The 144,179-nt window shown below is 42.1% G+C and overlaps 1 pseudogene; it reads right to left on the reverse strand.

The window, feature by feature from the left end:
• Positions 1–50,015: 50,015 nt before the first annotated feature.
• On the reverse strand, positions 50,016–50,132 carry LOC124790972 (annotated as a pseudogene).
• Between the last annotated feature and the right edge of the window lie 94,047 nt (positions 50,133–144,179).

The following is a 144,179-nucleotide window of genomic DNA, read 5'->3' on the forward strand; positions in this document are numbered from 1 at the left end:
TGGAGGGTTATGAAACACGTATGTAACGCAGCAGCGATGGCGAGGCATTGTAGCATCTGTGACCAGAGGGTATGCGCTTGACCGCGCGAGTGTTGCGAGCGGTTCTCAGTCTGTCAGTCAGTCGTTGCGGGTCAGTCAGTAGTCGTTGCGAGTCGGTCTGTCTAGTTGAGAGCAGTACTCTGTCAGTAGTCGTCGCGTGCAGTACGCCAATAGTCGTCATGGAGAGCGGTCGGCAACACTGGTCAAGATGGTGAATAAGGTATACTGTTAATTAATATAATCATTAGATAATGAAAAATTTTATTTATTGTAATTATTGTCCAACAAGTCCCCCAATAATAATTTTTATTTCAAAAGCATTTTTTCAAAAAAATTAATTTTTATTGAACTAAAGATTTCGTTGCACTTCCCATTTCACTCCACTTCTTTTGAAGAAAAATTTCACTAAAATCACAAAAAAAAGAGAATATTATTATTTGCAATGCAGTTCCTCCAAGCGGTGCGCAACGACAAGAGCAGAAATGTGACATCCATTTATTCTGAGGTAAGACTTTAACTCTGATTGTTTTACACAGGGCCAAAGACCGATATTTCGGTTTAATTGAATTTTCTTGTCACTGAACGGACTTTAAATTTTGTGAAGAATTTATATTTGAGTCAGATTGCGTATTTCACATTTTTGTTGCCATTGTCAGTACATTTCATTGTGGGCAGGTTACGCTTAGAGCAGTGTGCATTAGCATTCCTAAATAATATTGTCTTTACTTTAAAATTTCGGTGGCAAGGTTATACTCGGCTCCCATTTGTATTAAGTATTGTCATTTAATTTCTTTTAAATTACGGTGGGGAGGTTACACGTTACAGCGTGTATTTAAAGCAAATACGATTTACATCTTCATAGTGGCGCCGCTAGCGCCTCTCCTAAGCGACTGTCGCGAAATCTGAATAGACATCGTCTTTCAGATGTAGAAACACGCCTGCCAACTTTCGTTTACATCGCACAAATCTTTGTTGGTGTTGCGATGTTTTTGCGTTATTGTATCTAATGTTCCTAATCGTTGAAGTTGTTGTGGTCTTTGGTGCGAAAACCGATTTGATTCATATCTCCACGCTATTACATCCTGCGCAAACCTCACAACTACTGCAACCTGTGTCCATTTTAAGCTGACAATTGTAGTAAAGGTTTGGTCTCCCTTTAAGAATTTTACCCTCCACACCTCCCTTCACTACTAAATTAACTAATCATTGTTTGCTCAGGATATGTCGTAACAAACAAGTCCTCCTTTAGTTAGATTGTGCTACAGATTTCTTTTCCCCCCAACGCAACTGATTGCATTTTCACTAGTTACCAATCTACAGACCCAATTTTCAGCGTACTTCTGTAGCACCGCATTTCAAAAGTATCTACTCTCTTTTTTCTGTACTGTATATGGTCCACAATTCACTTGCAAAGTATCTGTCACGATGTGGTCTTGTTGTTGTTGTTGTTGTTGTGGTCTTCAGTCCTGAGACTGGTTTGATGCAGCTCTCCATGCTACTCTATCCTGTGCAAGCTTCTTCATCTCCCAGTAGCTACTGCAACCTACATCCTTCTGAATCTGCTTAGTGTATTCATCTCTTGGTCTCCCCCTATGATTTTTACCCTCCACGCTGCCCTCCAATACTAAATTGGTGATCCATTGATGCCTCAGAACATGTCCTACCAACCGATCCCTTCTTCTGGTCAAGTTGTGCCACAAACTTCTCTTCTCCCCAATCCTATTCAATACTTCCTCATTAGTTATGTGATCTACCCATCCAATCTTCAGCATTCTTCTGTAGCACCACATTTCAAAAGCTTCTATTCTCTTCTTGTCCAAACTATTTACCGTCCATGTTTCACTTCCATACATGGCTACACTCCATACAAATACTTTCAGAAATAACTTCCTGACACTTAAATCTATACTCGATGTTAACAAATTTCTCTTCTTCAGAAACGCTTTCCTTGCCATTGCCAGTCTACATTTTATATCCTCTCTACTTCGTCCATCATCAGTTATTTTGCTCCCCAAATAGAAAACTCCTTTACTACTTTAAGTGTCTCATTTCCTAATCTAATACCCTCAGCATCACCCGACTTAATTCGACTACATTCCATTATCCTCGTTTTGCTTTTGTTGATGTTCATCTTATGTCCTCCCTTCAAGACACCATCCATTCCGTTCAACTGCTCTTCCGAGTCCTTTGCTGTCTCTGACAGAATTACAATGTCATCGACGAACCTCAAAGTTTTTATTTCTTCTCCATGGATTTTAATACCTACTCCAAATTTTTCTTTTGTTTCCTTTACTGCTTGCTCAATATAGAGACTGAATAACATCGGGGAGAGGCTACAACCCTGTCTTACTCCCTTCCCAACCACTGCTTCCCTTTCATGTCCCTCAACTCTTATAACTGCCATCTGGTTTCTGTACAAGTTGTAAATAGCCTTTCGCTCCCTGTATTTTACCCCTGCCACCTTTAGAATTTGAAAGAGAGTATTCCAGTCAACATTGTCAAAAGCTTTCTCTAAGTCTACAAATGCTAGAAACGTAGGTTTGCCTTTCCTTAATCTTTCTTCTAAGATAAGTCGTAAGGTCAGTATTGCCTCACGTGTTCCAGTATTTCTACGGAATCCAAACTGATCTTCCCCGAGGTCGGCTTCTACTAGTTTTTTCATTCGTCTGTAAAGAATTCGTGTTAGTACTTTGCAGCTGTGGCTTATTAAACTGATTGTTCGGTAATTTTCACATCTGTCAACACCTGCTTTCTTTGGGATTGGAATTATTATATTCTTCTTGAAGTCTGAGGGTATTTCGCCTTTTTCATACATCTTGCTCACCAGATGGTAGATTTTGTCAGAACTGGCTCTCCCAAGGCCGTCAGTAGTTCCAATGGAATGTTGTCTACTCCGGGGGCCTTGTTTCGACTCAAGTCCTTCAGTGCTCTATCAAACTCTTCAGGCAGTATCGTATCTCCCGTTTCATCTTCATCTACATCCTCTTCCATTTCCATAATATTGTCCTCAAGTGCATCGCCCTTGTATAGACTCTCTATATACTCCTTCCACCTTTCTGCTTTCCCTTCTTTGCTTAGAACTGGGTTTCCATCTGAGCTCTTGATGTTCATACATGTGGTTCTCTTATCTCCAAAGGTCTCTTTAATTTTCCTGTAGGCAGTATCTATCTTACCCCTAGTGAGATAAGCCTCTACATCCTTACATTTGTCCTCTAGCCATCCCTGCTTAGCCATTTTGCACTTCCTGTCGATCTCATTTTTGAGACGTTTGTATTCCTTTTTGCCTGCTTCATTTACTGCATTTTTATATTTTCTCCTTTCATCAATTAAATTCAATATTTCTTCTGTTACCCAAGGATTTCTACTAACCCTCTTCTTTTTACCTACTTGATCGTCTGCTGCCTTCACTACTTCATCCCACAGAGCTACCCATTCTTCTTCTACTGTATTTCTTTCCACCATTCCTTTCAATTGTTCCCTTATGCTCTCCCTGAAACTCTGTACAACCTCTGGTTCTTTCAGTTTATCCAGGTCCCATCTCCTTAAATTCCCACCTTTTTGCAGTTTCTTCAGTTTTAATCTACAGGTCATAACCAATAGATTGTGGTCAGAGTCCACATCTGCCCCTGGAAATGTCTTACAATTTAAAACCTGGTTCCTAAATCTCTGTCTTACCATTATATAATCTATCTGATACCTTTTAGTATCTCCAGGGTTCTTCCATGTATACAACCTTCTATCATGATTCTTAAACCAAGTGTTAGCTATGATTAAGTTGTGCTCTGTGCAAAATTCTATCAGGCGGCTTCCTCTTTCATTTCTTAGCCCCAATCCATATTCACCTACTACGTTTCCTTCTCTCCCTTTTCCTACACTCGAATTCCAGTCACCCATGACTATTAAATTTTCGTCTCCCTTCACTATCTGAATAATTTCTTTTATTTCATCATACATTTCTTCAATTTCTTCGTCATCTGCAGAGCTAGTTGGCATATAAACTTGTACTACTGTAGTAAGTGTGGGCTTCGTATCTATCTTGGCCACAATAATGCGTTCACTAAGCTATTTGTAGTAGCTTACCCGCGTTCCTATTTTCCTATTCATTATTAAACCTACTCCTGCATTACCCCTATTTGACTTCGTGTTTATAACCCTGTAGTCACCTGACCAAAAGTCTTGTTCCTCCTGCCACCGAACTTCACTAATTCCCACAATATCTAACTTTAACCTATCCATTTCCCTTTTTAAATTTTCTAACCTACCTGTCCGATTAAGGGATCTGACATTCCACGCTCCGATCCGTAGAACGCCAGTTTTCTTTCTCCTGATAACGACATCCTCTTGAGTAGTCCCCGTCCGGAGATCTGAATGGGGGACTATTTTACCTCCGGAATATTTTACCCAAGAGGACGTCATCATCATTTAATCATACAGTAAAGCTGCATGCCCTCGGGAAAAATTACGGCCGTACTTTCCCCTTGCTTTCAGCCGTTCGCAGTACCAGCACAGCAAGGCCGTTTTGGTTATTGTTACAAGGCCAGATCAGTCAATCATCCAGACTGTTGCCCTTGCAACTACTGAAAAGGCTGCTGCCCCTCTTCAGGAACCACACGTTTGTCTGGCCTCTCAACAGATACCCCTCCGTTGTGGTTGTACCTACGGTACGGCTATCTGTATCGCTGAGGCACGCAAGCCTCCCCACCAACGGCAAGGTCCATGGTTCATGGGGGCGGGGTGTGGTCTTACCAAAGTTTATTTGAAGCAGATACTTTGCCCGTGAATGCGCTGTAGGATACTCCTGATATAAGAACGTCACTGAGATTAGTCTGTCTCTGAATTAACCTTCTCCTACCCGCTGCGTATTGCAATTCTTCTGATTATGTTGCATGGGGGCTTAATTAAATATGATTGAAAATATTTTTTTTTTGTTTTCGTAGCTGTAATGTCCGTTTACGCTGTTTCTCGTAAACGGTTGGCCCTGACTATTATTATTACGCAATCTGACTGCAGAGAACAACAACACAGAATAAAATGAAAATTTTCGTTAATGCAGTTAATTAATTAAGTCCCCAGCAACTATAAAACCTACTAAACCAAGCACAAGTATCACTGTTCTGTATGTGGAAGTATGACTCAACGCACATCTGGCACGGCTCCTCTTCAACAAGACAAGAATTTTTAAATACCATTTATACTGAAGTAACTAAAGGGAGTAAAAATACCATAATTACTCAAGAAAACCAGAATTACACTCTAATACAAGAACACAAGCCAGATGCTTTGTTGACTGAACCTGTAATGATGCATTATTTAAAACGGAATTAATGAAAAAACACGCAATATTTTACCTTCATATATATTGACGAAAAGCACTCTGATCGTTACAGTATTTCCATTAGAATAACATCTGCTATCTCTCCCATCAAATAACTGCATAAAACATGGAACAACACTCTCCACTATCACATCTCACTCCGACTTCACGACAAGCAGTGCCCACTAGCACATCTCGGCACGAACTGACTACAACGAGCTCTCAACAAGCACTCTACCACGAGTTCTCTCCACGCACTGTGGAGGCGGCTTAATAGTACTCTTTGGCGCAATCTCTGGCGCAGTGGCTCAGTGTAGCCACCTTTCATATGCCCCTCCTCCACAGGTTAGAATTTGATGGTATTTTTGCCAGCATTGGTGGTGAAAAAACCACCAAATTCGTCCAGAAAAATACAGACAAAAATAAAAGATAATATTAATACCTAAATATCACATAATTAGTTAAAATTTTGGCTTTGCACTGACATTTCAATAACCTAATATATAAAATACAGTAGGCAATACAAATTCCTTTCATACATGTGGCTTTACATAATAGTTTACACAATACACAAAAAAAATCAGTTTATACAAATGTTCACATAAAATGCTTTCAGTGATTAGTTTACACAAAAAAAATACACCAACAGGTGACATCTTTTCAGTAGAAGCAATTCATCAGTGGCACCCAGCAACAAGTCACATTAGTTCAGTAGAAGCAATCCATCAGAGGCACCCAGCAATGTTGAGTAGGTGCAGACAGCAACAAGTGACATCATTTCAGTAGAAGCAGTCCATCAGTTGCACCCAGCAATGTTGAGCAGGTGCAGACACCAACAAGTGACATCATTTCAGTAGAAGCAATCCATCAATTGCACCCAGCAATGTTGAGCAGGTGCAGACACCGACAAGTGACATCATTTCAGTAGAAGCAGTCCATCAGTTGCACCCAGCAATGTTGAGCAGGTGCAGACACCAACAAGTGACATCATTTCAGTAGAAGCAGTTCCATCTGTGGCACCCAGTAAAGTTGAGCAGGTGCAGACAGCAACAAGTGACATTATCTCAGTAGAAACAGTTCCATCTGTTGCACCTAGTAGTGTTGAGCAGGTACACACAGCAACAAGTCACATTAGTTCAGTAGAAGCAATCCATCAGAGGCACCCAGCAATGTTGAGTAGGTGCAGACAGCAACAAGTGACTTCATTTCAGTAGAAACAGTTCATTAGTTGCACCCAGCAATGTTGAGCAGGTGCAGACACCAACAAGTGACATCATTTCAGTAGAAGCAGTCCATCAGTTGCACCCAGCAATGTTAAGCAGGTGCAGACACCAACAAGTGACATCATTTCAGTAGAAGCAGTCCATCAGTTGCACCCAGCAATGTTAAGCAGGTGCAGACACCAACAAGTGACATCATTTCAGTAGAAGCAGTCCATCAGTTGCACCCAGTAAAGTTTAGCAGGTGCAGACACCAACAAGTGACATCATTTCAGTAGAAGCAGTCCATCAATTGCACCCAGCAATGTTGAGCAGGTGCAGACAGCAGTCCATGATATTCATTATCACCGATCACTCAGTTCAAGCATGAACAATAGTTTGAATGCACATACTAATCACACTGTTCATCAGTAAAAATTAAACATGTCCTAGTGACACCAAAGAAAAAGTACAAGTAACAGTCCATAATATTCACGATCACTGATCAGACAGTTCAGGCATGAACAATAGTTTGAAAACACATACAAATGCTTTTACAATGCTCTTACACTAAACATACAAATTCTAATAAACACACAAATGATATCAGATAATTGTCATATTAACTATTACAAATACTCAAATATCAGTAAACCTATAATATTTATGGGTGTCAGTGCAAGCCACTACAAACAAATAAAATAATATTTACGAGATAGGTGGGTAGGATTAGAAAAGGAAAACACACAAAACACACTCACTCATGTTTCATCCACATTAAGTACTACTGTGTAACTGAATAGTGTTAACTGTGTAAATGTAATTCTGTCAAAATCTGATGTTCATCATGTGTATCAAGTAACAGTGGCAGCAATATATAACAGTCAATAATAGTTAGGTCAACGTCATAGTCATCATTTCAAGATCAATGTTTGCCAAGCCAGATCAAATGTACTGTTGTTGAACAACTGTCGGTGAGCCAAGATATGCAAATACTTCCTTTCTTCAAAAAAAAGTATATACTGCTTAGTGATTTAACAAAGTGTGTGTATAGACTATCTTCCTTCTACTTTAGTGTTCTAGTCTGCTATCTTCATCCCCCTTGTTCCATAAGACCAACAAAAAAAATATGCTCCTCACTTACTTTACCTCTTATACACCAAAACTCCAATAATCATCAGCATAAACTCCAATAATCATCAGCATCACATAATCTCAATACTTCACTAATGCTTCTTACGTCGATACATATAACTCTTATCATCAATATCATTTACCTTACCTCTTGTCCACAAAAACCCCAATAATCATCAACTTCATATAATCTCTATACCTCAATAATACTTCTTTAATACGTCGATAAATATGAACCTTATTACCAATATCATTTCACTTCCATAACAACTCTTTCCTCTAGTCAGTCTCCTCGAACAAGTACAGATAAAATCATAGTGCAAACTTCAGTTCATCATCCCATACAATCTGAAGACACATTGTCAATACACAACCTCTGTGTAATCCGTCTAACCCAAATCTTCTACTCATTATGAATTATAAACAAAGAAATGCATACATGACCTCTAACAGACTTAGTTCGAATAATTCTCAGTAATTAAGTACGATAACGGAGTGTGAATGATCATAATATTTCACAGTGTGTACATCACTTCAAGAATTATGGCAGAAGCAAACATGTGAAGTATTTCTTGTGTCAAGTGTCACTTACTATTTCAATTGCTCACGAAAAATGCAGTGTAATAACTGTCAATGGTCTAAACCTAGTAATGGTTTGTCATGTCGTTAGCTTCCTTCCTATTAGCATAAATTTATACAGCTTCCATAAAACCTCAGCTCATGTGACTTCAACGAAGTTCTTTGTACCAATGTCGTTCGTCGAATTATAGCAGTTCATTTTCTTATCTTAAAATATAAGGCACTGAGCGTAAGCAAAACAAGCAATAGCGAGTAAATATACCAGTAGAGAATAGAATGTCAAAAAGTGGATGCAGCACAATTCCTAGAACGAGGCTCTGCCAAGCGAACAATCTATAATTAATCCAATAGCGTGACCTAAACTCTATGTTCATACACAGTATATCAGCATACCTATATACCAAATTAAAGAGTAGTTATGACAACAACAGATATGTATAAATATGCAATCCATACGCAAAGCAGTAAACATGTCATTAGCATCATATCAGCATAAGCAAATAAATGTTCATATGTCATCCTAATAAGTAAACATGAAGGCGCAAGCAGATAAATCACAAAGTATAACTTACATACCTAACCACATTAGCACAATTAATCAGGTGACAGTTATAATTTAAATAACTAAGCACAGCAGGCACATAATTAAAAAAAATATGACATCAGTGAAAAAGCAGTGCAGCCAAGCGATGCATAATATACACAAGTTACAACCCAGTTCATTAATAATCATTGTCAAAATCAGTTAACGTACGCAAGCACGTCGCTTCACACGTAAATTCATAGAACATGAAATTAGCACAAAGTATGAATTACGTAATTGCGAGCAGCAAATTACGTCTAAAGTACGTACCCAAGTGGAAATATGTTACCTGAAAAATAAACTCAATTAATAGTTACCTTTTTTAGTTTATTAGTTTCTTCTTCGAAAGTACATTCTTCCTGAAAATTTCTCGATAGCAAGTCGTCTTAACGTCGGACACGCACAGAATTTACCTGAAGTTCTTAAATATTTTATAGAACCGTATCCTGAAAAATACTGAATGTTAATAACAAAATTCATCAAGTCACTATAGCTTTATACTGAATTTAATCGGAGAAATTAAACTGTGTATTTGTTTACGGCTGTCAGTGCATTCGCACTGAGCGCTCGATCAGCTGTAGGCGTGTGACGTAGGAAGCAATTGTTCGCGGTCAACGACTGCTTTGTGCGGCGCGCAGACTTGACTGTTGCTTTGAGTATGTGCCGCCGCCAAAACACAGCGCGGTATCCTTGTACTCTCCGCATGTTTACATCTAGCTGTTGGTTTCTCAAAAGTATGTCATTCCACAAAAATCTTTACGTTTGATATATGATGTATTCCTTTAGAGCGTCGAGATTTAAGAGTTTCTACTTCGACAGTGTTATCATGAATAATTTTGCGAATTCTATATGGACCGTTATAAAGCAGAAAAAATTTGCGACACAAGCCTTTCCCTTTGTGAGACAAACGGTGGGACTTAATTAACACCTTCTGACCAACTGACAAAATTTTTGAACGACCAGGACGCTTAGCTGATCTCTCTCTTCTAGCAGCCGCAGATGCAATATTTCGTAGAGCCAGGTTGACAAATTCAGAATGCCGCAGTTTCCGTGAAGGCGGAAAAGGATCGATTTCAGAAAAGCGATTTGTCGGTGCTTTATTTTTTAATGTCAATAAAGGCGGTAAAGAAGTTGAATCATTAGGAAGTTCATTCAGAATGTTTTGAAAAATATGAAGATACTGATCCCACGTTCTGTGATTCTGATGACAATAAAGTCGACACAATTTATTGATTTCCTTCATCCATCTCTCTGAAGCGTTAGATTGAGGGTGAAAAAGTGAAATGAAAATTGGTTTAATTTTACGACGCTGGAGAGTACGAAGCCAAATTTTAGAACGAAACTGTGATCCATTATCTGATATGACCTTATCAACATGACCAACTTCTTTAAGAAAATGTTTGAGGAAAGCCTTAGATACTGAACGAGCTGTTGCTTTGCGTAAAGGTGTAAAACACACATATTTTGACGTCAATTCCACTGCTACGAAAATGTACGCAAAACCATTAGTAGAACGAACCACTGGACCGAACAAATCGACTGCAGCCATCTCCTTTAATTTCGCTGGAATGATAGGAAACAACGGTGCTCTGTGAGAAACTGTTGGCGGCTTAGCCTTTTGACATAATTTACATTTGGCCAGAACAGATCGAATACGTTTTTCCATATTACTGAAATAACAATTTTCTCGTAATTTATGAAAGCATTTTCTGGGCCCAAAGTGTGCATAACTGAAATGCGTATACCAAATCAATTTATTGACCCACTCATCAGGAATACAAACTAACGAAACGGAGTTGTCGACCGATTTTCGTGTAAAAAGAATGTCATTGCGAACTGAATAGCATCTAGTTTCTCTGGATCAGGAAGAATACCTTCTCTAGCAATAATGTGACCGAGAAATTTCACCTGAGAACGACCAAATTCAGATTTTTCTAAGTTCACTGTAATACCAACTCTTGCAAAGATACGTAACAATGAATCCAAAATTTTGTTGTGCTCACTACAAGAATGTTTAGCAATAAGAATGTCGTCAACATATGAAATAAATTTGTCACGAATATAAACAGGTAAAATTTCGTTTAAGCTAAGAATGAATGCTGCTGAAGGTACAGTAACTCCACATGGTAATTTCCGAAATCACTTTTGGGTAAATTAGTCAAATCCGGTTATTGTTTACTTACTCACTAGATAGATTGATAGTCGAAGAGTTGGTTTGACAGATGCAAAGAATAGTAAAAGAGTAGGCAGCGGTACAGAAAACTAAAAGAGAAATAGCACCACTACAGCTCGGGGCCCTATGCTCGCTACGGCACATATTCACTTAGAGTAGTGAATCCCCTGAGGACTTTAATAGCTGCACATAGTTTCCAGTTTGTGACTTAGTGCCAAATTTGGCGGAAGTGCATACGTAAATTGATCTAACCATGAACATGGATGTATCTCATTCTTAGAATTGCGGAAGATCTTAAATTTCCGAACAGTCAAAAAGTGTTTATAGTCAAAGTTTTCGCCTCGTGGCGACAAAGACCTACCGCGTCTGTCCCAGTCCCAATGACGATTATTGTCAAGTTCGCGCGCCTGGCGCTCTCTTGTCGCATCCCGTAAATGAAACAAATTATTTTCTTCAAACCCTTCTGCTAAACTAACACTTGTCAATTTATCTGAGATCTCCTCAACTCTTTCCGATGAGTCACTTAATTGTTCTTTCTGTTTATTTACGTCTTCTGTAAGTGTCGCGACTCGGGTTTCGGTATTGTCACATTTAGTAGTGAACTGTTCATACTGTTGCGTTAAGTTATTTATTCTGTCATTTGGTACGGATTCCTCGATTCTTTCAAGTATTTCTTCCTTATAGTGTGCACGTTGTAAATTTAACTCTGAATATTTCACTATCACGCGATCTTTTTCTTCCCGATCTCTGTCCTGTTCCTCTTGTCTGATTTCTGTTGAAATTAAGCTATTATTGTGAGCCTTCAAAATCGGTTGTACTTCTTCTCTAATTTCCTTATTTGATTCGTCTTTCATGTATTTGAAACATGTCCCTGTTCGTGAGCCTAACTGAGTTTCCATTGTTCCCCTATCAGTTTCTAATTCAGATCGTACCTGTGATCCCACTGCTTTCATCTCGGTTTTAGTTGTTCCTATTTCTGTTTCAACTGTTCCTATTTTTGAGCATAACCGTGTTGTCATTGCTTTCATCTCAGTTCTAATTGTTTTAATTTCAGATCCCACTGTTTTTAATTCAGATCGTAACTCTGATCCCAAATCTAATATTGCACTCATTAACTGCTCCATTTCTTCTATCGTTAACCACGCAATCTGAGAATTTTTCGATTTTGAAACATTTTGAACTGTTTCCGGACTATTTTCCCTGCTTATTAAATTGTTTTCCACTACATTATTCATGACACTGTTTTCCTCTGTTGGCGAGTTCGCCATGTTAACAATTTCGTTATTCTGACTATTCATCATTTTTGCCTGTTTCATTGACCGCGTAATCATTTACAAAACATAAAAAATTCGTCACTGTTCGAAAATTACACACAATGCCTCCTTATCTCCAACAATACCATTTACATGAAAAGTTTCCCTCAAACACGATTAATCGAACAATTGAAATAATTGCACTAAATTGTCAAACCCGTAGACAAGACAACAATTTAAATTTTGAAAAATACCATTAGAAGAATGACAATTACCAAATCTACACATGCAATACAGACTACAGTTACTAAACGCAAATTACTACAACAATACTACAGTCTACAATTTTCACAATCAGAAGAATCCAAGGGACGATCCGAAGCAGCGGTCGCCACGTGCATGGGGGCTTAATTAAATATGATTGAAAATATTTTTATTTGTTTTCGTAGCTGTAATGTCCGTTTACGCTGTTTCTCGTAAACGGTTGGCCCTGACTATTATTATTACGCAATCTGACTGCAGAGAACAACAACACAGAATAAAATGAAAATTTTCGTTAACGCAGTTAATTAATTAAGTCCCCAGCAACTATAAAACCTACTAAACCAAGCACAAGTATCACTGTTCTGTATGTGGAAGTATGACTCAACGCACATCTGGCACGGCTCCTCTTCAACAAGACAAGAATTTTTAAATACCATTTATACTGAAGTAACTAAAGGGAGTAAAAATACCATAATTACTCAAGAAAACCAGAATTACACTCTAATACAAGAACACAAGCCAGATGCTTTGTTGACTGAACCTGTAATGATGCATTATTTAAAACATGGAATTAATGAAAAAACACGCAATATTTTACCTTCATATATATTGACGAAAAGCACTCTGATCGTTACAGTATTTCCATTAGAATAAGATCTGCTATCTCTCCCATCAAGTAACTGCATAAAACATGGAACAACACTCTCCACTATCACATCTCACAAGCAGTGCCCACTAGCACATCTCGGCACGAACTGACTACAACGAGCTCTCAACAAGCACTCTACCACGAGTTCTCTCCACGCACTGTGGAGGCGGCTTAATAGTACTCTTTGGCGCAATCTCTGGCGCAGTGGCTCAGTGTAGCCACCTTTCAATGTCCCTCGCAGTTTGTTGTTCTCTAAGCTGATGAATTGCGGCTTCTGACAGGAATGTTGGTAGCTACAATCGATAAATGAAAAATAAGGATGCTCTCACGGTTAGTTTCTGGCTTAATAGCCATAAACTTGTCAGCAAATATGCGTCTTAACTGACGTTCCTAATCCTTACTCACAGATTCAGCTCAACCCAAAGACTGATCTGTAATCTGACAGACCTTACATACACTCCTGGAAATTGAAATAAGAACACCGTGAATTCATTGTCCCAGGAAGGGGAAACTTTACTGACACATTCCTGGGGTCAGATACATCACATGATCACACTGACAGAACCACAGGCACATAGACACAGGCAACAGAGCATGCACAATGTCGGCACTAGTACAGTGTATATCCACCTTTCGCAGCAATGCAGGCTGCTATTCTCCCATGGAGACGATCGTAGAGATGCTGGATGTAGTCCTGTGGAACGGCTTGCCATGCCATTTCCACCTGGCGCCTCAGTTGGACCAGCGTTCGTGCTGGACGTGCAGACCGCGTGAGACGACGCTTCATCCAGTCCCAAACATGCTCAATGGGGGACAGATCCGGAGATCTTGCTGGCCAGGGTAGTTGACTTACACCTTCTAGAGCACGTTGGGTGGCACGGGATACATGCGGACGTGCATTGTCCTGTTGGAACAGCAAGTTCCCTTGCCGGTCTAGGAATGGTAGAACGATGGGTTCGATGACGGTTTGGATGTACCGTGCACTATTCAGTGTCCCCTCGACGATCACCAGTGGTGTACGGCCAGTGTAGGAGATCGCTCCCCACACCATGATGCCGGGTGTTGGCCCTGTGTGCCTCGGTCGTATGCAGTCCTGATTGTGGCGCTCACCTGGACGGCGCCAAACACGCATACGACCATCATTGGCACCAAGGCAGAAGCGACTCTCATCGCTGAAGACGACACGTCTCCATTCGTCCCTCCATTCACGCCTGTCGCGACACCACTGGAGGCGGGCTGCACGATGTTGGGGCGTGAGCGGAAGACGGCCTAACGGTGTGCGGGACCGTAGCCCAGCTTCATGGAGACGGTTGCGAATGGTCCTCGCCGATACCCCAGGAGCAACAGTGTCCCTAATTTGCTGGGAAGTGGCGGTGCGGTCCCCTACGGCACTGCGTAGGATCCTACGGTCTTGGCGTGCATCCGTGCGTCGCTGCGGTCCGGTCCCAGGTCGACGGGCACGTGCACCTTCCGCCGACCACTGGCGACAACATCGATGTACTGTGGAGACCTCACGCCCCACGTGTTGAGCAATTCGGCGGTACGTCCACCCGGCCTCCCGCATGCCCACTATACGCCCTCGCTCAAAGTCCGTCAACTGCACATACGGTTCACGTCCACGCTGTCGGGGCATGCTACCAGTGTTAAAGACTGCGATGGAGCTCCGTATGCCACGGCAAACTGGCTGAGACTGATGGCGGCGGTGCACAAATGCTGCGCAGCTAGCGCCATTCGACGGCCAACACCGCGGTTCCTGGTGTGTCCGCTGTGCCGTGCGTGTGATCATTGCTTGTACAGCCCTCTCGCAGTGTCCGCAGCAAGTATGGTGGGTCTGACACACCGGTGTCAATGTGCTCTTTTTTCCATTTCCAGGAGTGTATATAGTGAGTATAAAAAAGGACTACAGAACTTCGAAAATTCATATTGCTTTATTCATTCAAGCGTGGTTTTAGAGTCATTTTATAGCAAAATACATCAGGTTTTTTAACATATACCTAAATATGCTAAAAGTGACTTACATTAGATATGTGGCATGTTGTGGACTGGCAAGACAGCCCATCCACTAGGAGGAAGCCGAAAGGCACGCGTTTAAGCTCACGCAGGCTGGCGTGAGGTCTGGAACAGGACACGGAAATGAGAATAGCCAAAAACGTACGTAGCTGCTGGAATACTTTAATCCATAATTGGTGAACATCGCTCTTGACGGTACATGTTTTACAGCATCAATAGTGACTGGTAATGGCGCCTTGCTAGGTCGTAGCCAGTGGCGTAGCTGAAGGCTATGCTAACTACCGTCTCGGCAAATGAGAGCGTAATTTGTCAGTGAACCATCGCTAGCAAAGTCGGCTGTACAACTGGGGCGAGTGCTAGGAAGTGTCTCTAGACCTGCCGTGTGGCGGCGCTCGGTCTGCAATCACTGATAGTGGCGACACGCGGGTCCGACGTATACTAACGGACCGCGGCCGATTTAAAGGCTACCACCTAGCAAGTGTGGTGTCTGGCGGTGACACCACATGGCGTGCATCCCATCTGAAGTCGATTTCTTGCCAAACTCGCTGCAGCATGTCAGGCGTGACTTGTTCTGTTGCGAGGTGGATTCTGGAATCTTTTTTTGGAAATTTGTGGTAAGGTACTATGGGACCAAAACGCTGAGGTCATCGGTCACTAGACCTACACACTATTTAATCTAACTTAAACTAACTTACGCTAAGGACAATACACACACCCATGTCCGAGGGAAGACTCGAATCTCCGACAGAGGGAGACGCGCGAACTGTGACACGGTGCCCGAGACCGCGCGGTACCCCACGCGACTCGATTCTGGCTCTCAGCTGCGATAGAGATGGTGGCAAGGGTCTGACAAACAAAGTACCCTTCTTGATTCCCCCCCAAAAAAGTCAAGAAGTGGCAGGTCGATTCATGCAATTGGTGCACCTATTCCAATTAACTTATTTAAAAGTTGGACATACAGGAACTCACAGACGCCAAACAGTCAAAACTTGATCTGTTTTCCTTGAAGATGACACCAAAGCTAAGTCTGTAAGACGTAGAAATAAGTTTCTGAATTTCCAAACTTGTAAAGTTCTCTTTGATACACTCTATATTTCGAGTAGAGTACCATGTCCAGGAGACCCAGCTGACCTAATTCGCACCATCTGGAAAAGACTAGTCGTCAGCCTTATGACTCGTTTGATGCGTCGCCCTCCGCCCACCCCCCCCCCCCCCCCCCGCCACTCTCCTGTGAAAACCTCTTTATCTCAGGGTAACACCTGTTGTAACCTACATCCTTAATTATTTGCTGGATGTATTCTAATCTCTGACTTCCTCTACAAGTTTTACTGCCTGCAGCTCCCTCTAGTACTATTGGAACTTATTCGGTGTTGCCTTATCAGATGTCGTGCCATTCTGTCCTTGTTTTTGTCAGTGTTTTTCGTATATTCCTGTCCTCGTGATTCTTTAGAGAACCTCCACGTTCCTTACCTGATCAGGCCTTTCATATATTTCTTTCCTTGTGATTCTCTGGAGAATCTCTTCATTCCTTACCTTATCAGGCCATCTCATTTTCAGCATTCTTCTGTAGCACCACTGCTCAGACGCTTTGATTATCTTCTTTTCTGATTTTCACACAATCGGTGTTTCACAACCGCACAATGCAGTGCTCCAAATGTACATTCTCAGAAATGTCTTCCTCAAATTAAGATCTATATTTGATACTGATAAATTGTTCGTGGGCAGGAATGCCCTTTCTGACAATGCTGGTAAGCTTTTTATATCGTCCTTGCTGCGTCAGTTATGGGTTATTTTGCTTCCTACAACAGCGGACTTCCTTAACTTCATCTACTTCGTGATCACCAGTCCCGAAGTTAAGTTTCTCGCTGTACTCATATCTGCTACTTCTCATTACTTTCGTTTTTCTTCGATTTACATTCAATCCATATTCTGCACTCATTACACTGCTCATTCTATTCAACAGATACTGTAATTCTTCTTCACTTTCACTGAGGATAGCAATATCGTCAGCGAATCTTATGATTGATGATACTCTTTCACCTTGCACTTTAAATCCAGTCTTGAAGCTTTCTTTTATACCCGCCATTGCTTCTTCGACGTTTAGGTTGAATAATAGGGGCGAAAGGCTACATCCCTGTCTTACACGCTTTTTAATCCGAGCATTTCTTTCTTGGACTGCCCCTATTATTATTCCCTCTTGGCTCTTGTGTATGGGTATATTGCCCACCTCACTCTATACTTTACCATTGTTTTTCTCAGAATTTCGAACATTTTGCATCAATTGACATTGTCGAACGCTTTTTCACACCGACAAATCCTATAAACGTGTCGATTTTTATTTATCCATGCTTCCATTATCAACCGAAGCGTCAGAACTGCCTCTCTGGTGCCTTTTATCTTTCATAATGCCAAAGTGATCGCCATCCAACACCCTTCAAGTTTCTTTACCATTCGTCTATAGATTATTCTTGTCAGCAACTTCACGCATGAGCTGTTAAGCTGATTGTGCGATAATTCTCTTACATGTTGGTTCTTACAGTCTTGGGAATTGTGTGGATGGTGTTTCTCCGAAAAGCTGGTGGTACGTGATCAGACTCACAGTAATGTGAATAGCCATTTTGTTGCCACTTCCCCCAATGACTTTGGAAAATCTGGTGAAATGTTATCTATCACTTCTACCTTATTGATCTTAAGTCTTCCAAAGCTCTTTTATATTCTGATTCTAATGCCAGAGTCCCTACCTCTTTTATATCGACTCCTGCTTCTTCTTCTATTATGTGATCAGACAGATCTTCCCCTTATGGAGTCCTTCACTGAACTCTTCCCACCCATTCGCTCTTTCCTATGCATTTATCGGTGGAATTTCCATTGAACTCTTTCTTGATGTTAGTACCTCGCTCATTACCCACTGTGTGTTCAGTCAGTATGACGATAACATAGCAATAAAGTGTGTTTTGCCTTCTCATTTCCAACAGATGTAATGCAGTTACAACTGCGCGGCGTGATTCTCGTCGAGAGTGCACCACTGCACTTCCTATACCTCAAAGGATTCGACGATAACGCCAGTTTTTTCAATAAGTTCATATAAGAAGAAAAGCACACGTCGCCCCAGCGAGCTCGTTCAAGACGCAGACCGCATTTAACACAGTTTTGCACATAGTCCACGGAAGTCTACTCGTGGTATCCGGAAGGAATGATTCTTCAAAAGCACTCCATCTGCGAACGTCCTCCTCCAACAAGTTGGGTAACTGCGACTCCGTACAGTAAAGCAGTGCCTACAGTAACTCATGGTATGCTCGCAAACGTATGGGACGAGTCTGACAACTGCTAGAGATGTTCATTGCGCATCTGGTAGAGGCAACACTGAGCCTTTGTGAATGGTAAATGAAACTAGAGATAACTGTCCAAAATACCTCGAGACTGAATGATCATGCATGTAAAAAAAAAATACGCTTGTAAAATAGGACGGTTCTTTTGAAATGAGAACTTCGTTAGTCCTATACATAAGTTAAACTTCACCCCCGTGCTTCTGTATCTATTCATGTAGTAGATAAAATCTTATGATATAGGATCTAACCCTATGGAGCAGCTTGTATTAAGCTTACTGTCTGATGCCGCATTCATAGCTCTGATACCGATTATTGACTGTCTACATCTATAGCTATACTCCGCAGATAGCTTACAGCTCCCACACCACTCTCGAACGATAGCTCGAAGAACCATTGTCTCAGTAATAACTACTATCACTTCCCTTTGTTTCTAAAAATAAAAAAATGGAAGAACACAGTTTTATGTCCCATCGGATTAGGAAAGCATGGGGAAGGATATCGGCCGTGCCCTCTTAAAAAGAAGCATCTCTACCTTTACCTTAAGCGCTTTAGGTAAATCATCGATAACCTAAATCTGCATGTTCGGGTGCGGATTTGAACCATCGTTCCCCCCGAAAGCGACTGCAGTGTGCTAACCACTGCGCCACCTCACTTGATTCTTTGTTTCTAGTCATAATAATTCCACGAGATACATGTGGTAGGAAGAAATGTACCTGAATCGTAAATTTGCCGTTAATATGTGACTCAGAAATAGTACTACATAAAACAATTTTTGTTTTGCAAAGACAACTGCGGCATTCAAAATGTATTCTGCACATGCTCACTGCTGATATTCACGTGTAATTCTTTGCTCATTTATTTTATTTACTTATTTTTCAGGTTCTGGAGACCATATGAGACAAATTCAGTTGATTACAGAACGACTTGATACTTAGTTTACAGAATGCCGATTAGAAAATTTGTGACAGGAAGAACTGCATCTGTCAGTTATCTGTGTATGACCAAGATCTTTCAAACCTCTGGGTAGATTTCAGCCAAATTTGGTACAAAAACAGCAGGCCTCATGATAATCAGCACAGTGGGATCTATAACCTCCTAGCTCCAATAAGAGTGGAGATAAAGGGAAAAATGTGTTTTTCCAGCCCCTTGTTTATAGGCTGCCTTGCATAGCAAGACTGTTGTGTGGGAGCAGTATCGACTTGCAATTCATTCTGCAGGTGGATGTTGTAGAGAGGCAGTAGGCAGGTGGAAAAAGAAGAGAGGAGGTGAAGATGAAAAGAGAGGGGATGAGGATATGGTCAGAGGGAGGGGGAAGTAACATATGGTGAGACAGAGGAGATGGAGGAAATAACAAAGAGAGGGGGAGGAGAAGGTGAAGAGAGAGAGAGAGAGAGAGAAAGAGAGAGAGAGAGAGAGGAGGAGTAGGGAAGAGTAGGCAGATAGAGAGAAGTGGAAGGATGAAGTGGGCAGACAGAGGGAGGTAGAGGTGGACACACAGAGGGGGGGGGGGCATGAGGCGTGTTCAGTATATGTAATGAATGCATATGTGGGTGAAACTGTGGGAAAAAGGCTAGTAAATAATAAAATACAAATAAAACTTGTGACAAAGTTCAAATAAATAACACATTACAGAACAAATTTCTCAACTACTGTGAGGAGCTCCTATACAGTACAGAAGGTTGTTCCAAGGACACGTTTCAACTTGAAGACGAGGGGTATATCAATCAGTTCCTTCAATTCTGCTAAAATCCTATGAAAACGAAATCTTCTGAATAGCGAACACCCTTCTGTGCAAGTCTTTTGCTTCTGAGTGTTCACTGAATGTATGCTATGGTTTCTTCTAAACGAGTCAATATTCTCAACAACAGATCCCATAATGGGATATATGCATAGAGGGGGGGGGGGGAGGGGGAGGTTCAAAATGGCTCTGAGCACTATGGGACTCAACTGCTAAGGTCATTAGTCCCCTAGAACATAGAACTAGTTAAACCTAACTAACCTAATGACATCACAAACAACCATGCCCGAGGCAGGATTCGAACCTGCGACTGTAGCGGTCTTGCGGTTCCAGACTGCAGCTGCAGCGCCTTTAACCGCACGGCCACTTCGGCCGGCGGGGGGGGGGGGGGGGGGGGGGGGAGGGTCAGAAGTCAGAATTTCGGGACACCTGAACGACAACGTACACAACGTTTGCGGAATTATACAGTTCATCTGCCCGACAGCTCATTCCTGAACTAAGAATGTTCTTCGTGGCTTGCACAGAGTTACCTCCAAAATATCATACGAGTGAAAGATGTGAAAATGAATAAAGTGAACAAGCCTTCACATTTCAGTGGCAGAGACAGGAGATTATTCTTGTAGCGAGAAGACCTTCCAAAAAAGGTTTTCGCCTAAGAATTTAGGCTGACTGCCTCAGAACAATAAAATATTACTTTCGCAAGAGTTATTGTATGCACTCTGTTTTGCTACAGTGAAGTCTTTGTCTTCTGTAAGGCACCTGCTACTGCTATCAACTGTCATATTAACTAGATAATTTACAGTCCATTCGGAGTCTTTCACAGGAAAGATAAAATTTTTTGAATCATCGTTCATGTCTACTGACAGATTATTGCCACATATCACGAAAACGAACGGATCCGGAACAGACTTCTGAGGCAACTCCCTCCGCCCCCCATATTCCGTTCAAATCTCTTCCCTGTTTGCTAATAATGGAGAGCTTTTGACACTGTACCACACAAGCGGCTTGTAGTGAAATTGCGTGCTTATGGAATATCGTCTCAGTTGGTGACTGGATTCGTGATTTCCTGTCAGAGAGGTCACGGTTCGCAGTAATTGACGGAAAGTTATCGAGTAAAACAGAAGTGATTTCTGGCGTTCCCCAAGCTAGTGTTGTAGGCCCTTAGCTGTTTCTTACCTATATAAACGATTTGGGAGACAATCTGAGCAGCCGTCTTAGGTTGTTTGCAGATGATGCTGTCGCTTATCGACTAATAAAGTCATCAGAAGATCAAAACAAATTGCAAAACGATTTAGAAAAGATATCTGAATGGTGCAAAAATTCGCAGTTCACCCTAAATAACTAAAAGTGTGAGGTCATCCATATGTGTGCTAAAAGGAATTCGTTAAACTTCGGTTACACGATAAATCAGTCTAATCTAAAAGCCGTAAATTCAACTAAATACTTAGGTATTACAATTACGAACAACTTAAATTGGACGGAACACATAGAAAATGTTGTGCGGAAGGCTAACCAAAGACTGCGTTTTATTGGGAGGACACTTAGAAAATGTAACAGATCCACTAAGGAGGCTGCCTACACTACGATTGTCCGTCCTCTTTTAGAATACTGCTGCGCGGTGTGGGATCCTCACCAGATAGGACTGACGGAGAACATCGAAAAAGTTCAAAGAAGGGCAGCACGTTTAGTATTGTCGCGAAATATGGGAGAGAATATCACAGAAATCATACAGGATTTGGGCTGGACATCATTAAAAGAAAGGCGTTTCTCGTTGCAACGGAATCTTCTCACGAAATTCTAATCACCAACTTTCTCCTCCGAATGCGAAAATATTTTTCTGGCACCGACTTACATAGGGAGAAACGATCACCACGATAAAATAAGGAAAATCAGAGCTCGAAGATATAGGTGTTCGTTCTTTCCGCGCGCTATACGAGATTGGAATAATAGAGAATTGTGAAGGCGGTTCGCCGAACCCTCTGTCAGGCACTTAAATGTGATTTGCAGAGTATCCATGTAGATGTAGATGCTTCCTACTTAGTTGAGCATTTTCCCTAATCCCAGGAAGTTTTAAGTTATCCATCCTTATGGTCCACATGTTGAAATCTTTTTGGTAAATCAAAGAAAATTCCTACCGTCCACAAACTATAGTTTAACCTTGCTAGTGCCTCACATAGAAACAATAAATTTCGATTTCCTAGGTTATTGCTTTGCTGAAGCCAAATTTCGTGTCCGATAACATATTACACTGTCCAGTCACATCACTGTGACCACCTCTCAAAAGCCTGAGCAATCAACATCTGCAGCACGAGACGCGCAGGAACAGAGTCAGTGAAGTTGTGGAAGATACCAACAGGGATGTGGAACGATGCCGTCTCCAGTGACGTGGACAGCTGCGCTAGGTTTCTCGCTCGTGGGACCATGGCACAAACAGGCCGATCTACGTGGTCTCAAAGTTCATCGATTGGGTCTAAATCCGGGGAGTCTAGTGACCAAGGGATGTAGTAAAATCATCCTGGTGCTCTTCAAATCAGGCACGTATAATGCGAGCTGCGTGACACGTTGTACTGCTAGTAGATGCCTTCGTCCCGAGGGAAAACAAACTGCATTATATGACTGTGTAGACTTTCCCGGCGTATTAGTATATCAGATTCTTGTCGGGTTTCCAGCCGAATCAAACTGTCATCTGAGCACAATATTTCAGCAGTCCACCTGGCTGCCATCATCTCGGGTTTCTCTTGAAGAGTCACTGATTTTAATTAATAAAAAACTTGATATGGAAATGACGAAGCTCTGCCATCATCTTCGGACGTCCACCTATTTTTTTCTGATGACAAATATTTTGAACAAACCGACGGTGTGACTATGTGGAGACCTTTATCCCCCATAGTTGCTAATCTTTTCATGGAGGACTTTGAGGATATGTCCCTGAAAACATCTTTTTTGAAGCATTCGTGTCTTCTGAGATACGTTGACGATATGTTTCTTGTTTGGCATATGGAATAGACTTTTTGCACCGGTTATTGGACCATTTTAATTGTCTTCATCCGATCATCAAATTCACAATGGAAATTGAAAAGGAGGGAAAGTTACCTTTTTTGGATGTACTAGTTTATAGAAAAAAGACTGAACTCTTGGACACAGTGTTTACAGGAAACCGACTCATACTGTCAGGTATTTACATGCTACCAGTTGCCATCCACCTTTCCAACGTGCAGGAGACCTTCGGACCTTGGTTAAATGAGCATATCCTGTCTCGGGTGCAGAAAATTTACCACAGGAGCTGCACCATCTTAAGGACGTGTTCAATAATAACGGCTATACGGACCGACAAATTCGACGTGCTTTTGAGTTTGGACCTCTACCTGGACCTTCTGAAGACACCTTTAGGTCTGTGGCTTTTCTTCCGTATGCTGGGAATGTGTCCGCCAAGACAGGTAGACTTTTGAAGAAATATGAGATCAGATGTGTTTTTCGTCCGCCAGCTAAGATTCAAGCACCGCTTGGCTTTGTCAAAGATGATTTAGGTTTGAGGAAGTCTAGCGTTAACAAAATACCGTGTGAGTGCGGGATAACTTACATTGGCCAAACTATTCGTACCGTCAACGGCAGGAGTATTGAACATCATCGAAATACGCTATTATTACAACCAGATAAATCTGCGGTGGCTGAGCATTGCCTTACAGAGGGACACAGGATTCTATACAATGAGACGCAAGTAGTTGCAAATGCTTCTCGGTACTGGGATTGCGTTTAAAAGAATCTTTTGAAATCAGGCTAGCAGATAATATCATTAATCGTGATAATGGATGCCGGCCGCTGTACCCGAGCGATTCTAGGCGCTTCAGTCTGGTACCACGTGACCGCTACGGTCGCAAGTTCGAATCCTGCCTCGGGCATGGATACGTGTGATGTCCTTAGGTTAGTTACGTTTAAATAGTTCTAAGTTTTAGGGGACCGATGACCTTAGATGCTAAGTCCCATAATGCTCAGAGCCATTTGATAATGGATACCCGCTAAGTAAAACGTGGAATCGTGTTTTATCAGACATGAAGAAACTACGGCATCTGAATCGGCCGGCTATGAGTAATCATTTGTAATGATACATCGTTTTCAATAGTATTCGCCACCGGAGGCGCTGCAACTCTTTTTGCGCCAGGGGGCAGCAGGAATGATTGAGGCTGTTGTACTTCCGATGCATATAAAGGTGCAGTCATTTGCGAGTGGAATCAGTTACCGGCGAGAGCAGCGTAGCTTTTCTCATCTGATGATGGCGACCAGGTGGACCGCTGAAATATTGTGCTCAGATGACAGTTTGATGCGGCTGGAAACCCGACAAGAATTTGATAAACTGCGTTATAGGTGGATATGATCCCGAAGAATACTCGTGTTGATCCATTCTACCTTCCAGAATGAAGAGATCACCTAGGAAATGCTACGAAAACATTCCCCAGAGAATAACGCTTTCTCCTGGTTGCAGAGTGTTTGCTTTCAGATGTTTTGTGCCCGTATAGGGTGACGGCCATGTGTCCGATGGGGCATAAAAAGCGATTCGTCTGAGGAGGCCACCTGTCGCCACTCAGTGGACGTCCAATTGCGATGCTGGCGTGCAAGTTCCACCCTTCGACGCCAATGCAGAGCAGTCAGCATGGGTGCATGAGCCAGGCGCCTGCTGCAGAGGCCCGTAAGCAGCAACGTTCGCTGAACGGTCGTTGAGGAGACACTGTTGGTAGCCTGTTGGTTCATTTGGGCGGTCAGTTCCTCACCAGCTGCACGTCTATTCGCCCGCACAAATCTCCGCAGTCGTCGTTCACCTCTGTCATCTATGGTTCGTGTTCCTCCACAGTCGCCTCGGTGGCAGTTTTGGGTAACGCTATTTTGACATGCAGGTATTCTTTAACTTCGGCGGCACGCGAACAGCTTGCAGACTTAGCCGTTTCGGAAATGCTTCCACCTTTGGCCCGAAAGCCAATGATAATGCCCTTTTGGAGGTAAGATAAATCGCTCCGTTTCCGCATAACGACTGCACTGTTATCCTCGTCGCCCCGACACGTTATATACCTCCACTGCTAGTGCTGCCACCGACCTTCTGTCCGTGGTTATTGCACGGCGACGTCGAACACGGGCGGTGGTCATATTACACTACTGGCCATTAAAATTGCTACACCAAAAAAAAATGCAGATGATAAACGGGTATTCATTGGACAACATGTGATTACATTATCACGAAATTTGGGTGCATAGATCCTCAGAAATCAGTACCCAGAACGACAACCTCTGGCCGTAATAACGGCCATGATAGCCTGGGCACTGAGTCAAACAGAGCTTGGCTGGCATGTACAGGTACAGCTGCCCATGCAGTTTCAACACGATACCCTAGCTCATCAAGAGTAGTGACTGGCGTATCGTGACGAGCCAGTTGCTCGGCCACCATTGACCAGACGTTTTCAATTGGTGAGAGATCTGGAGAATGTGCTGGCCAAGGCAGCAGTCGAACATTTTCTGTATCCAGAAAGGCCCATACAGGACCTGCAACACGCGGTCGTGCATTATCCTGCTGAATTGTAGGGTTTCGCAGGGACCGAATGAAGGGTAGAGCCACGGGTCGTAACACATCTGATATGTAAGGTCCACTGTTCAAAGTGCCGTCAATCCGAACAAGAGGTTACCGAGACGTGTAACCAATGGCACCCCATACCATCAAGCCGGGTGATACGCCAGTGTGGCGATGACGAATACACGCTTCCAATGTGCGTCCACCGCGATGTCGCCAAACACGGATGCGACCATCATGATGCTGTAAATAGAACCTGGATTCATCCGAAAAAATGACTTTCCATTCGTGCACCCAGGTTCGTCGTTGAGTATAGCATCGCAGGCGCTCCTGTCTGTGATGCAGCGTCAAGGGTGACCGCAACCATGGCCTCAGATCTGATAGTCCATGCAGCTGCAAACGTCGTCGAACTTTTCGTGCAGATGGTTGTTGTCTTGCAAACGTCACCATCTATTGACTCAGGGATCGAGACGTGGCTACACGATCCGTTACAGCCATGCGGATAAGATGCCTGTCATCTCGGCTGCTAGTGATACGAGGCCGTTGGGATCCAGCACGGCTTTCCGTATTACCCTCCTGAACCCAACTATTTCATTTTCTGCTAACAGTCATTGGATCTCGACCAACGCGAGCAGCAATGTCGCGATACGGTAAACCGCCGTCGCGATAGGCTACAATCCGACCTTTATCAAAGTCGGAAACGTGATGGTGCGCATTTCTCCTCCTTACACGAGGCATCAAAACAACGTTTCACCAGGCAACGATGGTCAACTGCTGTTTATGCATGAGGAATCGGTTGGAAACTTTCCTCACGTCAGCACGTTGTAGGTGTCGCCACCGGTGCCAACCTTGTGTGAATGCTCTGAAAAGCTAATCATTTTCATATCACAGCATTTCTTCCTGTCGGTTAAATTTCGCGTCTGTAGCACGTGATCTTCGTGGCGTAGCAATTTTAATGGCCAGTAGTGTAATTGTGATTGAACGGTATATGCCACGTGTATTAAACTAAGGGAACGCATGTCAGCCGATATAGTGTTAAAAATATCAGTTTGCTGTTATTCTGCAAGTAATTTAATACACTACCAAGTAGCTGATTCACTGTAACTATGGATGAAACAAGGACCAAGAATAATGCCTGTGAATTTATGAAAGTACAAATGCCTCTTATCGGTTCTGACACAGCTACAACAACAGCTCGTGGGTCACGCATCGACGAGGTAGTCACGTGGAGTCCCCATTATGTGCGAGCTGCGGTGGCGGGTGGTGGGGTGAGAGGAGGGGGCGACACGCGAGTTTGCCGCTTTCCGTGAAATCCGGCGGGTACCCGTATACGCGGCTGGAATCATTGTGTGGCAGCCGTGCGCGCCGCCGCATTCAGGCGGGTTCCCACGGAAACAGCGCCGGCCGTCACAGTGACGTCACAAAGCCTTCCCGCCCGCTAGCGCCGGCGCCTCCCATTCACAGAACGGCGCAGCCTACGCACGCACGCACGCGAGGACTCACGACCCGAGCACACACACACACACACACACACACACACACATAACAGTCAGCCCTACCTGCAGGAGAGAGTGCGCGAAACCTTACACGCCTCGATTGAGGAGGTAGATGCCACCCACATACGCCCGTCGACGCCACGTCCTGCCGTGAGAACTGGGATGCGTTTAGGGCGAACAAAGGAAATAAAGAAGTAGAAAAGTGGAGTTCGGGTTACGTTCTGTAGATGACATAGCAGCGTTCGGGAGGATTGTGAGGGGTGAAAAGAGGAAGGGGCGGGATGGCTGCTAGAACTGGTGTCGAGAGCTTGAATGTCCTTCGGGATGGATTCCTACACCGAATCTCGAGTAAAAAAAGAAAAGAAAAAAGTTCAGGAGAGCAAGAAAGAAGATTGGGGCTAATTGTATTAATGAGTGTGTAAATGATTGCAACACCCACGAGAAGCAATCCTTTACCATTAGTCATGTGATACCATTAATCTGAAGAAACCTATGTGCCAAATAACCTCGCCGGCCAGAGTGGCCGAGCGGTTAAAGGCGCTACAGTCTGGAACCGCACGACCGCTACGGCGCAGGTTCGAATCCTGCCTCGGGCATGGATGTGTGTGATGTCCTTAGGTTAGTTAGGTTTAAGTAGTTCTAAGTTCTAGGGGACTTATGACCACAGCAGTTGAGTCGCATAGTGCTCAGAGCCATTTGAACCTTTTGAACCACCAAATAACCTCGTGCGACTCATTACATTACACATATTGTGTATTAACCAAGGCATATGTAACCATTCGGTTCTTAGTATACCAAGGCAAGTATAAAGTTTTAAGCTATTGTTGTTGTATTAACTCTATAAACTCAGCTGACTTTAGAATTAGTTCCGAAATATATAAGAAAACTGGTACTTGACTTTCGGTGAACACATGGCTAATGCGGTGCAATAAGGCATTAGCGAAGATAAAATAGTGCGCGCTACACAAACAGACGCAACAAATGGACTAAAATCTACAAAATAAAATTAGTAGCATCCAACCACTAAATATACAGTCGGGCAACTTGATGGCTAAATGAATGTTATTTTGCGCAGGGCAGCTGAAAACTTTCAAGATAGAATTCACAAAAAGGCATTGTTACTGAAGATTACATGCACCAAGATAGGTAAAATCCCCGCTCGCATCCTGACATAAATAAAGCTATTTAAAAATTGGTTGACTGCTGTATTTCTACAAGTCATTTAGTGCACAGCCACAGAGATGAAACACCTTTTTCAGTTGCTTCACGGCGACCGGTTATATGTTTAAATAATCGAACGACGTCGCAGTACATACATGCTACCAACCTGCGTTCTGCTCGTGAACAAATAGGATGACTTTCATTTGTCACGATTGGTGCCCTAAAAATCGATGTTCATTTTTTAATGTTATTGGTTGAGTCTGAAAAATGTCACTTGCGAGGACGGCACGTGTTGTATATGCATTTTGTACGTCTAAAATATTCTGCTGCAAAAGAGATGTTGAAAGGAACTTCCCGATTGAAGCACAGCGCTCGATCACTGAGCCGTAATCAAGGTTAGTAAGTCATATTTCCTTCTCGGTAATGGCTCTGAGCACTATGGGACTCAACATCTGAGGTCATCCGTCCCGTAGAACTTAGAACTACTTAAACCTAACTAAGCTAAGAACATCACACACATCCACGACCGGGGCATGATTAGAACCTGCGACCGTAGCAGTCGTGTGGTTCCAGACTGAAGCGCCTAGAACCGCTCTGCCACAGAGGCCGGCCCTTCTCGGTAATACTGCCGCACAATATGCCGTGCTTCGCGGGGGGGAAGAGCGACAGTTCGAAAGCAAGAATGTATGAGCTCTGCCCAAAATTTCCAACAGTGTTCGGAAATGCTATTCTGAGATAAGAACTAAGACTGGGAGAATTGAAAATTACAATGGTCAAAACCTTTCGTTTACCAATTCGGATTACACATTCAAACATTATTTCAGCGCTCCATACTTCAATGTCTCTTCTGAAGAAACACCTTAAAAAAATAAAGAGAGGATTCACATTGTTTTAACAATGAAAAATCCATAGAAGAATGAGACCTTTTTCTCAGCTTTCTTCATTAACATAAGGAAGAGGAGAAGAAAACAGTGTGAAAGGCCTGGAGTTCAGTCCACAGTTACTTCTCGGATTTATTTTTTGAACATTAAATAGTTTTGGTTAAACAGTTTTAAACGTCTAAGATTAAAAGAGGAGGATTCACTATTTCGGAGTAGCGAAATATGAGCAGTCTTTTTCTTTGACAAATTACATAGATTCACAGTCAGAAGTCTTGAACAGGGAATGAGCAAATACTCCACTGAAAACTGGATCGATGGCAGAAAAAATCGACGGGTATGTATTCCATTTTGGCGAGTGAAGGAGAATAGAGGCCAAAGTGAAAGGAAAGAAGTGTAAGTGATGTGCGCTGTCATCACGATGAAAAGGCCAGTTAAATGGAATCATTGTACGACCCAAGTGCCCCACCTTAGGGTAAGGTACAACTTCGCTCAGTATGAGGTTGGTTACCCAATTTTCGGGATTGCACAAATCACTTTTACGTAACACTGATCCCATTCTTCCTCTTTCTTTAGTTGCAGCGCATATACCCTTCTTGCCTAAAACAGACGTTCTATGTACATTTTCGTTCTTTTAGAGCTTTCTGTTGCCAGTGCATTTTTGGAAGAAGTTACTGCTAAAATAGTTGTGTGACTATGATTACCGACTAGGATGGACGGCTTTCGTCGCCCGGCTTTTGGAAAAGTTCGAACGTATTCCCATCTCATATTTCACCTCGATATTGGTTTGCTAGGAGTAGGTGTCTCACTGGGAGATGAGATGGAGCAACCGTAACGAGGAGGGAGGTTAGCATAGCGTCTGAGTAGAATACATCACTCTTTCAGACTTCCTTCTGTAGTTCCACATGGCAAACCTTTGACAAACACTATCGTAAATTAATCAGGAATACGTAAACGGGTATCTTTGTACAAAAAGATTGGTGTGGAACGTAAGCAAGTGCACGTCGCATATCTTGTTCCACTACGCCCAAGGTGCCAAGCTGCACCTACAGGACATTTTAGACAAGATGGCTGTTTCAGTGTTCCTCAGAAGTCCTATGAATTATTTAAGAACTTGAACGTAACTGTTGTTGACACCTCTATCCAACACGATTATTCAGAACGTCTAGGCGTATTCAAGACCTTTACAGAATAACAAAAACGTGTAAGAAAGGACGCACGTGACTGGAACTCAGTAAACTTGCAGTCCTTCTTCCCTAGCAGTTCTAATCACACTAACGCTACAGTGGATGATGTGACGTCTTTAGATCGGATCGACTGTGGCGGCACTAGCGCTCAGTGCTTGTAGCAGTGACAGAAGGAATCTGTATGGCAACTTAATCCTTATGCCAACGAGCCCGGTCTCCCCTCTCGAAAATGCGATCAAATTTTGTTGAACTTGCTCTAAGCGTACCAAAGTGTTCAGTTTTACACTTCTTCCCTGCCTACCGTCATGCGCATACCGAGTATTATTGGTATTAGTTCTCAGTCGGAACTATTTTAATCAGTACTGTTATTCCAGCAACATCCAGCAGAGCCACGACTAGTAAAGCACTGTGGTACTCAAAGCCATCTTCTCGTTCATAAAAGCTTTACTTATATTGTATGTCAATAGCTGTCTTTTGAAGTTGGTGATGTTATAAGCACTGTGATATAATGTAACTGCGTAGGCTTATGCGGCCAGACAGCTGACATGAATGTTTTCTGTATATGGTACCGTGTCACAAGGTAAAAAACTATATTGGAGAAACCAACGTTTCGGCCACACTTACTGGGTCTCCTTCTGGGCCTGCTGGGTCTAGCATTGGGTATACCAGTAATCGCAGAAGAAGCGCCCCGCAGCCGCGGTCGGGACGTTGGTTTATTCAGTACAATTTTTTACCTTGTAACACTGTACCATACTCAGAAAACTTTTATATCAACCGTCATATAGTGAGAGTAGTCGTTCCAGAATCTGTTCCCTGCTCCCGAAAAGGGCTTACAGAAGGTGACTCTGTGACAGAGTGTTCCCACTGTATTGTAAAGACAAGAGCTTTAGAGTCGAAGAGCGATATGAGACTGTATACGTTGATATACAAGGTGCCCACAAATTATCTTTACAACTTTAGACTTAAGTAACCTTAAAATTATGCTATACTAGAGAATAACAACCAGTTTCAATATGTGACAAGCTAACATGTTTTTTATTTATTTATTTTTATTTTTCAGATGTCATAGATTTGACGAAAATGTGGAGGCCACAAGAAGAAGCTCACTTTGTAGGCTGGTCCACAAAGAACAAGTGCAGGAATACTCTCGGACAAAGTGTGAGAGGACGCCGCCACCCCGACCAACCGGGTTTAAACGTATAAGTTTTCCATAAACATGTGTTTAAGATAAGAACGTGGACAAGTCACGGCAAGCAATTGAAAGGGAGTCCGACAAAATCAATGTGCAAAAGGGCAAAGTGTTGGAAAAGCCACGATCACAGTGAACAAAGTCTTGCAAAAGAGATGTTATCTTCATGTTTACAAGGCACAGCTGCTTCAGGCACTATAACCGATACAGAAACCTCAACGCCAACAATTTGCAATGGATCTAACAGCCAAAATAGAGGCAAACAATGAATTTCTCGAAATGATATATTTCTCTCATTAATCAACCTTTCATGCATCTGACAAACTGATTCGTCGTAACGTTCGTATAGAGGGATCAGATTATTCTCATGTAAGACGCCAAATGAAAAGAGATAATCCCAAGGTGAATGTCTGGTGCAGACATAGGCATAACTGTATCACTCGTCCACTGTTCTTCAGTGAGACTTCTATCAACAGTAATGTTTACCTGAACATTTTTCAAGAATTTGCTGCGCCACGCATGGAACACCTGCAGTCTGACGTCATATTTCTGGCACTACCATACAAGTTTTGGATGAAGAATTTCTAGATAATTGATTCGAACGAGATGGTGCGTTTCATTAGGTGTACCGAACCAAGATTACTTATCTACAGAACCAGAAGACGTGCGTTGCCAATGAATCTGGCCATGTCGCCATGGAGTTTACGGAGCGTACGTGGAGGGATATTAAATGCTGACTCGCCATTCACCATGCCACCGGAGGCGCACACATTGACAGATGAATAAGGAAACTAAATTTTACGAATTATCTTCCCACATGCTGAAAACCAGCAGGTACCATCTAGCACGGTTTTATTAAAATTTAAGTTTGGAAAGATAATTTACGGACACCCTGCATATGGAGATGTAGATGTGGAAGGTTTTCAGTGACGTGTCCAGAAAGTATGATGTAAAATTACTAAAATAGTAATTTTACATCATAATTAAGCTTCAGTCTCTTCTTTTATCAAATGTTTATTGACAGGACGCTTTTCGGCGATATACTACCATCATGAGGAGCTTACATGATATTTATACATGAGTTATTAATTCCCAGTTCATACGAGGAGACAAAGTTTTTTGTTGGGTGTGTCGGTGACGTACGTTATGAATGTTGTTTTTCCTGTCCAGAGAAAATAATTTATTTTAACGTGCAACATTATGTACACTGAAGCCTTAACAATTTTGTATTATGTACACTAATGACGCAAAACATTATGGCCACTGACCACCGCGAGGTTCTATGCTACCTGGTGGCGTTGAGTTCATGTGACGCCGTAAGAGAAGTATATGGCCAGAAAGGAGACGAATGGGGAATCGTTTCAGCGAAGATAAGTGGCGAAAATGTGCAAATCCGCCGATTTAAACGACTTTGACGAATACCAGTTTGACGTGACCCAATGCCTGAAAGAGAGCATTTCGGAAACGGCGAAGCTGGTCGGCTGTTCGCGTGCTACTGTCCTGAGCATCTATGGAAAGTGGTTGAAAAGTGCTGAAGAAATGCGTAGGCGACAAGAAGCTGAACGTCCATATCTCGTCACAGAACTTAGGGATAGGAGTCTTGCCCTCTCTCGAAAGCAGGGTAGGCAGCGATGAGTCGCCTGTCTGACGACAGCGCTGGCGAAGGCGTAAGTGTTTTGGAGAACATCGTTTTGCGCACAATGCTGAACATGGTGCTTGCAGCAGGGGACCACTAGGTGTTCCCATGTTGAGCCAATATCATCATCAATTATGATTACAGGGGGCACGGGGCCACCAAGATTGGACAGCATATCAATGGAATCGTGTCGCCTGGTCTGAAGAGTCTCGTTTGTTGTTAAACCAGGTCGATGGTCGTATCCAGATAATTCATGCAGGCGAAAGGCTGCTCGAAACATGCAGCGCGCCACGGACGCAGGCAGCTCGGAAGAGTATTATGTTACAGAAATATTCACCTTAGCTTTCATAGGACCTGTGGTAGTTATCGAAGGCACCTTGGCAGCTGTCGGTTTCGTGAACATTATCGGGGACCACCTCTAACCCCTTATGCTTGATGTCCACCTCAACAGCTATGGCATCTTCCAGGAGGACAACTGTCGGTGCCACAACGCCATAGTCGTGCTGCAATGGTTTGAGGAGCATGATAGTGAAGTCACGTTGATTTCTTGGCCTTGAAATTCAGCTTATCTTAATCCGATGAAATCCAGCTGGGACGGTATCGGGCGCCAGCTCTGCCCCCACAAACCGACTGCCCGTAATTTGCGTGAAGTGTGTTACCTGTGCGTAGGCATCTGTGTCACAAACGTCTGGAGGCTATCAAATACTTTTCGAATCCTTGACATGCAGAATCACTGTTAAATTGCATTCCAGAAGTGGACCAACATGCTTTTAGGTAGGTGGTCATAATGTTTTGGCTCATCGGTGTATCTTGTACACATTGCCGGCAAAAATTTTAGAGGTTTCCAGTCCAATCAAGATTTATTGTTGCAGCAATGGATAAGCAGTACTTGAAATGATTACATTTACAGATCAATAGTGAAAGAGATCCCGGGGTACCAGTCATCGGCCCATGCTGAAACACCCATATTAATACTTGGCGTAGCCTCCACAGGCCGAAATGCAGGTGCTTACTCTGGCGTCCACTCGACCGTACAGATGGCGGATATTTTCCTACATCTACATCAACATCTACATTTATACTCCGCAAGCCACTCAACGGTGTGTGGCGGAGGGCACTTTACGTGCCACTGCGTTACCTCCCTTTCCTGTTCCAGTCGCGTATGGTTCGCGGGAAGAACGACTGCCGGAAATCCTCCGCGCGCGCTCGAATCTCTCTAATTTTACATTCGTGATCTCCTCGGGAGGTATAAGTAGGGGGAAGCAATATATTCGATACCTCATCCAGAAACGCACCTTCTCGAAACCTGGACAGAAAGCTACACCGCGATGCAGAGCGCCTCTCTTGCAGTGTCTGCCACTTGAGTTTGCTAAACATCTCCGTAACGCTATGACACTTACCAAATAACCCTGTGGCGAAACACGCCGCTCTTCTTTGGATCTTCTCTATCTCCTCTGTCAACCCGACCTGGTACGGATCCCACACTGACGAGCAATACTCAAGTATAGGTCGAACGAGTGTTCTGTAAGCCACCTCCTTTGTTGATGGACTACATTTTCTAAGGAATCTCCTATTTATGAATCTTAACCTGGCACCTGCCTAACCAACAATTAATTTTATATGATCATTCCACTTCAAATTGTTCCGTATGCATCCTCCCAGATGTTTTACAGAAGTAACTGGTACCAGTGTTTGTTCTGCTATCATATAATCATACGACAAAGGATCCTGGGATATGTTATTCCACGCCTGCTCGACCTGTTCACGTAGCTCTGTAGGAATTGTTTGTTGACGAGACGTGCAAGTCAATTCTCATACCATCACATCCCACAAGTGTTCCATTTGAGAAAATTCCGGAGATCGTACTGGTTAGGGAAGTTGCTGCACGTCTTGCAGAACACGTTGAGATTCAAGGTCAGCGTATGGGCGAGCATTATTCTGTTGGAACAACACATCGCCTTCCTGTTGCACTAACGGCAAAATAACGAATTTAACAATTTGCTGCACGTACCGAGCGCCGGTTAGCGTCCCCTCCAGAAACACCAAAGGTGAACGATAGTTGTAGCTTATCGCACCCCAAACCATATGACCTGGAGTGGGCCAGTGTCTACGAGACAGTCCTCACCAGGTCTACGTCATAAGCACAGACGACCATTACTTCCGTGCAGGCATAATCTGCATTCATCGCTGAAGACCGTGAAGCGCCATTCCATTTTCCAAGTGACCATCTGACGGTACCAATCGAGACGTGCACTTCGATGCTGTGGTGTGAGTGCAGGACGGGCTAGAGATTTGCGTGCCCGTAGTCCCAATGCTAAAAATCGATTCGCGACAGTTCGTGTTGACACGTCTGGGGTCACTAGCCCTCTTATCTGTGCTGTGGTAGCAGTAGTATCTACCACTGCTTCCACTACAATGCGACGATCCTGGCTGGTGTTTGTGCTGCGTCCAGAACCTCGTCTACGCCTGTGAGAAGTTCACATGACCACTGATACCAGCATCGTTGCACAACTGATACAGCAACTCCAACTTATAAGGCAATCCTCCGAAACAACCATCGCACCACTCGGAAGGCCCCAGTTTGATCCCTTTCAAACACGCTCAGTTGGCTGTAGGAAGGAGGAGCGTCTTTCCGTGGCATGGTTAGTCTGCTTTTGCTTCATACGTTAGGGCCTCAGTGAGCCTTCTAGCTGTGAGCATACCCTATTAAAGGGTCGTCACCGATGGAGCTCTGGTAGCTATGCCCCTATGCTCTCTGTTGGTAGACGACCTTGAAACCATTATCAGTACATCTATTGTCCCACAGGTGACATGTTGTCATCGGATGAAAATCGACATCGTCTTTCCCGGCGTACTAATTTGTTTTCCGGCAGAGTACTTAGATAACTGAATGATAACATGAGCTACATTTTGTGAGAAAATCTATACAACACCACCATGTTAATTTTTGTAGCCTTTCTTCCGACCCTGCTATTTCAGTTATGGTTATTATCTAAAAAAGAAAAATTTCGTCTTTCACAATAGAATGTTGCACATCGCCGTCACTTCTCAGAGTTGTTTATTTGTGCGAGATTCTTCATTTCCAAGATGTTACATTTTTTTAACTTTTAAGACAAGACAGATTCTGTAATTACAGGCGGCTCTTTGCACAAAAAGTTGGAATTATGTCACATATTATACAATATAAGCAATTGGTGCAGTTTGATTGTTGCAATAAAGTGAAGAGCTACTGTTAATAACGCTATGTATTTGGAAGAAATAGTTCCGTTACCGGTTTCAAACCGTTAGATTTACACTCACTCACACTCAAGAAATACACATATGACTCACCTCTCACAGCTTCCAAGGAAAGCGGCGTTGTGCATTGCGAAAGTTTTCCGGCTAGCTGAGTGAAGCTACCCCTTCGAGTCTTCCTGCCAGCACTGCTGTACGACTTGACTTGGCTTTACTATGTCAATTTTCGACAAATTAACTCATTCAGACGGCACATTTTTATTTTATTATGGGACTGGATGTCAGCACTCACCTGTGGTATTATTGGATAAACATTCCTTATGTTCTGTATTGTTAATGGAATGAGCAATCAGATTGGAGGCATTTTTGTTCCTTTCTAATTTGTCATTGAACACATTCCTCTCATATAAACTTGAAATTTCTTGTTATACATTCTCTTGGTGTCCCTCATCCAATTTATGCAATATATGATGGTCGTGTCTGATGGCATGGAATGGTTGCTTCGTCATTAACGTCAGTGGCTATTGCTGATTTACAATAATTGTTTGTGTATTAGGTATGTTTTTTGAAAATCTCTCCTAAAAATGGTTCAAATGGCTCTGAGCACTATGCGACTTAACTTCTGAGGTCATCAGTCGCCTAGAACTTAGAACTAATTAAACCTAACTAACCTAAGGACATCACACACTTCCATGCCCGAGGCAGGGTTCGAACCTGCGACCGTAGCGGTCGCTCGGCTCCAGACTGTAGCGCCTAGAACCGCACGGCCACTCCGGCCGGCAAAATCTCTCCTAGTGTGGCCTGCTCAAATGACGTTTCGCCTACTGCAAATTACTTTGTTTCTGCCTGACTGTGTGTGCTTATCTGTCGGTGCGTGGACGTTGTGTCAGAGGATGTCTTTCTGGACAGTCGCTGTAATATTCGGAACATAACCTGACTGGCACACGCAGAAAAAAGAATCTTCGTCACTTGTAACACCTCTGGCTCCAGAGGCCATAATATTCGCTCTCAAACCTCTCTTAGCAAATTAAGAAAGAAATTGTTAGCTGGTGTATGACGTACGGAGAGGTATGACGTTTGTTTACTTATGTTTTTATAATATATAATTCTGATATTATTGACGAACATAGTTCGATCCTCTCAAAAGTAAACTGATGCACACTATGTTCAGGATTTTTTCCTTGCCATTTTTCTTTAACAAGAATTATTAGCAAAAAAGTGTTAAGAAATGAAGACGCCATGGACTTGTGTCAACAATGCGCACCGAGTATAGCGTACTGGGCTGACCAGTCGAGTTCGGTGAGTCAAGTGATCATACAGTAGACGAGAGGCTGCCCAGAACAGTTGTAGGCGGAAAGCGGCACGTTTAACATCTTAGTTATGTGCCTCATATGTAATTGTCTTCATGTCTCGCATCTCTGATAGTGGTGCAGAGTGGAATGTGTAAATAGGTTTTATTTCCATATGTGATTGTAGTTTATGTAAAATATTTCATGAACAAGAGTTCTTCTTGTTACGAACTTGGACGATGTTAGGTGTGGCATTGAATGCGTCACTTTCTTATATCGCTCGTAAGAAGTTTTGTAGCTTCTACCACTGTATGTATAAGAATCAAAACTTTTGATATCCCTATCAAAAATTTAAAACTTGACTGCTTGTTCAGTAGTGTTGAGTGCCTTAGCTTACTCGCTAGTAAGTTTCTGATAGCCTCAGATCAAAAAACACATAGCTAAGACTTGAGAGCCGCCTCTGCGCTGGGACATGTATAGAATTATACAGAGTTTTTGTAAATTCCCGTTCCAAACTTGTAGGACTCGTAGAGGGGGTGAGTACATAACATTATTAGTAGGAACCCATGTCCGCTAACGTGTCATTTCCATGCTACAACCGTTTGAAACATGTTTGTTTGGTAGGTTTGCAACAGGATAGTCATGATGGGGGTTACTTACGTCGAATTGGCTGATGACCTCCATCTTATCCCTCTGACTTGGTGCGAGTCTCATTAACGTGTCTGCGACTGTTAAAGCAACATGTCTGAGAACATGTTTACAGAATACACCGACATGATCCTTCTGCATGACGAAGCTTACTGTGTTGGAAGAGATGCTCGTCTCCTTTATCAAGATTGTTATGCACAACGTCCGACTCCATCGAATGCCCTTTTCGTCATAATTGCGCAACGGCTTTGAGAAAGGCTACCTTCACCGTCAGCAGGCGTGACTGTGGTGCTCCAAGGTGACGCCGCGCACTCGAATTGGAAGAGGATGGGTGCATCACGTTGAAGTGAACCGTCAACGAGTAAACGAGCAATTACACGAGCAATGGATGTTGTTCCAGCACCGTCTGGTATGCTGTAGATGACCAACAACGACATCCATAACACCTCCAACACTCCATACCACCTCTAACACTCACATACACGTGAGTGAGGTCCAAAACAGGTGAGATAAGTAGGATAGACTTCAAATGACATCAGCCAATCCGACTTAAGCAAGTCCCCCAACGACTACCCTGTTACAGACCTACCTAGCAAACACATTTTCAAATGGATGTATCACGGAAACGGTACGTTACCGGAGAAGGGTTCATAATATTACGTACTCACTCCCCTCCAAATGTCCCAGAAGTTTGTAATGGGAATATCCGAGCACCCTACAGATATGACAGACAGAACAGACACCACATCTATAATTCTTTGGGGGCGATGTCTATTTGAGGAAAAAGTTTCAATGGGGATGCACAACCAACTTCCGAGCTCCTACGAGAATCAGAAATCTGAGAGTAGAAGGTTAATGGGTGGGAGTCGTTGCGATGCGGCGAGCTGAAAGTTGGGAATTTGGGTCTGACGGAAAGCGTGTCCTGCGGATGCCAGAGGCGGGGGTTAGCTGCGCTCTGTAATAATAATAATAATAATAATAATAATAATAATAATAATAATACTGGGTGAACGGATCAACGACGAACTTGAACGGATGTCATACAACGTCGGCCCTGAATAAGTACAGCAAACAATAACAACGAACAAAATGAGATTTTAAAAGAAGGCGGTAAGGCAACCTTTCTTGAGAAGCTCAGCATCCTGGTTCGAGTCCTGGTTCAGCACAAATTTTCAACTCTAGCCGTTGCATTACCACAGTGCCCTGTGTGGCTGGAAGACATTATTTCCTTCCTATCTCTTTCCCATCCTGTTTCCTTTCTATTCCTTTCACACCACCTACTTATGTACATAGAGGCACCAGCTACGTTGATAGAAACTGTGTGTTCCACTTTGCCACGGCAAGGGCAACAAGGCCCCTCACACGTACTGCATTCACAGTACAAATGTGGGCTGGCACATGTAGTCTGTAATAGCCCCGGAAAGAATACACGGGACGCTAGTTGCCTTGATCTTTGACTCTTGTTTCCGTTGCGTTGTAAAAATTAATTAATTTTCAAACAGCTAGTCCCGTCGCTTTAGTCTACCGCCTTATATGCTGTATACACTGGCACTGTTACTCATACAACATTTAGGCACCTGATGATGGAGGCATTTTGCGGAAATGTGACCTACCAACATGGTTAAAATGGGCAGAATGGGCAAACTTATATTCGGCATTGTAACTGTCCCTGCCTGATATGAGGACAACAGTAAATATTAATAGATACATATAGTTAGCAATTATACAGCTAAGGATTTAGGCACAAACCTACTATGTTTAAACTGAGAAAATTTAAAATATAAAATTAGGACTATTAATTACAACTGAGTTCAACATTTATTGAGTGAAGTCAATTTATAGCAGAGGGAGCAGCATTAATGAAGTCACATAATGGTCCTTAATACTTTCTGAGAGTGCAGTCTCTGACAATATGCTAAACAGTTTGTTCTTGGGCCCCACAATCGCAGGCTGGAGAGTTTCGGAGTCCCCGATCGACAAATCAGGCGAGCGAGGGGGGCAGTAAACATCACCATTAAAAAAATGGTTCAAATGGCTCTGATCACTATGGGACTTCACTTCTAAGGTCATCAGTCCCCTAGAGCTTAGAACTAATTAAACCTAACAAACCTAAGAACATCACACACATCCATGCCCAAGGCAGGATTCGAACCTGCGACCGTAGTGGTAGCGCGGTTCCAAACTGAAGCGCCTAGAACCGCTCGGCCACTCCGACCGGCAAACATCACCATATCTCGAAATAACATGTTCTGGGAACATTTGTCGAACCACTTCCATGGATGCTCTCGCCATGTGAGCTGTGGCAATGCCCTGCTGAAACCATATTTCTCTCATGTTCACTTGATGCCTTTCAAGTTCTGGAGGAAGAATGTTGTTTAACATTTTAACGTAGCGCGATGATGTCACAGTAACTGCAGTTCCTTCCTCTTCAAATATAAGAAATAAAAAAAATAAAAAAAAGGTCCGCCAAACCCCATCTTTGAAATTCGCCACCACACTGTTACTTTTAAACTGTGGAGAGGTCTTTCGTGTGATTCATGTGGTTTCTCCGGCGCTCAATACCGACAATTTTGAAAATTGACGTAACCGGCTACATGAAAATGTGCTTCATCACTCATGAACACTGTAGCATTTGCATATCCGTAAAAATTTCGTCCGTTACACGACAAAAGTCTCTGCACTGCACAAAACCCCCTTCACTAAGTTGCTGGACGATCATTATCTTGTATGGGTGAAACTTAAGATCATCATGTAAGATGGCCGGCCGGTATGGCCGAGTGGTTCTATGCGCTTCAATTTGGAACAGCGCGACCGCTACGGTCGTAGGTTCGAATCCTGCCTCGGGCATGGATGTGTGTGATGTCCTTAGGTTAGTTAGGTTTAAGTAGTTCTAGGTTCTAGGGGAGTGATGAGCTCAGATGTTAAATCCCATAGTGCTCAGAGCCATTTGAACCAATCATGTAAGATGCGGTGAAGCGAAAGACGTGACACACCCAGCGCTACAACCTGTCGTCTAGCCGATCGTTTCGGACTAGCAAGAACTGCCGTTCTCACTCGGACTACATTTTCCGGAGTACGAACTGAACGGGGAAGACTAGGTGGTTTCTTTTTCATCACAGATCCAGTACTTCTAAACGCTGCTATCCATCGGAGTGCAGTATTTCGATCATGCACTGCATCTCGCCGTCCAACTCTAAAATTCTGAAGTACTGCTCAACAACGAACACACGATGCTCTACGCTCCAACGCTCCATAGCTACTGAAACTGCGTTGTATGGGCAGTCTGCCAACGTTCATTCAAAGTAAATACCCCCTCTCATCGCCGCGTACTGTTGTTGTTGTGGTCTTCAGTCCTGACACTGGTTTGATGCAGCTCTCCATGCTAATCTATCCTGTGCAAGCTCCTTCATTTCCCAGTACCTACTGCAACCTAAATCCTTCTGAATCTGCTTAGTGTATTCATCTCTTGGTCTCCCTCTACGATTTTTACCCTCGACGCTGCCCTCCAATGCTAAATTTGTGATCCCTTGATGCCTCAGGACATGTCCTACCAACCGATCCCTTCTTCTAGTCAAGTTGTGCCACAAACTTCTCTTCTCCCCAATCCTATTCAATACCTCCTCATTAGTTACGTGATCTACCCACCTAATCTTCAACAATCTTCTGTAGCACCACATTTCGAAAGCTTATATTCTCTTCTTGTCCAAACTATTTATTGTCCATGTTTCACTTCCAAACATGGCTACACTCCACACAAATACTTTCAGAAACGACTTCCTGACACTTAAATCTATACTCGATGTTAACAAATTTCTCTTCTTCAGAAACGCTTTCCTTGCCATTGTCATTCTACATTTTATATCCTCTCTGCTTCGACCATCATCAGTTATTTTGCTCCCCAAATAGCAAAACTCCTTTACTACTTTAAGTGTCTCATTTCCTAATCTAGTTCCCTCAGCATCACCCGACTTAATTCGACTACATTCCATTATCATCGTTTTGCTTTTGTTGATGTTCGTCTTATACCCTCCTTTCAAGACACTGTCCATTCCGTTCAACTGGTCTTCCAAGTCCTTTGCTGTCTCTGACAGAATTACAATGTCATCGGCGAACTTCATAGTTTTTATTTCTTCTCCCTGGATTTTAATACCTACTCCAATTCATGCCCCTCGACTCTTGGTTCAAAAAACATGTGTTTCCTCTGCTTCACCCTGTATTCTCTATTATTTCGCGAATTCTCCTTCCAGTAGTTTGAAACACACGCTCAGCAATGTGCTTGAGCGGTAACTTGAGAGGTCATCGACTGGTTTTCCGGATTTGACGACTGCTAGTCTTTGTGCCGTCTTGGGAACTGCTGAGGTACTTGAGAGCCCCTTCAACCAAGTTCTTTCACGTTCCCCAGTATGTACATAGTAGAACAAAGATTTCTTAGGGCTATTCAAGATAACAGCGCAGTAACGTGGCCAGTAATGGCAGGCGCGTGCGGCAGACAGAGCGGAGACGCTCTAGGTGAAGGCTGGGCCCTTCCCGCTGGCCGCCTAATAAGGCCACTTCCTCCTTGAGCGCGGCAATTAGTGTTGGTAGCGGCGCGCCGCCGCGGTCGCAGCCGTACCGCCGGCTTTCCAGACGCTTGCACAGGCGCCTCGCGACGCCTGCGAATATGGTCGCCGCTTTCAGACGCGACGTGACGCCAGCCGTGTTCGCTGCCCGCCTCCGGCGCTGAGTTACGATGTCTGAGAACACACACCTGCGTCAGCTTTCCGCCTGTCGTGTTCGAACCTACTGGCTCTCGGACTCGCCGGCCGTTTTCGACGACCGGTCCGCAGTCTGCTACAGGAAAAATAGCCATTTCCTGCAATTGCTTCTCTTTTTTCGCTCTTTTCCTCCAGTGCCCGACTGAACAAGATGGGCTGACTCAGATCTCGGCTCATTATAAAGTCTGCTACTTGAGTGGTGCCGGCCAGTGTGGCCGAGCGGTTCTAGGCGCTTCAGTCAGGAACCGCGTGACCGCTACGGTCGCAGGTTCGAATCCTGCCTTGGGCATGGATGCGTGTGTTGTACTTAGGTTAGTTATGTTTACGTAGTTCTAAGTTCTAGGGGACTGATGACCTCAGATGGTAAGTCCCATAGTGCTCAGAGCCATTTGAACCATTTCAACTTGAGTAGTATTCAGCAGTTACTGTTTTGCCCATGGCAAGGCAATCAGGTAGGTGAGTTTCTTGTTTTTCGGGGTTCGTAGGCCAGAACCTCTGTCGCAGATGATATCGTGTCATCTTTCTTTTAATGCGGAAACACTGGCTTGATTGCTGTTTGACTATGGTCAGCATTCAAACCACCGGCACCTACCTTCTCCTACGTAATCAAACTAAAACACACCTTTCCTTTAATATTATTTCAGTTGCCTATGTGGGAGCGCGCTGTCAGCGGATAAATCCGCTCATGAGCCAGAGTGTTACACAGTTGTACAACACGAATTAAGTAAGGCAGCCGGCCGCGGTGGTCTAGTGGTTCTAGGCGCGCAGTCCGGAACCGCGGGACTGCTACGGTCCCAGGTTCGAATCCTGCCTCGGACATGGATGTGTGTGAAGTCCTTAGGTTAGTTAGGTTTAAGTAGTTGTAAGTTCTAGGAGACTGATGACCTAAGCAGTTAAGTCCCATAGTGCTCAGAGCCATTTGAAATAAGGTAACTTAGATTTTAGAAACTACTGCGATCACGGCAATGCTTCGCAACTGCTAAAGATGTATGAAAATTGAATATAGTCCTAACTTCCTTCTCCCCCTTCAATCTGACCAACTTCACCTTCCCCTCTCTATGTACGCCACTTTGTAACGCCGCTTCCTTTGGACGCAAAGATGAAAATATAAAAATAGTACCCAAAACCCAATCGAAGCTCCAAACCCAAGATCCAAATTTCATAAAAAAAAAAAAAAAGAAAACAAAGTCCCATTGTGATAGCATCACTTGAATAGTAGCATGTATACTGAAGAGAAACAATGCAAAAAGAAATAAAAATGAAATCCAGTATAAAGTAAATTAGTATTTTTGCAAAATAAAGTAAAATAGAATCCCTTTTGTATCAAATTAAAGTAGATCGCAAAGTAGTGTACTTATAGATCACGAAGTAGAACAAGTGACCCCAAAGAATACTCCTTGTGAGTGCTCTTTGAAGACACCGCGGAATGCAGAAGATAAAGTTATACATTGTTAATGTGCTTCTAGCGCTTGCTTGATCGTATCGAAACGTAACGTGTGCTCTTGTACGTAGGCGATACGAGATTGGTTTTACATTTCGGAAATTTGCGATCTGCTAGAAATCATTAAGCTTGAACTAGGTAGATCAGCAACTTTAAGTATACGTAAAGTCAAGATAGGAAAAGAACCGAAATTTGTCTTAAATTGATTATTATCAATGGATGACTGAACTTTGTCTCAAAGTGATAGACTGTTAGTAATTTAACGAAAAAGAAAGTGAATATTAATATCAAATTGTGGGAAAATACGTAGGTTTTGTCAAAGCAACTGGTGAAATCTGGATCTTATTGCAAACTCTTTGACTGAAATTTACGTAACTAATTCCACCCAGCTTAGGGTAAGGTTACTTCTTTAAGACAATGATAGGATGCGTTTAGACTATAAAAAACCGGCAAAACGTGAATTTACCGTGTTTGACATTTATTTCATACCAGATAATATTACGTGCTTACGAAACATTTTATCAGTGCAACGATACAGATTAATAACAGTCGCTTTAAAAGAAGTTATCGTACTGATTCAGACTATTTAGCTTACGTAAACTGAAAAGTTTAGTAGAGAAACTATTCTTGTGTATAGACTGTAACCATGATTAGTGCAGTAATAGCAGTTTGTATGCAGGTACATGTAGCTGTGCTTGTACGCGTCGGGGAGCACATGACTGTGAGCTGGCCGATACAATTAATACCCACACGGCGTGCATATAGTGCAACAGGACAGACTTCTTTTGTAACGTTCCTTAACAGACACTATACAGACATTCTACCGCTAACTGGTCGGGGCACGAACTTCATCAAAGAACACTTTCAATAGAAGGAACAGTTACAACTTCCACCACCCTCCCCCTCTCTCTGTTCATCTCTTCCTCTCCCCTTTTTTCTCCACCTTGTCCTCCATCCACTGCCCATCTCCACTCCTCCCTCTCTATGTCCATTGTCTCCCCTCTCTCTGTATCCATCTACTCTCCCCCTCCTGTGTGTGCCGGCCAGTGTGGCCGAGCGGTTCTAGGCGCTATAGTCTGGAACCGCGCGACCGGTACGGTCGCAGGTTCGAATCCTGCCTCGGGCATGAATGTATGTGATGTCCTTAGGTTAGTTAGGTTTAAGTAGTTCTAAGTTCTAGGGGACTGATGACCTTAGAAATTAAGTCCCATAGTGCTCAGAGTCATTTGAACTCTCCTGTGTGTGACCATGAGCCTCGTTTATTGATTAGGAACTGAAGTCGCTTAAAATGAATGGGTAACACGCTTGGGACCATTGATAGGTAGGTGGGGTATAAGAGATCTTTCCTGCTGAGGGATAAGTGAGGAGAGTAGCTTCAGTGGTAGTATTTCGCACGGTTTTAATCTGCAAACGAGTACGATTAGATAGTTCCGGACTATTCAGGTTCTGTAACAGTATTATAATCACAAAAGTAATAGCCATAAATACATCTAACCTGTTTTCTATTAACATCGACTGCGAGGAAGAAATCAAAGCAGGACGTAATTGTGTACACAACTTTTGTTTTACGTTATATCTTAAGAGACTGCCTACACTGTGATTGTCCGTCCTCTTTTGGAGTACTGCTATGCGGTCTGGGATCCTTACCAGATAGGATTAAAGGAGTAATTTGAGAAAGTCCAAGGTACAGCAGCACATTTTGTATTATCGCGAAATGGGGGAGAGACTGTGACGAACATGATGAAGGACTTGGGATGGACGCCATTAAAACAAAGGCGTTTTTCGTTGCGGCGAAATCTTCTCCTCCGAATGGGAAAATATTTTGTTGACGCCGTCCTACATAGGGAGAAACGATCGTCATAACAAAATAAAAGAAATCAGAGCTCGCACGGAAAGATATTTTCCGCACGCTGTTCGAGAGTGGAGTAATAGAGAATTATTGTGATGGTGGTTCGATGAACCCCCTGCAGACACTTACGTATGATTTGCAGAGTATCCATGTACATGTAGACTATAAACAGAAAGAATATTGTACCCTCCCAAGAGAAAAATAATTATAATATTCACATTTAGTGTAATAACATCCCAACAGAAAAATAAGTATACTATTCACATTTAGTGTAACCTCCTAACAGAAAAAATATCGTTTACGTTCCCAATAGAAAAATTTCTTTCCAATAATAAAATTTTAAGTTTTAATGTGACCTTCCATTAAAGACTGCCTGCATATCGAGATTAATAAGTTTTGACGTCTGCAGCGCTGCGTCGTGGTCCTGTGAAATCATCCTGAATAAACTGAAAAATTCTTACCTCACAATGATGTCGTCGGATAACGCCATCTATATATCTGCCCTTATAAGAAATTTTTGGCACATCCCAGTGCAGTGCTGGCCACCTGATTTTCATTTGTAGGAAAAACAACTGATTTTCTTTTGCTTCATCAACATGAAAAATTCGTAAAATCTTTAAGCTCAGATAAATGTCTGGAAAAATTTTCTTCAGAACAAAAGTTATTATTGCAACGTTTCTGCAAGGAATTACATGGGACTTCAACATTACAATTGTGGTTAAATCAGTTGTGGCAGTTAACATATGTGCGGCAAGTAAGAATAATAATTTTTTTTTAAATTACCTTATATTACATCGCTCAGGCACTACCATCGTTCTGCACAACTGGCCCAACACAAGTCAACCGCTGGACCGCCCCGTCCGAACTCCAGAACCCAAGCACTCTACGCGAGCCACAGAATACGACTGCTCTCTGCGAGCTACTGACCTCGACTTACTGCCAACACTGCTCTGACCTGCGATTCTATTGTAGCATAGATATTCCATATCGCAGGCAGCGTGTGAGCAATCCATCGAAATTACATCTGCTCAAGTGCATTAGCGAATTTTAATGAATCCCTAATACGTATGGGAGGAACAATTTATGTAATGTCTTCAACGCCTTGATGTGAGAAAAAAACGAAACCATACATTTTACCAACGCAACATAATAGAGCATTATCTTACTGCAGTCGGTTTTAACAGAAAACATGTAGATTGTTGTTTAAAGAATTTATAGCCTATGTCTGTCCGAATATTTATTACAGCGCCATGTAAAAATTTCAAGTAAATTGGCCAAGAACTCTTCAAGAATTTTGCTAACAACATTTCCCCTTTATGTACTACCAATATATGTTTATATACCACACATATTAAAAAATTTAGAGCCTACTCCAGACCAATTTTTAACAGAGCGCAACAGTCTGAAGAAAATCGGTCAAGAACTTTTCGAAGTTTTGCCAACAATGATTCCTCTGTATGTACATGCCTATTTAAAAATATATAGCGTATGTTCAGTCGGGCCTTTATTCGAGTATCATGTAAAACTTGAAATAAATTAGTCACGAACTTTTCGAAATTTTTTGCTAATAATGTTTCCCGCTTATATACCATATAACGTTTATTAGAGTATTGTGTAAAAATTTGAAGAAAATCGGTCAAGAACTCTGCGAGAACTTGGCTAATAACTTCTCCCTTTTATATAGTATGTACATATTTATAGGCCATACATGTAAAAAAATGTGTAACCCAGATCCGCCCGATCGTTTATTGGAGTATGGTGTAAGAATTTGAAGTAAATTGGTCAAGAACTCTGCGAGATTTTCAAAAATCTTTACACACTGTTAAATAGTGCCTTAAATAGTACTATAGATATAGATAAACAGATAACAACTTGACGGATTCTTCAGTATAGACAGACGCTTTACCTGATAGTCAAAATACCTGTAACTGGTGATACCAGTGCTGCAACGATAAAAGAAGTTACGAAAAACGGTTTTGCTCGCGATGGAGAAAATATTTACGGGAAAGGGACCATAAATAACTGCAGTGAGTTTTAATGTTTAAATGTCGAGCAGGCGGAACAGATAGAACGATGGGGAAATTATAGCAAAAGTTAGAATACGAGTATGTGTACACTAGAGCATTATGCTCTTTGTCGTGACAGACCGTATTGTTGGAAAGTGGCAGTTGCACGAAGTCCAACATTACTGTACATACAGGTGACACGGCTCATGAGAGGTAGATTGTGAACGTAATGGCACAACACAATAAGTTGAGATAAAAAGGTACGATGGAGTTGGTGGGCTTAGGTTTTGTGGTTTACGAACTAAGTTCGAAAGTAATCTAGGGAGAGAAGTAGATGTGGGAAGTAGAAGAGTTCACATAGACTGCAAGTTGGGGAGGGCACCGGAATGCGGAAGGCGAGGCGGAGTCCAGGTCCCACGACGATTTCAAGGGATTCGTTAAATTATGCAGGGTGACAGAACCAGCCAATACTGTCATAGGTTAGGATGTGACGATTAGGGATTAACTTGTGACGATTACTTTATTTATTGCTTATTTAACCTCACCAGATTAAGGCTTCAAGTCTTCTCTTACATCTGACCAGAAACACACATATCAAAGATATTACAAAAGCATTCAAAGCCGCGCGGGATTAGCCAAGCGGTCTAAGGCGCTGCAGTCATGGACTGCGCGGCTGGTCCCGGCTGAGGTTCGAGTCCTCCCTCGGGCACGGCTCTGGCTCTGAGCACTATGGAACTTAACTTCTGAGGTCATCAGTCCCCTAGAACTTAGAACTACTTAAACCTAACTAACCTAAGGACATCACACACATCCATGCCCGAGGCAGGATTCGAACCTGCGACCGTAGTAGCAGCGCGGTTCCGGACCGAAGCGCCTAGAACCGCTCGGCTACAGCGGCCGGCCTCCCTGGGGCATGAGTGTGTGTGTTTGTCCTTAGGATAATTTAGGTTAAGTAGTGTGTAAGCTTAGGGACTGATGACCTTTGCAGTTAAGTTCCATAAGATTTCACATACATTTTAACATTTTTTGAGCATTCGCAGGAACAACGATAATAATTATAGTAATAATAATAACAGTAATAATAAAATAGTAATAATTACACTAATAGTGATAATAATATTGACGATCATAATAATTAAAATAATAACAACTAAGATTAATATTAATAATGATAGTAAAGGGCATGTAGTTTATTTTAGCGCATTTGAATAGATATTTGGTATTATGGAACCACACTACACTCCGTCCGAACAGGCCTTGGATGGCCCAACGGCACCGACAGGCCGCCTTGTCATCCTCATCGGATACGGAGGGACATGTGGTCAGCAGACCGCTCTCACGGCCGTGTGTCACTTTACGAGACCGGAGCCGCTGCCTCCCAATCAAGTATCTCATCAATTTGACTCACAAGGGCTGAGTGTACCTCGCTTTCCAACAGCACTTGGCAAACCGGATGGTTACCCTCCAAGTGCTAACCCAGCCCGACAGTGCTTAACTTCGGCGATCTGACGGGGACCGGTGTTACCACTGCGGCAAGGCCGTTGGCATTATAGAACAGGAAAAGCAAAATAAGAAGGACAAGACTGAAATGACAGTGGCAGTGGCTCTTAGGAAAGAACAAAATTTAAATAAAGAACTCTAGCAACATGGGAGAGGGAAATTTGGAGGAGGGGGGATTGATGAGAGTGAGCTGCAGACTAGGGTATGTGACAGATGGTTGTAGAATGTTAGCCGATTTAGTCGGTTTCGGGCTTTTTGTTAGGCAGTGAAGAAATGTGCACTCCAGATTAGTTTCCTATTAGTGTTAGTACTTTACTGCGTTAGTGAGAGAAAAAGGTTGGTTGAAGGTAGAGCGATGTAAACCGAAACGATGAAATAGACGAGTGACGCCCATACAGAAGGTGGCTTGCCTTTGAGAATATGATTATCATTCTTTTGATATGCCTAAGGCATCCGCTATTTCATACAACTGTGTTTACCGATCATCCAGTGCCAAGTTCCTATTTGTTCATTCGAACGAAACACACATAATGCGACTACCTTAGAAAGCTGCAAGTACAAAACTAATTGAGAATTTAAAAATTTCACAGACGTCAGTACATCTCTCCTGCAGACACAATTTTTTCCTTGCATCCGTAAGATGTCCTTAGTATTAAGAAGGATATAAAAGTTCTTAGTCCCAACTTTGTTTCACTCAGGAAAAGAAGTCCCAGATTTTGTGCTGTAGATTCGTAAGCAGCTACCTTCATGTTGGTCTTAGATGAAGAGATTTCAAATTTGTGTACGTTCACAATAAATAGGACCGGATTAGTCGATAGTGTTTTAAAATATGGAGTCTTCTACAAATTTGGAACATCGAAAGTCGCCAAAAATATGATCCCCAACCCTAAGTGGTTTGAAGTGATTATTTTCAGCAAACTCTTAGTTTCTGATGATCATGGATAAATGCAAATAGAGTGTAACGGACGACTGGTAAGCAAAGATCAGTCATTCTATGAATTAAGGGAGATGCTGGATTAAATTAACGGACTCATCGAGAAATCCACACGACGGTGTTGAGACGGAAGCTGCTGGACTGCAGCGCAACAGGTACATCAACTGGAAACGTGTCGTTTAAGACACAATTACGAAAGGAAGGGAAAATCTTGGAAGACTTGCTTGAAATCGTAAGAAAATACAGATTTTCCGTATACGATTTACGTACGACGTGGAGCCATGGTGGAGCACACGAACTCGCCTGCGACAGCAGCTGAGTCTAATAAAAGGGAGAACCTTTTGCTGCTCGGTGTCTTCTGCCGCACCACGGCGCAGCATTCCTCTCTCTCGCCCGGCACAACAAGTGGTTGGACACAAAGGGACACCGCGGGAGCAAGTACCGCGTCAGCCTTTGTCGGCTCAACTACTCGACAGGGTTTCCGACAAAAGCACTCCATTCCCACCTCGTCCTCTTGTGGCGCTCGCTTACGTTCGGAGGCGACATTCTGAGACTAACAAGCCGCTTCTTGCACAAATTCACTACAGTGTAGCATGCGCCTTTGCATTTTGCACTGTTATCTATTGCGTCCTCACTCTCATATTTTGCTCTTTGGTTTCACAATCACATAGTTAAATCCACACTGTGCAACTCAATCTACTGTATAAGATATGTCTCTAACTCGGAACGGAACATTTATCTAAGGTAGCTGATATTCTGCTATTCTCTTCCAGTGGTTACTATTATGTTAACAGCTGTCTGTCTTCTGGCAAATAAATGAAAAACCAAAATGGCAGTATCTGTGGGTCTCATAGACATACATACTAAGATGGTATCTGTTCTTTCGGACATCTTAGTATATATATAGTTAAGGCTCACCGGCCACTTGACCATCTTCTTCTTCTGTGCGAATGCACAAACAGTGCCCGAACTCTTACGGGAATCGGCAGTGCTCCGCGAGTAATGAGTAAAATGGGCGGGAGCACTACGAATGTAGTGCGGGACAATACGTTGAGAATGTGGGCTTCGCGGGAGGCGTTCCAGAAATAAATCCCTGCAGTCGTGCTATCCTCTGTGTCCTCGGTGGCTCAGATGGATAGAGCGTCTTCCATGTAAGCAGGAGATCCCGGGTTCGAGTCCCGGTCGGGGCACACAATTTCATCTGTCCCCGTTGACGTATGTCAACGCCTGTAAGCGGCTAAGGGCGTTCATTTCATTGTAATCTCATAGATACTCTGTACTAAAATTAAGACGCTAGCTAATTCCAAAGGCGGCGTGATCAAGTTGAAATTCGCGTCAGTTGTAAACGAGACTTTGGACTTGACGGTCCTATGCAGGGTGAAGATTAATAAAATCGACAAACTGCAGAGACGGTTTCCTGACTGGAAATGGAGGGAAAAAAGGTCCTATGAACATGTGTCCGGAAATGCATAGTTGCCCCGGTAGATGGCGCTGATGAATGGGAAGTTCCTCTGACTGTATGCCGTGTGTTCCTTGTGTGTTGCAGACTGTATGATGGACGCAACGTACTGCAAGCAGCAGATTTGTTCGGTATTCACGTCAGGTACAAGCCGAGATGGCGTTTGTGTACCTCCAAGCAGATGGAAATGATCGATAGGCGAACACCTGTCCTCCAAATCTTGTGTACGCACAGTCCGCCGCCACCTTGCACGTCCGTCTGTCTGAAAGAACCCATATGAAACAAACGCCCAAAAAGGGCGTTAAAATGTTGTGTGATGTGGTATGTATCTGTGACGTTACTTGGTTTGGTATAGCTGTGCTTCCTCTCGACCGTTCCCATATGCTTCGCAGTACACAAACACCATGTCAACTTGTTCCCGACATGAATGCCGGACCATTCTGCTGCTTACAGTACGCTACGTCAACCACACGGTCCATCCACCACGATAGGTGAATGGTCAGCGTGACGAACTGCCGTCCTAATGGGCCTGGTTGGATTCCCGGCTGAATCGGGGATTTTCTCCGCTCAGGGACTGAGTGTTGTGTTGTCTTCATCATCATTTGATCTCCATCCGGCGCGCAGGTCGCCCAATGTGGCGTCGAATGTAATAAGACCTGTACCAAGGCGACCGGACCTGCCCCGTAAGGGGCCTCCCGGCCAATGACGCCAATACGCTCATTTCCATTCACCACACGGTCTACAACACATAAAGAGGAACTTTCATTCAACAACGCCATTTAGAGTGGTGGACAGACGTTCATAGAACCTTCTTTCCCCCATTTCGAGTCTGGAATCCGTCCCTGGAGTTCGTCGGTTTTTTAATGTTCACCCTGTATGTATCTGTTGATTCACGTGACAGTGTCGTGAGTAATTCAGTTTTAAAATGGAGGCTGAAACCGAGTCAGTCCGGATTACACGTAGTGACCAGCGTTCCTACGTCAAAATCTAATCCCTACGTGTAAAGAACAAAACGGGTATTTGCCATACTTTGAGAATGGTGTGTGGGAATTGTGTAGTGGATCGTAGCACAGTATCATGGTGGCCTGCTCGTTTCCGTGAAGGTCGGGTAAGCACTGCGGACAGCCCAAGAACTGGAAGCCTATTAACTGCAACATACTACATCTCTCAGGTTATTCCTAGTGATATTTCGAGAAAGGAGAGATCACAAACATGCGAAGAAATTAAATATTTGGCCAGAATGTCTCTCACTTCACTTTACAGAACTGAAAAGTTAAAGATGAGTTAATTTGATGCCATATATGTTCCACATGATCTGAGTGTAGAGCAGAAAGCAAGTCGCAAAAGAATCGCAAAAGAATCGCAGAAGAATTGCTCCAGTGTAGTTGAGCAAAAGGAGAGAAGTTTCTGAAAAGGATTGTTGCTCTTGATGAAACCTGGATACATGATTTGAACCAGAACTGATGATTCAGTGGTCACAATGGAAAAATTGCAACTCTCCACGCTCAACAATGAAGGTACCCTATCCGGAATACAGAAGCTGTCACAAGCAGAAATGGAGATTATACTGAAGGCCAGTAAAGGTATTTTCTTCTCTTTCTTATTCTTCTTCTTCTTTTCTTCAGGTATTTGGCGAAGTTGCCTACTACGGTATCCGTCGTTGCGGGGTCTTCCTCTATCTCTTCTTCCGTGGAACGTATATGTTCTATCCTTTAAGGGGAGTCTTGCCACTCTCCCTTCTTTCTAGGTGTTCGTTCCATTTTCTCCTATCTCTACAATTCTATCATTTACACTAAATTTTCATCTTTCTTCTTTAATATCTTGATTCCTTAGTCTGTCTTCTATTGTGCAATCCTTAACTCGCTTCAGGAATTTCATTTCTAGAGCGAGAATACTACTTTATTTGCTTTTTGCTATCAGGCAGGGCTCGCTTCCGTAGAGCAGTATGGAGACTGCAGCTCTTTTGTAGAGTTTAATTGTGTATCTTTCCTGGATTTGTTTTTAGGATTTCTGCTAATTGTTCCACATACCCGGCTGAATTTACTAACCTTAATTTATGTGTCTTTGCTGCAGCTATATGTCACTTCACATTTGTCAAAATCAGTACGCAAATACCCTCCATCGACGGAAGAGGAGAAAATACAACTAAAAAGTTCGATCGTCTTCCATTAAGACTGCACATGGCATAAAATGATTTTTCGGAGGACGTTGGAACCTGCAACTTCGAGGGAAAAGGAAAACTTCGAAAAGGTAATATTTATTGGACACCAATTACAAAATCGCCTACGCAACGTTTGAATGTACTGCAAGGAGTGTTTAATCTTACTATAAAGACACTTGTAAAATTACATGTTTTATTTCCTTATAATATTAATCTTCACGCTGGGGAATGCAGTTCCTCTCTCTGTACGTATAATATTAAAAAATACTGCAGAGGAACCGTATCGAAGAGTTATATCGCATACAGGGAAAACAGAAAAATACCATGCGCCGAGTCACAATGTGAGTTGAGTCATCGCGACAGACGGTCATTGAAGAGGACTGTGACGAGAAATAAGAGGACGACAGATGCAAAAATCACTGCAGAACTGTATGTCGCACTCGCGAACCCTGTCAGCACCAAAACAACACGAAGGGAGCTCCAGAAGCAGAGATTTTTAGGGAGAGCTGGAATTCCGAAATCACTCATGAGTGATGAAAACGCCAGCAACAGGAAAACATGGTGCCGAAGCCATAAAATTTTCACTACGGAGCAATGGAAGAAAGTAATTTGGTCGGATGAGTGCAGTTACAGTGTTTCCAACTTCAGCCGAGTTTACTCCGAAGAGTGAAACATGCCGTGAGTTCAGTGATGATTTGGGCAGCCATATCGTGGTATTCGATGGGCTCTATGGTCACTCTGCAAAGTCACATTACTGCCAAGGAATACGTGACGATTTTGGCTATAAGATCCATCGCGTTATACTATTTTTGTTCCACAATGGTGATGCTTTGTTCCAAAACGACGGGGCCCCTGTTCAGACAGCTCACATCGCCTAGGGCTGATTTTGTGAGCACGAGGATGAACTGTCGCATCTTGCCTGGCCGCCACAGTCACCAGATCTCAACATTACTGAACCTCTGTGACCTACTTTTGAAAGAAGGGTGCGTCCATCGTTATCTGAACTGGCCACTATTTTGCAGGTAGAATGGTGTAAGATTCGCTTGACAACCATACAGGACTTGTATTTCTTCATTCCGAGGCGACTGGAAGCTGTTTTGAATGCCACATGGTGATGCTTTTTTCCAAAACGACGGGGTCTGTTTCTGGTGTTTCCATATTTTTTTCCCAACCCCTGCACATGCATTATGAATAGTAACGATCCTACAACACTTCCTTGGCATCGTCCTGAAATTAATTTAGCCTCCGATATTTTCGCACCGTCAGGAATGGTATCTTGAATTCATTCGGCAAAGGAAACCTGAATCAAATCACAGGCTGGTCCAGTATTCCATTAGGTTTTATTTTTCCACCTTATGATAATGAGATGCTGGAAGGTAGGAGACGAGGTACTGGCAGAATTGAAGCTGTGAGGACAGGTCGTGTGTCGTGCTCGGGTAGCTCAGATGTTAGAGCATTTTCCCCCGAAAGGCAAAGGTCCTGACTTCGAGTCTCGGTCCGACACACAGTTTTCATCTGCCAGGAAGTTTCAATGAGGTAGTGTGTCGAATGTTTTCTGGAAGTCAAAGAACATGGCATCCATTGGCATCTGGACATACTGGAAGAAAAGAGCGCGCTGATAAAAGTTTTGTGTATGTTGTAGTTCTTGTTATTTCCATGGTTGCTATGTTGCCTCAGGGATCGAGAAGTGGCTGCACGATCCGTTACAGCCATGCGGATAAGATGCCTGTCATGTCGATTGCTAGTGATACGAGGCCGTTGGGATCCAGCACGGCGTTCAGTATTGCCCTCCTGAACCCACCGATTCCATACTCTGCTAACAGTCATTGGATCTCGACCAACGCGAGCAGCAATGTCGCGATACGATAAACCGCAATCGCGATAGGCTACAATCCGACCTTTATCAACGTCGGAAATGTGATGGTGCTCATTTCTCCTCCTTACACGAGGCATCACAACAACGTTTCACCAGGCAACGCCGGTCAACTGCTGTTGGTGTATGAGAAATCGGTTGGAAACTTTCCTCATGTCAGCACGTTGTAGGTGTCGCCATCGGCGCCAACCTTGTGTGAATGCTCTGAAAAGCAAATTATTTTCATATCACAGCATCTTCTTCCTGTCGGTTAAATTTCGCGTCTGTACCACGTCATCTTCGTGGTGTAGCAATTTTAATGGTCAGTAGTGTATTTACATTTGTAAAAAGATCTGTCATTAAGAGTCCAATATTTTACATTATTTTGCGTAAAATACAGACCTGAGACATACATCAGTGAGATGAGGCATTCCATGTTGTTCTTTTACGATATGTCTAAAGATTTTGGTTTAATAGTAAATCTGAAAATAATATGGATGTTTATATTTGTTTGCATAACTCACATGTAGCTAATAGTTGTGTATGACGGTAGCTTTAAATCTACGACTGAATTTACAGCTTGTCATCTGCAAACACTAAACCCTTTATTTTATTTTTTTGTTTAATGTTCATTTCCGACTGGGAACCGCAATGTATCGGGTTATGTGAGGTGTTATTTACAGTTTTTGATGTTGTGACGCTTTTTCCTTGTTTATGTCGAGTTAACAAGCGTATTTGTTTTTCTGTCCTCGCTCCACGCTTATTTTCTTTGCGACGTATTAATCAAAGCAAAAGAAATATGCTTATTAACGCGACACAACCAAGGGAAAAACTCCATGTCAAAAACCGCAACCAACCCGATATACAGGATGGCTAAATTAAACTTTCGCTACATGAGCAGGTGTAGACGGAGAACTACTTACCGTACACGTACTGAATTTTTTAGGAAAAATGTTAAGAATGTGCGCCGCAGGATTTGCGTTGTTAAGAAGGGTTAGTGTCATGACTTGCCGTTAGGCGCATGGCGACGTACGGTAAACACAAGCATCAGCGTGCATTAAAGTTGCGGACAGTCGATGTGAGTCTGGGCAAGGTGAGCTGGCCGTAATTCGTAAAACTGTTTTATCGAAACACCAGAACAGTCGTTGTTTCGAGTAGCAGTAGAGCAGCCTCCAGCGCGGTTCCCGACTGTAGTGCGTGTTGATGGTTGTCACACGAGCAACTTTTGTAACCTGGAACGTAAACATTGAACGCAATTAATTACTGTTACCCTCGCATGTGAATATCAAAATGTTTTTATTTAAATGGTTTATGTGTAATTTCTCTTCTGCATGATCTTACAAATGTGTCCACAATGTTTCATTGTCCTACGATCACTTGTCCGTGATGGGGTAATATGAAGTAGCGAAACCACGATTTATAGCGATTCCCACTCGGAAATGATCAATAAATAGAAAAATAAAAACGTTTTGTAGTTTTCAGATGACAAGCTGTAGATTCTGAAGTAGATTTAAATCTGCCAGCAAACACAACTATTAGCTTCGTGTGAGATATGCGAACAAATGAATTTATCCATTTTATTCCAAAATTTACTATAAAACCAAACCTTTAGACATACTGTAAATGGGAACATACAATTCTCAACTCAGTGATGTTTGTCTCAACTCTGTTCTGTATGCAAACTAATTTAAAATATTTGTTAATTAATAATAGCTTTTCTTACATAGGTAAATAGAGCTTAAGATGTCAAAAAAATTTCAGAAAGAAAGTAAACAAACAAACTCACCGAAGATAGCACAAAGAGTACTGCAACATGCCTGAGTGAAAATAAAACTATAAAAGTGCCCTGCACGAGGCGGAATTTCTCTCCAGAGTGTGCCGAGTTTCGCAAGATCACAGTCTGCGAACGCTGTCGGTCTCTTTCTAGGAGGATTTAGTTTTCCGAAAAGGTCGTAACGCCCAAGCATGTTGTTGTGTGCCGGCCGCGGTGGTCTCGCGGTTCTAGGCGCTCAGTCCGGAACCGCGCGACTGCTACGGTCGCAGGCTCGAATCCTGCCTCGGGCATGAATCTGTGTGATGTCCTTAGGTTAGTTAGGTTTAAGTAGTTCTGAGTTCTAGGGTACTGATGACCACAGATGTTAAGTCCCATAGTGCTCAGAGCCATTTGAACCATGTTATTGTGGTCTCCAGTCTGATGACTTGGTTGGTACAGTTCTCCAATCCTGCTCAAGCCTATTCATCTTTCCATAACTACAACCACTTGGACCTGTATACTTTATTCATATCTTGGTCTCCGTCTACAATTCTAATCCCCCAAACATTCTTCCACTACAAAATTCACTAATCCTTGATGTTTCAGGCTGTGCCCTATCAATCGATCCCTTCTTTCGCTCTAGTTGTGAAATAAACTTCTTTTTTTTCCCCAGTTCTATTCAGTACCTCCGTCAGATACGTGATCTACCAATGCAATCTTCAGCATTTTCTGCAACACCAGATTTCTAAAGCTTACATTCTCCCCTTGTCTAAGCTTCATATCTTCCACATTTTACTTCTGTACAAGACTAAGTTCCTGACAAAAACATTCGGAAAACTATTCCTAACATTTAAATTTATATGTTAAATCTCCATAAATTTCTCTTTTGCACAATCGATTTTATTGCTACAGCCAGTCTACATTTTATATCCTCTCTGCTTCTCCTATCGTCAGTTCTTGTGCTGTTCAAATAGCAAAACTCATCTGGTACTTCTAGGTTCTAATTTCTTAATCCAGTTCCTTCAGCTTCGCGAGATTTAACTCAGCTTCATTAAATATATATATTTTTTTACCTTCATCTCAGAGTTTGTACTATAGACTGGAAGGAGAGTTTATTAATGGAGGGCTCGTAGCACTTGCCCTCTAGAATTCACTGAGAACGGGGAGACAGAGACATTCCTCATCCGCCCAGTGGCTGCAGAGTCACCAGCCCGGACTGAGCAGGACATTCTCTGGGAATGTGTCACCGGTCCAGTTTTAGCTCGCCGCCCTGACTTCCAGTGTCGCGGCTGGAGGCCTCTTAATTCTCCCATCCTCACTGGGCGGCGCAGATGTTCATTGCCACAACAGCTGACTCCTCGGTTCCCAGTACTCACGCAGGAAATGCCTAACAGTTACCCAGTGGCATTTCCTTGCCCAAGAGGTCGCCCGGCGCTTGTTCACGACGCGGTTTAATACTCTCTTCAACAAACGAGCGGCACTCACCTTCAATTAGACTTGGACACAAAAGGCGCTTGCTTTGAGTCCGTCTGACCTTTTGGGTAACCTTGGTTCAAGGCTTTGTCGTCTAGGCCAGGAACTACGCTGACAAAGCCCCTACCACGGGACACTTCACCAGCAATGAGAACGTCCCACGTCACCGTAACAAAAAAAGTAGTTGAAGATACCATCTCCGCTCACACTGTGAAGCAAGTTCTCATACAAACACACGCACGCGTGCAGAACACACACACACGCACGCACACACACACACACACACACACACACACACACACACACACACACACATGCTTCATACAGGCCTGATCGCAGTTCCATCCTAGCTAAATACCATATACTGAAACTGTACATCTCTACTGCTATGTTACACGAGACGCTAAATTACCGATTCGTACCAGTTAGTGTTGCGTAGATATATACCAGTTACATACAGGGAAAGCTCATAATATTGTCGATTACGACCAAACGTAGCATAATTTGTCAGTCACACACTACCGCTACTAACAGAGTGTACAGTCCAGGGTCATGTGAAGTTTCCTCTTGCAGGGGATCTTGTCCTCAGGAATAAATGCTAAGAAAAAATTCGATACATTACGCCGTTTCCGCGTTATTTGTGGAGTTAGTAATGAGCTCATTGGGTGCGCAAATTCAAGCATTTGCACAAACTAAAATGCGATAATTGACAGACATTTGTGGGTCCGTGATTTACCAGTTTTTCAAATGCACATTACAGGTTAAAATGTGCCTTTTTCGAAAGTGATAAATTTAAGTTATGGGCAAAAGCTACGTTTGTTCGCTTTTAGGAAACCAAACTAAGAACACATCTGGCGACACTGTCTCTGGCAGTCTTCCTGAATAAGAGCATGATCTGATTCGCTAACTTAAATGCTAAATAACTCGGAAACGGCGCAATAATGTCACCATTTTTCACCGAAATATTCCGGGATTGATGAATAAAGTAGATGAACTACTGCTTTGTTTAGATGACATTGAATCTGATAATGTAATAGATATACTATTCCTGTCTGAGCATCACATAGTGTCTGATATGGAAAAGGTAAACATCAGTGGTTGTAAACGAACTGCACATATGAGTAGAGGGAATAAGGTGGGAGGAGGAGTTGCCATATATGTCAAATGTTATCACCGTGTAGAAAGCTTAGATACAAAAAAGTTTTGTCTAGAGCAACATATAAAAGCATGTGCCTGTCAACTTAAACTGACGGAGGGCTCTTTTATAATAGTAACAATATATAGGTCCCCTTCAGGAAGCTTCCATTTATTCCTGGAAAACTTGGATGCCTTGTTGTGCTATCTGTCAGACAGGGGAAAGCAAATTATTATTTGTGGGGACTTCAATGTTGATTCACTGAAAGAGTGTAATAGGAAGAATGACCTGGAAGTCTTGCTCAGTTCTTTCGTCATCCGTCATTAATTTTCCTACTCGGGTAGTAAAGGACAGCAGCACATTCATAGATAACACTTTTATAGACCAAGATAGGTTAAAAAACATAAATTCTTGTCCTGTTGAGAATGGGCTTTCTGATCATGATGCTCAGCTAGTTACAGTATATGACATAGCTCCATTCAGTAATTCAAAACTACCCTCCAAAGTTGTGCGTTCAATTAATGACTCCATAATCAGAAATTTCAGAGAAAATCTTCAGCAGTTAGACTGGGATGAGGTGTACAAGGAACCCGATGCTAATTTAAAATATAACTTACTTCATGATACAATTGTAAGAGAATTTGAATACCGTTTCCCCAAGAAAGTAGTTAAAACTAATTATAAGAAACCATACAAAAAACCTTGTCTTACTAAAGGAACAAAAATATCTTGCAACCACAAGAGGTAACTGTATCTAACAACAAGAAAGAGTAATGACTCAGAAACAGCCAAATATTATAAAAACTACTGTCCTACATTAAGAAAGGTTACTAAAAAGTTCAGAAGCATGTGCATCATGTCTGAGATTAATACCTCTGATAAGAAACTCAAAACAATTTGTAATATTATTACAAGGGAGACAGGGCAAACAAGAGTACAGGATGATGGCAACACCATCAAAGCGAATGGAAACTTGATAAACAACCAGGCGGAAGTCGAAAACATTTTGAATAATCATTTTGTAGATGTTGTAGAGAAAATAGGATCTAAATGTTCATTAGAAGAAGCAACGCAGTTAATGGAAGAGGTCTTACCCACACCATTTCATACAATTGAAATTCCACCTACCTCTCCTTCTGAAATTAGGAAGATAATAATCTCTCTCAGGTATAAAAGCTCACATGGAACTGATGGCATTTCTAGCAGGATAATAAAAGCTTGTTCCCAAGAAGTAAGTGGGATTCTTATCCACATATGTAATAGCTCTCTGAAGCAGGGTATTTTCCCAGATAATCTGAAGTGTGCCATTGTTAAACAACTGCATACAAAAGGGGATACGTCTGATGTCAACAACTACCGCCCAATCTCTCTACTGACTGCCTTATCCAAAATTCTTGAAAAAGTAAATGTATTGTAGAGTAGCTTCACACCTTTGTAAAAACAAAGTTTTAACAAAATGTCAGTTTGGTTTCCAGAAGGGTTTTCAACGGAAAATGCTATATATACTTTCACTAATGAAATATTAAATGCTCTGAGTGACCGGAAGTCACTCATTGGAATTTTTTGTGATCTATCAAAGGCTTTTGATTGTGTAAATCATGGAATACTTCTAGATAAGCTCAAGTACTGTGGTATGACTGGGACAGTGCTAAAATGGTTTAAATCATACCTAACTGGAAGAGTGCAGAAAGTTGAAATAAGCAGTTCACATAATATGCAAAACACTGGTGATTTCTCAAACTGGGGAACGATCAAGAATGGGGTGCCACAGGGTTCGGTTTTGGGTCCTCTGCTGTTCTTAATATATATTAATGACTTAACATTCTATATTCACGAAGATGCAAAGCTGGTACTTTTTGCCGATGATACAAGTATAGCTATCACACCCAACAGACAAGAATTAACTGGTGAAATTGTAAACGATGTTTTTCAGAAGATTATTATGTGGTTCTCTGCAAATGGGCTCTCATCAAACTTTGACAAAACACAGTATATACAGTTTCACACAGTAAATGGAATGACACCATCAATAAATATAGACTTTGATCAGAAATTGGTAGCTAAGGTAGAATATTCATAATTTCTAGTTGTATGCATTGATGAGGGGTTCAAATGGAAAACACACACTGAGGATCTGCTGAAACGTTTGAGTTCAGCTACTTATGCTATTAGGGTCATTGCAAATTTTGGAGATATACATCTGAGTAAATTAGCTTACCACGCCTATTTTCATTCTCTGCTTTCATATGGCATCATATTCTTGGGTAACTCGTTATTGAGTGAAAGAGTATTCGTTGCACAAAAGCGTGTAATCAGAAGAATTGCTCATCTAAGATCATCCTGCAGATACTTATTTAAAGAGCTAGAGATCTTCACTGTAGCCTCACAACATATATATTCACTTATGAAATTTGTTATTAACAACCCAAACAAATTCAAAAGTAATAGTAGTTTACATGGCTACAACACTAGGAGAAAGGATGATCTTCACTACTCAAGGCTAAATCTAACTTTGGCTCAGAAGGGGGTAAATTATGTTGCCACAAAAGTCTTTGGTCATTTACCTAATAGCATCAAAAGTCTGACAGATAGCCATATAGCATTTAAAAGGAAATTAAAAGAATTTCTTAATGGTAACTCCTTCTACCCTTTAGATGAATTTTTGGATATAGTAATTGGGTAATTTCCCTAACACCCAAAAAAAATTAAAAATATTCAGTGTCATGTAATATTTTGCGTAATGTAATATCTTGTATAGACACCTTTTATTCACCTGACACGTTCCACATCATTACGAAGTGTCGTATTCATTATCTATGGAAAAGTACTAATCTAATCTAATCTAACGTATCGCACTTTTTTCGTAACAATTATTTCTCAGCATAACCTCTCACGCAGCACACCTACCAACTTTTCAGACTGTCTCTGACCATCCTGTACAAACTGAAAGACTGCCCGATGACTCAACTAAGAATGCTGTTTACAAAAGAATACAAGGCGTGAACCCTGCACAGTGTTCTATCTTCCTCCTGGCCTTTGCAGAGTTTGCAGTTCTACCTCATTGTGTCAAACCACTCATAAAATAATTTTTCTCATACAATTCAATTTGTATAAACTCACACATTTTCTAGAGAGCACTCCTATTTATGTTGCCTTCTTTCATTAATCTCATATATTTCGTATATTATTATTTCTTTTTTCAATTTATTTTGTAATAAGCTTCAAGTACCCTCAAAGACAAAAAAAGACGCACTACGAATAAATTCTCTAGTGGGACAGAAATCGGTATGTATGATGTACATCTATAGACAAACAAATTATTACAATTTCAGAAAAGCTGGACTATTTATTCAAGAGAAAGACTTTGACGATCTGAGCAAGCCAATGACGCTTTGCTCTAACTGCGTTCTTTTTTCATGGTTTGTCGTTATTTTTTTTGCAGTTTATTTCATTTTTTAGCTTCTATCCTGTACATAAACTGCTAAGATATAGTTTCATACTTTTAATACTTTAACAGTTGTATAACAGATGACATAGTAGCCTAGGTCATGTAAAGCGCGAAAAATTTTGATTCATATGTCTTCTCCGTTAGAAAGGTTGATATTATATCATTCTTCCGAAACAAGAAATTTTACTAAAATGAGAGTGACCCATTATTACCCCTCACGTAAGGGAATGAAAAGTTCAAGTTATTGTTTCTGCAGTAGCTTCCTTTGTTTACCTCTAGAATAGGCTAGAGGTATTAGTAAGACTAATAAGTGTTCTAGAAAGTACCATTCTAAAAACTCGGAGTGATGCAAATAGCCTCAACGCTCCACCTCATAGATAATCTCGAACTGCACAATTCGCAATCTGGCTCTCACGACGACACACAGTGTGATACGGATCTCGTTCCGTTCAGTGCAACCTGCTGTTTCTTAGCAACATGGAGCGAGCCAGTTTTACAGAATAACACGATTGTTTTAGATCAGCTTGAAACCTAAACATTATACTACTATGGAACCTCCTGGTAATATTTACCATGAAAATAGGTTTCATTATCGCCACTTGTTGGGGTGCTCTCTCCCAAGATCGTTTTGATGCAGCTCTCCACGCTAGTATAACCTGTACAAGCCTCTTCATATCTACATTAAGTATTGCACCTGACATATGTTTGAACCAGCTTAATGACGTCAAGCATTGGTCTCCCTCTTCAAATTTTGACCCATACTTCTCTCCCATATCAAACCGACGAGTTGTTGATGACGCAAGTCGGTTTTATTAACTAACGCCATCTTTTGGTGAAGTAATGACGTAGATTTGTTTCCTCTCGGATTCGGTCCAGTAACTCTTGATTAGTTATCCGACCTACACGTATTCAGCATTCTTCTGTAGACAAATATTTTAGAAGCTTCTTTCCTATACTGTTTATAATCCAAGTTCCACTTTCACAAAAGACTGTATTCCAGGCAAATACTCACAGAAAAGACATCTTAACGCTTAAATTTGTATTCGATGTTAACAAATTTCTCTCTTTCAGAAAAAACTTAACTTGCTGTAGCCCGTCTGCCGGCCGCGGTGGTCTTGCGGTTCTAGGCGCTGCAGTCCGGAACGGCGGGACTGCTACGGTCGCAGGTTCGAATTCTGCCTCGGGCATGGATGTGTGTGATGTCTTTAGGTTAGTTAGGTTTAAGTAGTTCTAAGTTCTAGGGGACTGATGACCTAAGATGTTAAGTCCCATAGTGCTCAGAGCCATTTGAACTATTTTTGTAGCCCGTCTGCGATTACTTCTTCGACTTCATCTATCGTCAATTATTTTATTGCTCGAGAAACAAAACTCGTCTCCTACTTTAGTTTCCTTATTTCCGAAGCTAAATCCGTCAACTTCGCCTGATTTTATTCGATTAATGTCCATTACCCCTATTTTACAATCTTAATAAACATCTCATGAAATACTTTGAGGGCACTGTCCATTGCATTCAGCTCCTTTTCCTACTCCTTTGACGTCTCATCGAGAAGTTTAAAAATTAAATAATTCATTTTAGAAATTTCCCTTAGTTTTCTTTACTGCTTGCTCAATAAACATATTGAATAGAATCGGCAACAGACAAAAAACCTATGTCACTTCCTTCTCAACTACTACGAGGGCGTGCAGAAAAGTAACGCCTCCGAATTTCTTACTCCGTTCGCAATATTGTTTGAGGTATTTCGCTCGACTTTCCTGCTTCGCTGACTGAAGTTGCAATCCCCTGCCGCTAGAGGGCTCCGAATTGTAGCGTGTAACATGGCGGTGTGTAACGTAACTATGCTGGTGCATGAGGAACGGCGTGTTGTATTCGAGTTTCTAACCGCAGGAAACGCCCACACCTTCTGTTTCAGCATGACAATGCCAGACCACACACGAGCACTGCGACGTCTCACTGGTCTCGACCATCTTCCATACAGTCAGTCCCGATCTGGCCACATCTGATTTCCATCTGTTTCCAAAACTTGAAGAACACCTTCGAGGACTTCACTTTGATGGTGATGATGCTGTGCAAACAGAGGAGAGGTTGTGGCTCCGTCGACTAAGTCAAGCATCCAACAGTGATCGTATCATCAAACTGGCCTCTCGTTGGGAGAAATGTGACAAGGTGACTATGTTGAGGAAAGAATATGTAGACATGAAGAACATAGATGTTGAATATTAATAACGTTTGCTTTATTTAAAATACCTCAAGAGGTTTCACATAAAAATTTCGCATGCACGCCCTCGTACTTCCCTTTCATGAACTTCGATTCTTACAACTGCAATTTGCAAGTTGTAAATAACCTTTCGCTTCATATATTTTATTACTGCTGATGAAAGAATTTCGAAAAGTATATTGCAGTCAGCATTCTTAAAAGCTTTCTCTAAATCTACAGTTAGTGTAGTTTCGCCTTTCATCTTTCTTCTGAAGTAAGTCGTAGTGTCAGTGTCGCTTCCTGATTTCCTATTTTTTTGCGGAACCGTTCTCCGCATGGTTGGTTTCTCCAGTTTTTTTCCCATTCTTCTGTATAAATTAGTGTCAGTATTTTGCTACGGTGTCTCAGGAAATGCCTCACAGCTTTACAGCCGCCAGTACCTCTCTCCTACCTTCCAAACATCCCAGAAAGCACAGTTCTAATCTGCCGGGAAATTTCAAAATAGTGGATGCTCTCTTGCAGAAAGAGAGATTCATTCTCGAATCACTTCACTAGAAGTTGCAAAGCCATTTCAAACAAATTATAAAGAGAACTACCACAAATTAACCAGACAGCCCCTGCCACTTTATGACAGCTGCTGGAAAGATGGCCTTTCGTCGTTTCCATAAATTGTGGAGCCGCTACCTTTTGCACTCGTTCCATTATAGGAGTGGGGTAGCACACATCACCCGAAGGCTGTCGGTATCACGGCCGTCGATATTTCGAAGATCCCATAAAAAAATGCGAGCATCAGCAATTAACGTTTTGTAACACACATGTCGCTGACTTCTTCTAAAGCGCTTGTATCAATAACTCTCCGGCTTTCCTAGAGGAAACCTTAAGGCACGAATGTGCACTTGCTTCGATCGAAGATAGACGGAGCGAACAAAAACGTTCATCCGCAGTCGAGGAGAATTAGCGGTCTAAACTTCCTGATCACCATTTTTCTGGCTGTTATCCCGTATATTCACGGTGGTCAACATGTTATTTTTCGGTTTGGCAATGGTGGTAGGGGGGTGGCCAAATGCCTTTTCTGTCCCCAGCAGCAGCAGTTAACATCTGTTATTATAGGCTATCTGTCTTGAGCTGACTGCAATCGAATTAAAAAGAATTACACCAGACGCGTTTCGCTTTTATTTAGAAACATCTTCTGTGGTATTCTGTAAACGGGATACAAACGTTTGTACATTTTTTAATTTTTTGTGCTAAAAACAGCGTTTTCTTCATAAAGTTGTTCTGCAAGCTGCTCAGGGTCTGTCTTGACATAATCTGCTCCTTCCCTTCTTGCTAGCGGTGGTTAGTGTCGACAGGCTTCATTTCACATGTGCACTTGGCAGTTTTTGACATTTTGCGGTTCTGCGTTATTTGCTGCGCTGCACTATTTACAATTGAGTTTCTTAACTGGCTTTCATTCATCACTGCCACAGCGTTTATGCCCGTTGGTTTGTTTTTAATTCACGTTGTGAGTCTTACCAACCTATGAAACGTTTTGTGTGTGTGTGTGTGTGTGTGTGTGTGTGTGTGTGTGAAAGAGAGAGAGAGAGAGAGAGAGAGAGAGGGAGGGAGAGGGAGGAGTGTTTTTTTTTAAGCGCGGGGGGGGGAGGGGTGAGGAGGGAGGGAGAAAAGACAGGGATGGCCTGGACAATGATTATAGGATAGATCTGGGAGGAAATGGTAGTGGTAAACTGGAGCCTGTGGTTGTATGTTTACTTTCAATGTTATATTAAGTGGTCAATCAGTCTAAAGAGTGTGTTGTTTGCCAAGTTGAACTGATCATTTACGCATTGTTTCTTTTCTGTTATGGTTTTTAGGATGTGGTAGTTTTCTTGTAAGGTGAGCAGGTGTTTTCTATTGTTGTCTATTCTTATGATTTCCATGTTTGTGTCTCTGGTTGTAATTTTATGGTGATGTTGGTGTAAGTGTTCTGCAAAAGTTGAATGATTTGTCCTATAGTTCCATGTTCTCTGTATCTGGTGCCAAATGTCCTCCTGGTTCGACGTAGTATCTCCCATCACACGTACTGTATTTCAGTTGGTATAGTCCTGATTTCAGATACAGATTAGTTTTTCCTATTATTTTTGGGAAATATTTCTGAATGGAGTTGTTGGTTTGGTGTGTTATTTTTATGCCTTGCTTTTTTAAAATTTTGGATATTCTGTACGTGTATACGTGGTTGTATGTCATTGTGTACCATCTTTTACTTTATATTTCTATCACACCTTGTGTTGTTTCTGTTCTTGTATTTTGTGTATTTGTTTGTATGTGATTTTGTCCTTGTGTTGGTGACTCTTCGCTGTTTGTTCTTTTCTGTTTCTTGATTTTCTTGTTCAGCTTTGTTACTAAGTTCTCTTTGTATCCACTGTTTGTGGCTATTTGTATTATAGTATTCATTTCTTTTTTTTTTTGTAGTTATCTGTATCTAATGGTACTATGTTTAGTCTGTGGAGCATGTATCTAAACGCTGCCTGCTTTTGAGAATTGCAGTGTTGTGATGTCTCGTGTATAATTGTGTCTGTTGTTGGCAGTTTTCGGTAAATGGCGAATTTGTGTTGGTTGTTATGAATCTTTATGATGATGACCTAAGACACCGAAAGCCGGTTCAATATTAAAAGAAAATACTTTAATACTGAAATGGCAGAGTTTAAGGCTGAAAACTAAACGAATTGCGTTGATACAAGATGATGCACAGCCAAAACTGGTTTGTAATAAACAATACTAAATGACAAATATATTCAGTACTGAATATGTCGGCGTTGTTTTAATCACACTTTGTCTTGTAAATTAAGCGGCCGTTAATGATTGTTAGTAAACAACTTAACTAACCATAAATGCTCTACTTCAATACGATAACTGGTTTCCAGCTATCATCTTCAGCTTCAGATGTATTCATAATCCTAAAATTTCCGCTGTTAGTTACTGAGGAAGAAAATTCTGAAAACAAAATTCTTTTGGCCCTTACATAATAAGTTTTTCTCAAAACAATTTCTCAGCTATTATTACGTTTAATCTCCCAAACATTTTCTTTGTCTAGTTCAGATCTTTGCTGAATAGTATACAAATGGTTAGTCGATTCTTGTTGCTTCATAAACAAAAATATCAAATGCACACCAGGTCTGTGAAGCTCGGACGCATGTGCAGGGTATAATTTGTGTAGTGTTTGTTTGCCACAGTGATTTATTTAGGGCGTGTGCTGTTTGCGCTGCAACATAACGTAACAAAGCGCCTCACACTGAATTATTTTACCTTAAGCCCGTTTCTAAACAAATGCAGGCTGATTAGCATAATTATACAATCGAAACAACATATTTAGTGGCTCTAAATATTCAAATATTATTGTGCAGAGCAGGAGCGGACGACATGCTACTGAGGAAAACATTAATGTAATAGGAAATGTTAGCCGTATGAAGGTGAGGTATGAGTGCCTGAAACCGGTTATCGCTCTGAAATAAAGTATCTTAAAGGTAATTATGGCTGGCAGCGTTAATAATTAAATATGTTACCATGAAGTAATAGAAGATCCCATTAAGAGGATTAAAGCACCTGAGTTAGATGGAATTAAGTTATAACTGGTAATATTGAAGTTATCTAGCTCTTTAAAAAAAGGAGAAAGAAGTAACACAAAAAATGACAGGAAATCAGCCTTCTGAATGCTTCTTACAAGAACAACAACAAAATAAGTAATGAAAGGCTTTGGAACATTTCTGATTCGATATTACTAGAACAGCAAGCAGGCTTCAGTAAAGGAAGATCCTGTGTTGACAACATTTTCACACTGAAATAAGTTACACATTTATTTATTTATTTTTGCGTTCGATATGCCAGATGCCGTACAGTACTATACACATTCAGCATGGAAGACTTAATTAACATGCCAATGTAACAAAACAGTATTCATTATAAATTTAGTTATACATATTACAGTACTTATAAACCTATATGCATACATGTTGTATTCTGTCCAAAAAAATTAACGTTTAAACAGAAACACTTAAATAACAAAGCCAAGAAATGGCACAGTCTGTGAGTCTATGCAGACCCTCTAGTGAACCGTCCCGAAAACCATGAATTTCTCACTCTATTATGTGCTGCATCGTCTATATTTCGCCGCAGTCAGTGAGGATCGTCCACGTAGCCCCACTTGGCGATCAGCTCGTTGCACCATCCGACACCAGTTCTCATTCTGTTTAGTGCCACCCAGGTTCGCTGAGGGATGTTAAGGACAGGAATATGATCAACCGGGTTCCTAATGAGGTGTCGATTGCTAACATTTGCTTGTTGCCATAGGTGTTTCCATTCTACTATGGCGTCCCGATGGGTGGAGGAGTGGTTCCAGAAGGGGTTTCTTGACTTTAATCGTGTCGAGCCATGCAGATCAGCGTCTATTGGGAGTGTGATATCAGCAGCAATTTTTTGCATTTTATTTTGGATTGCATGTTGTCTACGGAGTGAGGGAGGTACAATGTTCGCCACCACAGAGAACCATGGTGTTGGGGGTAGGTCTCACTGTTCCAGTTACTGTTAGCAAGATGTCATTTAGGCGAACATCTACTTTGTTGACGTGCGAACTGTTGACCGATACAGGTGCACAGTATTCTGCAACGCTGTAGACAAGACCCAACGAGGAAGTGCGAAGTGTCGTAGCATTACTTCCCCAGGTAGAGCCTGCGAGTTTCTGGATGATATTGACTCTGCCTCTGAGTTTTGGGTTGACGTCCTGCAGGTGTTCTTTGAATGTTAGGCTGCGGTCCAGGTTAACTCCCAGGAATTTTGGTGCTCTTTCATGTCTTATATTCAGGCCTCCTATATTCAAGCGCAGCTTCCTGTCTGCTTGTTTGTTATTCAGGTGCATCACTGTGCTTACTATTTTTGATGAATTAAGATTCAGATGCTAGATCCTGTAGTTGTTATGAAGCTGCACCAAGTCAGAATATAGGCCTGATTCCAATTGTTCGAATGACTCACCATGTAAAGCAATAGCCAGATTATCGGCGTATGCGAACCTCCGTGATTTGAGTTCCGGAATATCAGAGATGTACAAATTAAACAATAAAGAAGCCGGCACAGAACCTTGTGGCAGTCCATTATTGAGGATTCGGGCTTTGCTTGCTTTTCCGTGAAGATGTACTCTGTACTTCCTTGAGGATAGCATATCATAAAAGAGCTTTAATGACTTCTTACATTTGACTACTGTAGTAAGCTTGTACAGTAATCCTTTAAGCCATACTGCGTCGTATGCAGCTGTGAGATCTATAAATACTATACCGGTCTTTTTCTTGTTCTGAAAACCACGTTCAATACGCGTGGTTAGTGCCAGGACTTTATCGCAGCAGCTCCTCTTCGATCCGAAACCAGCTTGCTCCACGGATATTGCTGCATCTATTAGGTGGGTCACTCTCTTTAGGAGAATTTTCTCGAGAAGTTTGTACATCACACACAGCAGAGAGATAGGTCTGTAGCTCTTGGGATCTCTCTCGTCCTTTCCAGGCTTCAAGATAACAATTATCTTCGACTCCTTCCATTTGTTTGGGATGCATCTAGTCTCAAGTATGACTCTGAGCACTATGGGACTTAGTCTCAAGTATGGCGGAGAATAATTTGCAGAGCCACGTGCATGCTCTTGGACCTAGGTTCTTTAGAAACCCCGGTAGGATTCCATCAGGTCTGGCCGCTTTCCTTGATTTGATGTCATTTATTTCAGTTATCAGCTCTTCTTTAGAGATAGTGGTTATAATATCAGATTGTTCTGCGCAGTTCTTCAGTGCTTCAGCCACAAGTTCTTTAAGGTCCTCCTTCTGTTGTGTGGGGACGTGGATCTTGGAGTTTCCAAGTATAACTGATCTTATTTTATTAGGGTTAACAGCGCTCTATTTGGAGCTAGGATGTACAGCACTCCCTAATTTTCTGAGAAGGCCCCAACTACTACCGCTGGAAAGGGTGATGTCAAGCTGCTCAACTAGCTAATGCCAACGTTTCCTTCTTTCTTCGTCAAGAAGCTTGGTCAGTGAGTCTGCAGTCTAGGGATTTCCACTGTTGTTGCATTCCTGAAGAAAAGATTAACATTGTTTGGTGAAGCCTGGTATGTATTCTCTTCTAGCTCCACATGGGATAGTTTCGTGGGCTGCTCGCAGCAGCAGTTTAGTAAACCGATTCACAGTTTATCGGAATTGGAGGAATCCTAGTCACAGTTTGTTCCACGCGAGATTGGAATTTGCCTCAATGTGCCTTACGGAGGTAAGCGGGGGATTGGTGGGCTGTCTATGACTGGTATCTGCAGGCCAATATCCACAGTGACTGGTGAGTGTTGGCTTTTCGGCAAGCCTGTCAAAACAGTTCGCTTTGCTTGCATTGGGTGCCCGTCAGTACTGGTCGTCACAAAACAGAGATCTGGCGAAGTTGAAGTTTTCCATGCATTCGATGTAAAAGTGGCCCTGCCCTTAGCATCGTATATGAGATGGATATTGTTGACATCAGCCCAATCTGCTAGCTGGAGACCTTGGTCATCACAGGAGTGGTATCCCCATCTGAAATGGTGAGAACTGAAGTCCCCAATGTACGCTGCTGGGTGCCTTACATCAGGAAGAACAAAAGATGTCCGGTTTTTTAATGGAGGTTTGTACACTATCGTTAAATCTTTTACTTTTATCCCTATGGCAAGTCAATGGGCATGGGAAGCCCTGTAGTATTATTCAATAGCTCATTTTTAATAAGTGTTGCGATTCCATGCTTTTCATGACCTTTGGAGGCAGCTGTGGTAAATCCTTGCACTTAAAGTTGGTAAGCTGAACTCTCATAAGTATGTGTGCCAGTACGTCTACCTGAAATGTTCAAATGTGTATCAAATCTTATGGGACTTAACTGCTAAGGTCATCAATCCCTAAGCTTACACACTACTTGACGTAAATTATCCTGAGGACAAACACACACACCCATGCCCGAGGGAGGATTCGAACCTCCGCCGGGACCAGCCGCAGAGTCCATGACGGCAGCGCCTTAGACTGCTCGGCTAATCAGGCGCGGCGTCTACGTCATAATTTTGTAGAGCATGTCACCTACGCGGCCCATCAAAAAATCAAAAATTAGACATGTTCTAAGAATATACCAAGCCAACATTGAAGGCTATAGCAGAGCCAAAGGTGATAAATTACACAAAAAAACGAGAATTCAGTTTGTAAACACGTCTAACACTTATCGATTATGAAAAAGCATTTGAACGCATCCACAGAAAATAACTCTAGTCAGTAATAGGGAAAAGGGGATTCCCTAGGAACCTGATAAATGTATGTCAAGGCTTATATTAAATATCAAAATAAGAACAGATACTGGAAAATAGCTGACACCAGAAAGAGATAAACCAGGGAGTAAGGTGAGGCTATAGAATGTCACCTACACTTTTCAACACTTACATCGACGACCTGCTCAGGCAGTGAATGATGGATAGGTGTAAGAACTGGAACAAACAAATTTCCAAATACAATGCTTTTTGCCGACGACCAGGTAGCCACACAGGAAAGTTAAGACAAATTACAAATAGCGGTATAGACGAAGGCTGCTGAAAAGAAATGCCTCCGAATTTTTAAGGTGAATACTGCTGAAGCTTTTAAAATAAAAGAAACGTTATTAATATTCTACATCTTTGTTCTGCATGCCTACATATGTACTGCTCTCTGCCGCTCGAGGGCTCCGAATTGTAGCGTGTAACAGGCCGTGTGTAACGCAACTATGTCGGCGAGTGAGAAACAGCGAGCTGTAATCGAGTTTCGAATTCGAAGAGTTCGTCCACACATGGAGCACTTTCTCCTTCAGTATGACATTGCTAGACCCACAGGAGCGTTGCGACATTTGCAACAATCATAAGCCCTGGGTTCATTGTCATCGATCGTTCTCCATAGTCCCCACGTGGCCCCATCCGATTTTCATGTTTCCGAAACTTAAAGAACGCCTTCGAGGATATCACTTTGACAGTGGATGAAGCGGTGCAATCACAGATGAGGCTGTGGCTCCGTTGACGAAGTCAAATATTCTATAGTGACAGTTTCAGTAAAATAAAAATGTAGGCATGAAGAATAAAGATGTCGAATGTTAATAACGTTTGTTATCCCCAAAAAGCTTTAAGAGCTTTCACATAAAAAATTCTGAGGCACTACTTTTCAGCACGCCCACGCAGATTAAACAGTATAAGCCTAAATTATAACTAGAAGATATCAACAACGAAAACTACAGCAATGGCCTTTTTAGGAAAATATCCATAAGGAGCAGGACAATCATCAATAACATAATAACAGAACAGGCGTCTCCTGTCCAGCATCTATGATTAGATAGAACTTTCGAGGAGGGGAAAGCGTAAGTAAGAAAATTAATATCTATGAACATATACGTAGCACGATAAGAAAAACATTTAAGGGTACAACGAAAAGGGAAACCCAAACGATAGTTTATTAAAGCATGGCACTACCCACAGAACCCTATGCAGCGGAAAGCTGGACATTAAAGTCAGAGATCGAATGTAACTTGAAACACCAAAAATGAAGTTCCCTTAGATCAGTAGTGAAAGGCTGCACAAGAGAAGATAAAGTGAGAAATAAAGAAATAATGGAAAAATGAAGGTACAGCCATTGTGCTGAAAAACTAATCCAGAATGCAGGATTGGAAAGTTTATACGTTGCTTATTTTATCTGAGTGGATCCCTCGACAAGCGATGGAATAAAGGCTATTGGGAGGAGTGCAGCCATTGACTGAAAAACTAATTGGAATGCAGGATTGGAAAGAGTATACGTTGCTTCGTTTATCTGAGAGAACCCCTCGACAAGCTATGGAATAAAGGCTATTGGAATGTGTGTGTGAAGGCTGAGGCAGTGATGGAGAGACCAGAAGAGGCCATAAGGCCTAATTTGGGATTGGCAGAAGATGAAGATGAAGAAGAAAAAAGAGTGTGGTGAGTATAAAAATAAATACATCAGTTCGATGAAGTGCACTCGACCTATGCAGCTGCTTTTCACTCACTGTCAGCGGTATATCTCCTGGCAAAGTAAATAGATAAAAAATCTCATCACGCTTGATTCACTACGTCCGGATGGCGCAGACAGGTCTGGCTGGCAGGTGGAAACACAGAACTACCGTGGACGCAACAGCGTGCATCCTATCACGACCCGTCGGCTGCCGGCGGAACCATGGTGCATGCTGGGCACACTGGCCGTCGTTACGGTACGCGATCCAATGCCGGTGCAGCAGGCAGCAGGCAGCAGGCGGAACGTCAAGTGCAGCCCCGTCACTAGGCGGACCCGCTGACAGACTGCCACAGGGTCCCAAACCCGTTGCGCCGGTCGAGCGTTCAGGGTCCACTACTGTGTTAGAAGACCAGGTCATACACGTAGGCTACAGCTCCGCTTCGTGGACAGGCGCGGATCCAGGGAACGGGGGATGGGGGTGGCAAAGAATGTTTTACGAAACGTCATCGTCGGTGTTTGCTCTGCAACATTGCGCGGCACACTAATTTGGCTCTGTGTCTCCATTTGACGTGACCTCGTACTTAGTCTAGGTGTAGACGCACTTCTTCAGGTTTACACTATCGGATTAAAAGTATCCAGACACTCCTGTCTAATGCACAACTGACAAGTAGGTGCCACGCCAGTATAAAAGGAGGTAGTATTGTGTCGTTAGTAGACAGCAGAATGGGTCGTTCTGGAGAGCTCAATGACTCCTAGTATGGCCGACTAATTAGCTGTCAACTGAGTAACAAATCCATCAGGGTCAAAAATGGTTCAAATGGCTCTAAACGCTATGGGACTTAATATATGAGATCATCAGTCCCCTAAACTTGGAATGACATAAACGTTACTGACCTAAGGACATCACACACATCCAAGCCCGAGGCAAGATTCGAACCTGCGACCGTAGCAGCCGACTGGTTCCGGACTGAAGCGCCTAGAATCGCTCTGCCACCGCGGCCGGCCCATCAGGGACATCTCAAGTCTTCTAAAGCTGCCAAAGTCGATTGACGATGATGTGACAGTGAAGTGAAAAGACGAAGGAACAACTACAGGAGGACCTCATGTACTGACAAACAGAGTCTGTCGAGCGTAGCAGAGAGGGGTTGTACATAATTGTATGAAACCAGAGGAAGGAATCACTCGTCAAATGGTTCAAATGGCTCTGAGCACTATGGGACTCAACTGCTGAGGTCATTAGTCCCCTAGAACTTAGAACTAGTTAAACCTAACTGACCTAAGGACATCACAAACATCCACGCCCGAGGCAGGATTCGAACCTGCGACCGTAGCGGTCTTGCGGTTCCAGACTGCAGCGCCTTTAACCGCACGGCCACTTCGGCCGGCAATCACTCGTCAGATGCAAAGTCCTACCAGCAGTCCAGCTAGTACAGTGACTGTGCGTAAGAATTTAAAATGAACAGGGTAAAAAGTCGACCTGCTCCTGAGAAGCCACACATTTCCTTAGTCAGTGCTAAGCGAGGCTTGAGATGGAGTAAAGAGCGACACCGCTGGACAGTGGATGAGTGGAAAAGAGTGACTTGGAGTGATGAATCACGTTGTGCTCTGTGGCAATCCGATAGAAACATTTGGGTTTGGCGACTGCCGGGACAATGTTACTAGACATCATGTGTAGTCCCAACAGTTAAGTAGAATGGAGGTCGTCTTACGGTATGAGGGTGTTTTTCGTAGTTAGGGTGTGATACCTTTATTGCACTTAAAAAACGCTAAACCCGGAAGGATATCAATATATTTTACAGCAACGAGTAAAGCGTGCAGTAAGGGAACAGTTCAGAGGCGACGATTATTATTATCAGCACGACAAGCACCCTGTCATAAAGCGTCACCTATGCCTATGATTTAGCCAAGCGATACCTCATGCTAATAGCTGGTCACGCCTGTTGTTGACCATTCGAAACAACAACTGCGTCGCTGCCTCAGCCCTATCCGATCCAACTCCGGGTGGCACTGTTGAGCTTCCTCACTTTTGCTGGCAGATCCCAACTTCCTTCTTCCCCACACTGGCTGGCTCGCCTGAGGGTGACAGCGGGGCCACGTCATCCAACTAAACGGAGCCAGCAGCTTCCTTGACCAGGCCGAGGTGCCGCACCTGATCCCGGCGCTGCACCGAACCCTTGCCTGCCTCAGACCACGGCTCCCACAGGTGCTGACTCCCAGGTTCAGCTGACATGGCAGTTTCTCTCCCGATCTTCAGACTCTTCATTGCTGTACCGCAATACCACACCTGTCTTCCGCCAAGGCTGCCTGGCCACCAAACGCTGCATCGTCTGGATGTACGAAGGCAAACACCGTCTGCTGCTCCAGTCAAATAATGCTTCGCGCTAACCATGGGACACTCCCGCTGGTGCTGCGTGCGCCGAACTCGCCTATAAGCGCACTCTCAGCGGCAGCACAGTCAGAGGAGTCGTGCTAGAGCCCCATAAGACGGGCAGAGAATAATAACAGTGCCGTGAATGGCTTATTTATTTACATAGACCTGTTGCGTGATGTTTAAAACAGGTCGAACACATTACACTTTTCCTCTGTCATCTTTTTGGTAACTTTTTTATTTTGTTTTTATCTGTTACATTTCACAAAGAATAATACTTTTTTCAAAATAACAGTAATTTGAGGTTGAAATATAAAAAAAACTTTGTGGTTTTAAGAACAATATAAAAGGACGATGGGATAGAGGAGACATTTGTTAGTACGAGTACCATCACCGATTGTGAGTGGCGGCGAATACCTCGGAATGGTTTCTTCGAGCTGTTGACCCCGTCACAACAAAATAGTTTATTGTTAGTAGTATAGAAATGGTACTGCTAATACTATGCATCAACATCAGGTATTCACCCGTATGGGTGTTTTCTTGGCTGGATTGTCAGCATCTTACACTACATGTACTCTAGTATTCACTATCCTTAGTATTATTCGACTGATATGTACAGTTTATCAGTGCATTCTGGCATGTTACTTCCGATTCATAATTCTGGGTCTCTTGCTGTTACACCTCATCTCCCCCTTCTCTTGTTCCTCTTCAGAGTCACTACTTTCGCTGTTAATGTGGGTATCGCTGTCCTTCGGAGATCGTTGTTACGTTTCATATAGGCATGTCTGTTATGTCGTGTCAGCAGGCACTCTTCGTGTGATGTCTTTGAAATACTGTTCGTTAATGCATTTAGTTGTACCCATCGTTATGCGTCTCTTATCGCTGTATGTATACACTGATGTACCAGAGAACCTGGTATAGGCATCCGCATTAAAATACGGAGATATGTAAACAGCCAGAATACGCGGTATGGTCGGAAACGCCTATACAGGGTGTTGCAAAAAGGTACGGCCAAACTTTCAGGAAACATTCCTCACACATAAACAAAGAACATATGTTATGTGGACATGTGTCCGGAAATGCTTACTTTCCATGTTAGAGCTCATTTTATTACTTCTCTTCAAATCACATTAATCGTGGAATGGAAACACACAGCAACAGAACGTACCAGCGTGACTTCAAACACTTTGTTACAGGAAATGTTCAAAATGTCCGCCGGCCGCGGTGGTCTAGCGGTTCTAGGCACTCAGTCTGGAGCCTCGCGACTGCTACGGTCGCAGGTTCGAATCCTGCCTCGGGCATGGATGTGTGTGATGTCCTTAGGTTAGTTAGGTTTAAGTAGTTCTAGGTTCTAGGGGACTGATGACCATAGATGTTAAGTTCCATAGTGCTCAGAGCCATTTTTTTCAAAATGTCCTCCGTTAGCGAGGATACATGCATCCACCCTCCGACGCATGGAATCCCTGACGCGCTGATGCAGCCCTGGAGAATGGCGTATTGTATCACAGCCGTTGCATGGGGGCTTAATTATTATAAAATGAAAATCATTTTTTATTTTTTGGTGGCTGTCTGTCCGATCACGCAAGTCTCGTAAACGGTTGGCCCTGACTAATATTATTACGCAATCTGACTGCATAGAACAACAACAAAGAATGAAATGAAAATTTCCTGTTAACACAATTAATTAATTAAGTCCCCAGCAACTATAAAACCTACGAAACCAAAGCACAAGTGTAATTGTTCTGTGTGTGGGAGTGTGACTCAACGTACACATCTGGCACGGTTCTTCTTCAACAAGACAAGAAATGTTAAACACCATTTATACTGAAGTAATTAAAAAAAATTAGAAATACTATAATTGCGCAAGAAAACCAGAATTACACTCTAATACAAGAACACAAGCCAGATGCTTTGTTGACTGAACCTGTAATGCTGCATTATTTAAGACATTGAGATAATAAAAAGAAAAGGAAAAATTTTTTTCTTTTACCTTCATATATTGTCGAAAATCACTCTAATCATTACAATATATCTCCACACCGACTCGCTACTACCACATCTCAACAAGAACTTTTCAGTATCACATCTCAGCAAGCACTTTTCACTAGCACATCTCAACAAGCACTCACTACTACGAGTTCTCCCCAAGCACTGCCAGTGGAGGCGGCTGAATAATACTCTTTGGCGCAATCTCTGGCGCTGTGGCTCAGTGTAGCCACCTTTCATATGCCCTTCCTCCACGGGCCAGAATTTGATGGTATTTTCGCCAGCATTGGTGGTGAAAATACCACCAAATTCGTCCACAACAATACAGACAAAAAAAAGATAATATTAATACGTAAATATCACATAATTAGATAAAATTTTGGCTTTGCACTGACCTTTCAATAACCTAATATATAAAATACAGTAGGCAATACAAATTCTTTCATACATGTGACTTTCATAATAGTTTACACAATACACAAAAAATCAGTTTATACAAATGTTCACATAAAATACTTTTAATTATTCAAAAAAAAAAAAAATAGTTGATAGTTCCAGCAGTAGCACCCAGCAATGGTCAACAGGTGCAAATACCAACAAGTGACATCACTTTAGTAGAGGCAGTTCATCAGTGGCACCCAGCAATATTGAACAGGTGCAGACACCAACAAGTGACATCATCTCAGTAGAATCAGTCCATTAGTGGCACCTAGCAATGTTGAACAGGTGCAGACACCAACAAGTGACATCATTTCAATAGAAGCAGTTCATCAGTTGCACCCAGCAATGTTGAACAGGTGCAGACACCAACAACTGACATTATTTCAGTAGAAGCTGTTCCATTAGTGGCACCCAGCAAAGTTGACAGGTGCAGACACCAACAAGTGACATTATTTCAGTAGAATCAGTCCATTAGTGGCACCTAGCAATGTTGAACAGGTGCAGACACCAACAAGTGACATCATTTCAATAGAAGCAGTTCATCAGTTGCACCCAGCAATGGTGAACAGGTGCAGACACCAACACTGACATTATTTCAGTAGAAGCAGTTCCATTAGTGGCACCCAGCAAAGTTGAGCAGGTGCAGACACCAACAAGTGACATTATCTCAGTAGAAGCAGTTCATCAGTGGCACCTAGTAATGTTGAACAGGTGCAGACACCAACAAGTGACATCATAGTAGAAGCAGTTCATCAGTGGCACCCAGCAATGCTGAACAGGTGCAGACACCAACAAGTGACATTATCTCAGTAGAAGCAGTCCATCAGTGGCACCCAGCAATGTTGAGCAGGTGCACACAGCAACAAGTCACATTTCGCAGCAGAAGCAGTTCCATTAGTGGCACCCAGCAATGTTGAACAAGTACAGACACCAACAGGTGACATCTTTTCAGTAGAAACAGTTCCATCAGTGGCACCTAGCAATGATGAGCAGGTCCAGACAGCAGTCCATAATATTCACTATCACTAATCACACTGTTCATCAGAGTTTATAAGCAGAAATTAAACATGTCCTAGTGGCACCAATCACGTAGAAAAAGTACAAGTAACAGTCCATAATATTCACTATCACTGATCACACTGTTCATCAGAGTTTATAAGCAGAAATTAAACATGTCCTAGTGGCACCAATCATGTAGAAAAAGTACAAGTAACAGTCCATAATATTTACTATCACTGATCACACAGTTCATCAGCAGAAATTAAACATTTCTAAGTGGCACCCATTATGTTGAAAAAGTGCAGGTAACAGTCCATAATATTCACCATCACTAAACACACAGTTCATCAGAGTTTATTAGTGGCACCAATCATGTAGAAAAAGTACAAGTAACAGTCCATAATATTCACTATCACTAATCAGACAGTTCATCAGCAGAAATTAAACATTTCTAAGTGTCACACATCAATCTTGAACAAGTGCAGGTAACAGTCCATAATATTCACTATCACTAATCAGACAGTTCAGGCATGAACAATAGTTTGAATCCGCATACAAATGCTTTTACACTAAACATACAAATCATAACAAACACACAAATGATGTCAGATAATTGTCATATTAACTATTACAAATACACAAATATCAGTAAACCTATAATATTTATGGGTGTCAGTGCAAGCCACAACAAACAAGTAAAATAATATTTAGGAGATAGGTTGGGACTAACTATTTGGGATTAGGAAAGGAAAACACACTCACTCATCTTTCATCCACATTAAGTACTACTGTGTAATTGAATAGTGTTAACTGTGTAAATGCAATTCTGTCAAAATTTGATGTTCATCATGTGTATCAAGTAGTAGTGGCAGCAATGTATAAGAGTCAACAATAGTTAAGTCAACGTCATAGTCATCATGTCAAGACCAATGTTTGCCAAGCCAAATCAAATGTACTGTTGCTGAACAACTGTCAGTGTGCCAAGACATGCAAATACTTCCTCTCTTCAAAAAAAAAAGTATATACTGCTTAGTGATTTAACAAAGTGTGTATAGACAATCTTCCTTCCACTTTAGTGTTCTAGTCTGCTATCTTCATCCTCCTTGTTCCATATAGACCAACAAAAAAAACAATATACACCTCACTTACTTTACCTCTTATCCACCAAAACCCCAATAATCATCAGCATCACATAATCTCAATACTTCAATAATACCTCTTACGTCGATACATATAAATCTTATCATCAATATCATTTACCTTACCTCTTGTCCACAAAAACTCCAATAATCATCAACTTCATATAATCTCAATACCTCAATAATACCTCTTCAATACGTCGACACATATAAACCCTATCGCCAATATCATTTCACTTCCATAACAACTCTTTCCTCTAATCAGTCTCCTCGAACAAGTACAGCTAAAATCCTAATGCAAACTTCATCATCCCATACAATCCGAAGATACACTGTCAACACACAACCTCTGTGTAATCCATCTGACCCAAATCTTCTACTCATTATAAATTATAAGATACATTTTGATTAGCTTGTCCATCATTAAATAAAAGAAATGCATACATGACTTCTAACAGACGTAGTTCGAATAACTCTCAGTAATTAAGTACGATTACGGAGTGTGAATGATCATAATATTTCACAGTGTGTACACCACTTCAAGAATTATGGCAAACAGAAGCAAACATGTGGAGTATTTCTTGTGTCAAGTATCACTTCCTATTTCAATTGCTCACGAAAAATGCAGTGTAGTAACTGTCAATGGTCTAAACCTAGTTTTGGTATGTCATGTCGTTAGCTTCCTTCCTATTAGCATAAATTTATACAGCTTCCATAAAACCTCCAGCTCATGTGACTTCTATGAAGTTTCTTGTACTAATGTCGTTTATGTCGAATTATAGCAGTTCATTTTCCTATCTTAAAAATATAAGGCACTGAGCGTAAGCAAAACATGCAATAGCGAGTAAATATACCAGTAGCGAACAGAATGTCAACAAGTGGATGCAGCACAATTCTTACAACGAGGCTCTGCCAAGCGAACAATCTATAATTAATACAATAGTGTGACCTAACCTCTATGTTTGTACACAGTATATCAGCATTTCTATATACCAAATTAAAGAGTAGTTATGACAACAAAACAGAAATGTGTAAATATGCAATCCATAAGCAAGGCAGCAAATATGTTATCTAACATAATAAACAGGTCATTAGCATCATATCAGCATAAGCAAATAAATGTTCATATGTCATCTTAATAAGTAAACATGAAGGCGCAAGCAGATAAATCACAAAGTATAACTTACATACATAACCACAGTCAGCACAATTAATCAGGTGACAATTATAATTTAAATAAATAAGCACAGCAGGCACATAATACAAAAATATGAGATCAGTGAAAAAGCAGTGCAGCCAAGCGATGCATAATATACACAAATAACAACCCTGTTCACTAACAAAACATTGACAAAAATCCGCAAATGTACGCAAGCACGTCGCTTCACAAGTAAATTCATAGAACATGAAATTAGCACAAAGTATGAATCACATAATCGCGAGCAGCAAATTACGTCTAAAGTACGTACCTAAGTGGAAATATGTTACCTGAAAAATAAACTCAATTAATAGTTACCTTTTTAGTTTATTAGTTTCTTCTTGGAAATTACATTCTTTCTGAAATTTTCTCGATGGCAAGTCCTCTTAACGTCGGAGACACACAGAATTTACCTGAAGTTCTTAAATATTTTATAGAACCGTATCCTGAAAAATACTGAATGTTAATAACATAATTCATCAAGTCACTATAGCTTTATACTGAATTTAGTCGGAGAAATTAGACTGTGTATTTGTTTACGGCTGTCAGTGCATTCGCACTGAGCGCTCGATCAGCTGTAGGCGCGTGACGTAGGAAGCAATTGTTTGCGGTCAACGACTGCCTTGTGCGGCGCGCAGACTTGACTGTTGCTTTGAGTATATGCCGCCGCCAAAACACAGCGCGGTATCCTTGTATTCTCTGCATGTTTACGTAAACTGTTGGTTTCTCGAAAGTATGTCATTCCACAAAAATTTTTACGTTAGATATATGATGTATTCCCTTAGAGCGTCGTGATTCTACTTCAACAGTGTTATCATGTATAATTTTGCGAACTCTATATGGACCGTTATAAAGCAGAAAAAATTTTCGACACAAGCCTTTTCCTTTGTGAGACAAACGATGAGACTAAATTAACACCTTTTGACCAACTGACAAAATTTTTAAACGACCAGGACGCTTAGCTAATTTCTCTCTTCTAGCAGCCGCAGATGCAATATTTTGTAGAGCCAGGTTGGCAACTTCAGAATGCCGCAGTTTCCGTGAAGGCGGAAAAGGAACGATTTCAGATATGCGATTTGTCGGTGCTTTGTTTTTTAAAATCAGTAAAGGCGGTAAAGAAGTTGAGTCATTAGGTAGTTCATTCAGAATGTATTGAAAAATATGAAGATACTGATCCCAAGTCCTGTGATTCTGATGACAACAAAGTCGACACAATTTATTGATTTCCTTCATCCATCTCTCTGAAGCGTTAGATTGAGGGTGAAAAAGTGAAATGAAGATTGGTTTAATCTTACGACGCCGTAGAGTACGAAGCCAAATTTTAGAACGAAACTGTGATCCATTATCTGATATAACCTTATCAACATGACCAACATCTTTAAGAAAATGGTTAATGAAAGCATTAGATATGAACGAGCTGTTGCTTTGCGTAAAGGTGTAAAACACACATATTTTGATGTCAATTCCACTGCTACCAAAATGTACGCAAAACCATTAGTAGAACGAACCACTGGACCGAACAAATCGACTGCAGCCATCTCCTTTAATTTCGCTGGAATGATAGGAAACAACGGTGCTCTGTGAGAAATTGTTGGCGGCTTAGCCTTTTGACATAATTTGCATTTGGCCAGAACAGATCGAATACGTTTTTCCATATCACTGAAGTAGCAATTTTCCCGTAATTTATGAAAGCATTTTCTGGGACCAAAGTGTGCGTAACTGAAATGCGTACACCAAATCAATTTATTAACCCACTCATCAGGAATACAAACTAACCAAACAGAGTTGTCGAGCGATTTTCGTTTAAAAAGAACTTTCCAGATAGATCACAAAAACGAGGTGTGGCCAAATTCCAATCTAACAAAGCGTCTAAGAAAATTACAGACACCAAGGAAACTACGAACCTCACGTTTTGTGGTAGGAACAGCATAATTACGAATAGCGTCTAGTTTCTCTGGATCAGGAAGAATACCTTCTGTAGAAATAATGTGACCGAGAAAAATTCAGATTTTTCTAAGTTCACTGTAATGCCAACTCTTGCAAAAATACGTAATAATGAATCCAAAATTTTGTTGTGCTCACTCCAAGAACGTTTAGCAATAAGAATGTCGTCAACATATGAAGTAATATTGTCACGAAGAAAAACAGGTAAAATTTCATTTAAACTACGAATGAATGCTGCTGAAGGTACAATAAGTCCAAATCGTAATTTATGAAATCACTCCTAGGTAAAATAGTCATATCCAGTTATTCTTTAGATAGATTGATAGTCGAAGAGTTGTTTTGACAGATGCAAAGAATAGTAAAAGAGTAGGCAGCGGTGCAGAAAACTAAAAGGGAAATAGCACCACTACAGCTCGGGGCCCTATGCACGCTACGGCACATATTCACTTAGAGTAGTGAATCCCCTGAGGACATTAATAGCCGCACATAATTTCCAGTTTGTGACTTAATGGCAACTTTGGCGGAAGTGCGTACATAAATTGATCTAACCATGCACATGGATGTATGTCATTCTTAGAATTGCGGAAGATCTTAAATTTCCGAACACTCAAAAAGCGTTTATAGTCAAAGTTTTCGCCTCGTGGCGACAAAGACCTACCGCGTCTGTCCCAGTCCCAATGTTGATTATTGTCAAGTTCACGCGCCTGGCGCTCTCTTGTTGCTTCTCGTAAACGAAATAAATTACTTTCTTCAAACCCCTCTGCTAAACTAAGACTTGTCAATTTATCTGAGATCTCCTCAATTCTTTCCGATGAGTCACTTAATTGTTCTTTCTGTTTATTTACGTCTTCTGTAAATGTCGCGACTCGGGTTTCGGTGTTGTCACATTTAGTAGTTAACTGTTCACACTGTTGCGTTAAATTATTTATTCTGTCATTTGGTACGGATTCCTCCATTCTTTCAATTGTTTCTTCCTTATCGTGTGCACGTTGTAAATTTAACTCTGAAAATTGTTGTCCTATCACGCGATCTTTTTTTTCTGTTCTCTGTCCTGTTCCTCTTGTCTAATTTCTGTTGAAATTAAACTATTATTGTCAGCATTCAAAATCGGCTGTACTTCTTCTCTACTTTCTTTCTTTGATTCATCTTTCATGTTTTTGAAACACGTCCCTATTCGTGAGTCTAACCGTGTTGTCATTGTTTCCATCTCTGTTTTAATTGATCCTATTTGTGAGCATAACCGTGTTGTCATTGCTTTCATTTCTGTTTTAATTTCAGATCTCAAAGTTCCCATCTCGGTTTTAATTGTTTCTCTTTGTGATCTCCTTGAGTCTAACCATGTTTTTAATTCAGATCCCAAATTTAATATAGCACCCATCAACTGCTCCATTTCTTCTGTCGTTAACCACGCAATCTGAGAATTTTTCGATTGTGAAAAATTTTGAACTGTTTCCGGACTATTTTCCCGACTTATTAAATTGATTTCAACTCCATTATTCATCATCCTTTTCTCCTGTGTTGGCGAGTTCGCCATGTTAACAATTTCGTTATTCTAACTATTCATCATTTTTGCCTTTTTCATTGATCGCGTAATCATTTACAAAATATACAAAACTCGTCACTGTACGAAAATTACACACAATGCCTCCTTATCTCCAACAATACCATTCACACGAAATGTTTCCCTCAAACACGATTAACGATCAATTGAAATAGTTGCACTAAATTGTCAAACGCGTATACAAGACAACAAAATTAAATTCTGAAAAAAAAAATACCATTAGAAGAATGACAATTACCAAATTTACACATGCAATATAGACTACAATTACTAAACTACAAATTACTACAACAATACTACTGTCTACTATTTTTACAATCAGAAGAATTCCAAGGGACGATCCGAAGCAGCGGTCGCCACGTGCATGGGGGCTTAATTATTTAAAATGAAAATACTTTTTAAATTTTTAGTAGCTGTCTGTCCGATTACGCAATTCTCGTAAACGGTTGGCCCTGACTAGTATTATTACGCAATCTGACTGCATAGAACAACAACAAAGAATGAAATGAAAATTTCCTGTTAACACAATTAATTAATTAATTCCCCAGCAAATATAAAACCTACGAAACCAAAGCACAAGTGTAATTGTTCTGTGTGTGGGAGTGTGACTCAACGTACACATCTGGCACGGTTCTTCTTCAACAAAACAAGAAATGTTAAATACCATTTACACTGAAGTAATTAAAAAAAATTAGAAATACTATAATTGCACAAGAAAACCAGAATTACACTCTAATACAAGAACACAAGCCAGATGCTTTGTTGACTGAACCTGTAATGCTGCATTATTTAAGACATTGAGATAATAAAAAGAAAAGGAAAAATTTTTTTCTTTTACCTTCATATATTGACGAAAATCACTCTAATCATTACAATATATCTCCACACCGACTCGCTACTACCACATCTCAACAAGAACTTTTCAATATCACATCTCAGCAAGCCCTTTTCACTAGCACATCTAAACAAGCACTCACTACTACGAGTTCTCCCCAAGCACTGCCAGTGGAGGCGGCTGAATAATACTCTTTGGCGCAATCTCTGGCGCTGTGGCTCAGTGTAGCCACCTTTCACCGTCCACAATACGAGCACGAAGAGTCTCTACATTTGGTACCGGGGTTGCGTAGACAAGAGCTTTCAAATGCCCCCATAAATGAAAGTCAAGAGGGTTGAGGTCAGGAGAGCGTGGAGGTCATGGAATTGGTCCGCCTCTACCAATCCATCGGTCACCGAATCTGTTGTTGAGAAGCGTACGAACACTTCGACTGAAATGTGCAGGAGCTCCATCGTGCAAGAACCACATGTTGTGTCGTACTTGTAATGGCACATGTTCTAGCTGCGCAGGTAGAGTATCCTGTATAAAATCATGATAACGTGCTCCATTGAGAGTAGGTGGACGAAACTAAAATGAGCTCTAACATGGAAATTAAGCGTTTCCGGACACATGTCCATATAACATCTTTTCTTTATTTCTGTGTGAGGAATGTTTCCCTTCCCGGGTTCGATTCCCAGCGGGGTCAGGGATTTTCTCTGCCTCGTGATGACTGGGTGTTGTGTGATGTCCTTAGGTTAGTTAGGTTTAAGTAGCTCTAAGTTGTAGGGAACTGATGACCATAGCTGTTAAGTCCCATAGTGCTCAGAGCCATTTGAACCATTTGAATGTTTCCTGAAAGTCTGGCCGTACCTTTTTGTAACACCCTGTATAAGACAGCGAGTGTCCGATGCAGTTGTTAGATCGGTTACTGCTGCTGCAATGGCAAGTTCTCAAGATTTAATTGAGTTTGAAGACACGAGAAATGGGACATAGGATCTGCGAGGTAGCGACCATTTCACGAGTGTATCGTGAATATCAGGAATCCGGTAAAATATTAAATCTCCGGTATCACTGCGGCCTGAAAAAGATCCCGCAAGAACGGGACCAACGACGAGAGAAGTGCAACCCTTCCGCAAGTTGCTGCAGACTTCAATGCAGGACCATCAACAAGTGTCAGCGTGCGAACCATTTTTTTCAACGAAACATCATCGTCATAGACATTCGGAGTCGAAGGCCCACTCGTGTACCGTTGATGACTGCACGACGCAAATCTTTGCGCCTCGTTTGGGTCCGTCAGAACCGACATTCGACTGTTGATGACTGGAAACACGTTTCTTGGTGGGACGAGTCTCGCTTAAAATTGTATCGAACTGATGGAAGTGTACAGATATGGAGACAACCTCACGAATCCATGGACTCAGCATATCAGCAAGGGACTGTTCAAGTTAGTAGAGGCTCTGTAATGGTGTGGGGCGTGTGTAGTTGGAGTCATACGGGACCCTGATACATCTAGATACGACTCTGACAGGTGACACGTACGTAAGCATCCTCTCTGATCACCTGGATCCATGCGTGTCCATTGTGTATTCCGATGTACTTGAGCAATTCCAGCAGGACAATGCGACGCCCAACACGCCCAGAACTGCTACAGCAATACTGTTTTGAAGTTGAACTAAATAAGCCCTCGGTCACAATTTTTAGTCTTTTTGACCAAGTTTCAACACTTCTATGAGTGCCTTCAACAGAAATTATATATTTCAAGTGGCCTATAACTTAAGTACAAATTTATGGGAAATTTTTTTTATATAAGGGCGTAAGTACTAACAGTACAAGAAAGAGACAGTAGTTACATGTCGCGTATAAAATAAATATCAAGCCAGAAAGGCTGTAGTCACAAAATTTTTAAAAAGAATACATGAAAGGTGAGCCACTGTGGACTTCTCATACCTATAAAGCCACAGGTAGCGAAAGACTGAAGTGGCCGCGTTAGCAATTGCGGGCAGGTGAACATTACACCAAGAGTTCCATCTCGTAGCCGCAAGTACAACCTGGCTACTTAACATTCAAATAAAGATAGACGAATATTATGATGAACATTATTCAGATGATGCAAAAGGCAATATTTTGTTTAACAGCGGCAGCTACGTAAAATTTTGTCACCATCAGAGCTTAGAAGTACAGTTTAAAGTATGAAAACATCATTATATAAAATACAAAAAGGACTGAATGACACAGCCTGTAGAAAACGATATAGCATGAAATACAGCCAATAAACCATTTAATAAACGAAAAATTATGAGTTGACTTAGGTGGAAAAAACATTTCGGTAACTGCACGAGGAAACCCGAAATTAAACGTCAAGTAACGACTTTATACCGATGAAGAAACTTTTATTTTTATTGCGCAACTGTAGCTGCTCATTGAGAATGAGGCTATCATTTCGAGAAATATGTTTAAAAATTTGTAATTCTTCAAGAGTATCTAATCTACGCCCTTTCTTCTCGGTGTGCAAAAAGTTGATATCGTAGATAGCTTTAGGCGCGTGACCTGCAATCAGAAGTTGGTCGCCAGAAGACGAAGTCTGGGTGCTAGTCCCGTTTTTTCTTAAAAGATGTTCTTCATATCTGGTTGTAAATGCACGTCCTGCTTGTCCTGTGTAGTAAGAAGAGCAGGTGTCGCAGAAAATCTTATATTATTGGTAGGAAAGGCAACGTTGCAATTGTTTTTATTACGAAGAAGGAGTTGGATCTGATAGGAGATGGGTCCCAAGAAAGGAATAGAAAAATATTTTTTGGGTTGGATTCAGTGATAGAGGTGCCGAGCGTAGTAACTCTTTTTAACAGTTTTCTTTTTAAGGATGTCATCTACTACGCCAGGATCATATTCGTTATTAAATGATATCATTTTGAGTAAACTGATTTCGTTCTAATGGTTCAAATGGCTCTGAGCACTGTGGGACTTAACTTCTAAGGTCATCAGTCCCCCTAGAACTTAGAACTACTTAAACCTAACTAACCTAAGGACATCACATACGTCCACGACCGTGGCAGGATTCGAACCTGTGACCGTAGCGGTCGCACGGTTCCAGACTGTAGCGTCTAGAACCGCTCGGCCACACCGGCCGGCAATTGATTTCGTCATTGAATTTTTCATTCGAAAGTGGAATAGAAGCAGCTTACTGAACCAAGCAGCCATGTTTAAAAATCTGACACTCTTTTGAGTTTAAACACTTCCGCGGGCCAGCAAACTCCCTAGACATGATCATATCCGGGATGCCACGCAACATGCTGTTCATAAGAAATCTCCATCGCCTCGTACTGTTACGGATTTATTGACAGCCCTGCACGATTCATAGTGTCGGTTCCTTCCAGCGCTACTTCAGAAATTAGTCGAGTCCATGTTACGTCGTAGTATATGTCTATTGTAGTGTATGTGTAGTGTAGTGTAATGTAGGGTAGTGTATTGTGTAGTGTATCTCTATTGTTTGCGTGTTGCCCACAGAAGAAAGGAGCGTGTTCTGGAGAAACTATTTCCCCCTGTGTGCATGTAGGTGTCGGTCTCAGACTAACGCGGCTTAAGTGCATGGGATAATGGGCATGTCCAGTTAAGAAATGTACGATACCGGGGTTAGGATCGATATGATTCATTCGCAATCGCTCCCTTGTGCCAGGGATGAAGTCGTACAGTCTACGTCCTTTATTACTTGCGTCCCACTCACCCTGCGATGTATCCAAACGCCAACTATTGAGGTGGTGTCTCGTCTTTATCGGTACACCAGTACACCGCCAATTGCAGATTCACGGCGTGTCTGATCTACTTAGCCGGCCGTTGGTGGCCGAGCGGTTCTAGGCGCTTCAGTCTGGAACCGCGCGACCGCTACGGTCGCAGGTTCGAATCCTGCCTCGGGCATGGATGTGTGTGATGTCCTTAGGTTAGTTAGGTTTAAGTAGTTCTAAGTTCTAGGGGACATGACCTGAGATGTTAAGTCCCATAGTGCTCAGAGCCACTTGAACCATTTGATCTACTTAGCAGAGAGACGCTCCACGTCGTGGTAGCCTTCGTGCGGTAGCCAACCGCCTACCGAGCCGTACGCCAGCTGCCACGCCCCTGCTGGTACGCGGTAGCGCGACTGAGAAATCGCGGAAGTGAGTGACCGCAGTGTGCAGACGCTGCGCGGCCAATTAAGCGGCGCTCGTTAGCAACGGGAAGCGGCACGCGCCAGCCTGCGTCTCGCGTTCCTAGCCGGCGCGCGGCGCGTGCCACGAACATCAAGCGCCGGCCAGTCCTGTCTCCTTGTCCCGGACGTCACCGCCGGCAATTAGGGGCCGCAGTCCGGCAGGTGCGCGCCAGCTGACCGCCGCCGCCGCCGCCGCCGCCGCCGCCACGGGCTCGCCGCTCGATTTGGCTCGCACCGGACAAACGATACCCGGCCGAGGCAAGGCGGCCATCAATCTTCTCGTACCGCCATCTATTTCCTCCAGTCACAGGGCTCTGCTCATATGTAGGCTCGACGAACGACCACTCGAGTTCGCTGGGGAACACGGTACCACTTCACTCTCTCTCCTGTGCACCTGTTGCAACTCAATCTGTCCTAGGGGCATGTGCTAACTGACCGGAATGTCTATATTGTCTGGTCTGCTCGCGTTAGCAATATACAGGCAATAATTACGAGAGCTGTTCGGAAGGTAGGGAGCCAACGGTCGCGAAATAGAAACCGTACCGAAAATCCAATGAAGCAGTGGGCAGTGTCTCTAATAAGCCTGCGTACTTGTGAGCGCACAGTGATCGCGCAAAGGCGCGTATAATGTCTCTTGCCAAATATTTGCGCCTGCCGAGAGATTTCGCCTGATTTCATGTAACGCCTCATAACGTAACAGTCACGCATTTCCTTCTTCATGACAGTTCTCAGCCGCACACTGCAGGGGCAATGAGGAAGCTCCTGCAGCCCTTTCGATGGGACGTGGTTGATTTTCATCTCTGCTCAGATGAACCGCTGGCTATGAAGACGACTTTTTGTTACAGACAAAGAGCTGCAGTCCAGCGTAGAAAACTGTCGGAAAGCACTCGAAGCTGCCTTCTACACGAAGGCACTGGGAAGTTGTACAATGCTACGATGGATACCAAAGTCGTAGCGAGGACTTTATAGGAAAGTAGCTGGGAGGTGTACCTAACTGTCGTAAATAAACCAGTTCTGATTTTCACTGTTTCGCAACCGATCGTTCTTCACTTCCCGAACAGCCCTCGTAAAAACCAGTCGGGTAGATGCAACATTTTTGTCTTCCGAAAACATTTGACACACGATCACGCCCGCACTTTGTTTGAAGTACTATCGTAAGGGGCATCAAGCGAAATTTGTGACTGGAAGCACGATTGCTTGGGCGGGAGGTACTGAGTGTTATAAGGGGCGATCAAAAAGTTTCCGTTCGAAGGGCACACCGTCCAGAATCAGTATACCACTCAAACAAAATCGCCGTGAGCATTGAGGCAATCATCCCACCAACTCACCAGTTTGGGTAAACATCGTGTCCTGCTGCGTGAACTTCCATACTGCACATACTCATCCGATAGGAGTCGTCGATCCTTCACGGCCTTTTTTAAGGGACCGAAGGTTTGATAATAGCGTGGGGATCTCGAGTGTCTCTCACGTGCGTTGGCATAACTTCTGTATTACGACATTTGCGTTATGTGGACGTGCGTTATCATGAAGCAGCAACATCGGCCGCGGGCGGAGTGGCCGTGTGGTTAGAGGTGCCATGTCACGGACTGCGCAGCCCCTCCCCGCGGAGGTTCGAGTCCTCCCTCGGGCATGGGTGTGTGTGTTGTTCTTAGCATAAGTTAGTTTAAGTAGTATGTAAATTTAGGGACCGATGACGTCAGCAGTTTTGTCCCTTAGGAATTCACACATTTGAACATTTGAGCAACACCCCTTACCGCAGTTTTCATTTCACAATGGTGGTTTTCGACAGACAAGCGGCCCCATACGTGTTCTTCATTCTCCGACGATGGTCTACTGGTGTTTGGCCTTCGTCAACAAGAAAAGCATAAACACGCTGGTTCTTTAGACGCATTTGGTAATAACATCACCATAGTTTACGTTTCCGTATTTTAAGAGCACACATTAGTAAGTCGCTAATGCCAAACTAATCCCTTGCCTACATGTCACTGAGTTTATTGGGTGTAGCTGTATAAGTGTAGACATTGTGATCATTGGCACTTCAATATGTACCAACTTTAGTGTTTTAGTTGTTTTTCTGTGCGTCTCATAATCTTCCTGCAAGCATGTCACATGGTTTTAGGTCCACGCATCCGTGCTTCATCATTTGACTCGTTGTCCAGAGGAAAATAGGCATTGCAGCTTTGCTCTTGCCTCGTGTACTTAGAGGTACTAATCGACCTAAATATATACCACTTCTAATAGTTAAAATTATTAGTCTGTAAATGAAATAAATACTTATGTAATGTTGTTCTGTAGACTGACCTCACTCACCAATGAAATTTTCAGAAAGACCCTGACGCCCTGTCTACCAGCACTGGAGTCCCGCTACGTTGCATAGAAGGCTGCAACAGCGCCCGTTATATATCACATGGAATGTTATCATGTAGAAATATCTTCAGACTTCCCCTTTGAAAATATCTTGGGATCTACGCTGTTCTAGTCATATGTATTTATGACCTGGCAAAGAATATTAACACACTACTGGAAAAAAATTACTACACTTTGAAAGAGGACGTCGATTTTGATCCGATGGCGGCATGTGCCACCTGGAGAATAGTAGATGTACTGATAATGGTATGAACGTCGTCGGCCAACGGATAGCGTAGTGGCATAGCCACTGGAGTGCCATCTTTCTTTACGCTTTACCAGGGAATGCTCACAGCCAAATAGTTCAGCGTGGTGCAAACGTGTGAAGCAAGGAGGCAACCATGCAACGGAGACGCGCTCGTGCTTCCTACAATCAACTGAGCGAGTTTCAAAGGGGTCAAACTGTGGCCTTCCGAGTGGCGCCATGGTCCCTTCGGAGATTCTCTATACAAGTTGAACGTGACGCGTCAGTTGTGCAACGATGCTGGTTTCTGTGGTCACGTGATAATTCTGACACTTGTAGACGAAATTCTGGACGTCCGCGCAGCACAGACGCCTGCCAGAATCGTCGTATTGTAAGGGCAGCAGAGGCAAAGTACAGCACGGATAACAGGGCTTGTGAACCCAGGCGTATCAACACGAACCGCTACGAATCAGTTATTAGCAGTAGGACTATGGGCATACACACCTCCAGACCGTCTTGCACTCACTGCCACAGCATCAAACCACACGGCTCGACTGGTGCCGTCAGTGGCCCACTTGGAATAGCGCGTCGTGGTCTTCAGCGGTGAAAGCAGATTCTGCCAGAATACAACGAACGGTCGTTTCAAAGTACGACGTACACCTGGTGAGTGCTGTCTCGTACGGTCCGTTCGTCCAAGACTCACTGATCCCATCCCAGTCCTAATTATGTGTGGTGCGATAAGCTACAACTGGAGGGGACAGCAATCAGCGTTCCGTCCTTCTGCCGTTCTTGTCACAGGAAAGTGCTGTGTTGTTCCACTAGGACAGGGGTCTCCAAACTACGACCCGCGGGCCGAAACCGGCCCGCGAGGGCCAGCAAACCGGCCCGCGTTAGCTGGCCGGTCATCCCCGGTATCCGGCCGGCCAAATATTTGAGGTGGTACCTATACTGACAACAATTGAGTTTCGATGCCTATCGCGACCAATACACCGCGACATTGTCGGAGCTCTATCTTTACAAAGCGGAAGGTCTTGGTTAAACTTGTGGCTATCCACAATAAACAGACATACCATGCTCCGTGCGACAGTGAAAAAAAAAAAAAAGAACGGTTAACAGACTAGCACAATTGCAGTTTGTGTAATTTTGATCACAATAAGTATGGTATGCAGCCATATCAGACATATAGTTGCCCAAATCCTGCCCTTACTTACCTTCAACCTGCAGGTTTACATTACTCATGCCGGTAAAACTGAAGAAGTATCTCAACCATTGAGGTCAACAATAAGCTGTGAAAAGAAACGGAAAAACCAAAGAGAGGTGCAAAAACTAATGTTCTGTATGCAGTTAAAAATAAAAATGAGAAGAAGTTCACGCCAAAAGCTTATTCGAGCATTTTATTCTACTCACGAGTCTGGTGCAAGTCTTTCAAACGGACGCCACTTCGACGACTAGCCTTAGTAATCAATCTTTATGAAAGATGCTTCTTAAGCGAAGTTTCACTTTCTTTTGATTACGTCGTAAAATACATACAGAATGTGCAGTGACATACTTTTTTGTTGGTGAAATTCGCCAGAATAAAATACGCCAGATCATGGAGTGCTAGGGTGTTTTAATCCCACTAGGTAGATCTTGGCCCTTATGACTTCGTGGAGGAGTCAAAGTGGCCCGCGGACTAAAAAGTTTGGAGATCCCTGCACTAGGATAGTGCTCACCCACACACTGCCGACGAAACTCACCGTGCTCTGCAAGACGTGCAGCAACTTCCCTGGCCAGCGCAATCTCCAGACTTTTCTTCAATCGAGCACGTGCGGGATATCATGGGACAAGATGTGACTCGTGCGACTCTCACGGACGTAAGTGAACAGGTCGAGCAGGCGTGGCATAACGTATCCCAGGACAGTAATGACCATCTGTACGATTGACTGGATGCTAGAGTCAGCACCTGCGTTACCGCAGGGGAGGGCTTCATCACGTACTACGAGTAATATGGGTGTTTCAGCATGGGTCGATACGTGATACCAGAAAACGGATTATGCTGTTGATCGGAGTGTTAGCACTTCACATACTCCCTATGCACTGTTGCAACATAAAATCTTGAGTGTATTGTTGTTGTTGTGGTCTTCAGTCCAGAGACTGGTTTGTTGCAGCTCTCCATGTTACTCTATCCTGTGGAAGCTGCTTCATCTCCCAGTACGTACTGCAGCCTACATCCTTCTGAATTTGCTTAGTATATTCATCTCTTGGTCTCCATCTACTATTATTACCCTCCACACTGCCCTCCAATACTAAATTGGTGATCCCTTGATGCCTCAGAACATGTCCTACCAACAGATCCCATCTTCTAGTCAAGTTGTGCCACAATTTCCTCTTCTCCCCAATTCTATTCAGTACCTCATCATTAGTTATGTGATCTACCCATCTAATCTTCAGCATTTTTCTGTAGCACCACATTTCGAAAGCTTCTATGCTCTTCTTGTCCAAACTATTTATCGTCCATGTTTCACTTCCATACGTGGCTACAATCCATACAAGTACTTTCAGAAACTATTTCCTGACACTTAAATCTATACTCGATGTTAACAAATTTCTCTTCTTCAGAAACGCTTTCCTTGCCATAGCCAGTCTTTGTTTTATATCCTCTCTACTTCGACCATCATCAGTTATTTTGCTCCCCAAATAGCAAAACTCCTTTACTGCTTTAAGTGTCTAATTTCCTAATCTAATTCCCTCATCATTACCCGACGTAATTCGACTACATTCCATTATCCTCGTTTTGCTTTTGTTGATGTTCATCTTATATCCTCCTTTCGAGACACTGTCCATTCTGTTCAACTGCTCTTCCAAGTCCTTTGCTGTCTCTGACAGAATTACAATGTCATCAGCGAACTTTAAAGTTTTTATTCCTTCTCCATGGATTTTAATACCTACCCCGAATTTTTCTTTTGTTCCCTGCTGCCCCTCTTCAGGAACGACACGTTTGTGTGGCCTCTCAGCAGATACCCGTCCGTTGTAGTTGCAGCTATGGTACGGCTATCTGTATCGCTAAGGCACGCAAGCCTCCCCACCAACGGCAAGGTCCATGGTTCATAGGGGGGCGGGAGTGTACTGAAAACCTTTAAAAGCGTGTATAATTTTTTTCCGACAATGTAGCAACTTCAGACGCTTCGTAAATGATACAGATATCTGTAATGTAATACTGTCTGAAAAAAGCTGTGCAGTTGTTGAAAGTGATGCGTGGATTGGCTGCTTGCTTTAAATCTTCAGAAATTGTAACACCCCACCCGTCACTTATCTGGTTTTGGTGTGTGTTCACCCCAGGTAATTGACTAACAGATCAACAGAGAGTGCAAAACTGCCGCAGTGTCAGATAATGCAAAGAAAATAATAAGGCCCTGTGACTCCTGATTAAACTGCTGTGGCAGTGTTGACATTAATTGATTCATAATTGATCCCTTTTAATTCAAAAGGGGTGGACATTGATGTTATATTCAGCTATTGAACACCAGATGCAAATGTTGAACATAAAATTAATTAAGAAAGTGACTTGGGATTTCAACTACTTGATTGAAAACAGATGCAGTCAATTAGCACAGATTTATTTTAACTCACGACCTTCAATCATCACATTACATGACTCTCCTAACAGGCAGTGGTAATAAATTGCGTTTGTGTGGAATAAAGCGCGATAAATCAAAAGTAACTCCTATCGGCTGACCTAGGCGTAATGCGAAGTGCGACAATAATTCTACAATACACGGCCCATGAAACTCTCGTGGAAAGTTTGCCGACGTGATCCAACAAATTAATCAGTGGCCGGAGAGGGCGCAATATCACCGAATTCAGCGTGGCGGAGCAGCGTTGTTGTGTGGACTTCGGCCGACCTCGTGGTGCTGCAAGGCTGCGCTTGTCTATTCACTCCTAGCTATTTTGCTCTGTACATAGCTGAACCAAAACTTCCTATCTCCAAGCTCAATCGTTCCCTTTGCTAAGTCCTAAACTGCAGAGATGCTCACTCTTTCTCAGGCAAACTGGGTCAAGAACGCTATATCCGCACTCTAGCAAGCTGGGAATGGAAGACCTCTACTGAGACTTCTGCCAGTCCGCTCTTCGCCTCTGTTTCCCTTCCAGAAAAATCACATACGCCAATTGCAGCGCAAGAAGCGTTAATTATGTGTTGCTTCCCAGCACCAACCAATGCCTGCTCTGGGAATTGAACAAATTCCCACAAAATTTCCCTTCCTCTCAACTTCTTCTATTTAGCTCCCCCCAGGCCACCCATCAAAGTTAGCATCTGCACAAACACCAAGTTTTCCGGAATTCTGACTCCCAGGAGAGTACTTCAAATTCCCTGGTCCTACGTTCCCATCAGAGGCCGGCGTATTTCATGCTGTCGCTCTTCACCTGATTTACTTCAGGCTCTGCGGACCGTGAATTCAGCGTGAAGTTGCTATAGTCACGAACATGCATATTTTGATCTCTGTTGACTGCTCCACTGTAGCTTTGCGCGGCTTTGTTGCATGTTTCACAGAAAACGGAACGACGGACATTTACCAACAAGCGTACAAGTTCTCCATATGTTTCCCAGTACACCAGCATGGAGTTGGGGTCAACCACCCACTCACTGTCACTCATCTTAAGGCGGCTGGAGGCCGTGCCGCGTTACCACTTTCTCAGAGCTTGACCCGCCCTAAGCTGCCAATTGTCACTTCCCTTCGCCGTTCCCCAGCTGGCCACGGTCAACTCTAAATGTTTCCCTGTGGTAAACTAGCGTCCAGTAAATCGACTCGTTTCCACAAAGTTTTCATGTCATGTGAATTACTTTAAAACCATCACCTGACATTAATTATTCCAATACGTCCATACTATACCCTCTACAAGATGCATTGTGCCTTGTCAGTCATTTTTTGTTCAGCCCTACTGTTCGCTCAATGTGAGTTAGGTGATCTTTAATGACTTCATGTAAGGGGCATAGTTCTTGCCATCTTACAAAATATAAAATTCCAGTTATTGCGTCCTTGATACGTAGATGGCGACCTGGTTGCAAAAGTCTGCTTCCTTGACTTACACGGCTTCTAATCCGAGCACTTCTTAGTCTTCCGTTCTTATAGTCCCCTAATGGTTGTTGTACATATTGCACATTACCCGTCTTCACCTACAACCTACACCTATTTTCTTGACAGTTTCGAGATGTTGCATCATTTTACACTGTCGAAAACTTTTTATAGGTCTACAAATCCTGTGAACATGTGTTGGCTTTACTTAAATCTTGTTTTCATTATCATGCGCAACGCCAGAAGTCGCTCACTGGTGCCTTTACTTTTCCTAGAGCCAAACTGATTGACATCAACAGATCTTTAGTTTCCTTTTCCTTTCTTCTATATATTAGTTTTGTCAGTAACTGGACGTATAGCTGATTGTGCGATAGTTCTCGCACTTATCTGTGCTTGCGTCCTCCGCAATTTCCGATCATCATTCTGTTATCACCTAGGACTCAAAGAGAACAGAATGTGTTCACAAGTTGCCTCCAAATCTAGCGATCTATAGCCTCCTCCTTCCGCTCGTAGGTCGTTATCCATATCACCCCACCAAAGCAGTCTTTGTCTATCAAGGGGATATGTTGAAACTTCCCCTTAGAAAAATTAAGAATGACAGTGCTGGTAAAACACTTACGTTATTTGATTTTCAAACAGCTGAGCAAAACTGAACGTATTCAGACATTTCTCTCTTTACTTATTCTGATCAACAGTAAGCTGGCGCACAATATATATCGCGCAACGCAATCTTACTTTCAATAATCCCTACAAAAGAATGGCCCTGACTAACAATAACCTATATCTCTCATGAATCACTTACCTCACAAAAATCTTCGTTAGTCAAACTACTGCAATAAAGTGTGCGCCAATACTGCCAGCTAAATAAAAGATGATATCCAGTCTTACAAATTTCGTTTTTATGATGGACAGACGTCCAGCTCGTCCGATCATATTAACATCTCAAAACTCTGGCTTCTCTCTCCCCACATCCACCATTGCTGGCGACTCACCTCCAACTGCGCAACGCTATGCGCTGTTCACATCCAACTGCCCAACACTACAATAGTAAATATTCCAACTATGGAACCAGCTACAGACTGCACACAGCAGGGTCAGTGATTTTCATACAGAGCGCTACGTGGTGTTACCAACATTAATACCTAAACAGCCTACTTGCAATGTTTTCTACAATTTTCACGGCTCGGACGTTGTATTTTTACCAACCCTTGCAACATAGTCGCTCCCCTCTACCTGCTTACTTCTTATGATCTGAAATCTGACTTCGAAGCTGTTCAACCTTCAGAGCCATAAAATACCAGCAGATGAGCTTTTGCAGTATGGCTGACGGCCGATTGCAACATCAGATTGAACAAACCCCAAGGGAGAAGGCATTATTCGGGCAGAACTCAAATTTCATTTCAAAGCTCCCAGACATCTCTTCATCATTTGGTAAAAAATAGACGATCGTGTGAGACAACTAACACACGCCACCCCAAATGTGCACGGAACGAGTCTATACACCCAGTTGCGGTTTTCAGTGCGCAAGCAGTTTTTAACTTTTACAGCTGCCATATTATTATACAGAATTTTTCGCTCTTGTGTGGACATCAGGAAAAAGCACAGTATTTATGTGTGCGTGTGTACTGGTATTTGTCTAACACCTTGTTAAATTTCCCGTTTCCATTATCTAACAATGTTGATCTTAGTTGGTCCTAGCTTCTCTTTCCCAATTTTTATTATAATTTCTCTGTGCTGACGCAAACTCTTAATTCTTGAATTAAATGCCTTGGACACTCGCGTTTTTCAGCAGTATTCCAAAACTTGTTTCTGTTCATTCTATCGAAATCATTTTCGTAATCTAAGAATGCGATGTGAGTCATCAAGATGTATTCTCGTCGTTTTTCACTTAAGTCGTTAAGTAACATTGTCACTATATGGTCGTCCTTTTCTAACAACATTTTGTTTCCTCTTTAGAAGGGCGTCAGCTATCATTCTCATTCTGTTGTTGATAACTCTTGCGTAGTGTGCGTAAGAAGCTTTAAGTAGGCTTGTTCCTCTATATGTCTCACAGACGTTTCTTCCTCATTTTCTATAGAGCGGTACCATAGCCACTGCCTGCCACAGATCAGATACTACCCTCATCTTCGAGCAATCACTTAAGAACGATAAAATTCTTCGTTGTAACCTTAATTCTTTGTGATTAAGGAATTTTACCTAGAAAGTAAATTTTGAGTACAATTGCCACTACCACCTATTAAAGCAATATCACTTGCAAATTTTTTGCAGTGAAACGTTATTCCGTTTACTTTAAATCAAGACTTTTTACTTTGAAGTTGGGAGTAAGTTCCCCGATAAAGAAGTTAAACAAACAAACCTCATGTAACTTAAATGGTTCGTGGTCGTTCAGGATTTTTTCTTATTGTTTCTTTGACAAGCTCTGCACTTATATCGATGAGGTGAACTATCTCCATGTTCCATCAGTTAGCTACCATATCATGCATTTCAGAGTCAGTGAAACCTTCTAAATAGGCATATCGCAACGAGCGTTACCTCACTGCATTGTGGTTACGTATTACCTCGTTATAAACTTCACGGCAGACTACCGCTGGGCTTCTCTGCGACAACAGCACGCCCGGTGGAGCTGAGAGGTAATTAATCTACTTATAGATATGTCACTCGGCTGCAACATGAGGGAACTGACAGCCGAACACGCACTGCATTGCGAGATGGTTGCGCTACGCCTGACCTGTCAGAAATGTCGGCCGTCGGACCAGCCCCGAATTCCAGGAGCTCCACGCCCACAAATGTCACAGCGCCCGAAAGCTCCACCCTGTTATGCGTCTCTGCAACGGTCGGAAAAAGGAACGAGGTCGCTATAGTACGCTCGTGGCTCCCATCTGTCGGCTGTGGTATTTTATCTGGATCTACGTCGAAGCGCCAAAGAAACTGATATAGGCAAGCGTATTCAAATAAGAAATATGTAAACAGGAAGAATACGGCGCTAAGGTCGGCAGCGCCTATATGACAACAAGTGTCCGCTGTAGCTGTTACATCGGTTAATGTTACTACAATAGCAGATTATCAAGATTTAAGTGAATTTGAACGTGGTGTTATTCTCGTCGCACGACCGACGGGACACAGCACCCCCGAGTAAAGATGAAATGGGGATTTTACCGTACGACCATTTCATGATTGTACCGTGAATACCAGGAATCCAGTAGGACATCAAATATCGGACATCACTGCGACAGGAAAAAGATGCTGCAAGAACGGACCATCGACGACTGAAGAGAATCGTTCACCGTGACAAAAGTTCAACCCTTCAGCAAATTGCTGCTGATTTCAATGCTGGGTCATCAACAAGGGTTGAAACGTCCCCTTTGAAAAATTTATACATGGCTGTGCCTAAACTGACACACAATATTTTTAGTGCAACGCAATCTGACTTTCAAAATTCCCTACAAAGAATGGCCCTGACTAACATTAACCTATACGTTTCACAAATCACTTACCTCACAAAAATCTTCGTTACTCAAACTACTGCAATACAGCGAGCGCCACTACTGCCAGCTAAATAAAAGATTCAAACTACTGAAGGCACTAACTACTGATAGTCACAGTTAGCAAAAGAAAGATTTTGATAGAGAACAAACAATGTATTTAACTTAATATTGTTCAAAAGTCATATTATATACATCAGTTCATGACATCCAGTCTTACAAATGTACTGTCTCTGATGGACAAATGTCCAGATCATCCGCTCTCAAAAATCTGCCATCTCACTTCCCCACATCCACCACCGCTGATGGCTCACCTCCAACTGCGCAACGCTATGCGCTGTTAACATCCAGCTGCCCAACACTACAATGGCAGACAACAATGCAAACTAGACACAGACTGCACACAGCACAGCCAGTGATTTTCATACAGAGTGCTACGTGGCGTTACCAATAAGAAAACCTAAACAGCCTACTTACATAGCCCCCATGCTCCCCACAAAAAATTTTACAAATTGTTTTGGGCAGTGGCCAATACATATTTGTTAAAAAATTTTTCACAATTACAATAACAAAGAAATCATATGCACACACATATTGATACAATGTTTGTCAAAAGCTAAAATTTTCTCTCAGTCCATAAATACAGTCCTGATCATTCATAACAGTAAAATGACGTTTTTTTTCTCAAAGTCTGAGCTGTAAAAGACAATGCACACAGAAGTAGTGGTTTTCAATGCAGTCTTGAAGAAGTAGTGGTATCCTTCCAACAGAAAGACAGTGCTGACTCCTGACATGCAGACAGGTAATGGTCCACAACAGAGCAAATCCACAGCAGAGTCAGTCGAAGTTTTGAAGAATATTGGTAGGTAGGTCATCACAGAGCAGACCCACTGTAGTCCTGGTAGAGATTATGATATTGGTGGGCCACCAGAGGTGCAGACCCACTGGAGTCCGTGAAGAAATAATGGTATTGGTGGGCCACCAGAGATGCAGACTCACCGCAATCCTTGTAGAGACGGCCAGTAGTCATCTGTTGCGACTGTGCAGGTGCACAGTCACCATCGAAGAGTCTTGCAGACAATATAGCAAGTCCATAAACCACCACTTGTGCACTCACAAAGTTTTTGGAATTGTCCTTACAACCAGCAAAGCTGTTAACCAGTCCCTTGCTGAATTATCAACACACGTGCAAACACTAACAGTCCCAACTTCTCATATATTGTGCATATACTCAACACAAGTGCAAACACTAACGGTCCCAACTTCTCACATATTGTGCATATACTATGACCAACAGAAACGTGTGCACTGAAATGAATGCTTACAAGTTACTTAATTTGCTGAACTGGTGTCCATTACAATTTTATAACATGAGAATACAATTACAAAGATACAGAAAACATCATTAAAACATACTAATACAACTCTGGACTCGCATTCGGGAGGACGACGGTTCAATCCCGTCTCCGGCCATCCTGATTTAGGTTTTCCGTGATTTCCCTAAATCGCTTCAGACAAATGCCGGGATGGTTCCTTTGAAAGGGCACGGCCGATTTCCTTCCCCATCCTTCCCTCACCCGAGCTTGCGCTCCGTCTCTAATGACCTCGTTGTCGATGGGACGTTAAACACTAATATCCTCCTCCTCCATACTAATACAGATAACATTTGTAGTAATACAGGTGTTACAAAAGAATTGAAATAAACATATACATCAGTGTTAAAGGAATTATGAAATAAGTAAATATACAAAATAATGAGAATAGTTTTCGAAACATTAATTTCACACATGAGCATTGAAACAGAACAGAATTAATAATGTCTACACATCTATACAAAGTAAATAACATATTATTAATGCAAATTATATTTGAGGATAACAGTATTCTTCATCCTAGTGAATGTAGCTTAGTACTACAAAATTCTACAACATAAATCTTAGTACCTAAACACATAAAGACAGGAAAAACACAAATACACAAGAGTACACAAACACCTAGCAGAATAACACAGGAGGAAAGGACAAGGATTGTTTTCAGTGTAACAGTTGGTACTGCAGTCCAGACCAAAACTTCATTCCATAGATCTTTCGTCTTATTTCAACATTTGTTTGCACCAAAAAAAAAAATACTATCCAAGCATGCTTTCGGTATTTATATGTTCACATACTTCTTACCTCATTATTTATTTTCCATTATCTTACCTCATCATTTATTTCCAAGAAAATCCTACTTATACCTGCTTTCTGTACTTTTTTCATATAAATTCTCAATGCATTTCTTACAATTCATCGCAACTCATTCTCTTATATAGTCTACCCCCTCTTAAGCTATCTTAAATCTACTGAGCTCAGATGCTAAACTAAGGGACAAGGCAATGCATCAGCACAAAACAATTAATACAAACAGCAATGAAAAAATGGAAATTGTCAAAGCAAGCAGCAAAAAAATATTAATTAGCAAAGCAATTTCAATATTACTAATAATATAAGGCAATGTGCAGCAAACAAGAAAAATAAATCAGTAGTAAAACTGGCTTAACAGAGTAATACAAAGTGAAATTCAGTAGCACTATGACTGGCAAACAGGAGCAGTAAGTGCAATAACTAATATCTAAACATGACAAAGCTCAAGCAGAAAAATAGTACACTACAGACAACAATGCAGATAAGGGAAATGTCTATTCACATTTTAATATCTATGTTATTAAAGTGGTGCACCACAAGAAGTTATTCTACCAAAAAAAATTACAAAGAAGTTGTAAAGAAAATTCCGTATGCAATTCCTGTGAAGGGAAATGTCTTTTTGTGCTCCTTCGTTTTTTTGAAGTAGATCATAAAGTTATTATTTACTGGATCTGTAGGCATAAAATATTTATATTAGTACATCTATTTTTTTATTTCTTTTATTTATTTTTATTTTTATTTATTTTTATTATTTTTTTATTTTATTTTAACCAATGCTGCAGTGGAGCTAGAAACTAGATATTAAACAAAATGAGCAGTCTCTCACCTACAAAGACAATAGATGTAAAATGTTTCTCATCATTTCATTAGGCATTTTAGTAAATATCATAAATTACGAGCTCCACAGTGTAATCATATGTTTTCAAGTTTGAGCGTGTCGTATTTGCGATGCTTTCTACAAAGAAATGTCAATAGCGAGGATAATGGCCTCCTTTTTTCTCCACCTGTACCTCTGAAAGGCACACACTAATGGCTTTTTTCCAGGTGACTGTCGTGCAGCTGGGTGCCCACGACGCATTACGTGAAGGTGGTCACTTAACTTTCTTATCAAAATATTTACGACGACAGTTTGCCCTACAGTGACAGCCTCATATAAAAATTTCACAGGTCGAGAATTTGCGTTGCAAATCTGTAGAAACAAAATCCTATAAATGTAACAGTGTCCAAAAAATATTAGTCGGCATTGTGATACATTCACGCATTTACACACATTTCATAACTCTTAAAGTATGATTCTTGGTTTACAACATCCTTTTTCACAAGTCAGAGTCCCTAACCACTACTCATTATTCCTTACCTTATTACACGTATACATATTCGTCGACACTTCTTCAATATTTCATCATAATAAGTACATAGCATAATCAAATTCCTCCTATAGCATCAGCTTATTGATCATAAACATACCTCAACAGTATAATACACATTGTCATCATAATAATAACATCATAAAAACTCAGCCAAATCTCAAAAACGTCGTAGTTTTCTGCAATAATTTCAAAACCTAAAAAAATTCTCTGCTCATTTCAGTAGTGTCATCTACCTCAAACGTACTTTAAAAATCATGATCCAATACCAAATACATCATTAAAAGCTCTCATAGTATCACAATGGTTCCGAAAAAAATATGAACAGTTCACAATGTACAGACAAAATACAATTTCATAAGTGTGAAGTTATACAACAGTGAAGTTGTGTAAACATGTGTCACTGATGTAGTAAAATAAATGTTTGTCTCTCTCAGTAAAATGATCAGATACCTGTGTAATTTATGTGTTAGAGAAATATGGTACCGATGTGAAAAGTTGTATAAGCAAATACCATATTAGCTAGGGCTCCTTGTGCTTGCCAGACACATGGTATACAAAGTAAACATGTACACACCTGAGGATTAATATAATTATACCCTCAGGTGTTACAGATTACAGAAATGGAATGAAATGTATCACGGGAAACCTTTGTATCATTGTAATTCAAAAATCTTTAAAAATAAATGTTTTAAGTACAAAATTAATCACTGAAATGCGTGTCCTGTAGCGCTAAATGTGCGTCTTGCTGTAAGAATATCTCTGTGGAAGTGTCGTAGTTATCGTCCTCCGAAAGCAAAGTTCTGCTGAAGTCAATGTACTTACCTCATGATAAACAAAAGTGAAATGTTTTGCGTATAGATATCTTACTTATTACGCTTATTGCCGTGATGAAGAAAGTACTGTGCTTTAACGTATTGTTGTGCTACAGAAAAGGTTGTCTCATTGTAGCTATACCACAAAAGTTACTACTAAAACATGTTTTACTTTCCAGAAGAATTCAGAAAAACTGTGCAGATATAAAGCAGATACAGCACAAAAGCAACAATGTAAATTGTGTCACACATTAGTAGCATCATCATATAATCATGTAGCTGTCAAAGAAGCCAAATGCTAGGCCATCTTCAAATAAAGAATGTCTTTTCAAGTAAACCAAAATGTTGCATGAAAATCTTAATAGCAGTACTGGTACATGTTCTAAGTATGTAAGCCTGATAGTCATTACGTAATCGTGCAACTAATAAGCAAGAATGTACACACACAATAACACTGTGCCGTCTGTTCACTATGACAATGTATTCGTAATTACTATCTAAATATGTTCCCTAGATTCTAGACTGGATATTTAACTTCAAACGTTGTAGCACGTTAACCGTTTCTAAGTCTGACAATGCATACCAGTAACGTGAAGTGAAAAGTTTTATGGAAAAGGCTAAGTTAAAAAGTAGATTATCTTTCAAGAAACGGTTTTACATGTGAAGTGTGGTCCAATCCTTTACTCTTCATAGTACTCAGTGTTTGAACTTGAATGCAATTAGCGTGCTGTATACGTCGGTAAAGAATACTGGAATTTTTCTCAAGGTTAGCGTCTATGTTATTTTTCTCTGAGCCAGCCGGCGCACGTGGCTGCCTGCAGTGCGAGTCATTGTCTGCTACTCTGTTGACGCGCGTCGTTATTAGGATTTGGAGACCTAACATATACAAATTCACCTTGTCGAGAGGGCCCTGCCCTGTTTGAATCCCGCCAGTTCTGATGAAATTCAGGCCTGTCGTTATGATTATATCGTCTGTCGTCATGTCGGTAGTTCCTGTAGTTTCTTTCTTGTCGGGAACGTGGTGGAAAATTTCTCCCTGAATCGTAACTGCGCGCTGAACTGTTGCGTCTGAAGTTATTCTGTCTCTCGTGATAATAATAGTTCTGGTTGCCATATTGTCTGTGTCTCTGATTGTCTCTGAGATAGTCACTACCACGAAGAGGTGATCTTTCCCTGTAATTATTACTACTCTGCCAACGGTTGTCATACGGGTGGTGTCTGTTTTGGTCACGATTTGTGTTGTGAGAATAGCCTTGTCGTGTCCAGTTATTGTTTCTTTCATCGCAGAATTGCGACGGATGTGACCTGTAATTGTTGTGTTCCTGTTTTCGCGTTCCGCGATTGTCAGTGTCAATTTCTAATTCTTGTAAGAGTCCCTGAAAAGCATCAATGTCGTCATTGCAACGTCCTGCCAAAATAATATGTCGTAAATGTTCAGGTAATTTGATTAAGCAAATGCGGATGAGTTCTGAGGGGCTGTATGGATTTGACAGGTACTGATTCTTGTGCAACATGTCTTCAAAATATTTCACAAGACTGGAGAATTCAGATTGTTCGAAATGTTTCATCATTATGATGCCATGTTTTACACGGTCTTGTGTAGCTTGCGACCAATATGCTGAGAGGAAGGCATGGTAAAATTCTCCTTCACTGTGGCAATCGTGAATGACCGATCGCATTCTCACAGCTGGTTCATTCTCTAAGTAGCCACACACAAATTTTAACCTGTGCTCCAATGACCAGTTGGGAGGAAAACAATGAGACAATTGATGGAGCCACGCTTGTGGATGAATGTCGTTGCCAGAATTCTTAAATGTTTTGAATTTACGTGTAGTAATGAACAGCTTATAGTTAAAACCATCGTGTCGGCGAGTAGCATATTCGTCATTGTTATGTCGTGTCGGCGGTTCCATCTCAAAATTCGGTGCACCTTGCTAATTTCTTTCATAATTTCCGAAATGCCCTGTGTTATTATTTTGTGGTTTTCCATATTTCTCAGTCCCTCTTCCCATGTTGGAGCGCGAGTGTCCTCCGAAATATGTAATTTTTGTATCACTTGTGCCAACTGATCTTGTACTTCCCGGATTTCTCTTTTGTGTTGCGTATTAATTTGATTCTGATTTTGTTTGAATTTCTTAATTTGTTCATACTCTTCTGTGTCAGTGATGGCTACAGGTCTTGTGTCATTCAGATCATCATCTACCTTTGCAGATAACTTAGTGAACTGATCCGAAAGTTCGGCTACATTCTCCGATAGTGTACTTATTTCCTCAGTGTGTTTTTCTGAACCAAGTTTCAGAATGTCCATTTGTGTTGAAATCGTATATACTGTGTCCTTTAAGTTTTTCTGAGTTTTTACAAGTTGCGGAAGCGAATCGGTAGATGCAACTGAGTCAATTTTAGCTTGCAAGGTCTCATGATTTTCATGAACAATAGTTTGCAGTTCTTTTATGGCTGCTTCGTGATTCTGTAATGTATTTTCATGTCGCGAAAAAATAGGTTGGAAATGCTCACAAATTTGTGTTTTTACGTCATTACAGACTTTTTGACATTTCGATTCGATTTTATGTTACTCAGTAGTTAAATCTTCACGTGTTTGTTCAAGTGTATGTTCCACTGAGTCTAACTTTTGAAACTTTTGTTCCATTGCGTCTAACTGTTGCTGTGTTTGTCTCTGGTGTTGTTCCATTGTGTCTAACTTTTGAAGATTTTGTTCCATTGTGTCTAACTTTTGAAGATTTTGTCCCAGTTGTTTCTGATTTTGTGCAAACGTTGTGTCTAACTTTTGTAGCCTTTGTCCCATTTGTTGCATCAACTGTAATAACAACGCACTGGTGTCTGGAACATGTTCCTCAGTGCTTTTCGGCAGCGAAGTTGCACCGGCAACATTCACATTTTGACAAGCAGAAAATGTGTCTTGACTTTTGAGAAAACGGTGAGGACCCAAAACCTGAATCTGCAGTATTTGCAAGATTGTGCCCTGACATTCCTGATTCCTGAGGCGGGCTGTTGCCGACCGATCGCTCGATAATGCTTCCCTGTTCACTAATTGGTTCACTGTCTATACCATTGTTTGCCGCCCGCTCCATTTCCCTATGCACAATTACCAAATTATTATGTTGAACATCAGTTAATTCATTACACAGTGCCACTAACACACTGCTTTCGTCTTCACTGTCATTTCTCAGTTTACTTTGGAGCCTAGTACTACGTTTTTCACGCGCCATAATTGTTACAATATTTCACACGATAACGCAGAAAAGCACAATTTGAAGAGGAAAAATAAGAAAACACATTAACATGGGACTGAAAATAATATCTAGTTAATCGCAAGCGCAGCTGCGAAATACTTGGTGCAAATCTACATGCATGCCACAACTGTTTTACTGTACAACAATGAAAGACTGCAACTACAAAAGAGATTCTTTCTACAGTTACGCGCTAGCAATAAACAAAAGCTACACCATTTACACAACCTACAAGAAAAAATCAGAAGATTCCAGTGAGGTATCCTCGGCTAAGGGTCGACATATGAAACGTCCCCTTTGAAAAATTTATACATGACTGTGCTTAAACTGACACACAATATTTTTAGCGCAACGCAATGTGACTTTCAAAAATCCCTACAAAAGGATGGCCCTGACTAACATTAACCTATACGTTTCACAAATCACTTACCTCACAAAAATCTTGATTACTCGAACTACTGCAATACAGCGAGCGCCACTACTGCCAGCTAAATAAAAGATTCAATCTACTGAAGGCACTAACTACTGATAGGCACAGTTAGCAAAAGAAAGATTTTGATAGAGAACAAACAATGTATTTACCTCAATATTGTTCAAAAGTCATATTGTATATATCAGTTCATGACATCCAGTCTTACAAATGTACTGTCTCTGATGGACACACGTCCAGATCATCCGCTCTCAAAAATCTGCCATCTTACTTCCCCACATCCACCACTGCTGGCGGCTCACCTCCAACTGCGCAACGCTACGCGCTGTTAACATCCGGCTGCCCAACACTACAATGGCAGACAACAATGCAAACTAGCCACAGACTGCACACAGCACAGCCAGTGATTTTCATACAGGGTGCTACGTGGCGTTACCAATAAGAAAACCTAAACAGCCTACTTATAGGGTCAGCGTGCTAAACATTCAACGAAACGTCATCGATATGGGCTTTCGGAACCGAAGGCCCACTCGAGTACCCTTGATGACTGCACGACACAAAGCTTTACGCCTCGCTTCGCCAGCGCCGACTTTGGACTGTTGATGACTGGAAACATGTTGCCTGGTCGGACGAGTCCAGTTTCAAATTGTATCTAGCGGATGGACATGTAGGGGTATGGAGACAACCTCATGAATCGATGGACCCTCCATGTCAGCAGGGGACTGCACAGGCTGATGGAGGCTCTGTAATGATGTTGGGCGTGTGCAGTTGGAGTAATATGGGACCCCTGATACGTCTAGATACGACTCTAACAGGTGACACGTATATGAGCACCCTGTCTAATCACCTGCATCCATTCATGTCCATTGTGAATTTCGACCGATTTGAGCAATTCCAACAGGACTATGTAAGACCCCACACAGCCAGAATTGCTACAGAGTGGTTGCAGGAATACTCTTCTGAGTTTAAACACTTCCGCTGCCCACCAAACTCCCCAGAGACGAACATTATTAAGCGTATCTGAGATGCCTTGCAACGTACTGTTCAGAAGAGATCTTCAGCCCTTCGGGTTTATTGGACAGCCCTGCAGGATTCATCGTGTCGATTCAGACATTAGTCGAGTTCATGCCACGTCGTACTGCGGCACTTCTGTGTGCTCACAGGATCCCTACACGATATTAGGCAGCTGTACCAGTTTCTTTGGTTCTTCACTGTTCCTGCAGATCATTGAAGCAAGAGGAAGACTGAGGCTGTACGGAAAAGATTTAAAATTAAGCTATCGAAAGAGTGTGTTATTTTTCATCAGTTGCTCCTATAGTAAATTATTTGATTGGAATTTTAAATACGGTACTTTTAGCACTTCCACCGCAGATCATAACCAGAGCACATCCCCCTAAGTGTTGTAGGTGTTAGAAGGGAAGGTTTCGTTTCTGTTAGAGGTGTATGACGTGTCGATGTGTAGAAGATCTTCTGGTTACCTCGCTGGACTATCGCTCCTGAAAGAAAGAATGTCGCGGAGGAATGTTTAGCCACAGCCGATTGGGGCAGGAGAACTGTTAATTTTGGAATGTAGGAGAGACGTACGGCGTTGTCTGTGGTTAGCTCAGTCGGTAAAAGTGTTATTCGTACAAGGTGAGGTCGTGTATTTGAGTCCCAACCCGGCATCCAGTTTTTAACCGGGCAGACAGTTTTAGTCATTATACTCTTTGTGATCCCTTACAAACTTCGCACGGATTTACCCTAGAATAGACAATACGAAATAATTTGTTGTTGTCGTTGTTGTTATTTTTCTTGTGGTGGTGGTCTTAACTTCGAAGACTGGTTTGATGCAGCCCCCCACTCTACTCTATCCTGTGCAAACTTTTCAACCCCGGATAACTAATGAAACCCACATCTGTTTGAGTCTGCTTACTGTACTCGTCTCTTCGTCTTCCTCTACAATTTTTCCACCCACTCTTCCTTCTAACACAATATGTCATATTAACCGATTCCTTCTTTCAGTCAAGTTATGCCACACACTAATACAGAGAAATTAAGCAAAATAAACCGCTTTCCAGTGTAAGTAGTAGTAGATTATTTCAATGATGCAGTCACTAATACATTCTGAACAGAATCCTGTATTTATCACTCTCAAAATCTTTCCCATTTTCGAATATAGTTATTTATAACGTTAACTGGACTGATTCATTGATCATCTTTTGACCTAAAATGACGTATTTATACAGACTGGATTTCCTGTCTTTCGTTAAATTCAAGAGATTTTTTCCCTTTTTTTAAAAAGAAAAGTAGTGGGCTTCTCTCTATCCTCTGTAAACAGCACATCAGTCAGATTCAAATTGGTCCTTATTTGTTGGCCGTGGAGAAATTCTTCCACTTTCTGTTTATGGCTTTTGCGAAAGAATTATTACTAAACTTTTCCTTTGCTTTCATGCTAAGGACCGAGCGAGGTGGTGCAGTGGTTAGCACACTGGACTCGCATTCGGGAGGATGACGGTTCAATCCCGTCTCCGGCCATCCTGATTTAGGTTTTCCGTGATTTCCCTAAATCGTTTCAGGCAACTGCCGGGATGGTTCCTTTGAAAGGGCACGGCCGATTTCCTTCCCAATCCTTCCCTAACCCGAGCTTGCGCTCCGTCTCTAATGACCTCCTTGTCGACAGGACGTTAAACACCAACCACCATCACCACCACCATGTCATAACCTTCTTATTTAATGCTACAAGCAGTCTGCACGCATTAAAATGAAATGAAAATTAGGTATGAGCTGTTCTTCATACACCTATCCATTTCATTTTTCTTTTTAAGCTGCTTTGATGCAGCTTTCACATTTACTCCAGACATGACCTAATCTTTTTAGTTCTTCACTGTCTCTAGTATGCTATGTACGAAGTGATTGTGCCTGTCTGTATCTTCCGCAGAAAATTGTACCCTCTATCTCCAGTTCTAAATTTTACAACGCTTCTCTCTACGTCTCTTTCATTAGACCCCACTTCCGGATACGTAATGGTTTCACAATGTGACACGGGGTATCTGCCTACAAGCACACTAAACCAAAACCTCACCCGAAAAACTGGAAAATCTGTATTGTAAAAATAACTTCGTTAATCTCAATGGATCGCTAACAACCGAGTTCAGAAAAATGTTAACGCCTTTGGATTCCGAATGAAATAAAAGTTTATACTGTTACCTGTCACCGTATATTCATCTCGTCAACGTGTTTTGAAGATTAACACCTCCATCATCAGGTGGATTTATTTGGATTAATATGGGGTTTGTATGTTGTGGCCGGCCGTTGTGGGCGAGTGGTTGTAGGCGCTTCAGTCCGGAACCGCGCGACCGCTACGGTCGCGGATTCGAATCCTGCCTCGGGCATGGATATGTGTTAGTTAGGTTTAAGTAGTTCTAAGTTCTAGGGGATTGATGACCTGAGCAGTTAAGTCCCATAGTGCTCAGAGCCATTTGAACCATTTATATGTTGTGTTACGACTTTGGGGTAACCTAGGGCACTGTCTAGCAGAGAAAAACAAAACACTCTTTCAGTATATGGTACATAGTTTTGTGGAGGTCTTTGAAGTGATGAAACAAAATATAAATCTGAAAATAAAATAATTAAATAAAAATCCCTCGCCGCGTGGTATTAGCCGAGCGCTCTAAGGCGCTGCAGTCATGGACTGTGCGGCTGGTCCCGGCGGAGGTTCGCGTCCTCCCTCGGGCATGGGTGTGTGTGTTTGACCTTAGGATAATTTAGGTTAAGTAGTGTGTAAGCTTAGGGACTGATGACCTTAGAAGTTAAGTCCCATAAGATTTCACACACTAGTGAACATTTGAACAATCCCTCCAGTGGTTCAAATGTTCAAATGTGTGTGAATTCGTAAGTGACCAAACTGCTGAGGTCAACGGTCCCAAGATTTACACACTACTTAAACTAACGTAAACTACCGTATGCTAAGAACAACACACATACCCATGCCCGAGGGTGGACTCGAACCTCCGGCCGCACAATCCGTTACTTGGCGCCTCAAACCGCGCGTCCATTCCGTGCAGCTCCTCCAGTGGTCACGGGCTCGTTTCCGTATAGTGATGGTACTTATGTGAATGTTTTTAGCCTTTCAAAAGAACCATCCCAGCATGTGCCTGAAGTGATTTACGGAAATATCTAAATATGGATTGTCAGACGGGAATCTGAACCGTTGTCACTCCGAACGTGATGTCAGTCCTAACCACTGCGCCGCCTAGCTTAGCGATAGCTCTGGAGATGATGGACGGTAATACCACGATGTAAGCACACCGAATGGCGGTTCTGCGGCCCTTGTTCTCACCATCCACAGCCGTCCATACCTGTTGTACCCAGAAGCTGAAAGAAATCCGTGCCTGCAAATGGACGGAAATTTCCGCTAGCGTAGTCGTTAATAATAAGTGTGTCAGTGGACTGGACTGGTGGATTAGCGGCTGCTGCCGTAATGTCGCGTGTCCGGCCTGACGCGCTCTTTTTACTGACGTGCATGGGCCTCCGGAGAAAGCTCGCGCTTGCCCGGCCGCGCCCACCGTAATTAGGCACGGCGTAGCAAGAAAGCAACGCTAGAGTCCTCCTCCGCGCCTTTTGATCCTGCCGGGCGACGAACCGGCCCCACGGGAAAAGATTGAGTCCAGCTGTACCTTCACTCCGTGTCTCGGTATCTTGGCCTTTATTAGCTGAAATTACCTGCTTCTTTATACACAGCGTTGGCGTTGGCTTGCTGCGTAGCTACATCTTGAAGCTAAATGTTGAACTAGAGTTTGTGGCGGTTTCTTTCTAACAAAGAAGGAGACACCTTTTCACACTGTGCCTCACAAGCGGTTTATAATCAAATTGCGTGCATAGAGAATATCGTCTTAGTTATGCTACTGGATTCATAATATCCTGTCAGACAGGTCACTGTTCGTAGTCAGCGATGGAAAGTCATCGAGTAAAACAGAAGTGATTTCTGGCGTTCCCCAAGGCCCTCTGCTGTTCCTTATCTATATTAAAGATGTAGGAGACAATCTAAGCAACCATGTTTGGTTGTCTGCAGATGATGCTGACATTTATCGTCCAATAAAGTCATCAGAAGATCAAAACCAATTGCAAAACGATTTAGATAAGATATCTGTACGGTGCGAAAAATAGCCGTTGACCCTAATAATGAAAAGTGTGAGGTCATCCACATGAGTGCTAAAAGGAATCTGTTAAACTTCACTTACGCGATATATCAATCAAATCTAAAGGCCACAAAGTCGCTCAAATACCTAGAAATTACATTTACGAACAACTTAAATTGGAAAATGGTGCAAATGGCTCTGAGCACTATGGGACTTAAGATCTATGGTCATCAGGCCCCTAGAACTTAGAACTACTTAAGCCTAACTAACCTTAAGGACATCACACAACACCCAGTCATCACGTGGCAGAGAAAATCCCTGACCCCGCCGGGAATCGAACCCGGGAAGCCGGGCGCGGGAAGCGGGAACGCTACCGCACGATCACGAGCTGCGGACTAAATTGGAAAGAACGCACAGAAAATATTGCGGGAAAGTGAACCAAAGTTTCCGTTTTATTGGCACAACATTTAGAAGATGCAGCAAATCTAGTAAAGAGACTGCCTACACTGCCCTTGTCTGTCCTCTTTTAGAGTACTGTTGCGCGGTGTGGTATACTCACTAGATTGGATAAAATGTGTACATCAATAAACTTCAAGAAAGTGTTGCAAGTTCTGTGTTACTGTGTTATCGAGAAACAGGGGAGAGGGCGTCAAGGACATGATACAAGATTCGCGGTGGGGATCTTTAAAACAAAAGCGTTCCTCGTTGCGGCAACTCGTTGCGGTGGTATTTCAACTACCAACTTCCAGCTCGGAGACCACGGCTGCGGTTACCCTTGACGCTGCGTCACAGACAGGAGCGCCTGCGATGGTGTACTCAGCGACAAACCTGGGTGCACGAATGGCAAAACATTTTTTCGGATGAATTCAGGTTCTGTTTACAGCATCATGATGGTCGCATCTGTGTTTGGTGACATCGCGGTGAACGCACATTGGAAGCGTGTATTCGCCATGGCCATACTGGCGCATCACCCGGCGTGATGGTATGGGGTGCCATCGGTTACACGTCTCGGTCACCTCTTGTTCGCATCGACGGCACTAGGAACAGTGGAGTTACATTTCAGATGTGTTACGACCCGTGGCTCTACCCTTCATTCGATCCCTGCAAAACCCTACATTTCAGCAGGATAATGCACGGCCGCATGTTGCAGGTCCTGTACGGGCCTTTCTGGATACAGAAAATGTTCGACTGCTGCCCTGGCCAGCACATTCTCGAGATCTCTCACCAACTGAAAACCTCTGGTCGATGGTGGCCGAGCAACTGCCTCGTCACAATACGCCAGTCACTATTCTTGATGAACTGTGGTATCGTGTTGAAGCTGCATGGGCAGCTGTACCAGTACACACCATCCAAGCTGTGTTTGACTCAATGCCCAGGCGTATCAAGGCCGTTATTACGGCAAGAGGTGGTGGTTCTGGGTACTGATTTCTGAGGATCTATGCACCCAAATTGCGTGAAAATGTAATCACATGTCAGTTCAAGTATAATATATTTGTCCAATGAATACCCGTTTATCATCTGTATTTCTTCGTGGTGTAGCAGTTTTAATGGCCAGTAGTGTATATATTCACTTATGAAATTTGTTATTAACAATCCGAACGAATTCAAAAATAATAGCATTGTACATGGCTACAACACTAGGAGAAAAGATGATCTTCACTACTCAAGGTTAAATCTAAATTTGGCTCAGAAGGGGGTAAATTATGCTGCCAGAAAAGTCTTTGGTCACTTACCTAATAGCATCAGAAGTCTGACAGATAGCCATATAGCATTTAAAAGAAAATTAAAAGAATTTCTTAATGGCAACTCCTTCTACTCATTAGATGAATTTTTGAATATAGTAAGTGGGTAATTTCTCCAACCCCCAGAAAAAAAAAATTAAGTGTCATTTAATATTTTGTGTAATGTAATATCTTGTATGGACACCTTTTGTTAACCTGACACGTTCCACGTCTCGCAGATGGTCCTTCGGCGCTGTTTATCGCCTTCTGTTATGCGGCGAGAAACCCAGTACTACACATCTTTGAATACTCCAACTGGTCGATAAATGTGTCAGCAGTGCCAACAGATACGTCCAGCTGAGCAGCGAAGCGTTTGACTGTGATCCGCCCATCACCTCAAATGAGAGTGTCTGCACGTTCCAACGTAGCGCTATTCGCAGCTGTGTGCGGCAGGCCAGCACACGGAAGATCGGACAGGTTTGCGAGACCTTGTTGCGATGTTGACAGATGTCTCGCCCAGAAACCCACCGTGCTTTTGTTCATCGTCAGGTCTCCGTACACATTCTTCAAGGGCCTATGAAAATCGGTGAAGCACAGGTTTCCCGCCAAAAGAAAATCAATGGCAGCTCTCTGCTTGGAACGACCCTAGGTTACAAACGCCACGTGGAAGGCCACGTGTAGCACCGCCACCTGTCGGAACTTCATGTACTCGTAATTATAGGGGCTGAAGCGGGAAAATTCCACGATGTCGCACAACAAATTCCGCCTTGTTTCAACTGAAAGTGCCAGAGAAAAAAATTGGTTCCACCACTTATTAAACTCCCCTCGTACGACATTCTGACCTACAATAAAAAATAACTTGGCTGATCACAAAGAAACACTTCCTCCAGACTGTTGGAGAGACTGTAAAAACACCGTCTCTGCCGCAGAGAGCAAACGAATTTTGCACCGCGACTGTGGTGCCTGCCGATTACCCGATATTGATCGAGTGAGGTAGCACAGTAGTTATCACAGTACAAATCCGCGTTCAGTCATCTTGATTTAGTTTTCTCGTGATTTCGCTAAATCAGTTAAAGGAGAATGTCGGGATGATTTCTTTGAAAGACCACGGCCGATTTTTTTTCTCCCGGTCCTTCCATAATCCGAGCTTATTCTCCAACTCTAATCACCTCGTTGTCGATGGAACGTTAAATACAACTCATTTTCTATCCTCTTTTTCCACAATTTTGTGAGTTCCAGGCAGCTTAACACTGTTAACGAATCGGCTAGTAGACATTCTCAATGCCAGTTGGTGCTAACTTTTTCGTCACTTTGTAAGGTACTACTTCCTAAACGGACTCTCAGGAGTATCGCAATAACAACGTTGAAAAAAAAAAAACGAACATCGAGCGTCATGGGAAAATTACTCCCTGTCGAATGAACCTAGTCGGTACGCAGCCATATTTACAAATTAATTTGCAATGTGAACGTAAAATGACGCATCCTCCATCATTACGATTTATCGTACAAATGATCAGTGGGACATGAAACTAACTAACTAAGGTCCTGCGTGCAGAGTTAGATGCCAGTGGCTTCTTAAATTTTGAATAACAGCTCTCGGCAATGGTGGCCGAAGGCTTCGAGCGTAAGGAATCACTCTCATTCTGCCAACGGCCTCATCAAAAGATGGCGGAGTGGTGAGCAGAGGTTCAGGGTCCACACCGGTCGTTGGTGTGCGGAACGACCCCTAGAAGATGTAAGAAACAGCACTGATCAACGTGGCAAGGATGCAGAAGACAAAGAGACCACCCACTGCATTAAGGATAAAAAATAGTACCTCCGCAGGACATATAGACTGTAAACGAGAGACAGTCATCAAGATTTCTCCACTGGCAAAATATTTCCGATTAGTACCCCATTCGGATCTCCGAAAATGGACTGCAAAGGGAGAGGTGACCATGAGAAAAGAAATTGGATAACCAACGCAAATGTAACAGACTATGAGACGGAGTGTGGAATGTGAGAAGTCTCAAGGTGACAGGGAAGCTAGAAAATCTGAAAAGGGAAATTCAATTTAGATACAGTTGGCCTCAGTGACGCTAAATGGAAAGATGATAAGGTTTTCTGGACAAGCGAACATAGAGTAAAATCAGCACAGCTGGAGAGGTATAACGAGCATGTTGTTGTTGTTGTGGTCTTCAGTCCTGAGATTGGTTTGATGCAGCTCTCCATGCTACTCTATCCTGTGCAAGCTCCTTCATCTCCCAGTACCTACTGCAACCTACATCCTTCTGAATCTGCTTAGTGTATTTATCTCTAGGCCTCCCTCTACGATTTTTACCCTCCACGCTGCCCTCCAATGCTAAATTGGTGATCCCTTGATGTCTCAGAAGATGTCCTACGAACCGATCCCTTCTTCTAGTCAAGTTGTGCCACAAACTTGTCTTCTCCCCAATCCTATTCAACACCTCCTCATTAGTTACATGATCTACCCACTTAATCTTCAACATTCTTCTGTGGCACCACATTTCGAAAGCTTCTATTCTCTTCTTGTCCAATCTATTTATTGTCCATGTTTCACTTCCATACATGGCTACACTCCTTACAAATACTTTCAGAAACGACTTCCTGACACTTAAATCTATACTCGATGTTAATAAATTTTTCTTCTTCAGAAACGCTTCCCTTGCCATTGCCAGTCTACATTTTATATCCTCTCTACTTCGACCTTCATCAGTTACTTTGCTCCCCAAATAGCAAAACTCCTTTACTACTTTAAGTGTCTCATTTCCTAATCTAATTCCCTCAGCATCACCCGACTTAATTCGACTACATTCCATTATCCTCGTTTTGCTTTTGTTGATGTTCATTTTATATCCTCCTTTCAAGACACTGTCCATTCAGTTCAACTACTCTTCCAAGTCCTTTGCTGTCACTGACTGAATTACAATGTCATCGGCGAACTTCATAGTTTTTATTTCTTCTCCCTGGATTTTAATACCTACTCCGAATTTTTCTTTTGTTTCTTTTACTACTTGCTCAATATACAGATTGAATAACATCGGGGAGAGGCTACAACCCTGTCTCACTCCCTTCCCAACCGCTGCTTCCCTTTCATGTCCCTCGACTCTTATAACTGCCGTCTGGTTTCTGTATGAATTGTAAATAGCCTTTCGCTTCCTGTATTTTACCCCTGCCACCTTTAGAATTTGAAAGAGATTATTCCAGTCAACACTGTCAAAAGCTTTCTATAAGTCTACAAATGCTAGAAACGTAGGTTTGCCTTTCCTTAATCTTTCTTCTAAGAGAAGTCGAAAGGTCAGTATTGCCTCACGTATTCCAACATTTCTACGGAATCCAAACTGATCTTCTCCGAGGTCGGCATCTACGAGTTTTTCCATTCGTCTGTAAATAATTCGCGTTAGTATTTTGCAGCTGTGACTTATTAAACTGATAGTTCGGTAATTTTCACATCTGTCAACACCTGCTTTCTTTGGTATTGGAATTATTATATTCTTCTTGAAGTCTGAGGGTATTTCGCCTGTTTCATACATCTTGCTCACCAGATGGTAGAGTTTTGTCACGACTGGCTCTCCCAAGGCCGTCAGTAGTTCCCATGGAATGTTGTCTACTCCGGGGGCCTTGTTTCGACTCAGGTCCTTCAGTGCTCTGTCAAACTCTTCACGCAGTATCGTATCTCCCATTTCATCTTCATCTACATCCTCTTCCATTTCCATAATATTGTCCTCAAGTACATCGCCCTTGTATAGACCCTCTATATACTCCTTCCACCTTTCTGCTTTCCCTTCTTTGCTTAGAACTGGGTTTCCATCTGAGCTCTTGATATTCATACAAGTGGCTCTCTTTTCTCCAAAGGTCTCTTCAGTTTTCCTGTAGGCAGTATCTATCTTACCCCTAGTGAGATAAGCCTCTACATCCTTACATTTGTCCTCTAGCAATGCCTGGTTAGCCATTTTGCACTTCCTGTCTATCTCATTTTTGAGACGTTTGTATTCCTTTTTGTCTGCTTCATTTACTGCATTTTTATATTTTCTCCTTTCATCAATTAAATTCAATATTTCTTCTGTTACCCAAGGATTTCTACTAGCCCTCGTCTTTTTACCTACTTGATCGTCTGCTGCCTTCACTACTTCATCCCTCAAAGCTACCCATTCTTCTTCTACTGTATTTCTTTCCCTCATTCCTGTCAATTGTTCCCTTATGCTCTCCCTGAAATTCTGTACAATCTCTGGTTTAGTCAGTTTATCCAGGTCCCATCTCCTTAAATTCCCACCTTTTGGCAATTTCTTCAGTTTCATTCTACAGTTCACAACCAATAGATTGTGGTTCCTAAATCTCTGACTTACCATTATACAATCTATCTGAAATCTGTCAGTATCTCCAGGCTTCTTCCACGTATACAACCTTCATTTACGATTCTTGAATCAAGTGTTAGCTATGATTAAGTTGTGCTCTACGCAAAATTCTACCAGGCGGCTTCCTCTTTCATTTCTTACCCCCCAATCTATTTTCGCCTACTACGTTTCCTTCTCTCTCTTTTCCTACTCTCGACTTCCAGTCACCCATGACTATTAAATTTTTGTCTCCCTACACTACCTGAATAATTTCTTTTATCTCATCATACATTTCTTCAATTTCTTCGTCATCTGCAGAGCTATTTGGCATATAAACTTGTACTGCTAGAGTAGGCGTGGGCTTTGTGTCTATCTTGGCCACTATAATACGTTCACTATGCTGTTTGTAGTAGCTTACCCGTACTCCTATTTTTTTATTCATTATTAAACCTAGTTCTGCATTACCCCTATTTGATTTTGTATTTATAACCCTGCATTCATCTGACCAGAAGTCTTGTTCCTCCTGCCACCGAACTTCAGTAATTCCCACTATATCTAACTTTAACCTATCCTATGCATTTCCCTTTTTAAATTTGCTATCCTACCTGCCCGATTAAGGGATCTGACATTCCACGCTTCGATCCGTAGAACGCCAGTTTTCTTTCACCAGATAACTACGTCCTCTTGAGTTGTCCCCACCCGGAGATCCGAATGGGGAACTATTTTACCTCCGGTATATTTTACCCAAGAGGACGCCATCATCATTTAACCATACAGTAAAGCTGCATACCTTCGGGAAAAATTACGGCTGTAGTTTCCCCTTGCTTTCAGCCGTTCGCTGTACGAGCACAGCAAGGCCGTTTCGGTTAGTGTTACAAGGCCAGATCAGTCAATCATCCAGACTGTTGCCCCTGCAACTACTGAAAAGGCTGCTGCCCCTCTTCAGGAACCACACTTTTTCTGGCCTCTCAACAGATACCCCTCCATTGTGGTTGCACCTACGGTACGGCTATCTGTATCGTTGAGGCACGCAAGGTCCATGGTTCATGGGGGGATAACGAGCATAAATAGAAGATGTTTCGAACAATTCAGTAAAAGGATTATTGTCGTTAGAATCGATAACGGTAACTCAGATAGAAGATGTGGAGAAAGAGTTTATGAATGTACTGAATGGATAACTCAGCGCGTAATGACAGTTTAATAACCGAGAGCGATTGGAACGTTGTGGTACGGGAAGAAACTGAAGAAGGTGGAAATACTAATCGAGTACTGCAGTAAATTGCAGCTGGTAATTGCGAGAAGAATTTGTAAAAATCATAAGAGCTGAAGGTATACTTGGAAAAGGACAGTAGACAGGGGAAGATGCCAGTACTCAGGAGTGATGAGAAGAGTCTGAAATTATCTGGGACTATAGATACTGTATCAGTCAATACTGCAGTAAACAGCTTATTTGAAGGATAATTCACATATCAGAAGGTGGACAAACAAATGTAGTCACAAGTAACGAAACTGTGAAGAATGTTTGGGTAACAGAAGAAATACTACAACTGATCGACAAAAGAAGGAAGTATTGTAAGTAGGCTGTTTAGGTTTTTATATTGGTAACGCCACGTAGCGTTCTGTATGAAAGTCACTGGCTGTGCTGTGTGCAGTCTGTGGATGGTTGGCATTGTTGTACGAGGTGCATTCAAGTTCTAAGGCCTCCGATTTTTTTTCTAATTAACTACTCACCCGAAATCGATGAAACTGGCGTTACTTCTCGACGTAATTTAGCTGGCAGTAGTGGCTCTCACTGTATTGCAGTAGTTCGAGTAACAAAGATTTTTGTGAGGTAAGTGATTTGTGAAACGTATAGGTTAATGTTAGTCAGGGCCATTCTTTTGTAGGGATTTTTCAAAGTCACATTGCGTTGCACTAAAAATGTTGTGTGTCAGTTTAAGCACAGTCATGTATAAATTTTTCAAAGGGGACGTTTCATATGTTGACCCTTAGCCGAGGATACCTCACTGGAATCTTCTGATTTTTTCTTGTAGTTTGTGTAATTAGTGTAGCTTTTCTTTATTGCTAGCGCGTAATTGTAGAGAGAATCTCCTTTGTAGTTGCAGTCTTTCATTCTTGTACAGAAAAACAGTTGTGGCATGCATGTAGATTTGCACCAAGTATTTCGCAGCTGTGCTTGCAATTAACTAGATATTATTTTCAGTGCTATGTTAATGTGTTCTCTTGTTTTTGCTCTTCAAATTGTGCTTTTCTGTGTTATCGTGTGAAATATCGTGAGAATAATGGCGTGTGAAAAACGTAACACTAGGCTCCAAAGTAAACTAAGAAATAATAGTGACGACGAGCGTAGCTTATCGGCACCACTATGTAATGAATTAATAGACATTCGAAGTAGTAATTTGGTAATTGTGCTTAGGGAAATCGAGCGAGCGGCAAATAATGGCGTAGACAGTGAAACAATTAGTGAACAGGGAAGCATAATCGATCGATCGGGCGGCAACAGCTCGCCTCAGGAAACCGAAATGACAGGACACAATCTCGCAAATACTGTAGATTCAGGTTTTCTCAAATAAGTCAAGACACATTTTCTGCTTGTCAAAATGTGAATGTTGCCGGTGCAAATTCGCTGCCGAAAAGCACTGAGGAACATGTTTCAGACACCAGTGCATTGTTGTTACAATTAATACAACAAATGGGACAAAAGCTTCAAAAGTTAGACACAATGGAAAAAAATCTGCAAAACTTAGAGACAATGGAACAAAATCTTCAAAAGTTAGACACGTTGGAACAAAATCAGAGACAAACACAGCAACAGCTTCAAAAGTTAGACTCATTGGAACAAACGCTTGAACAAACACGTGAAGGTTTAACTGCTGAGTTACTTAAAATCGAATCGAAATGTCAAAAAGTCTGTAATGAGGTAAAAACAAAAATTCGTGAGCATTTTCAACCTATTTTTTCGCGCTATGAAAATACATTACAGAATCACGAAGCAGCCATAAAAGAACTGCAGACTATTGTTCATGAAAATCATGAGACCTTGCAAGCTAAAATTGATTCTGTTGCATCTACCAATTCGGTTACGCTACTTGCAAAAACTCAGGAAAATTTAAAGGACACAGTAGATACTCTGAAAATTGGTTCAGAAAGACACATGGAGGAAATTAGTTCATTATGAGAGAAAGTAGTTGAACTTTCGGATCAGCTAAATAATTTATCTACGAAGGTAGATGATAATCTGAATGACACAAGACCGGTAGTCTTTAATGACACAGAAGAGTACGAACAAATTAGGCAATTCAAACAGAATCAGAATCAAATTAATACGCAACACAAAAGAGAAATCCGGGAACTACAAGATCAGTTGACACAAGTAATACAAGAATTACATATTTCAGAGGACACTCGCGCTCCAATGCGGTAAGAGGGACATAGAAATACGGAACAGCCACAAAATAATAACACAGGGCATTTCGGAAATTATGAAAGAAATTGGCAAGGTACACCGAATTTAGAGATGGAACCGCCGAAACGACCTAACAGTGACCGACATGCGACTCGCCGACATGATGATTTTGACTATAAGCTGTTTATTACTACATGTAAATTCAAAACATTTAAGAATTCTGGCAACGACATTCATCCACAAGCGTGGCTTCATCAATTCTCTCATTGTTTTCCTTCCAACTGGTCATTAGAGCATAGATTAGAATTTATGTATGGCTATTTAGAGAATGAACCAGCTGTAAGAATGCGATCAGTCATTCACGATTGCCACAGTGAAGGAGAATTTTACCATGCCTTCCTCTCAGCATATTGGTCTCAAGCCACGCAAGACCGAGTAAAACATAGCATCATAATGATGAAACATATCGAACAATCTGAATTTTCCAGTCTTGTGAAATATTTTGAAGACATGTTGCACAAGAATCAGTACCTGTCAAACCCTTACAGCCCCTCAGAACTCATCCGTATTTGCTTAATCAAATTGCCCGAACATTTACGACATATTATTTTGGCAGGGCTTTGCAAAGAAGACATTGATGCTTTTCAGGGACTCTTACAAGAATTGGAAATTGACACCGACAATCGCGGGATGCGAAAACGGGAAAACAGTCATTACAGATCACATCCGTCACAATTCCGTGACGACAGAAACAATAACTGGACACGACAAGGCAATTTTTACAACACAAAACTGACACCACCCGTATGACAACCGTTGGCAGAATAATAGTTACAGAGAAAGATCGCATTTCCGTAATAATGACTATCACAGAGACAATCAGAGAAACAGACAATATGGGAACCAAAATAATTATTATCAAGGGAGACAGAATAACTTCAGGCGCAACGGTCCAGCGCGCAGTTACGATTCAGGGAGAAATTCTCCACCACGTGACCGACAAGAAAGAAACTATGGAATCTACCGACATGACGACAGACGATATAATCATAACGACAGACCTGAATTTCATCAGAACTGGCGGGATGCAAACAGGGCTGGGCCCTCTCGGCAAGGTGAATTTGCAGAAGTTAGGTGTCCTAATCCCAATAACGACGCATGCCAACAAAGAGATAGCAGACAATGACTCGCACCGCAGGCAGCCACGTGCGCCGTCTGGCTCAGAGAAAAATAACATAGAAGCTAACCTTGAGAAAAATTTGAGCATCCTTTAGCGATGTACAATATACCACATGATAATTCCGCTGAAGATGGAGCTCTGCATAGTAGGAAGAGTAAAGGCTTGCACCACATTTCACATATTAAACCGTTTATTGAAAGATAATCTGCTTTTTAACATAGTCTTTGCCATAAAATTTTTCACTTCACGCTACTAGTACAATTTGTCACACTGACAAACTGTTAACATGCAACAATGTTTGAAGTTAAATATCCAGTCAAGAAACAAGAGAACTTATTTAAACAGAAATTACGACTGCATTGTTATAGTGAACAGAGGACACGGTGATATTGTGTGTGTACATTCTTGCTTGTTAATTGCACAATTACGTAACGACTATAAGGCTTACATACTTAGAACATATACTGCTAATGAGTTTTTAATGCAACATTTTGGTACTTGAAAAAATACTCTTTATTTGAAGTACATTCGGTGAGATTAAAGATGACTTAGCATTTGGTTTCTTTGATAGCTACACGATTATATCACAACGCTACTAATATGTGACACAATTTACATTGTTGCTTTTGCGGTGTATCTGCTTTATATCTGCACAATTTTTCTGTATTATTCTGGAAAGTAAAACATCTCTTAGTAGTAACTTTTGTGGTATAGCTACAATGAGACAGCCTTTTTCGTAGCACGACACCACGTTACATTATAGTACTTTCTTGATCACAGTAAGGTATGTAATATCTACAATATCTATACGCAAAACGTTTCACTTTCATTTATGATGAGGTAAGTACATTGACTTCAGCAGAACTTTGCTTACACAGGACGATAACTATGACACTTCCACAGAATTATCTTACAGCAAGACGCACATTTAGCGCTACAGGACACGCATTTGAGTGATTAATTTTGTACTTAAACCATTTATTTTTCAAGATTTTTGAATTACAAAGAAAGTTTTCCGTGATACATTTCATTCCATTGCTGTAATCTGTAACACCTGACGGTATAATTACATTAATCCTCAGGGGGTACACGCCTACATTGTGTCCTATGTGTTTGGCAAGCACAAGGAGCCCTAGTTAATATGGTATTTGCTTATACAACTTTACACATCGGTACCATGTTTCTCTAACACAGAATTAAACAGCTATCTGATTATTTAACAAAGAAACAAAAATTTTTTTACTATGTCAGTGACACATGTTTATGCAATTACACAGTTGGATAATTTCACACTTATGAAATTGTATTTTGTCTGTATTTTGTGAACAGTTCATATTTTTCGGAACCATTGTGAGACTATGAGAACTTTGAATGATGTATTTGGTATGGGATAATGACTTTTAAAGTACGTTTGAGGTAGATGACACTATTGAAATGAGCAGAGAATTTTTTTTAGGTTTCGAAATTATTGCAGAAAGCTATGACGTTTTTGAGATTTTACTGAGGTGTTATGGTGTTATTATTACGATGACGATGTGTATTATGCTTTTGAGGTATGTTTATGATCAATGAGATGATGCTATATGAGGAATCTGATTATGCTATGTATTTATTATGATGAAATATTGAAGACGTGTTGGTGAATATGAATATGTACATGTGTAATTAGGTAAGGAATAAGGAGTAGTGGTTAGGGACTCTGATTTATGAAAAGGATGTTGGAAACCAAGAATCGTACTTTAAGAGTTATGAAATGTGTGTATATGCGTGAATGTATCACAATGCCAGCGAAAATTTTTTGGACACTGTTATATTTAGAGGATTTTGTTTCTACACATTTGTAAAGCAAATTTTCGACCTGTGAAATTTTTATATGAGACTGTCACTGTAGCGGAAACTGCTGTCGTAAATATTTCGGTATCATAGGTAAGTGACCGTGACGTAACGCATTGTGAGCGGCCAGGTGTGCCAGCCGCCTTGAGAAAAAGCCATTAGGTGGAGAAGAAAGAGGCCATTATACTCGCTATTGACATTTCTTTGTAGAAAGCATCGCAAATATGACACGCTCAAACTTGAAAACATATAATTACACTGTGGAGCTCTTAATTTATGATATTTACTTAAATGTCTAATGAAATGATGAGAAACATTTTACATCTATTGTATTTCTAGTTGAGAGATTTGCTCATTTTGTTTAACATCTAGTTTCTAGCTGCACTGCAGCATTGGTTAAAATAAAATTTTATAGATGTACTAATATAAATATTTTCTGTCTACAGATCCAGTGAATAATAATTTTGTGATATACTTCCAAAAATATGAGGGAGCACAAAAAGACATTTCCCTTCACAGGAACTGCATACATAATATTGTTTTCAACTACTTGGTAATTTTTTTGGTTGAGTAAATTTTTGTGATGCATCACTCTAGTGTTAAGATGTGACATAGGTATTAGACATGGCCATCTTTACTGTACTATTTTTTCTGCTTGTGGGTTTGTCATGTTTAGGTATAAGTTATTGCATTTTCTGCTGCTGTTTGCCAGGCATAGTTCTACTGAATTTTACATTGTATTAAGCTAGTTTTACTACTCATTTATTTTTCTTGTTGCTGTTCATTGCCTCATATTAGTTGTATTTGCTTTACTAATTTCAATAATTCTGCTTGCTTTGCCAATTTGCATTTTTTTGCCATTGCTGTTTGTGTTAATTGTTCTATGCTGCTGCATTGCCTCATTCCTTAGTTTAGCATCTGAGCTCAGTAGATTTAAGTTAACTTAAGATGGGGTAGGCTATATGAGAGAACGAGTTGTGATGAATTGGAAGAAATACATTGAGAAGCTATAAGAAAATGGTTTGGCCAAAAAAGTATTTTGAAAGAGGATATGAACAAAAAAGTAGGGTTTAGGGACAACAGGTTTAGGTAGGATTTTCTTGGAAATAAATGATGAGGTAAGAGAATGGAAAATAAATAATGAGGTAATAAATATGTGAACATATAAATACAGAAAGCATGCTTGGATAGGATTTTTTTGGTGAAAACAAATGTTGAAATAAGACGAAAGATCTATGGAATGAAATTTTGGGTTGGACTGGAGTACCAAATGTTACACTGAAAACAAACCCTGCGCTTTCCTCTTGTGTTATTCTGCTATGTGTTTGTGTACCCTTGTTTATTTGTGTTTTTCCTGTCTTTATGTGTTTAGCTGATGAGAGTTATGTTGTAGAATTTTTCTAATACTATATTATTTACTTTGTAAAGATGTTTAGACATTATTTATTCTGTTCTGTTTTAAAGCTTATGTGTGAAATTAATGTTTCGAAAACTATTCTCATTATTTTATATATGTACTTATTTCATAATTCCTGTAACACTGATGTATATGGTTATTTCTATTCTTTTGTAAAGCCTGTATTACTACAAATGTTATCTGTATTATTATGTTTTTAATGATGTTTTCTGTATCTTTGTAATTGTATTCTCATGTTATAAAATTGTAATGGACACCAGTTCATCAAATTAAGTAACTTGTAAGTTAAATTTCACTGCACACGTTTCTGTTGGTCATAGTATATGGACAATATGTGAGAAGTAGGGACTGATAGTGTTTGCACATGTGTTGATAATTCAGCAAGGGTCTGGTTAACAGCATTGCTGGTTCTAAGGACAAATCCAAAACCTTTGTGGGTGCACAAGTGGTGGTTTATGGACTTGCTATATTCTCCGCAAGACTCTTCGATGGTGATTGTGCACCTGCACAGTCGCAATAGATGGCTGCTGGCCGTCTCTACAAGGACTATAGTGGGTCTGCATCTTTGATGGCCCACCAGTACCATTATTTCTACAAAGACCGCAGTGGGTCTGCACCTCTGGTGGCCCACCGATGCCATAATCTCTACCAGGACTACAGTGGGTCTTCTCTGTGATGACCTACCTACCAATATTCTTCAAAACGTCGAAAGATTCTGCTGTGGGTTTGCTCTGCTGTGGCCCATTACCTACCGACCGAGGTGGCGCAGTGGTTAGACACTGGACTCGCATTCGGAAGGACGACGGTTCAATCCCGCGTCCGGCCATTCTGATTTCGGTTTTCCGTGATTTCCCTAAATCACTCCAGGCAAATGCCGAGATGGTTCCTCTGAAAGGGCACGGCCGACTTCCTTCCCCATCCTTCCCTATTCCGATGAGACCAATGACCACGCTGTCTGGTCTCCTTCCCCAAACCAACCAACAACAACAACGTGGCCCATTACCTGTCTGCATGTTGAGAGTCAGCACTGTCTTTCTGTTGGAAGGACAATACTACTTCTTCAAGACTGCATGGAAATCCACTACTTCCGTGTGCATTTTCTATTACTGCTCAGACTTTGAGAAAAACACTGCTATTTTACTGTGATGAACGATCAGGACTGTCTTTATTGACTGTGAGAAAATTTTAGCTCTTGACCAACATTGTATCAATAAGTGTGTGCATTTGATTTCTTTGTTATTGTAATTGTAAAAAAGAATTTTAACAAATATGTATTGGCCACTGCCCAAAACAACTTGTAAAATTTTTTGTGGGGAGCATGGGGGCTATGTAAGTAGGCTGTTTAGGTTTTTATGTTGGTAACGCCACGTAGCAATCTGTATGAAAATCACTGGCTGTGCTGTGTGCAGTCTGTGGCTGGTTGGCATTGTTGTAATTTGATATTGTAGTGCTGGGCAGCTGGCTGTTAACAGCTCTTGTAGGGATTATTGAAAGTCAGATTGCGTTGCGCTAAAAATATTGTGTGTCAGTTTAAACACAGTCACGTATAATTTTTCTAAGGGGACGTTCCTGTATAAATATGCCCGATAAAAGACAGGGAAACAGCAATAAAAGTCCTTTAGAAACGAAATAAATGGGAAGAACAAGGAAGATAAAATGAAGTGTCAGTAAGAAAAATGCGAAGAAATCGAAAAAAAAATGGTAGTCGGAAGGACTGATTCCGCATATAGAGTCAAAACAAACTTCAATAAAACTTAAAAGCAAAGGTGTCAGCATTACGAGTCCAGGATGAGCTCCGCTGGTAAACGTAAAGCAGAGAGCGAATATGTAGTTCATTGAAGATCTCTATCGGGGAAATAAATTATCTGACAGAGTGATAGAAGCAGAAATTGCAGACGACATGGAAGACAAAGAGTATCTGGTATTAGAGTCAGAGTGTAATACAGCTTTGAAGGACTTGCGATCTAATATGGGGAAAAATTAATGACAGTCTTTCGATATTTCTAAAATCATTAGAGACAACGGCAAGTAAACGACTATTCAGGTTGGTGTGTAGAACCTATAAGACTGGAGGCATACCATCATATCTTCGGAAGAACGTCACCCACACCATTTCGAAGATAGCAAGTCCAGCCAAGTGAGACAATTATCGCACAAAGAGCTTGAAAACTCATGTATTCATGTTGCTGACAAGAAAAATATACAGAAGAAGGTGACAGAAAATAGAGGATCAGTTAGATGTCGATTAATTTGGCCTTAGGAAAGTTAGAGGCACAGCAGAGGTGAATCTAATGTTGCGCTTGGTGATGAAAACGAGACTTAAGAAAAACCAAGATAGCTTCAAAGGATTTTTCGTCCTAGAAAAAGCATACGATAACGTAAAATGATGCCACATGATCGAAATTCTCAGAAAAATGTATGTGAGCTATACAGTAAGATGAATAATATGCAATACGTATAATAACTAACAAGGAACAGCCGCGCGGGATTAGCCGAGCGGTCTTAGGCGCTGCAGTCATGGACTGTGCGGCTGGTCCTGGCGGAGGTTCGAGTCCCCTCTCGGGCATGAGTGTGTGTGTTTGCCCTTAGGATAATTTAGGTTAAGTAGTGTGTAAGCTTAGGGACTAATGACCTTAGCAGTTAAGTCCCATGAGATTTGACACACATTTGAACATTTTTGAACAAGGAACAACAAGAATGGAAGACAGAGAACGAAGTGATCGGATTAAAAAGATGCAAGACAGGGAAGCAGGGTTTCTCCCCTATTGTATACAGGAAAGACAACCACGGAGATAAAATATGTGTTCGGGAGTGGGACTAAAATTTAGAGTGAAAGAATATCGATAAGATTAGCCGATCGTAATACAGTCCTCAGTGGAAACGAGGAAGAATAACGGAAGATACTCAATGGAATGAACAGTCTCTGATCACAGAATATGAACTGAGAGTGAAGCTGAGAAAGACAGAAATAATTAGGAGCAGCAGAAATTAAATCAATGATGAACTTAACACTAAAGTGAGGACCTCGAAGCAGAAGAAGATGAGGAATTCTGCTAGCTTGGAAGCAAAGTAACGCACGATGGACGAAACAAGAAGGACGTAAAAATCAGGTTAGCACAAGCAAAATGGGCATTTCTGGCAAAAGAACTCAACTTCTATCAGACACTGGTCTTGGTTTAAGGAAGAAATATTCTGAGAATGTGCGCCTAGAGTACTGTTTTTAAGGGTGGCCGCGCGGTTCTGGCGCTGCAGTCTGGAACCGCGAGACCGCTACGGTCGCAGGTTCGAATCCTGCCTCGGGCATGGATGTGTGTGATGTCCTTAGGTTAGTTAGGTTTAACTAGTTCTAAGTTCTAGGGGACTAATGACCTCAGCAGTTGAGTCCCATAGTGCTCAGAGCCATTTGAACCATTTTTTTTTTGAACCATTTTTTTAAGGAAGTGAACCGAGAAGTTGAGAGAAACAGAATAGAAATCGAAGCATTTGAAATGTCATATTGTAGAAAGATCTTGAAAATCAAGTGGATAGAGAAGATAAGAAATCAGGAGTTCTCCGCAGATCAGACGAGGAAAGAAATATGTGTAAATGACTGACAAACAGAAGGAACATTATGATAGGACATGTGTTAAGACATCAAGGAATAACTTCCCTGGTACTAGAGAGAATTGAAGAGTGTAAAAACTGTAAGAGAAGACAGAGACTGGAATACATCCAAGAAACTGAGGCCGCTGGGTGTGACTGCTCCTCTGAGATGAAGAGGTTGGCACAGGAGAGGAAGTCTTGGAGGGCCACGTGGGCTCCAGAAGATTTATCTAACGATAGCGGTGTATGAAAACAAGAAAAACAAACGACCCCGCCGTGATTCTGTATCAATGTTTTGTAAGTAGACCCCGGACCACCTGAGAGGAAACACAGATTCTGTCAGGACAGACGAGTAACTGAGACATTTTATTCGCATAAAATTACGGAGAGAACTGTTTCTAACCTATGAATAACACATGAAAAAAGAAATCGCTCAATGTGGCGCCGCCTGAAATAAGACTTGCAACCCGGCGACTATACTTCACCGGATGGGAACTCCCGGCCAACAATGCCACACGACCACTTCATTTCATTTCCGCCAATAGGCCGGAGTGCGAACTCTGAGGTAGCCGTCACTTGAGAGTAGCAAACAGCAGAAGTGAACCAACAGGGATTCATACGCGACTTGGATAGAGGGCGGAGACGACTGTCGAGCAAGACGTGGGCCAGGGTGCAGGTGCGCATCTTGGACAGGCTCCCATACCGGTCGTAAAGTGCTGAGACTGCCATAACGGGAGTTCCCCTAACCGCATCTGCCCTTCACGGCACTCGTAAGCCTAACCCAAACTGTGCACCCGCTCTCGCTAGCACTTTCACGCGGTGCATAAAACACAGAAACCACATCCCCGCTTTACTGCATCGCCTCCCCTTCTGTCTCAGTGCCTGTCAAATCACATCCAGGGTTTTCTTTGCGATTTCTTTTATTGCGTCTGTAAGACATACAGGGTAGTTTAATAAATAAGATTTGACCTGAACGTTTCCTGTCACTGCAGAGCAACCAAACAAAACCACATAATCCGGAATATCCGCCTAAAGAGGTCCGATAATCCGGAATATCCGCCTAAAGAGGTCCGGAAAGGTCAGTGTTGTCTACGGTTCCATTTCCTACGACAACTCAGTCAGGGTGTGTGGCACCACATTTATGAAGATAGTGCCGTCAGTCTTACCCGTCACAATATGAACACTGTACGTTTCACAGAAGACACTGCGGGCAGCGAAAAGCCAGCGCGCATCGACGTGTGTAGCGGACGTCGAGAGTCGCATTCTGGTATAAATAGAGGCGCATCACCAATATCTCCCATGTAAACACACAAAATAAGCATTTCCACAGAACTAAGAAAACATAAAAAGTTTCGGAACTTCTTGTAACACTCTCTGCTCGTTGGGATGTCCAACTCAATTCAATTGGGAAAGAAAAGTAAGAACAATGAAGATAAATACCGAAAAGTGTGGTTGGAGTTCAGGTAGCGGGCATATCTAATAAGTAAACCCGTGAGTGTAAGTCTCATTTGAAAGTGTTACGTCAACAGTTACGACAGAAAAGAATATTAGCTGCTAATGGCTCACCATGTGCTTTACACATTACAAAATGGACGTCGTTGACATTCAAGAAATGTTCGAAACAAACCATTAACTTGTACGATGAACACCGAATGAAAAATGGCGCTCCATAGTGATCACAAACATTCGAACCATCAAAACAGGAGGGAGTTCCAAACCTTGCAGGACGTTCTGCCTGGTATCCACTCTTAAAGAAAGCATATAGAATCATATTGGTGTAACGAGGTGATGAGAACTGGTGGAATGTGATGGCAGCAACCGAATGCGAAACAGTCTGTCATGGAGCTTATCGTGAAATTGAATAACTACAGATAGTACGATAATATGTTTTATAGGTACGGAAAACAAACTTCCAGGGGATGAAATTACCCAGTGGTTCCATTGGTATGAATTGCAATGTTTCTTTTCAGGAGGAACAATTTGCTCTAAACGAGTATGATTTTTTTAATGCAGACCAGGAATCAAACAAAAGCAAGGTATTTTGAGCAGCTACTGGCCAAAAACAGTGGTCATTCTATTGTTGTAAATTTTTTACTCCCATTTCCCTATTCTTGTTTCCTGTAACGTAAATATTCCCTACTGCCCTTGAAAGATCACGCACAAGAGAAAGACTCGTTGGGGGACAGTACAATAAATAACTTTCCAACCAATTTACCACCCAGATTAACAATCGGCATTATTGTTTACGAACGCGTTAAGGCATTGATATTAGTTGCACATGACAGAACTCTCTTGGTACTCTAATTTGCATGGTTCCTTTTACAAGCATTTCCTCTCCAAAAATAATTCCTTACTGAACGATGGGATAAGTTTGTTTATCTCAGTTACAAATTTTCTGGCCAATTCCGCAGTTTGCTGTGCATCGTAAAGTTGAAACTATATTTGAAGTTTTGTTATCTGACGTCTTCTATTTCTGTAGCACTGTATACAGTTATGCGACCGTCCGCTGCTTCCCTTGGAACACTGTAATCTGTGTTGCGCGCAATTTGATGTGCCTAACGTAGTAGGTCACTACCATGCACATACCTTAAATTGTATACAGTAAGATGAATAATATGCAATATGTATAATAACTAACAAGGAACAGCCGCGCGGGATTAGCCGAACGGTCTTAGGCGCCGCATCCTTGAAATGCCAAAACGCTAGTGCTTGTAAAAAGTGCGCCTTGTCCTCCCTTGAACACTTGTAGTTTTTCTTGTGCACTACGCGGTCATATTGCTGCGGACTTATTCGAAATCTGTTCATAATGTTTTTTTATTATACTGTGGATGATATTCCATGTACGTAATTATGTTTAGTACTCGCTCCTTGGACGACGTTTGTTCTTTAGTATGTTTGCCAGTAGATGAGATTGTGGCAACCTGGTCGACAAGGGTGAAGAACCACCTGGCTCGACACCTGTTTCAACATTACTTTCATCTGCTACAAACGTGTCGTCATCATTGTACCCCTCACGTACACCACAGCTAGGCGCTACAGTCTGGAACCGCGCGACCGCTACGGTCGCAGGTTCGAATCCTGCCTCGGACATGGATGTGTGTGATGTCCTTAGGTTAGTTAGATTTAAGTAGGTCTAAGTTCTGGGGGACTGATGTCCTCAGATTTTAAGTCCCATAGTGCTCAGAGCCATTTGAACCATTTGACACCACAGCCGCCGGCCGCGGTGGTCTCGCGGTTCTAGGCGCGCAGTCCGGAACCGTGCGATTGCTGCGGTCGCAGGTTCGAATCCTGCCTCGGGCATGGATATGTGTGCTGTCCTTAGGTTAGTTAGGTTTAAGTAGTTCTAAGTTCTAGGGGACTGATGACCACAGCAGTTGAGTCCCATAGTGCTCAGAGCCATTTGAACACCACAGCTCCACTGACTATTGTAAACGCTAATATTTCCCCTCCTACTTCTTTCTCATTCAAAAATTTCTTGGCTTCCTTTCTGACAAAATATCAACTTCGGCAACTTTTGTTGTACATATAATGCAATGTTTGCTTTGTTTATAGTTGCCATTGCTCTGTTTTGTAGCAATGATGCGAGTTACTCGTCGGAAAGCAGTTCAACTACGCTCGGTTAGTCTGATGTTGTGCACACCATTGGATAACTGCTGTCCCGCCCACTGTTGCCATTAGCAACCCATATTGCGGAAGTATGGAAGTCAATAAGTAAGGTGTCGAATGCAGTGAACATATTGGCTTTTAACGAACTCACTCAAGGGGTTCCTTGTAAGACCAACACTCTGTTCTCTTCCAGAAGATAAAAGTCGTAGAAAACTAAATAAAGTAGGCCCCTACGCAAAAGAGGGACTTGTCAAACTGGAGGAATATCCGAAAGTTTACCGTCCGGATGTAAACATAATGTGTCCACTCGAAGGAAAATAGTAGTGTTCTCATTCACCGACAGTACAAGCAGTATAGCTTACTGTTCGTTACATTATACTTCGACAGTGTCAACAGATATGGACAACTTGTAAGGTTGCTAAAACCGCTCTCGTCACACCATATGTAAGGGGGAAATTCAACGAATTATGAATAGTCGAACAGTAATTTGTTATATTTGTGATTCTTAGCAACAACAATAATATTCCTGTGGCATAAATGCGATCTGAGATGTAAGCAAGATGTGTTCGTGCATAGCAGACAGCAACGATTGACTGATGTTGTTTTTGGGGGAGGAGGCCAGACAGCGAGGTCATCAGTCTCATCGGATTAGGGAAGAATGGGGAAGGAAGTTTGCCGTGCCCTTTCAAAGGAACCATCCCGGCATTTGCCTGGAACAGTTCAGGGAAATCACAGAAAACCTAAATCAGGATGGCCGGACATGGGACTGAACCGTCGTCCTCCCGAATGCGAGTCCAGTGTGATAACCACTGCGCCACCTCGCTCGGTGCAGCGATTGGCTGTCTGCAACAATCACACATCCATGATAACAACGTAACGCTGTCGCACCACGGAGAAAATTCGTATGCAGTACGGTCAGAGTGGTGTTCAAATCTTCATCGAGTAATCAAGATGTGTGTTTATCGCGGTCTCTCTAAACCACTTCATCGGTGGCATGAACATTTCGATATAAAAGTCGAGTGAGATTCGTCGCAAATTCCGTGTCTATTGAGCTGGTGCTCTACATCTAAAAACCTCAACGTCATCAGGATGTTACAGATATCCTCTTCCTCCTTCCGAATTATTCTATCTGTACATTTTGCTGTCAGACCAGATTCGATGTTCTTGGCTGCAGCATGAACTGTATTTTGTGTGTGCTGCAGCGTTTGGAAGCAGTGAGCGAGAAGAAGGTAATGTCGTGTGTCACCCTTCATTGCAAATGTGTAATCATCCGTTCAAAATGGTTCAAATGGCTGTGAGCACTATAGGACTTAACTTCTGAGGTCTTCAGTCCCCTAGAACTTAGAACTAGTTAAACCTAACTAACCTAAGGACATCACACACACCCATTCCCGAGGCAGGATTCGAACCTGCGACCGTAGCGGTCGCGCGGTTCCAGACTAGCGCCTAGAACCGCTCGGCCAACCGGCCGGCTGTAATCATCCATATATGAGTGTTATTGTCGAGATAAAACAACAACGTTTTGAAACATAAAGACAGCTATTGTTTACAATGTTTTGGACATATTTACGACCCATTTTCTACTAGTATACTCGGCAAGCCACAACACGGTGCATGGCGAAACGTATTTTGTAGCAGTATTACCGACTGTCGTATCCATTCGCGTATTGAAGCACGGAAGAATGATTGCTTACATGTGTTTGTACTCGCCCTACTCTATTTATCACTTTCGCATGATCTCTGTGAGGATATAAGAACACGGCAGCTTAAGTTTCACACATTCTTCTTCGAATACGGATCTTCTGCACTGTCCATTCACATAAATGTGACCCACTGTCAAAAGCCCCAGCAACTGCCTATTGCAGCGCGGACTATAGCGAGATGTGAGCAGGAAGAGAGTCAGTAAGCTTCTGGAAGATATCAACAGGGATGTGGGGCCTCGCCGACTCGTGTGCAGTGGCCAGCTGCGCTAGGTTTCTCGGTCGAGGCTCCATCGAGCGTACAGACCATCGAGGCGGTTCCACAGATTCTTGCTTGGGTTTTAATCCAGAGAATTCAGTGGCCAGGTGAGTACCGTAATCTCATCCTGGTTCTCTTCGAAATACGCACGTAGCCCGCGAGCCGTGTGACGCGTTGCATCGTCCTGCTGGTAGATGCTATATTGCGAGGAAAATCAACCTCCATTTGGGGACGAGCATGGTCAGTAAGGGTAGATGCATATGGTGTTGATCCATTCTGCTTTCCAGGGTGAAGAGATCACCTAGGAAATGCAACAAAAACGTTCCGCAGACTATAAAATATACAGGAAATTTGCCTTTAGACAAAAATGGTTCAAATGGCTCTGAGCACTATGGGACTTAACATCTTAGGTCATCAGTGCCCTAGAACTTGGAACTACTTAAACCTAACTAACCTGAGGACATCACACACATCCATGCCCGAGGCCTGGGACCGTAGCGGTCGCGCGGTTCCAGACTGTAGCACCTTCAGATATTCCACGCCAACCGCCATCTGTACAATGGAGAAAAAAACGTGATTCATCTGAAAGGGCCACCTGTCGTCAATCAGTGGACATCCAGCTGGGGTACAAGCGTGTGAATTCGAGCCTTCGTCGCCGATAAACAGCAGTCAGCATGGGCACATGAAGCAGGCGCCTAATGCGAAGGCCCATACGTAGCAGCGTTAGCTGAATGGTCGTTGAGGAGACACTGTTGATAGCCCCTTTGTTTATCTGAGCGGTCAGTTGTTCAACAGGTGCACGTCTATTAGTCCTTCACATCACCGCAGCCGTCCTTCACCCTTTCATCTGTGGCCCATAGTGCACCACAGCTGCCTCGGGACCGGCTTTGGATAGCGCCATTTTGCCAAGCACGGTATGCTTTAACCAAGGCGGCTTGCTAACGAAACTTAGCCGTTTCGGGAATGCTTCCATCCCTGTCCCGAAAGCCAATGATCATGCTCTTTTGGAAGTCAAATAAATCGCTCGGTTTACACATTACGACGACACTTGCTCTGTTTACCGCGTCTCCCCCGACACGCTTTGTATACCCTGCAATGCTAATGCTGTCATCTGCCATCTATGAATGGTTGAGGCCGAACATAGGAGGTAGTTACATTAATGTGACTGGACTGAGCAGGTTTAACCAAAAGGCTTTATTCATAAATGCGTCGTCTTTCTTTCACGGATTCCAATTTAAGTTCAAAAATGTTCATTGTGTGTGTGTTCTTAAGGGGGGTAGGACGTCAAACGAGCCCATTTGGAGCAGGAGAGGCACCACAGGACATTTTATTTTCTACTGTCTATACTTTTACAAATAAATTCATACAACTTTATCAGCATGACCAGGAAGGATTCAGGATTCACACTCGTAAAAATAAATTTTTTTTACATATAAAATTTCATCATTTTTTCACTAACTGTTGGCTGCATTTGTTGCTATAGATATATTTTTCTTCACAAGTAAGAGAGATTCTTTGATGAATTTTGCACAGCATACAAAACATACTTACAGGTGTATGAAACTCCAGAATTTTCCAAATCTATTGAAAACTGTGGTAAAAATTGAGATAATTAACTACAAAATTTGATTTTTTTTCTAAACGTAAAGTGTGAAACGTAACAGCTCATTCATTTTTTCATAAATCAAATATATTCTAGAGTTTCAGACACCTGGAAGTATGGTTTGTATGCTGTGCAAAATTCATCGAACAGTCTCTCTTACTTATGAAGAAAAGTGTACCTATAGCAACAAATAGTAAGTGAAAAATGATGACATTTCACATGTAAAAAAATTATTTTGTTATGTTTTTGAACTTCCGCTGCTTCGAGTGTGACTCCTGAATCCTTCCTGGTCATGCTGACAAAGTTGTATGAATTTACTTGTAAAAGTATAGACAGTGGAATTTAAAATGTCCTGTGGTGCCTCTCCTGCTCCAAGTCGGCCCGTTTGACGTCCTACCCCCTGAAGGGACCAAACTGCAGAGGTCATCGGTCCCTAGACTTACACACAATTTAAACTAACTCACGCTAAGAACAACACACAGACCCATGCCCGAGGGAGGACTCGAACCTGCGGCGGGAGGAGCCACGCAGTCAGTGACATGGCGCCTCTAACCGCGCAGCCACTCCTCGAGGCCAATTTAAGTTCCTCGGACATTCATTTCCGTATTAGTTACCCCGACCTGTTAACGATTCTAGCAGCACGTCCCCGAACTCGTTCGATGTCATCCGTCATGTCTCCTTTACAAAAGTACTGCAGTTAGACAAGGCTCTTCCAACAAACCTAAGACTTCCGTTCGCCTTCCCAAGATAACATGCTGTGTCCTCTCTACCAAAAAGTCCTCATTCTAGTCACAAAGTCCACTTGACACCCATATGATCGTATTTTTGACAATAAGCATAGTTGTGCTACCAAGTCAAATGCTTTTCGGAAATTAAGAAACACTGCATCTACCTCGTTGCCTTGGTCCAGTGCTTTCAGTATTTAATGTGAGAAGAGTGCGAGTTGGGTTTCACATAATCCACATTTTCAAAATCCATGCTGGGTGGCATTGAAGAGGTCATTCTCTTCAAGACAACTCATTTTGTTTGAGCACAGAAAATGTAAGTGTCTACAACAAACAGATGTCAACGATACTGGGCGGTAGTTTTGTGGATTGCTTCTAGTAATGTTCTTGTAGACGGATGTGGCCTGTGCCTTTTCCCAAGAAGTGTGCACAGTTTTTTGCTCGAGAAATCTACGGCAGCATTTTGCCAATAACTGGGCACGGCTTTTTGCTCGAGAGATCTACGATAGATTATAGTTAGAAGAGGGGCTAACTCAGGCGCAAATTACACTCCTGGAAATGGAAAAAAGAACACATTGACACCGGTGTGTCAGACCCACCATACTTGCTCCGGACACTGCGAGAGGGCTGTACAAGCAATGATCACACGCACGGCACAGCGGACACACCAGGAACCGCGGTGTTGGCCGTCGAATGACGCTAGCTGCGCAGCATTTGCGCACCGCCGCCGTCAGTGTCAGCCAGTTTGCCGTGGCATACGGAGCTCCATCGCAGTCTTTAACACTGGTAGCATGCCGCGACAGCGTGGACGTGAACCGTATGTGCAGTTGACGGACTTTGAGTGAGGGCGTATAGTGGGCATGCGGGAGGCCGGGTGGACGTACCGCCGAATTGCTCAACACGTGGGGCGTGAGGTCTCCACAGTACATCGATGTTGTCGCCAGTGGTCGGCGGAAGATGCACGTGCCCGTCGACCTGGGACCGGACCGCAGCGACGCATGGATGCACGCCAAAACCGTAGGATCCTACGCAGTGCCGTAGGGGACCGCACCGCCACTTCCCAGCAAATTAGGGACACTGTTGCTCCTGTGGTATCGGCGAGGACCATTCGCAACCGTCTCCATGAAGCTGGGCTACGGTCCCGCACACTGTTAGGCCGTCTTCCGCTCACGCCCCAACATCGTGCAGCCCGCCTTCAGTGGTGTCGCGACAGGCGTGAATGGAGGGACGAATGGAGACATGTCGTCTTCAGCGATGAGAGTCGCTTCTGCCTTGGTGCCAATGATGGTCGTATGCGTGTTTGGCGCCGTGCAGGTGAGCGCCACAATCAGGACTGCATACGACCGAAGCACACAGGGCCAACACCCGGCATCATGGTGTGGGGAGCGATCTCCTACACTGGCCGTACACCACTGGTGATCGTCGAGGGGACACTGAATAGTGCACGGTACATCCAAACCATCATCGAACCCATCGTTCTACAATTCCTAGACCGGCAAGGGAACTTGCTGTTCCAACAGGACAATGCACGTCCGCATGTATCCCGTGCCACCCAACGTGCTCTAGAAGGTGTAAGTCAACTACCCTGGCCAGCAACATCTCCAGATCTGTCCCCCATTGAGCATGTTTGGGACTGGATGAAGCGTCGTCTCACGCGGTCTGCACGTCCAGCACGAACGCTGGTCCAACTGAGGCGCCAGGTGGAAATGGCATGGCAAGCCGTTCCGCAGGACTACATCCAGCATCTCTACGATCGTCTCCATGGGAGAATAGCAGCCTGCATTGCTGCGAAAGGTCGATATACACTGTACTAGTGCCGACATTGTGCATGCTCTGTTGCCTGTGTCTATGTGCCTGCGGTTCTGTCAGTGTGATCATGTGATGTATCTGACCCCAGGAATGTGTCAATAAAGTTTCCCCTTCCTGGGACAATGAATTCACGGTGTTCTTATTTCAATTTCCAGGAGTGTAAATATAGAATCTGACAAGGGTTCCATCTGGCCCTGGAGCTTTGTTTAATTTTAACAATTTCAGCTGTTTCTCAACACCACTGACACTAATACTGCTCAGTGCACGCCGTGGAGTTCCCGCGTTGTCGCATTATTACAAGATGTACCATTTTCGCTATGAGTTATGGAATGACTCTCGTGTTATCAAAGCTTTCATCGAGAAAAAGGAGGACCTCTTCTGTGCGATGTGGTGGCCGGATCTTCCATGAGCTGCTCGGGGTCTGGTTGATCTTCCAACGCTAGTTGTTGGAGACAAATTGCAAATCAATGTTCACAGGAGATCGTTTCTCACGTGACGAAAGGGCAAATAATGCCTCTGTTTCATATCACAGCCCAAACAATGAAAAATACAGTGGTTTCGCTTCACACAAATGGATATTTTCGGAACCCCATAACCACCAGTCTGGTTTATTC

This window comes from Schistocerca piceifrons, chromosome 3 (genome assembly GCF_021461385.2).
Source record: "Schistocerca piceifrons isolate TAMUIC-IGC-003096 chromosome 3, iqSchPice1.1, whole genome shotgun sequence".
Taxonomy (NCBI): Eukaryota; Metazoa; Arthropoda; class Insecta; order Orthoptera; family Acrididae; genus Schistocerca; species Schistocerca piceifrons.